Source organism: Garra rufa, chromosome 2, assembly GCF_049309525.1.
Source record: "Garra rufa chromosome 2, GarRuf1.0, whole genome shotgun sequence".
Classification (NCBI taxonomy): Eukaryota; Metazoa; Chordata; class Actinopteri; order Cypriniformes; family Cyprinidae; genus Garra; species Garra rufa.
Window position 1 is genome coordinate 31,899,184 of NC_133362.1, and position 144,179 is coordinate 32,043,362.

The 144,179-nt window shown below is 37.1% G+C and overlaps 2 protein-coding genes across 4 annotated transcripts in view; one reads left to right on the forward strand and one right to left on the reverse strand.

The window, feature by feature from the left end:
* Positions 1 to 29,892, forward strand: part of letm1 (leucine zipper-EF-hand containing transmembrane protein 1) — a 97,074-nt gene extending 67,182 nt beyond the window's left edge. Inside the window, exon 7 of the mRNA XM_073834643.1 lies at positions 29,818 to 29,892. Coding sequence (XP_073690744.1) covers positions 29,818 to 29,892 — 75 coding nt within the window. The remainder of the gene's footprint in view (positions 1 to 29,817) is intronic.
* Positions 29,893 to 46,277: 16,385 nt separating this feature from the next.
* On the reverse strand, positions 46,278 to 98,413 carry fgfr3 (fibroblast growth factor receptor 3). Of its 3 annotated transcripts, none has more exons than XM_073834121.1 (18): positions 97,858 to 98,413; positions 92,533 to 92,763; positions 81,281 to 81,547; positions 79,085 to 79,138; positions 75,441 to 75,610; positions 67,195 to 67,318; positions 66,917 to 67,107; positions 63,185 to 63,329; positions 60,820 to 60,995; positions 59,681 to 59,829; positions 59,461 to 59,582; positions 58,254 to 58,364; positions 57,979 to 58,169; positions 57,666 to 57,788; positions 55,931 to 56,001; positions 53,333 to 53,470; positions 50,214 to 50,319; positions 46,278 to 50,126 (listed from the first exon to the last, which is right to left on the reverse strand). In XM_073834121.1, exons 2-18 carry the CDS (start codon positions 92,675 to 92,677, stop codon positions 49,959 to 49,961), a joined length of 2,451 nt encoding a protein of 816 aa, XP_073690222.1. In that variant the 5' UTR covers positions 92,678 to 92,763; positions 97,858 to 98,413; the 3' UTR covers positions 46,278 to 49,958. The 3 variants fall into 3 exon arrangements, with proteins under 3 accessions (XP_073690222.1, XP_073690221.1, XP_073690220.1); XM_073834120.1 differs by having other exon boundaries at positions 59,681 to 59,826; positions 79,073 to 79,138; XM_073834119.1 differs by having other exon boundaries at positions 79,073 to 79,138.
* Between the last annotated feature and the right edge of the window lie 45,766 nt (positions 98,414 to 144,179).

Sequence of the window (144,179 nt, forward strand, 5' to 3'; positions counted from 1 at the left end):
TTTGCATGTCTCCACTGGTATTTTTGCCCATTCATCTTTAGCGATGAGCTCCAACTCTTTCAGGTTGGAGGGTCTCCTTGCCATCACCCTGATCTTTAGCTCCCTCCACAGATTCTCAATTGGATTTAAGTCAGGACTCTGGCTGGGCCACTGCAAAACGTTAATTTCTCTGCAGACTGCCTGATGTTGTTGTTGAGAATATTGATGTATTGCTCCTTTTTCATGGCGCCGTTTACTGTGATTAGGTTCCCTGGTCCACCGGCTGAAAAATACCCCCAAAACATTAGGTTCTCACAACCATGTTTGATAGTGGGGATGGTGTTCTTAGGGTGGAAGGCCTCCTTTTTTACGCCAAATAAAGGCTACATTATTGTGCAATTAAGCACACTTTTTTTGGGGGGAGCTTTTGTCTTTAACAAAGACAAAATACAACAAATCTCTTAAATAACTCTTGAAATATTGTAAAAAATGTAATTGTTATAGATTTAGCTTTAGAAATGTTTAATAAAATAGAAGAAATATATATTTACAATGCAGATGCAAGCAAAATCTTAATAGGTCAATATAACCCTTCTAATTAAATGATATATTACTGTTTTTCGGTAGTGACAAATTTGGCGAGAGGACAAATATTACAAAACTTTCTGAAAATTCAATATGAGAATTAGCTGCACAATTACTAGAAATGTGTACCTTGGATATTATACAATTTGCATACATACAATTTTTTTGTGGAAAAAGACCAATTCTGTTGAATGGCCCATTTTCATATATCTTACCATTTGTGTTTTGTTTACTATATAACAATACAAATAAGATTGCAGTATTCTATTTTTGGACTGATTGTACTATACAAGGGCAAATATTAGCATAAAACATGAATAAAAGGTTAACTGTAGGCTTTTAGTTCAGTCCCACAAACATCCATCCAAGCACCTGCCAAGCAAGTCTGGTTGCCTGGCAACAGCTCTCTTTCTCTCCCTCTTATTATCCCTCTGATGATGCTCTACGCACTTTCCACTGCAAACCTGGTGATAATGCTCAGTGCAGGCTTTTAGCTTCCAAGTGTGTGTTTGTGTAACGTATGTGTGGCGCACCACTGGTGTGTTTGTGTTGTTCAGACCTGATGGGGTGGATGAGCTAACGTAGACATGCTGTGTTAGCAGGGTGGTTGTGGTCCAGATTCAGTCAGTGTGGCAAAAACTAACAGCCATCGCAGATCAGGCCTGAAATTATTCAAAGGTAATTTCAGAGCCGGTGCAGTGGAGGATGAGTTACGCCGGTTTATATAAAACACAGTTGCTCTGCTTTATTGTAGCAAACCAGAGTACTAGAACTGGGACACACTGCCAATGTATCTTGGCATTTTAGTTTTAGTTTTTTTTTTTTTTTTTTTTTTTTTTTTTTTTTTTTAGCATTCTAATGTTATTCGATATAGGTTATATCTCAAAATTATGAGTGTGCGAAATGATGTAAAATGATTTGACTGATATAATAGGATTTTGTCTTTAATGATAACTTGCTGAGTGTGCTGGTACCTAAATGTATGTCTTTTACATTCTACATCCTTTTTTTTACATCTAAACAATTCATTAAATTAGAAGAATAAGACACTATAAGGCTATTAACAATCAAATGAAACTGTATATTTATTTGGGGTGGCATGAATGCATTTACTCTGCAGTTACATTTGCATAAGTGTTGCTATGAGATTGTTTAGAGAAAATTACATTTTGAATATTAAAATATTACAAATATTTTTATAGTTTAAATAAGAAACTAAAACCATCAGTAGGTGGCGGCAAGTCAGTAATAATGGTGAGTTAGTGAATCGTTCATTCAGTACAGCTAATTCATTCAGGAAATTAATAAAAACTGAGAAGTATTCAACTTTTTTTTTTACTTCTAGAGAAACATTTTAACAATCACATTAGTAGACTAAAAAGACAAAGTTAAAAATACACAGTTACAAAGAATAAAAGCATGTTGTTCAAGTTGTTTTTCAATAATGTAACAATAACTTTATTAATTTATTAAGAACTAATATAATAAAACAAAAATACACTGCTCTTCAAAAGTTTGGGATCAGTAAGTTTTTTTTCTTTTTTTTAATTTTCTCACGCTTATCAAGGATACATTTATTTGATCAAAAATACAGAAAAAACAGTATTATTGCAAAATATTATTGCAATTTAAAATAACAGTTTTCTATTTTAATATACTTTAAAATAGAATTTATTCATCAGCTATTACTCCAGTCTTCAGTGTCACATGATCTTTCAGAAATCATACTAATATGCAGATTTATTTTTAATGTTTGAAATAGTGCAACATAATATTTTTTTGGAACCTGTGATACTATTTCTTTTTTAATTATTTGATGAATAGAAAGTTCAGAAGAAATCTTTAAATAAAAATCTTTTGTAAAAACATAGAATAGTGTAATTAAAAGGTAAGGGTCAGTAATTTTGTTTAATTTCTTTTTCTGAAAGAAATTAATACTTTTTATTTAAACTGACCGAAATTGATTGTAAAGAATTTGTTATTGTTGTTATATTTTTATTTAGCATAAATGCTGTTCTTTTTAACTTTTTATTCATCAAAGAATCCTGAAAAAAGTATCACAGGTTCCAAAAAAATATTAAGCCCAAAGTTTCCAACATTGAAAACAAATCAGTGTATCAGAAATTTTTGTAACGACTGAAAATCCAGCTTTGCATCACAGAAATAAATTCTATTTTGAAGTATATTAAAATAGAAAACAATTATTTTAAATTGTAGTAATATTTTACACTATTAATGTTTCTATATTTTTAATCAAATAAATGCAGCCATGGTGAGCATAAGAGACTTCTTTACTGTTTACTCTTACTGATCCCAAATTTTTGAACAGCAGTTTATATTTAGTGTGTTTGTAAAATTTAACAATTCAACAAACAGCAACATTAATTTCTACTAAAACATTACAAAACACAAAACTGTATTTTGAATGCTTGATTTTAATGATTTGTTTTTTTGTAAAATAAAAATCATCAGGAAAATCAATGCAAATATATTCAGTATCATCTAATCCATACACATTCTCTTGTATTCATCTTCAAATGAGTTTTAAGTAGATATTGTCCTTAGAGGGTACCTCGGAGAACTGTGTTGAAAACATCTTGAAATGAGATTTCATATGAGATAGATTAGTTCTGATATTGTAAATCTTTCTCATATTCTCTTCATTATTACCTCCTCAGTGAGTGTGGGATGCACGTAAGGTATTTAAAACTGTGAGAAAGTGGTTTTGAAGCCGTGGAGAACAGATCTCGCCAGCATTGTGTGATATTGGCCGTTCTGCGGCCTTAGACGCGTACACACGCTCACACACACCTGCTTGGATCTAATTTGATAGTTTGGAGCTTATACAATAGGACATGGTTTTTTCTGCATCCTTTTTGCTGTATCCTGCCCTTGTCTTCTTGGTTGGGTATGAACACTTGGCTTGAGCTGCAGAAACAGACAGGAAGGCTCAGTAGTGCAAATTACATGCATTCACAATGAGCATGTTGGGTGTCCAGATTTCTTTGTCTGCAGGTGGTGTGTGTGTTCCAGATGTGCCGATTGATCACGGTTGGACCCGCTTGGCAGAAGGGAAATGGGTAAAGAGAGAAAGAGAGAGAGAGAGAGGCCAGTGCCTTGTGTGGTGCGGTGGATTTTTAAGGACAGCTGGCAACGACAGTGCAGGAAGAAGATGCCAGCGCAAAACTTTACTGTTTCCTCTCTCTCTCATTCACTCTTTTCCTTCTCATCTCTCCCTCCCTCGTTCTGTTGTTCAGGAAGTACGGACTGAATGAAATCCATTGACTGGCACTGGTCTGGTCTTCACTGCCTCGGCAACAGTTGTCAGGGTGAGGGGCCCTAGGACACCCCCGCTGAGAACCAAAGTGTATTAAACACAATCCAGAACAAATCATGTGTAAACGGAAAACGACTCCAAAATAAACCCAGACCAGAGCTGTGTGTTGTGGACCGATGGGTGTGCATTCAAAAGGGCCTGGCCAGCTGAACAAGTTTATTTGCTCTTGTGTTTGTTTATGAAGCTAAAAATGAGGAGCATCAAGGAAATGCCTAATCACACTACAGGAAGTGCTTAAGAATTCATGCAATCATAAGAATGCAGTGACAGTTGGGGAATTGTGTAATGGATGCTTTTTTAAAAAAAATCGGGTTGGAGTTTAATTTGTAACATATCAAGCAAAATTTGAAAAACAATTATTGTCAAATCCAAAACGGATGACTGTTTTTGCCTTGCTTTTCTTGGATTTTTTTAAAATCTGATTTTTATGGAAGCCCGTTTCCGCCACTGAATTAAAAAAAAAAGGTAATTGTGACTTTTTGTCTGACAGTTCTGACTTTTTTCCCCTTAGACTTGCGAGTTTATATCTTACAATTCTGCCTTTTTTCTCAGAATTGCGTGATAGAAAGTTTGATGTATGGTTTGTTAGGATAGGACAATATTTGGTCGAGATACATCTATTTGAAAATCTGAAATCTAAGGGTGCAAAAAATCAAAATACTGAGAAAATCACCTTTAAAGTTGTCCAAATTAAGTTCTTAGCCATGCATATTACTAATCAAAAATTACATTTTGATAGGTTTACAGTAGGAATTTTACAAAAAATCTTCATGGAACATGATCTTTACTTAATTTCCTAATGATTTTTGACATAAAAGAAAAATCAAAAGACTTGATACAAACTCAAAAACTTTGAGAAAAAAAGTTTATATTACGCAATTTCTCTGAATTGCATAATATAAACGCAAGTTTATATCACGCAATTCTAAGAAAAAAAGTCAGAACGGCAAGTCGTAAACTCGCAATTTTGTGTTATAAAGTCAGAATTTAACACAAAATTTTCTGACTTTATAACAAAGTTGTGATTTATTAAATCAGAATTATGAGATCATGGCCCGGTTTCACAGACAGTTCAATTAGGACAATTAAGTAATTTTTATAAACATGCTTACAAAAAAACATTACTGGTGTGCATCTTAAGTAAGGGATAATGTACAGGCATTCGCGTCGGGTCCTGATCACACTGTCGGGGCTTATTTCTGCGATAACTACCGGCTGCCTGTACATTATCCCGCTTATTACACGGCTACTTGCCACATAAGGAAAAAAAACTGGACATGAATATGAATTTGAAACCTTTTATTGACATATTTGTTTTAAATTAACATTTTTATCCTTCCGCGAAACGATATAGTACCACGTGACTAACATTCAAACTATGTACGTTAGTAAGACAATTTAAATAGATAAATGTCGAAATTTTCCATTGCTAATTGTGGTTGTCCAGTGTTTGTCACAAGATGGCGCCGAACGGTAATCTTTGTTGGCACGGAGGGATTTTAAACATACAAGTAGTACCGGCTATGCGTTATTACTTTGGAGCGGTGATTATTTGAAAAGAACGAACCTGCAAATGTCTCAACTGACCAATCAGAATCAAGCATTCCAAAGAGCCGTGTAATAAGAAAAAACAATTCTGCAGAATAGCAGAATAGCGAGTTTAAATCTTATATCTTTTTTTTGTGAGATAAAAATTCGCAATACCTTTTTAAAAAATTTTATTCAGTGGCATAAACGGGCTTCCATAGATTTTAGACAAATTTTTACATGTTCCAAGTGGTTTATGCCTTTCAAAACTCAACGGCATGATGCAAGGATGTTGACTGGTCGTTTTTAAGTAATTGCTACGCAGATGGATACTTGCCTGTCTCTGTAACTGTATTTTTTTTTAACTTTTTGGTTGCCGGATTCCTTTATGAGGGATGCACTTACTAAACTAAAATATAAAAGCAGCTACATATATGAGTAATGTGAAAATGTAATAAAATGTTTATTTTTGCAAAATTAAATAATTTACTTTTGTACAGTTGCAGAACTGAAGCGATTTTTTTGTCCTCTTTTAGTGACTTATAAACTAAAATGTTTTCATTCAAAATTTATTTTTACAGCTCTTTTCACAATAAATCTTGTTCCAGAGTAAATTTGCAGTTAACTTTGGCATCTCTAAAAATACAAAAGGAAAAATCTTAATTATTTGAAATAAGTAGGATTTTTTGCTAACACTTTACAATAAGGTTCATTAGTTAACATTAGTTAACTACATTAGTTAGCATTAACTAAGAATGAACAATACTCCTACAACATTTATTAATCTTAGTTAATGTTAGTTTCAGCATTTACTAATGCATTATTAAAATCACAAGTTGTGTTTGTTAACATTAGTTAATGCACTGTGAACCAACATGAAAAAAACAAACAACTGTATTTTTATTAAAGGGATAGTTCACCCAAAAATGAAAATTTGATGTTTATCTGCTTACATCCAAGATGTAGGTGACTTTGTTTCTTCAGTAGAACACAAACAAAGATTTTTAACTCAAACCGTTCCGGTCTGTTAGTCATATGATGGCAGTGAATGGGCACCAAACCTTTAAAAGTAAAAAAAAGAACATGCACAGACAAATCCAAATTTAACTCTGCGGCTCGTGATGATGCATTGATGTCCTAATACACGTAACGATCGCATTAGGAAGGAGCATTAAGCATTTCAGAAAAAATCTCAGTTTTTCCAAACCTTTGACTGTTAGTGTACATTTTGTCTTTCAGTTTTCCATGGACACCCTTAACCCATTTTTCATCCCCCTATGGTTTGAAAACTACTCTATGATATTAATGATGATTGTATTGTCCACCAGGATGATGATAGCCTAATAGTCAGCCTAACAACATCACTAATACTATATGTCCTCTGTGGGCTTCTTCGTGTGTGAAAGCAGTCAAGTATCAATATTCATGTATTCATATGTGTGTGTGTGTGTGTGTGTGTGTGTGTGTGCGTGTGTGTAAGTTAACAGCACAGTGCTATTTTCTCTTATATCTGATGAATTCCATCTTCATCCTGTTTGCACATCAGCATGTTTTCCTCTGATGCATGAGTGTGCTTAAAAAGTTACTCATGTTTGTTTTTCTATCGTGGTGGGGACTTTCCATTTGACTTGTATTGTTTTTATACTGAGCTAATGATATTTTCTATCCCGTAACCCCAAACTAACCCTCACACAATTTGTTTTGCACTTTTAGATTTTCAAAAAATGTTTGTTTAATTTGTTTATTAAGCCGTTAGTCAGGTTTACTATCCTTCACTATCCGCACACACATCTACATAGACATCTTTTCTCATAGAAACTCGTCTCTTCTTTGGGAGTGTTTACTTCCACAGGATGGAGAGGCAGGTTTAGCATGTGGAAGCGTTCTGCTCAGCTTAATGACTGCTAATTTCACAGCAAATAAGTCAACAGAGATTCCTTTGAATCACACACCATTTACGAGCGGCAGCATTCCTCTGACTGCAGCTAAAGCTGGAACTGTCTTCTTATCTATTGAACTGCCACTGAACTGTAGAGTCAAAGACTTTACCTCTAAACTGAACAGTGTGTTTCTGTATCTCACACACATGTAACACTGCCTTACTTTCTTCTCAGCTAATGAGACTTACCGGCCGGCTCTGCGTGCACACAAACAGTCCACCACACAGAATAACAGTAGATCTGTGTGTGGTAAACTTTATTCGACCTTTAGCGCTTTCTCAGTTATGAAATGAACATTGCAGTACTCACATCTGTTGTCGTAATTTCACTGAAAATTTTAAATGACAACATACAAATGTTAAACTATTGAAGCGATGGTAAATTTGTGATTGCCAGAAAGATATCTCAAATCTCTTTGCATTAGACATTAAATAGCATTAAAATGATAAAGAAATGTGACTTCAGTGTCCTGTTAAATGTATAAGTGATATTGAGGCCACAATTGAGAAAAAAATGGCACCGTCTTCTTAGAATGAGCTTGATGCGATTCAAATTCCAGATATAAATAATAAATCTGGGGTCGTGGAGATCTCTTCTCACCTATCACACTCATAAGTCTGTGTCTTTCATCTCTGAGCTCTGTAAGGGGTTCTGCAGCTCTGTGGATGTGATAGAGTTTATCACTTGCTCTCGTCTGGAAGTGAAATGGATCGCAGGCACACTGCTGCACACATTCCCCATTAGATAGTTGCAGGCCTAAACAGATAGATCATTCCTTTATGCTCGCATGTGTTTGGCCGCTGAATAAACAACGCGATCTCTATATCGGCGTGATCTTGGAGCGTGTGTTAAATGTCAGTTTGGAATATAGTGGTAAATTTTAGAAGCAGTGATGAAACACTTGAAATGACTAATTGGGACCCCCAGCGTTTATCCAGCAATCCTTGTGCTTGAGTTATGGATATGTCCAAACTGTGGGGACATCTGGATTAAGCTTTTCACCGATCAACTCGAGAGATAGCAAATGGTGAAGCTCTTTAATTTCTCTCTCACTCTGTCTTTCTCCCTATCAGACATTGCAGTGGAATTGCACTCAGCTGGGACAAAAATGGTATTGCAGTTCATTCCTCTGTTTATAACTGTTTTCTAACATTTAATATATTAACTAATGTTCTATTCAAAGTGTTTCTAAAAGGTTGAGTGGCTATTCAAATACTGCAGTGACCCGTTGTAGAAAAAAGGTACAAAACTAAGAACTGATATGTACCATTTAGGGTTAAAGGGGACATTGGATGCCCATTTTCCACAAGTTGGTATGATTATTTAGGGTCTTCATGAAATGTCTGCAACATACTTTGGTTAAAATACTTTGGTCGTTTAAAACAACACTCTCAGCTTTGTTCACATCTGCCCGTTTTAGTGCATATCTCTTTAAATGCTAATGAGCTCATTGAGTTTTAACTTTTTAGCGAAACCTGCCTTGAATTGTTCCTTGTTCAGAAAGCAGTCTGGAGTAAAATAATTTGCGCAGACATAAATGAATTTAGGTGTATTCGGTGGCCCATTACCATCTAAAACAAAACTAATCAAATATGTCCTCAAAAAATGAAAGGCACAAGTTTGTCCTATTACTTCAGTTTTGCTTTGCATATAATTTCCTTTAATGATTATTTGACATTTTATGACGATTTTATGTCAAATGCAGAGAAAAAGCCTAAACATTTACACTTTTTTTCTTGCATTTTATAGTATCAATATGAAGAAGATTACGAAGTGGTATCCAATTTAAAGTTATAAAAACATGTATAACATCTCCTAAACTGCAAAATCTGTTGTCTCATCTATTGGAATTCTTGACATTCCTGACAACCTCCGAAAACCTACCTATACATACAATTTACTGCAATTCTCAGCCAAAATGAACCCTACTGGCTTTTCCACACCAGTGTTAATTCTGCTGACAAATAATTTTCATTATAATTTTTGTCAAAAACATTTTTTCACAGACGATAATGAAACAAAAACTTATAAATGACAGAAACTATAAGGAAATAAATTGACATTTTTATTAACTATTAAAAATGAGATGGGAATGTTATTGGGAGGGTTGATTTGGGAAGAGATTCATTCAGAACGAATCTGCTGCGTTGTTAGGATTTTAGATGCATACATTTGAACTGTATCATAGTCTATTGATCTATCCGGTGGTACATAAGCTAGCATACATTTGCTGCACATCTCATAAAATGTTAAAAAATGTCAATATGATGTCTGGGAGTAAGAGAAGAGCAGACATATGGATAAATTTGACAATGCAAAAGACAACTCAATTTGGTCCAGTTTTCTGAGCACAGACAACAAATCAGTGCCTCTCACACAACACACATGTACTCTTTTGCGTCTAATAAAATAAAAATAGTTAATAAAAACAAAACTATATTATGATGTCAGACATTGTCTACCATAGTGACTTGTAAACTAATAAAAATTTTAAAAACAAATAAATCAACTAATACATTTGTAAACATGATTTGTAATCTAGTACTGTACATTTTGGTGTTTGCATCACATAACCAACTCCATATGTACAGCTTTTCTAACATAGTAAACTTGCTCAGTAGCTCACCTGGTACAGCAATAAAGTATGGTATGCTCAGGTATGAGTCAAACTAAAATGGCATGGCTGTTTCAGCAAATGTGTTTCTATTTCACATCTGCTTTTGTTACCACTACCACTTTTGTTACGTTTAGGGTTGAGTGTAGGTAGTATGTTTTATTCAAATGCAATCAAGCATAGTTCAATAGTTCGATAGTTCACCCAAAAATGAAAATTAGCCCATTATTTACTCACCCTGCAGGCATCCTAGGTGTACATGACTTCCTCCTTTCAGACGAATGCAATCAGAGTTATATTAAAAATTATCCTGGCACTTCCAAGCTGTAGAATGGCAGTAGGCTGGTGTTTCTCTTCATCAGTCCAAAACAAGTCCAATAAAGTGCATCCATCCATAATAAAAAGTGCTTCACATGGCTCCAGAGGGTGAATAAAGGCCTCCTGTAATATATCAATGCGTATTTGTAAGAAAAATATCCGTATTTAAAACATAATAATCACTTTAATCTAGTTTGCGCCAACTGGTTGTACACGGAAGAAGCTCTGGGTGGATGACATATAATGTCGGCATAGCGCATGCGCCTGTGAGTCTCGCACAAACCAACGTTTGTTTACAGGAGCAAAGGAAGCAACGTTTCCTTACTAGCAAAAGAAAAAGAAAGTCTCCTCTTGGTTTATATCGAAATCCTCTGACATTTTTTTTTTTTTACAAATCCTTGTTTTGAACTTCTAATCCGCGATCGTTGTTTTGTTCGTCTGTCACTTCTGAATGCGCAATACCGACGTCATACGTCATCCGCCCGGAGCTGCTTCCTTGTATGACCAGTTGGCGCAAGCTAGATTAAAGTAATAATTACATTTTAGATATGGATATTTTTCTTAAGCATAAATTTGATTTACACAATATGTCTACATAATATTCACATATGCTGTTCATAGGGGACGTATTGTATTAGCCCTACAGTTACAGCATGAAATATTATTTTAACCTATTAATATTAACATTTTTACATAACATTTATACGGTGCCCGCCAGGGGACACCTTCGGTTCACTTATGTTTGTCGTGGCCACGACATAATATCACGTTCCCACGAGTTAATATGACGTTCCCACGAATTAATATCTCGTGGCCACAACATAATATCATGTTCCCACGAGTTTATATGTCGTGGCCACGACAAACATAAGTGAACCGAAGGTGTCCCCTGGCGGGCACCGTACATTTATCTCACAATTCGTACTTTTTTTTTCTCACAAATGCAAGTTTATATCTCCTAATTCGGACTTTATAACTCGATTTAACTCAAAAAAATGTGTTTTCTGCTTCGCCCATAAAAAACGTCATCCCTGTTCCGGATGCCACTATCCCACTATCAAACGTCAATTTTGTTGAATAACAGTGCTTATCACCGGGTGGCAAGCTCTTGTTATAAACAGAGAACATTTTGAAAATGACATCTAATCAATATAATCTACTATCTTTTTTAAATCGAACTATTTTGTACCGTATCCGTGTAATGCTTTAGCCGTAAGGCTATCTCTCCAACTATGATGCACGCACATCCCGAATGTTTACAAACTATAATTATAAATAAGTAAGTAAATAAGTTGTTTTTACTCAGAGCATCAAGTTGAAACAAATTACCATTAGTTTAATAAATTGTAAAACGTAACTTCTTGAGTTAAAACAAAGAGTATCTTTAAGTTGAGATAACGCACATTCTAAAGGCAGCAGGTGAACTTTTCTAAGTTTAACCAACTTGAAATGTTTTACAGTGTAGGATGTCTGGAGGGTGAGTAAATAATGGGTTAATTTTCACTTTTGGGTGGACTATCCCTTTAACCTTTCAGCACTACTAACCAGTCATTTTCTTTCCTATACTGCTGCTATACGTACAACAACCAACATAATTAAACATCGCCAGATTCACATTGATTAGATTGATTTCAGATAAAACAGCATGTGCCACTCAATGGACATTTAAAATTTTGACATTTGAAATTAAAAAAGTAACGGAATATCATTTTTCAGAAAAGTCATCACAGGCATGTTTTTCCAGTGAGTCTGGGTCTGTGCAATGAATCTAACCTATTATTCTGCCTATTATTGAATCTATTAAATAATTAAATTCAAATGTGTTTGATAGACGATAGTTTTAATGTAATTAGAAACAAATATGCCCAAATAATGGTTAAAAAAACACCTGAAAATCTGTTACAGGGGGCAGATATTTCCCCTTAATGAAAAAGTTAATTTCTGACACTGTTGGAGACTGACATTAAAATCATGGTGAAATAATAGCCTGAGTGTGTTATTAGACCAGCGTGTGACAGGACTCTCTGCTACCGCACATAGTTGAAATACCCACCAAAAAGCAAAGCGCACTGTCCCACAATACGCAACAGATGAAGAGCCAGAGATGTGTGTGTGTTTGAGGACACCTGTCCCCAAAGCTCACTCCTCTCTACGGCTGTCTCTCACACATCCTCACTAATCGCTGATTTGGCAGCGTTACTCTGACAACATTCCAAGGTCCAGTTTCAGGAGAAGAGCTCTCACACACAAGCTTACACAATTACACACGGACGTACACTCACACGTCAAACACGGCCATTCTGGGGGCTTTATGTCCCTTTTTCTTAACATGGTCTCCGTTTTGAACTTTTATCGCAGTGTTACAGCTGTGAACTCACTTGCGAAATGATGTTTATACGTAATACTTGTAAAAAACAGTGCTAATATATTAAGAAAAGCTCTCATATCTTACAAGGGGATCTGACGAATGAAAGCCAAGATACTGATAATGCAATAGTCCATAAATGATTTCTTGGACTCAAGCAACTGATTTCATTTAATATCATGTTTCACAATATGGGAATATTGTAATGCACTTTATTTGTAGAGACCTCAAAGTTCAAAGTGTTTCCAAGTGCACAAGAAACAAATATTAACCCTAAAAAGAGCATTTTGATATAAGCAATTCATTTCGACTCATCCCTCAGTTTTTAAAATCAAAGCATGTGTGTTCTTATTAAATTTACAGTAAAAATTTGCAACTGTTACAATGTACTGAAACTTTTAAACATTATGTTAGTATGAGAAGTTATAATCCAGTCTTTCAACATTGAATAAATGTAGTAAATTTTGCATGCGAAGATACCAGGATGTGATGTACTATCCATAAACCATTTTTAAAGGAGCCAAATTCCACTCATTGAACTTTTGTTCTGAATAGCTTTTAGTTCATTCACCTTAAAAAGTAACCCTACCTTCAAATGATAATCTAAATAAAATAAAGTTTTTGTTTTACTAAATCATTTGTGTAAGTGATTTAAGAAAATACAAGCTTTCACGTTTATGCTTTGAAACCCTTGGATGTCTATTGTAAGTGGATTACTGTACATGGGTTTTTAAAGGCTGAGGGACAAGTCAGAATAATTTTCTGGAGTAATCAGCAGCATGCCACAGATGCTGGCGTTACAGCTTGAGCTGTATTTAAGCCAGAACATTCTTCTGGCGACAAGCATGAAAAGGTACATTTGAGCAGCTCTTTGAGTGTGTCCGCAGTGCCTGCTTTCCTGAAGCATTCTGGCGTTGTGTTGCAGAGCCAAAAGCTTTCACACAGAATGCGTCTCTCTGTGGAAACATCTGGAATTTGAAGGAATTTAGGATGCCAAATATGCTGCCACAAAACCTCCATAGCCAGTGGGCAGAAATAAGAATTATAATTATGAATCTGACTTTTTCGAACTCTTTTCCTCCTGTATTTACAACCTCATATCATCTATCAGAAACAACATCCAACTGTTAATTTCAGGGGCCACTAATGGCAGCCCAGGCTCACTTGGTGCCCTGGAGGAGATACAATTTTTGTAACTACTATTTTAGTTATGAAAGCCTGTTTCCGCCGCTGAATTAAAAAAAAAAGGTAATTGTGACTTTTTATCCCACAATTCTGACTTTTTTCTTAAAATTGTGAGTTAATGTCTTGCAATTCTGACTTTTTTTTCCCAAATATGCGTGATACAAATATACAATTCCGACTTTTTTTCAAAATTGTGAGATATAAATTGAAAGTAAGCAATTACCCGTAATAAAGTCAGAATTGCGAGACAGGTAATTCTGACTTTTTTTCTCCTTACAATGGTGAGATATAAACTCACAATTCTGACTTTTTCCTTCTTACAATTTCATAATATAAATTAGAGTTATAAAGTCAGACTTGCAAAAATTTTACTTTTTTTTGCATTTGCAGGTTTATATCCTGCAATTTTGACTTTATATCTTGACAATTCTGACAATTCAGACTTTTTGTATCCTTACAATTGCATGATATAAACTTGAGTTATAATGTCAGAATTGCAAGAAAAAAGTCAGAATTGTGAGTTTATATCTCGTAATTCTGACTTTATAACTTGCAATTTTGACTTTTTTCTCCTTACAATTGCGTAAAATAAACTTGTGAGTTATAAAGTCAGAATTGCAAGGAAAAAAGTTAGAATTGTGAGTTTATATCTCACAATTCTGACTTGATTTTTTTTGCATTTGCGGGATTATATCCTGCAATTCTGACTTTATAACTTGCAATTCTGCTTTTTTTTCTCCTTACAATTGCATAATATAAACTTGTAGGTTATAAAGTCAGAATTGCAAGAAAAAAAGTCAGAATTGTGACTTTATATCTCGCAATTCTGAGTTTGTATCTTTCAGTTGTGAGAAAAAAAAGTCAGAATTGCGAGATACAAACACGCAGTTCTGAGGAAAAAAAATCTTTTATATCAATTCTGACTTATTTTTTGCAACTGCAAGTTTATATCCTGCAATTCTGACTATATATCTCGCAATTCTGACTTTATAACTCTCAATTATGAGTTTGTATCATGCAACTGTGAGAGAATTGCAAGATACAAACAAACAATGCTGACTTTATTTCTCGCATTTGCAAGTTCATATCCTGCAATTTTGACTTTATGTCCTGCAATTCTAACTTTATTTCTGGCAATTCTGACTTTATAACTCACAATTGCAAGTTTTTATCAAGCAATTGTAAGAAAAAATTAAAGCTGCGAGCAGCGATGAACGGGCCCTCGCACCCGGGCTCACCGCCGACCGGTGGCTTCAGGAAAACAGCAATCGGTGGGCAGTATGCTTTTAATACAGTAAATATAGAAAAAATATGTCATAAGTCATTTAAATGTGCCAAAATTGCTGCTGCCAGCTGGTGGCGCTATGCCTATAACTGATTATTGGCATGTAGATGTGTTCAGGCCAGCACTATTATCAAACATATGAAGTTTGGTGCAGATTGACCTTGGTGTGTTTGAGTTAGTGAAATATATGAGATATCCTGCTGCCAACAGGTGGCGCTATGATAATATCTGAATATTGGTCTTTAGGTGTCTTCAGGCCAGGACTCTTACCAAACCTGTGAATTTTGTGGCAGATCAGACATTTTCAGGCTAAGTTATAACCACTTCTATGTCTATGCAGAAACATCAAACTTTGTCAGGCCACCACGGACATGCCCTTTAATGAAAACTCAAGATCTTCACAATTTAACATCTCTAAGGCCTCAAGATCAGACTGACCAAATATAATGTTGATTTAATTAAATGCAATCAATGCAAGGACTTCAGATAGATGCCAACTGTGAACCAGTATGCTACAAATAAGAACATGTAATTCATGATGATAGCAAAATGTTATTATTGCTTCCTTTATATCCACCACTTCTGCTTAAATGTCATTGTTACCTATCTGTACAATTTTTGTATAATATATTTTTGTATAAAATCAATTGTTGTCATAACTAAGAATCAATAAGGAAGACGGTGCCCAGTTGGCACATGCATTCACAGTAACCATCTGCTAGTTTGGATTTTAAGTTTACAGAATTGAAAGGGTTACACTTTAAAATCAACACACAGACACATACACACAAAATATAAAATGTTGCCATCCAGTTTCATTTGTTAAAATTAACTATATCAGTTAACATGACCAATAAATAAATAGCATTTATTAATGTTAATTAATATTAAGCTAAAAAAAGTATTCATATAAAGTTTATGTACTGTGAATTAACATGAACATGAACACAGTTCATGTGGGTGTACAGCAATACACAATAAAGTGCTCTATAAACGCTTTCTTTCAAAATATCTTTAAAAATCAAGTTGAGTATTTTAACGGGGTGATACATATATATAACTGATCTTAAAATTATGGTTTTCAGATGTTTTGAAGAGATAACAGTAACGTTTGTTTTGTTGTCAAAGTTTGTCTTAATTTTTTATTATTATGATTTTATATTCAATAAATAACACTATGTAAATATTGTCTATCAATGAAGATAAATTGATCATGCTAAAAAGTTGTATTTTTTTAAGTCTTTTGCTATGTGACTGAATAGGACAAGTTCATGGTACAGTTAAGTAAAAAATAAATAAAAAACAACAACTGCAAAAAATGAACAATGAAAGACTTAGTGACCCTTTATATTTTCTCAAAATATCAGACTCTCAAAGATCAGACATATTTATGTAATTACACTACATACAGTATGTGCATTTTGTTCAAAGATGGTCTGTAGGATGGCTCTCTACTCTGTCACCCTCTCTGCCTCTCACCCCTCCCCCCTGCAAAAATGAGCTTCTCTGTGCCTGACTGAACGCACACACATACTGTAGAGACATTCACCAGAGTGACAGCAGGTTTCTGAGTTCTTTTTTAAATTTTCTTTAATTCATAGAAGCTTGTATACATTTTTTATTTCCAGCACTTGCTCAGAATGATTAGATCTCTGTGTGAAAAAAGTTTTAAAGAGTTTGGATGCTGCACTTTAAAGATATAAAAATATTTTTTACTATATCTTTAAAAAATCACCACGTCCACACCGTTCAAGATATCCAAAATCCGCTCGCAATTTAACATCTTCAGAATATTCTCTTCATGTTAAAAAAGTTTGGTGTGAACAGCTGGTTGTTCTTAGAAGTAGTGTGCATTTGTTTACAGCCTGATTTTTCCAAAAATCCACATTCAAATCAAAATAGCCGGCTTCCTGTTGGTCTTAGCTAATGAGTTTAATTTAGAAAGTTGTCCAAATTGATGAGATTAATATATGTACAGAGTTTGGTGACTGTAGGAAAAACTAACCCCCCAACTTTTGTCAAAAGATGGCGCTATAGAGTGCCTGCTCCACGCCCATTTATGACCTTTTGCCAGTGTCTAACTATCATTAATATTGATGTGTGTGTTGAGTTTCATGAAATTCTAAGCATGTTAACTGCCTCGAAAAGACAGGAATCTAATTTTAAAGTTTGACATGTTGCCATGGCAACAGCATTCGATTTATCATCGACCCCTTTACATATTCTCATCGGCCGTGTTTTGACATGATTTTGATGAAGTTTAAAGAAAATCGAGTAAAATTAAGAGGCTGATTTCAAAGCATTTTGAAAATGACACACTTCCTGCTGCCAGTTGGTGGCGCTATAACTTTGACTCATAATAGTCACATTTATGGAATCGGCATCATACAACGAACAAACTGGTGAAGTTTCATCAGAATCAGGCAATGTGGTCAACAGTTATTAGACACTTCCTGTTTCTCATTTCTCGCCATAACTTTGTCGCCTTGCCACGGCCAAACCGTTCGAGATATCAAAAATCTCCTCGCAATTTAGCGTCCCCAATGTCTTGAGATCATGCTGACCGAGTTTGGTGACAATCCTATAGAAATCCTGGGAGGAGTACGTTAAATTCCAGAGCATGCGCTTTTTAAACAGCCCTAAATATCTCACTTCCTGTCAGGTGGAGCCTATGACATAGAGTACAAAAGTTGTTTGGCTCAGTGAGATCTATATGTGTACCGAGTTTCATATCAATACATGCAAGTATGTGTGCGCAGTACATCAAGTTTTCAAACTGTGTTCCAGGGGGCGCTGTAGAGGCCCTGAACCACGCCCGGGTCCCAGCCTCTTTGGCGTCCTGATGGCCGCAGATTCCGACGTGTGTGCAAATTTTCAAGAGTTTTTGAGTATGTTAAGGCCCCCAAAAGTGCCCGGAAGGTTGAAAAAAAGAAAAAAAAAAAAAAAAAAAAAAAAAAAAAAATAATTAAAGCTGCAAGCAGCGTTGACCGGGCCCTCGCCGTCTGGCAGTCGCCATCCCGATAGCATCAGGAAAACGGTACCCAGTTGGCACATGCATTCACAGTAACCCTTTGGACTAACACTAACTGTCTCCCCTCCTGTCTGACTCTTTCTCTTGCCACCCATCCCCCCTCCTTACACTCAGCCACTTACCACACAAACACACACATAGAGTGCAGAGCAGAGTGAGATCAGATATGTTTTTTAATTTTCTTTCATTCGTGGAGTTTTGTATAATTATGAAATGAACTGTGTTTAATCAGAATGAATAGTTATTTGTATGAAAAAAGTTTCAAAGAGTTAGGATGCTGCACTTTAAATATATAATAAATCATTAAAAATTGAAAATGGAAAATGAAATTCTAGGCACGATATCTGCCTCACAAACACAGGAAACAAATATTTGAATGTATTTTGTATTTTTATTTATTTGCCATGGCAGCAGCATTTGATGCATCAGGGACGCCTTTACAGACTCTCATCGGCCGTGTTTTTACATCATTCTGATGAAGTTTGAAGAAAATCGAATACAAATATATTGTTCGTTGTTCGTTCGTGTGTTAGTTCATTAACCATTGTTAACAAAAGAGACCCTATTTTAAATAGTTACCATGTTTTATGATCTACAACCATTTTTAAATATTATTTTAATGATCTATAATCTGTGAAATAATTATAAACAAATTTATTAAAAATAAATACATATTAACTTAGTTGATGTATTTGTTTCTCATTCTAATTAAGTGAACTGAGCAGTATAGTGTCATACTTATAAGATTTTTTATTCTATCAGTGAGATTGTATATATGTATATAAATCATATAAGTTTTCCTTAAAAGATTAATAAAAGATTTTAATGCTCTTTAAGCACCTATACAAAATAATTATGTAAAAGTACACTGACAGTACAGTATATATAAACTGATTCTATGGATTATTTTCATTCTTATACACTGAGAATGAGCTAAATAGCATTATTGTTCAAACGATTCCTTATCTTATGAGGACCTCTAGTGTTCATCCCTGGTACTAGAGCTTTAATCTGACAAATTTATATGACACTTTTAATGTTTTTGGGGCCTCTGAGCATGATAACCTTTTGAAACTACACGTATTTCCTAAGAATTTCTTGTTCTTTATATGTAAAAAGTTTTGATGAGTTAGAATAATGCAATTTAAAGATATATGGAAATAACTCTTCATCTTTTTTACTGTTACTTTCATAAATCACCACATCAACACCGTTCAAGATATCCCAAAGCCGTTCACATTTTAACATCTTCAGTATCTTGGCATCATGTTGACAAAGTTTGGTGTGAACTGTCTGATTCTGCTATGAGTGATATGAATTTATTCACAGCTATATTTTTCCAAAAATCCACATTCAAATCAAAATAGCTGACTTCCTGTTGGTCGTAGCTAATGGGTATAAATTTTTTGCAAAAAAAATCTGGTGATCAAAAATGATTAGGCTGTAGTTAAGAACTGTTAGTTTTATGGACAGTTAGAATGTTTTGTATATGCAGACAAGGGCTTTATGATGGGCCTGATTTGAATTTAGAAAAATGTTTTATTTCTTAAACATGTTTGAAGTTCTTAATAGATTTCACTGTTGCACATTTAGTCTTTTTATTTTTTTACAGTAATGTACATTTTGCAGTTTGTTTACATGGTGTACATTGGATGCACATATTTATGACTTCTTGTTACAGTATTCATTTAAAATAAAAGTTGTTTAAAATAAACAACTGTGTGCACCCTATTATTAATGTAGATGTGTATTTCAGTAATACACTTAAGTAGGGGAGTTTTAAGTTACCAGCATTTATATCAAAATATGGATCCCATGTCTGCAAAACTAACATTTTAAATGAAATATTGATAGCTAATCGATATCGAATCGAATTGAATCGAAACCATAAAAATAAGAATCGAATCGAATTGCTAAATTGGTCACAATACCCAGCCCTAATTCACATCCTATCTCATTCCCTTCTATCTCCTCCTCTCTGACTCTCTCTTTCCACCCATCCCCCCTCCCCACTCTCACCCTAACACTCAACAAACACACACCCACTTACCACGCACACACATAAGTGCAGAGCAGAGAGGGATCAGATTTGTTTTTTAATTTTCATTAATTCATAGATCTTTGTATAATTATGAAATGAACGGTGTCTGATCAGAATGACTAGTAGTCTGTATGAAAAAAGTTTCAAAGACTTTGGATGCTGCACTTTAAAGATATAATAAAATTACGGCTATCTTTTTTTACTCCGATTTCAATCAATCACCACATCAACACCGTTCAAGATATCCTAAATCTGCTCGCAATTTAGCATCTTCAGAATGTTGGCATCATGTCAAAAAAGTTTGGTGTGAATTGGTTGGTTTTCCCGAGAGAAGTATATAAAATTCCACAGCCTGATTTTTCCAAATATCCACATTCAAATCAAAATAGCTGACTTCCTGTCGATCGTAGCTAATGGGTGTAAATTGGAAATGTTTCTGGCTTGATGAGATCAATATATGTACCGAGTTTGGTGACTGTAGGACAAACTAAACCCCCAACTTTTGTCAAAAGGTGGCGCTATGGAGCGCCTGCTCCACACCCATTTATGGGCTTTTATCAGTGTCTAAATATCATTAATACAGATGTGTGTGTGAAGTTTCATGAAATTCTGAGTATTTTAAGTGGCTCCAAAACACAAAAAGCTAAAGTTAAAGTTTGATACGTTGCCATGGCAACATGATAAAAGTTATCGATAATGCAATTCACAGATTCTCATTGGCCATGTTTCAACATTATTGAGATGAAGTTTGAAGCAAATTGAGTAAAATTAAGAGGTTGATTTAAAAGCATTTAGAAAATGTTGCGCTTTGTGCTGCCAGTTGGTGGCGCTATAACTTTGACTCCTAATAGTCACATCTCTGTGATCGGCATCATAAGATGAACAAACTGCTGAAGTTTGGTCAAAATCAGACAAAGTGTGTTAAAGTTATTAGACACTTCCTGTTTCTCATTTCTCGCCATAACTTTGTCGCCCCGCCACGGCCAAACCGTTCGAGATATCAAAAATCCCCTGGCAATTTTGCGTCCCCAATGTCTTGAGATCATGCTGACCGAGTTTGGTGGCCATCGGTGGAAAGGTCTAGGAGGAGTATTTCAAATTCCATTGCATGCGCTTTTTAGACATCCCTGAATAGCTGACTTCCTGTAGGGTGAAGCACTGACTTTGAGCATGAAAGTTTTTCAGCCCGATGAGGTCTATATGTGTATGAATTTTGATAACTGTAGGTCAACCGGTGTGCGCTCCAGAGTCCCTCAAATGTATTTTTTTTTCATGCTGTGCCACGCCCCCCCCAGGTGACCCCCCCCATGTCAAAGTTGGTCCGGCCCTGATGGCCGCAGGTTCCAATGTGTGTGCAAAGTTTCAAGAGTTTTCGTGTATGTTAAGGGCCCCGAAATTACCCAAAACATTGATGAAATAATAATAATAATTAAAGCTGCAAGCAGCGTTGACCGGGCCCTCGCCGCCTGGCAGTCGCCATCCCGATAGCATCAGGAAAACGGTGCCCAGTTGGCACATGCATTCACAGTAACCCTTTGGACTAACCCTAACTGTCTCTCCTCCTGTCTGACTCTTTCTCTTGCCACCCATCCCCCCTCCTTACACTCAGCCACTTACCACACAAACACACACATAGAGTGCAGAGCAGAGTGAGATCAGATATGTTTTTTAATTTTCTTTCATTCGTGGAGTTTTGTATAATTATGAAATGAACTGTGTTTAATCAGAATGAATAGTTATTTGTATGAAAAAAGTTTCAAAGAGTTAGGATGCTGCACTTTAAATATATAATAAATTATTGAAAATTGAAAATGGAAAATGAAATTCTAGGCACGCTATCTGCCTCAAAAACCCAGGAAATAAATATTTGAATGTATTTTGTATTTTTATTTATTTGCCATGGCAACAGCATTTGATGCATCAGAGACGCCTTTACAGACTCTCATCGGCCGTGTTTTTACATCATTCTGATGAAGTTTGAAGAAAATCGAGTACAAATATATTGTTCGTTGTTCGTTCGTGTGTTAGTTCATTAACCATTGTTAACAAAAGAGACCCTATTTTAAATAGTTACCATGTTTTATGATCTACAACCATTTTTAAATATTATTTTAATGATCCATAAGCATCTGTGAAATAATTATAAACAAATATATTAAAAATAAATACATATTAACTTAGTTGATGTATTTGTTTCTCATTCTAATTAAGTGAACTGAGCAGTATAGTGTCATACTTATAAGATTTTTTGTTCTATCAGTGAGAGTCTATATATGTATATAAATCATATAATTTTTCCTTAAAAGATTAAAAAAAGATTTTAATGCTCTTTAAGCACCTATACAAAATAATTATGTAAAAGTACACTGACAGAACAGTATATATCAACTGATTCTATGGATTATTTTCATTCTTATACACTGAGAATGAGCTAAATAGCATTATTGTTCAAACGATTCCTTATTTTATGAGGACCTCTAGTGTTCATCCCTGGTACTAGAGCTTTAATCTGACAATTTATATGACACTTTTAATGTTTTTGGGGCCTCTGAGCATGATAACATTTTGAAACTATACGTATTTCCTAAGAATTTCTTGTTCTTTATATGTAAAAAGTTTTGATGAGTTAGAATAATGCAATTTAAAGATATATGGAAATAACTCTCCATCTTTTTTACTGTTACTTTCATAAATCACCACATCAACACCGTTCAAGATATCACAAAGCCGTTCACATTTTAACATCTTCAGTATCTTGGCACCATGTTGACAAAGTTTGGTGTCTGATTCTGCTATGAGTGATATGAATTTATTCAGCTATATTTTTCCAAAAATCCACATTCAAATCAAAATAGCTGACTTCCTGTTGGTCGTAGCTAATGGGTGTAATTTTTTTACAAAAAAAATCTGGTGACCAAAAATTATTAGGCTGTAGTTGAGAACTGTTAGTTTTATGGACAGTTAGAATGTTTTGTATATGCAGACAAGGGCTTTATGATGGGCCTGATTTGAATTTAGAAAAAAAAAAAAATTCTTAAACATGTTTGAAGTTCTTAATAGATTTCACTGTTGCACATTTAGTCTTTTTATTTTTTTACAGTAATGTGCATTTTGCAGTTTGTTTACATGGTGTACATTGGATGCACATATTTATGACTTCTTGTTACAGTATTTATTTAAAATAAAAGTTTTTTAAAATAAACAACTGTGTGCACCCTATTATTAATGTAGATGTGTATTTCAGTAATAAACTTAAGTAGGGGAGTTTTAAGTTACCAGCATTTATATCAAAATAGTGATCCCATGTCTGCAAAACTAACATTTTAAATGAAATATTGATAGCTAATCGATATCGAATCGAATTGAATCGAATCGAAACCATAAAAATAACAATTGAATCGAATTGCCAAATTGGTCACAATACCCAGCCCTAATTCACATCCTAATGAATAAACAACCAAGAGTTTAAATATTCCCTTCTATCTCCTCCTCTCTGACTCTCTCTTTCCACCCATCCCCCCTCCCCACTGTCACCCTAACACTCAAAAAACACACACCCACTTACCACGCACACACATAAGTGCAGAGCAGAGAGGGATCAGATTTGTTTTTTAATTTTCATTAATTCATAGATCTTTGTATAATTATGAAATGAACGTTGTCTGATCAGAATGACTAGTAGTCTGTATGAAAAAAGTTTCAAAGACTTTGGATGCTGCACTTTAAAGATATAATAAAATTACGGCTATCTTTTTTTACTCCGATTTCAATCAATCACCACATCAACACCGTTCAAGATATCCTAAATCTGCTCGCAATTTAGAATCTTCAGAATGTTGGCATCATGTCAAAAAAGTTTGGTGTGAATTGGTTGGTTTTCCCGAGAGAAGTATATAAAATTCCACAGCCTGATTTTTCCAAATATCCACATTCAAATCAAAATAGCCGACTTCCTGTCGATCGTAGCTAATGGGTGTAAATTAGAAATGTTTCTGGCTTGATGAGATCAATATATGTACCGAGTTTGGTGACTGTAGGACAAACTAAATCCCCAACTTTTGTCAAAAGGTGGCGCTATGGAGCGCCTGCTCCACGCCCATTTATGGGCTTTTATCAGTGTCTAAAAATCATTAATACAGATGTGTGTGTGAAGTTTCATGAAATTCTGATTATTTTAAGTGGCTCCAAAACACAAAAAGCTAAAGTTAAAGTTTGACACGTTGCCATGGCAACATGATAAAAGTTATCGATAATGCAATTCACAGATTCTCATTGGCCGTGTTTCAACATTATTGAGAAGAAGTTTGAAGCAAATTGAGTAAAATTAAGAGGTTGATTTAAAAGCATTTAGAAAACGTTGCGCTTTGTGCTGCCAGTTGGTGGCGCTATAACTTTGACTCCTAATAGTCACATCTCTGTGATCGGCATCATAAGATGAACAAACTGCTGAAGTTTGGTCAAAATCAGACAAAGTGTGTTAAAGTTATTAGACACTTCCTGTTTCTCATTTCTCGCCATAACTTTGTCGCCCCGCCACGGCCAAACCGTTCGAGATATCAAAAATCCCCTGGCAATTTTGCGTCCCCAATGTCTTGAGATCATGCTGACCGAGCTTGGTGGCCATCGGTGGAAAGGTCTAGGAGGAGTATTTCAAATTCCATTGCATGCGCTTTTTAGACATCCCTGAATAGCTGACTTCCTGTTTGGTGAAGCACGGACTGTGAGCACGGAAGTTGTTCGGCCCGATGAGGTCTATATGTGTATGAATTTTGGTGACTGTAGATCAATTGGTGTGCGCTCCAGAGTCCCTCAAAAGTCGCAATTTTTAACGCTGTGCCACGCCCCCCCCCAGGTGACCCCCCCATGTCAAAGTCTGTCCAGCCCTGATGGCCGCAGGTTCCAATGTGTGTGCAAATTTTCAAGAGTTTTCGTGTATGTTAAGGGCCCCAAAATCCCCCAAAACATTGAAAAAAAAATAATAATTAAAGCTGCAAGCAGCGTTGACCGGGCCCTCGCCGTCTGGCAGTCGCCATCCCGATAGCATCAGGAAAACGGTGCCCAGTTGGCACATGCATTCACAATAACCCTTTGGACTAACACTAACTGTCTCTCCTCCTGTCTGACTCTTTCTCCTACCACCCATCCCACCTCCTTACACTCAGCCACTTACCACACAAACACACACATAGAGTGCAGAGCAGAGTGAGATCAGATTTGTTTTTTAATTTTCTTTCATTCGTGGAGTTTTGTATAATTATGAAATGAACTGTGTTTAATCAGAATGAATAGTTATTTGTATGAAAAAAGTTTCACAGAGTTAGGATGCTGCACTTTAAATATATAATAAATCATTGAAAATTGAAAATGGAAAATAAAATTCTAGGCACGCTATCTGCCTCAAAAACACAGGAAACAAATATTTGAATGTATTTTGTATTTTTATTTATTTGCCATGGCAACAGCATTTGATGCATCAGGGACGCCTTTACAGACTCTCATCGGCCGTGTTTTTACATCATTCTGATGAAGTTTGAAGAAAATCTAGTACAAATATATTGTTCGTTGTTCGTTCGTGTGTTAGTTCATTAACCAATGTTAACAAAAGAGACCCTATTTTAAATAGTTACCATGTTTTATGATCTACATCCATTTTTAAATATTATTTTAATGATCTATAAGCATCTGTGAAATAATTATAAACAAATATATTAAAAATAAATACATATTAACTTAGTTGATGTATTTGTTTCTCATTCTAATTAAGTGAACTGAGCAGTATAGTGTCATACTTATAAGATTTTTATTCTATCAGTGAGATTGTATATATGTATATAAATCATATAATTTTTCCTTAAAAGATTAAAAAAAGATTTTAATGCTCTTTAAGCACCTATACAAAATAATTATGTAAAAGTACACTGACAGTACAGTCTATATCAACTGATTCTATGGATTATTTTCATTCTTATACACTGAGAATGAGCTAAATAGCATTAGAGGTCAAACGATTCCTTATCTTATGAGGACCTCTAGTGTTCATCCCTGGTATTAGAGCTTTAATCTGACAAATTTATGTGACACTTTTAATGTTTTTGGGGCCTCTGAGCATGATAACATTTTGAAACTACACGTATTTCCTAAGAATTTCTTGTTCTTTATATGTAAAAAGTTTTGATGAGTTAGAATAATGCAATTTAAAGATATATGAAAATAACTCTTCATCTTTTTTATTGTTACTTTCATAAATCACCACATCAACACCGTTCAAGATGTCCCAAAGCCGTTCACAATTTAACATCTTCAGTATCTTGGCATCATGTTGACAAAGTTTGGTGTGAACTGTCTGATTCTGCTATGAGTGATATGAATTTATTCACAGCTATATTTAAAAACACAGGAAACAAATGTTAAAGTTTGACATGTTGCCATGGCAACAGTATTTGATGTATCAAGGACCCCTTCACAGATTCTCATCGGCCGTGTTTTGATATTATTCTGATGGAGTTTGAAGCAAATTGAGTAAAATTAAGAGGTTGATTTAAAAGTGTTTTGCAAGCAACACACTTCCTGCTGCCAGTTGGTGGCGCTATAACTTTGACTCATAATAGTCACATCTCTGTGATCGGTATCATACGACGAACAAACTGCTTAAGTTTGGTCAAAATCAGATAAAGTGTGTCAAAATTATTAGACATTTCCTGTTTCTCATTTCTCGCCATAATTTGTCGCCCTGCCACGGCCAAACCGTTCGAGATACCAAAAATCCCCTGGCAATTTTGCATTCCCAATATCTTGAGATCATGCTGACCGAGTTTGGTGGCCATCGGTGGAAAGGTCTAGGAGGAGTATTTCAAATTCCACAGCTTGATTTTTCCAAAAATCCATATTTAAATAAAAATAGCTGACTTCCTGTTGGTCGTAGCTAATGGGTGTAAATTAGAAAGTTGTCCGGCTTGATGAGTCCAATATATGTACCGAGTTTGGTGACTGTAGGACAAAGTAACCCCCCAACTTTTGTCAAAAGGTGGCGCTATGGAGCGCCTGCTCCACGCCCATTTATGGGCTTTTATCAGTGTTTAACTGTCATTAATACAGATGTGTGTATTGAGTTTCATGAAATTCTAAGCATTTTAAGTGGCTCAAAAACACAAAAAACTAAAGTTAAAGTTTGACACGTTGCCATGGCAACATGATAAAAGTTATGGATAACGCCCTTCACAGATTCTTATCGGTCGTGTTTTGACATTATTGTGATGAAGTTTGAAGCAAATTGAGTGAAATTAAGAGGCTGAGTTTAAAGCGTTTCAAAAACGTCACGCTTTCTGCTGCCAGTTGGTGGCGCTATAACTTTGACTCATAATAGTCACATCTCTGTGATCGGCATCAGACGATGAACAAACTGCTGAAGTTTGGTCAAAATCAGACAAAGTATGTCAAAGTTATTAGGCACTTCCTGTTTCTCATTTCTCGCCATAAATTTGTCGCCCCGTCACGGTCAAACCGTTCGAGATATCAAAAATCCCCTGGCAATTTTGCGTCCCCAATGTCTTGAGATCATGCTGACCGAGTTTGGTGGCCATCGGTGGAAAGGCCTAGTAGGAGTATTTCAAATTCCATTGCATGCACTTTTTAGACATCCCTGAATAGCCGACTTCCTGTTTGGCGAAGCACGGACTATGAGTGTGAAATTTGTTCGGCCCGATGAGGTCTATATGTGTATGAATTTTGGTGACTGTAGGTCAACCGTTGTGCGTTCCAGAGCCCTTCAAAAGTCGCAATTTTTAACGCTGTGCCATGCCCCCCCCAGGTGACCCCCCCATGTCAAAGTCTGTCCGGCCCTGATGGCCGCAGGTTCCAATGTGTGTGCAAAGTTTCAAGAGTTTTCGTGTATGTTAAGGCCCCCGAAATCCCCCAAAACATTGAAAAAATAATAATAATAATAATAATAATCCTTAGAAAAACAATAGGGCCTTCGCCCTTTTGGGCTCGGGCCCTAATAATCCTTAGAAAAACAATAGGGCCTTCGCCCATTCTGGGCTCGGGCCCTAATAACCCTTAGAAGAACAATAGGGCCTTCGCCCTTTTGGGCTCGGGCCCTAAAAAGTCAAAATTGAGAGTTACAAGCACACAGTTCTGAGACAAAAAGTCAGAACTGTGAGTTTATATAAATTATAACTATATTTTTTGCAATTGCAAGTTTATATCCTGCAATTCTGACTTTATATCTTGCAGTTCTGACTTTTTAACTTTCAATTACGAGTTTGTATCACCCAAATCTGAGAAAAAAAAAAGTCAGAATTACGAGATACAAACATGCAGTTCTGAGAAAAAAATTCTAAATTGTGAGTTTATATCTCGCAATTCTGATTTTTTTTTTTTTTTTTTTTTTGCATTTGCGGGTTTATATCCTGCAATTTTGACTTTATATCTTGCAATTCTGACTTTATAACTTGCAATTCTGACTTTTTTTCTCTTTACAATTGCGTGATATAAACTTGAGTTATAAAGTCCAAATTGCAAAAAAAAGTCAGAATTGTGAGTTTATATCCCGCAATTCTGACATTATATCTCACAATTCTGACTTTATAACATGCAATTTTGAAACTCGCATTTGAGAGTTATAAAGTCAGAACTGCAAGATATAAAGTCAGAATTGCAGGATATAAACTCACAATTCTAACTTTTTTTCTCTTTACAATTGCGAGTCAGAAAAGTCAGAATTGTGAGTTTATATCCTGCAATTCTGACTTTATATCTCGCAGTTCTGACTTTATAACTCTCAAATGCGAGTTTGTATCACCCAAATCTGAGAAAAAAAAGTCAGAATTACGAGACACAAACATGCAGTTCTGAGAAAAACATTGTAAATTGTGAGTTTATATCACAATTTTGACTTTATTTCTCACAATTGCAAGTTTATATCCTGCAGTTCTGACTTTATATCTCAATTTTGACTTTATAACTCGTGATTTTATATCACACAATTCTGCAATCACCTTTTTCATTCAGTTGCGGAAACGGGCTTCCACACCTAATTGAAAGTTCACCCAAAAAAAAAAATAATAATTTTGTCATATTTACTCACTCTCATGTCACTCTGTGAAACACAAAAAAAGACATTTTGAGAAATGTATGTATTTTGACTGTTTTTTGGTCCATACAATGTCTTCAGTGTTGTTTCGTTCCCACTGTTCATCATTGGTTTTACTATTTCTTTAATTTAAGACTAAGTAGTCTAGTCAGTGTGTTTGTTTAGTCAGACTGTCAGACTGTTTGATTAGTTAAAATCCTGAGCAAACATGCTGTTTTCAATTTAAAAAACCAAGCACATTTGCAGCTGATCATCACAGCCAGTGATCATACATTTGCATTGTAAAGAAAAGAGCAGTTTTGACTATCTTGCTAATTAAATTTATTTGAATATAAATCTGATGTGAATAAGCGTGATGCTTCTTCCATCATTGTCGTCATCAAAAGGTAATGAGAGTGTGGAACGGTTCTCTTGAGTGCCTTACTCATCTTTTACCGTTCAGAACTCAGAGTTCACATTCTGCTGCTGGCATTCAGACTCAATTCAAATTTCCTTAAGCTTTCTGTAAACCTCTGTCAGTATGGCGGGGAGTCCCTCACCCCAGCCAGCTTCAGTCTGGACTTCAGCCACTTGTCAGAGGAGTCTACGTGCTGACGCTACGTTTGACACATCTCTCCTCTCTCAACCTCTCACTTTCTTGTCATTTTTCCCTTCCGCCTTGCCCCTCTCCCCCTTCTCCCTTTCGCTTCGTGCGTCATAAGCGTTGGTGTCTGCAGTGGCTTTTTAATAGGGGCTGAAAAATGTCGCCGCTTCGCCCGTCCAACGCCACAGACTAACGGTAAACATCTTGTCTGGTCAGAGCACGGTGCCAGCCGGGCACACACATGCACATGAAAACATGTTTTTACTTTATTAAATTTAGCAAAAAATAGTCTGTGACTCTGCCTTTTCTGTAACCACATCGAAGGTATTAATTATGCTTAGGCCTCCCAAACCCTGCCTCTTATTGCATACCTCAGACCACCGATGAATGTGTGTGTGTGTGTGTGGGTGTGTGTGTGCTTTAGTGTGCACTACACACACTCAACCAGCAACAATTACAGAAGGGTCTGGCACAACATAAGTCCTGCAAACACACTTATACACAAATCAAATGAATTAAGTGCAGTCGGGAGGAGATTTCCTGCACCCTCTGTTTTTAGGTCTGTTTATGCACTGGGGCCATTTTGGAGTCTTTCTTTTTGGTCAAAGAAGTATTCAGTGTGTTGACTAAGGATACAGACCAGCTTTGGGTACAGAGAGCCATAATCATCCTTACACAACTCACAAGTCATAGTTAAAGAGACGTTATGGTTTTTAAGACCGTTTTTATTTTTAAAACTTAATAGGGGCATTATTTGAAGTTATATAATTTGATATTTTGTTATCATTTTAAGAATTCTCTGTGGTTAATTTATAAATTTAGCTTAGTTCATAGCCATTTCCCGCTCTCTCTCCAACCCTTTAATTAAATGCGCCATTTGTTACTTATAGACTCCCTCTTTGCATGTAAAAAATAATAAAAGCATTTCATACCACGTTGCTTTTGAGTCCAATATATTCTACAGTTGAGGTCAAAAGTTTACATCCCCCTTTCAGAATATGCAAGATGTTAATCATTTTACCAAAATACAAGGGATCATACAAAATGCATGTTATTGATTATTTAGTACTGACCTGAATAAGATGTTTCACATAAAAGATGTTTACATATAGTCCAAAAGAGAAAATAATAGATACATTTATAAAAATTACCCCGTTCAAAAGTTTACGTCACCTTGATTTTTAATATTGTGTTGTTACCTGAATGATCTACAGCTGTTTTTGTTTTTGTTTTTTTTGCTTAGTGAAAGTTGTTCACGAGTCCCTTGCTTTTCCTGAAAAGTTAAACTGCTTGCTGTTCTTCAGAAATCCTTCAGGTCCCACAAATTCTTTTGTTTTCCAGCATTTTTGTGTATTTGAACCCTTTCCAGCAATGACTGTATGATTTTGAGATCCGTCTTTTCACACTGAGAAAAAAACCATGCATTAAGAGCCAGGGGAGGAAAACTTTTTTGAATTTGAAGATTAGGGTAAATTTAACTTATTTTGTCTGGTGAACATGTAAGTATCTTCTGTAGCCTCTGAAGGGCAGTACTAAATGTTGGAAAGGGTTCAAATACACAAAATTGCTGGAAAACTGACAAATTTGTGGGACCTAAAGGATTTTTCTGAATAACAGCAGGCAGTTTAGGACAAACAAGTGACTCATGAACAACTATCACTAAACAAAAAAAAAACAGTGGGTCATTCAGGTAACAACACAGTATTAAGAATCAAGGAATTAAGAACCAATCATTTTTATAAATTCAACTATTTTCTATTATGTTCTCTTGTCTCTCTTTTACTATATGTAAACATCTTTTATGTAAAATACCTTATTCAGGTCAGTACTAAATAAACAATAACATGCATTTTGTATGATCCCTCTTATTTTGGTAAAATAAATAATATCTTGTAGATTCTGAAAGGGGTATGTAAACATTTCACCCTAACTGTACATCTATCCATACTTCATTGTCTTTGCAAAGCCTTTGTGATGCCAGAAACCCAACAAGCAGCAAAAGAGGGTCTCTTGAAAGTTCTGAGCTCTCAGAGTTAGTGTTCTCTCATGATATGACCCCTTTAATTCTGAAAACTACATATAGTATGGTGCGCTGATTACAAGGACCCTGCAAAGTACTTGTATACCCTGAAACGCTTGTGAGTCATCAGGTAGTTTTTTTGTGTGTTTACTCTGTGTACCACATATAAAACAGTGAAGGATAGAGTCACAGTGAAAGCTGCATTGTGGAGTACCAGGTGCCCACAGTTATCTTGTGGCCTATCATCAGCTCAAACAAACACATAGCTTTTGCATTAGTAATATTCTGAAGCCTCTGAGGCGTCCACCATTTTGGGTTTTGAACATCATTGTTGTGAAATGGAGTCATTCTAGAGATTTTTTTCCAAATCAGATGCTCATAACACTCTGATCTACAATATGCAAACACCCATCTTCATCTGATGCACTTCAGTTTGGCTTTATGTGTAACAGCTTTTTAGGAGCACTTAGAATTAGAAGTACAGTCCAAACTAGTCCATTTTTAGGGACTTTTTAGGCATGAGAGTATGGTTGAGCTTAAAAAATATGGGCAAACATGGTGAATCATGGCAAAGTTCATCTCATCTTGTCAGCATTAATATACAAAAAACACAGTTAGTTGTTAGTTGGCTAAAAACATGAAAATTGTCTAAATTCAGTGCAAAACAGCTGTTGTGCATTGAAAATGCATTTTAGGAGTTTCCCCGGTTATGAAACTATTACTTATTGCTGCACGAATTGTGGAAGCAAACATAGATTGCACTGTAGAGTCCTATAGAAGAAGATGGGGAAGATGCCCTTCTTAACAACAATGTCCATTTGTATTTAAAATGTAACATATAAGTTTAGCATGTATAGGATAATTCTACATCAGCCAATGTGTTAAAGGGTTAGTTTAGCCAAAGATGAAAATTCTATCATTAATTGCTCACCTTAATGTCGTTCCAAAATCTGTAAGACCTCCATTCATCTTGGGAACACAAATTAAGATATTTTTGATGAAATCTGAGAGTTTTCCCTGCAAATACCACGTTGCCCAGAAAGGTAGTAAGGACATTGATAAAATAGTCCATGTGACGTCAGTGGTTAAATGGTTAATTTTATGAAGCTACGAGATTACTTTATGTGCACAAAGAAAGAAAAAAAACGACTTTATTCAACAGTTTCTGTCAGTCTCCGACTTGCATTCATAATATGAGACATTGAAGAGAAGAAAGTGTTGAATAAAGTGGGTATTTTTTTCTGTTTTCTTTGCTCACAAAATTACTTAAACGTGGTAGTTGCGTGGCTGTCTATGCAGGGTCAGAAAACTCAGATTTCATAAAAAATATCTTAATTTGTGTTCCAAAGATGAACGAAGGTCTTACGGGTTTGGAACGACATGAGGATGAGTAATTCATGACAAAATGTTAATTTTTGTGTGAACTATCCCTTTAATATAAGAAATAGAAAATTTAACAGTTTAGTTGTTAATTTAGACCCTCTTTTATTCAATACTTTTTTGCAACCTCCATTATCCCAAGAAGATAAGAAGTCTCAATGCCTGATGAGGTAGGAGAACTCCTGATCAGAGACTATTGTAGCATAAAGGATCTCTTCAGATGCTTCAAATGCCAAAGTCCGTACACTGTAAACCCCGATAAGTTAAAATAACTCAAAAGTTTTGAGGTAATAAGTTTCCTCAAATTTTTTAAGTTGATAAAATTAATTGTTTTAAGTCAGTTACACTTAAATTCATAGAACAGATTAACTCAATTATTTATTTGAATACACTTTTTGTATGTATTTTATAACTCAAAACTTTTAAGTTGATAAAATGTATTGTTTTAAGTCAGTTACACTTAAATCCACAAAACAGATTAACTCAATTATTGATTTGAATAAACTTTTCTTCTATGTATTTTATAACTCAATTTTTATTGATCACAAATTAAAAATACAAAATTTTTGTTATACATTTACATACAATACATTATACAATTATACAATACATTTGTGTTCTGTGTTGGTTATGCATTGTGTTCGTTATACAATACATTTGTGTTCTGGAAAATATCTAAATTTGAGATAAGTATAACAACAGACTGTAACAATATTAGTCACAACAAGTGAAATAAAAGACAATAAACAGTCTCTTGTGCATCCAGAAAATTTAGACAGCAATCTGGGTGCTAGTGGCTTTCAGTAACGCAATCCCAGTAAATACTTCAATGAAAATGCAATTCTCCACTTCACTGGGAAATTTAAAATCTTAAGCTCAGTGTTTAATAGGGCAAATACTGTAGTCACAACAACTGAAAAGAACAGAAAATAAATTGTATCGCGCTCGTACATCCATTGCTCTTACTCCTTAATCAGTAGCTCATTTTTTAGACTCAGCAATCTGGGCGTTACTGGCTTTGAGTCATCCAAACCCAGTAAGACTTTTTGGATGAAGTTAAAGGTGTGGGTCAGCTCTTTGGGGTAGTTGAGATGTAATGCATATATCAAACCAAAAATCAAAAGAAAAGCATCAGCCAACCTGGAAATGTCCCTTAGAACAATGTCACCTTCCAGCACAATAGCAATCCCAGCTGGGTCAAACTGAACATTGGAACTCGAGTCTCCATTCACCATGCTGACAAGAGCTACAGCTGAATCTGCAATGTCTGGCTCATCCACCTCTTCAGTCTGAAAAGCGTTAGAGAACTTCATAAGCATAATCAGATAAATAACATTAAAATTCAAATGAGATGTATAAAAAACCTACATTCCATATCTTGAAAAACACAGAGTCATCTTCGCGCAAGTAGACAGGGAGGGCTCGAAGTGCAGCTGTACGTCTGTTGTTAATATCGCAGTGATCCTGAAAAAAAAAACAGAACTGTCTTAGTGATGCAAGAGAAAAGAATAAAATAGAGATAAAAGTACATATGAAAGGAGGGAAGAAATTTAAAGCAAAAAAAGTTCAAAGCCAGGTTTAAACAATTACCAGATAGCAGTAAAATACTTGTGCACATTAACCAATTAACTTGTACTATAAATGTAATTAACAAAATTCACCGTAAGATCATAGGCACTACAGATGCTTCTCAGTGCTTCTGCTGCCTTGCCTGTACGGCAGCAATCAGTCGAGGAGTATGGTTGTCCAGCTCTGCATAGAACTTGTTTTTCAAGCTGATATTAGTAATTCTGTGGAATTCTGCAGCAATCTGAAAGCAAGCATTCAAACAAACAAATAACATAAAAGTTAAATAAGAAAACAAAAGTAACAGACACATTTGTGGTATACCTACAGTTTTTATATGGACATGTTACCATTTCATGACTTCTCAAATGCCCTCTTAAATGACCAAAAATATTTTTTTTTCTGAAAAAGGTTGCTTGAACCCACATAAAGGACATGTGTACACCACCTGGATTTCTTGAAATGCATGCCTCTTATCCTTCTCATTGTGAAATCCTGATACATTAACTTTTAGTGCATTGAATGAAACAAATGTGCAAATGCACGAGTCATAGAGACACAGTAAATGGCTAACCTTTGAAAAATGGCTATGTTGCAAACCATAATGCCCAAGTAACTGTGCTCGGGTAAGTGAGGAGGAATCACATAACCTGCATTTCCAATCCATCATGAAAAATCATGACAAGACATGAGCCAACCCTGAGCTATGCCAACCTCTAAAATCAGTTGTTATCAGTTTTAAAATGCTGCATACTTTTAGTCTTTACATATGTATTTTCACCCCCAAATTCCAAATTGTAATTTTACTCACATATGCTCTGGTCTCACAAGTTTTAACCTGTAGAGAAAATAAAAACACAAATTAATAGTGAGGCAGAGACATATCAAAGTCAAAGTCAACAATTTCAGAATTTAGAACATTCGGCTTCCATTGCAGCTAATTTACTTTTAAGCATTGGATAAAAAACAAGTAAGATTGAATGAAAGTGGTTTTAATCTTTTTTTTTTTTTTTTTTTCTGTTTCAATTGTGCAACCGAAAAGCTTCAATACAAGCAACTGCGATAACCAGCAGTAGGCCTACCACAAATTAATAACCGTGCAATGCGATTGCGAGCATACATCAACTATGTCCCTAAATGGTTAAAATTTAGATCAATCACTCCACAAATAACATCAGGCCTAAAGTGTGCCTGATCATTTTAGGTCGTCTATCAGCTAAACGCAACAATAGTTTCAGTTTGATGACTATATTGTCACATTCTGATGCAGATTACTAGAATAACTTTTTAAAAAGTTTTAAGAAGTACTTACCAGATTATAGCCGCTAAACAAACTGCAGCAAACACAGAAACGATGACGATGATGAACGATATTTCTACAGAACCACGTTGAGGCAACGACTCCTGCATGACATGGCGGGCTTCCAAGTTCAAATCCGGGCGCTCAATTTCAAATGGGAATTATTTTACTCCGATGTTATTTTTTACAGTCATTTGAGTAAAACATGAAATAAACGGACATGGAATGATATGTTGACTCTTTGTTGCGTTTTGTATAGTTTTACCTGGTATGTTATGTTTTTAAAAACATGCAAATAAAGTGCACCGAGTAGACTCTTCTTTTTCGTTGGCAGATTGGAACGCGATAAAGCTCATTACTGCCACCAAGAGGCAAAAATGAGGCTTTGGTAATTCGTTTTACTTCGTTGTTATTTTTACAGTCATGAAATACATGATATGTCCGTGTGTAAACATGAAATAAACGGACATATCATGATGGTCATGTTGACTAGTCTGTTTTGGAGAGTTTTACCTACTATGTTTTAATAGCAAATAAAGTGCACTGAGTACACTACAATTTAGATTTATGCATTTCAATTAATAGTAAAATTCCATCAAATTGAATTAAATAACCCATATTTTAATTGAATAACTAAACAATCCCTAATCAATTATTCAATTAAAATATGTAAAGGATCATTAAATTCAATTTGATAGAATTTTACTACTGAAATTTGTATATCTATTAAAAAGGCTTTAAAATGTTTTTGAGTGTAGAGACTTTTCTTTGTTGAATTGGCAGTTTGGACCGCAATAAAGCTTATTACCGCCACCAAGAGGCAAAAATAAGGCTATGGTAATAAGATGACGTCATGTTTTACTTATTTTATTTAAGTTCCTGGAAGTTAAAACGCCCAAATCGTTGAACAAACTTAAAAGTTTTAAGTTGAATGAACTGTTTCACAGTTTTAAGTACAGTTCACTTATTTTTTATAAGTAGGTTATACTGTTCGGGAATACAGTGCATGTTGGTGTCTCAACACATAAATTTACCCCACTTATTTTCAATATGGTTCAGGTCATGGGATTGGAAGGCAGAATCCATTTCTGTGGTAATTTAATGTTTGTTTTGGATCATTGTCCTGATGGAAGATCCAACAATGGTCCATTATAAGATTTCTAGCAGAGGCAGTCAGTTGGTTATTTGGCAGTCTGTTGGTATTTGATAGAATCCATGATGCCATGTGTCCAGAAACTCTGGTAGAAAAATAGGCCCAGATCATTAAAGATCCAGCGGTATATTTAACTGTGGTCATGGGGTACTATTTTATCCCTGTGTATCCTTTCTCTTGTGTGCCAAAAAGCTCTTTTTTAGTTTCATCTGACCATAGAACCTGGTCCCGTTTGAAGTTCCAGTCGTGTCTGGCAGCTAAATAGGCTGGATTTGGTTTTTGGATGAGAGCAGAGGATTTTTTCTTAAAACCCTCCCAAACAACTTGTGGTGATGTAGGTGCTGTTTAATATTTTTTTAGGCTTTCTGACCCTAAGACTCAACTAATTTTTGAGATTTTCCAGCTATGTTCCTTGCAGAGTCTGGGACTGTCCTCCTTACCATGCACTAAAACGATGCAGACACAAGTCCCCTCTAGTTGACTGGAACATCTTAATTATTGCCCTGATGGTTGAAATAAGAATTCTCAATGCTCTATCTATTTTCGTACAGGCTATTTTATAAAGCGTAAAGGGTTAGTTGTCCCAAAAATGAAAATTCTGTCATTAATTACTGACCTTCATGTTGTTCCAAACCCGTAAGACCTTGGTTCCTATTCAGAACACAAATTAAGATATTTTTGATGAAATCCAAAAGGTCTTAGACCCCCCCATAGGCAGCAAGGGTACTACCACGTTCAAGGCCCAGAATAGTAACGCAGTAGACACGAAACTGTGAAATAAAGTTGTTGTTTTTGTTTTCTTTGCGGAAAAAAATAATTCTCGTATCTTTGTAAAATTACAGTTGAACCACTAATGTCACGTGGATTACTTTGTCGATCATCTTGGTACTTTTCTGGGCCTTGAATGTAGTAGTACCCTTGCTGTCTATTGGAGGGTCAGAGACCTCGGATTTCATTAAAAATATCTTAAATTGTGTTCCAAAGATGAAGGTCTTACAGGTTTAAAAGAACATGAGGGTGAGTAATTAATGACAGAATTTCAATTCTTTGGGTGAACTAACCCTTTAACAATCTTGTGCTGCATATCAGAACTATATTCTTTGTTTTTTAGAGGAATTTGGCCTTTGTGTTAACTCTAAACTCTAAGGTCCGGTTTCACAGACAAGGCTTAAGCCTAGTCCTAGACTAAAATGTAAGTCTGAGCTGTTTGAACTGAAAGAAACTTGCACTGACTGATCTTAAAATATATCGTTGTCTTTGTTTTGTCTCAAGATGCACACCAGTAATGTTTTTTTCTAAGCATGTTTATAAACATTACTTAAATATCCTAATTGAACTATCTGCTAATCCTGGCTTAGTCTAAGCCCTGTCTGTGAAACCGGGCCTATAACTCTAAAAAAGAATTGTTAGGGGTGCTAATAATTGTGGCCAACGTGTATTAAAGAAAAAAGTTATTTCACAATGTGATTTGCACACCACTTTCAATTGTTTTACTTCAATGTAGGGTTACATTTTTGTGAATATTTTGAACGAATGCACAAAAGATAAAACAATGCAGATTTACAGTAAAGATCAAAATTAGAGAATAAACTGCAACTTCCAAAATGTCAAGGTCACTGCTTAGTCCTATTTGTATTTATCTTAACAGGAGTAGAAGGGCAGTTTTAGCATATTTCATAAATTAATTGTACTCTTAAGCACGGTATAAAAAACCTAATTGAGATATTTAAAAAAGAACTCTTATCAAAATTAGAGAACACTTACAGATACCTCCAAGTTATTGGTGTTAATCTGCCACCTTGTGCTAATTTCCTTAATTATATGACAAACCCTATTCAACTTGCAGCATTCCCACAATTTTCACTTAGATTGCAAAATGGCGGGCTGCACTAGGTGACAGAAACCCTGCGACAGGAGGTTGTCCACATGAAGGCCAAAGGGATGACCCTTTCAGCCATTGCAAGAGAGATTGGTCATTCCAAATCTGTGATTTCACAATAATTGCAGGTTTACAATGACACTAATTCATTCAAGTCCCCCAAAAAGGCTGGTCGTGCATGTAGGACAAATGAATGAGAAGACAGCTCAATGCAGAGACTCTCAGTGGGGAATGGGTTCAACACTGCAGCTGGAATTGCTTGCTAGTTGAGCGCTGAACAGGGTAAGGATCTTTCTCAGCATGTTTAAGAAAAGTCAGAATGAAAGTGCACTTTGAGATGACCAAACCTCTTATCAGAATAAAGAATCAAAAGGCTAAGAGCACCTTTGCTGAGGAGCATGTTGTCTGGAGAGAGAAAAAAAACTGGTCCAAAGTTTACTTTAGTGATGAGGGCAAGTTTAATTCATTTGGGTCTAACGGGAAGCAGTTTGCTGTCAAACTAAGGAAAGACTGAGCCAGATTCCTGATCTAAACCGAATTAAAAATCTCTGGAAAATTGTTGACGACGAAGCTATGGCTAAGAAGCCCACTACAGTTACCAAACTATGGAGAAAGTGGAAGAAGGGTGCACCAAGATCAGACCCGAACAGTCTGAGAATCTATTGATGTCCTGGGGCCGCAGCTATGCTGAATTCATTCAAAGCAAGGGCCTCTACACTTCCTACTCATTTCTGACAACTGTAACCCTCCAAAATTTTAGTTGTGATCTTCTGTCGTGCTACAGTGGTTACTGTTCTCTAACTTTGATGTTTTTTTTTTGTTTTTTTTTGTTGAAATGTGGATATTTTATGAAAAATGTTTGTAGAACAGTGGTATATCTACTGCTAATATTCCTTCAAATTATGAGTTCATATTTACTAAGGGGGCTAATAATTCTGACTTCAACTTTTTCAGTCTCAAAATAAGCTTTATGCTTTAGTATTTATTGTTCAATTGCTTGTGCATTACTGTGTCTGTATTTTCTGATTTTGCTGGTGCATAGCTCATTCCTTCAGGGCTCTTTAGGATGACTTCAGCATCACTCGTGCCACTGCATGACCAAACACATTACGCATCTGTACATAAACACATGTCCTCATTGAAGTTGCCTTCAGCAAATCTAATTATGCAGAAATATAACCAAAAGTTTGTAAAGCGCTTTGTGATGTACAGATGGCTATGGCCAGATTACAGATCTGACAAATCCCATGGAGCGTCTGATTTTAAAGAGTCTGACTGTGAGGTGACTGATTTCCAGTGAACCCTGATCAATTATATCCAAGCTACTGTACAATGAGACAACCTGGTAATAGGGTGACAGCGGTCAAAGATGACATGTAGGGAGGAAAAACGAGAGAAATCGAGGCTTGTTGGAGTCAGAGAGCCCTGCAAGAATGAAAAAAAAGAGGTGTAAAGGAATGAGGGATGCAAAGCCTCCCCCTGAGCAAACACAGCTCTGAATCAGACACACCAATTTAGACCTGGCTCTCTCAAACACATTTGTGAAAGGAGCTCTTGAGCTGCAGAGTAAAGTCCACGCACGCGAGCACACACGCACGCACGCACGCACGCACGCACACACACACACACACACCTAAAGGCACTGAATGAGTCTCTTTAGAGCTCTGGGGAAGCAGGATGTTCCCCTTCAGGACATATTTGAGTCTTTCAGCTCTGGAGAGCTTGCAGGACTCCAGCAAACAAACACTCACAGTCACAAGTGCAATTTGTGTGACAGTTTGTCTTAGTCCAAAACATATGAAAAGTTTTTTTTTTGTGTTATTTAGAATTCAGTGGCACAACATTATTCATAATTATTCTATTACATTATTGAATTAAATTATAGACACAGACACACATTATATTAAAGAATATTTAAGCAATGAGGTACGAGAGGTGTGCTGAACTTTAAATAAATTAGGACTAAAGCCTTCTACACACTGCACGATTTCAGCAATCCTATAAAATCATTGCAAATCACACTGTGTGACATGGATCTAGCACACTGTGCGATGACCAGGCTGAATTTTTGACACTGTCAAAAATTATCGTAGGTAATTATCTTTGGTCACAAGACCATGACAATGGCTGTCTTTGAACCTCTCTCGTCAGCTGTGTCCAAATTCAGGGTCTACATCCTTCGGAGGACTCATTTGAAGGATGTTACGTCACAGCGCCGCGACGAAGGCTGTCCAAATTCATAGGATCCTTCAAATGCGGCCCACAAATACGTCCTCCTTTTCCCCGAATTTGAAGGATGGGTCTGGTGGATCCTTTCCCGTCCTACCTATCCCACAATTCCTTTCGGCAGAGCGCTTCCAGAATTTTCAAATAATGGCGGACGAAGCAAGCGGTAGTAATGATGGAAGTTTTAAAAAAAACTGGCGTTTCAAAAAATATTTTTTTTACAGCGGTTGTCTAGTTAGGCCTTTGGTTTTAGCGTTAAGCTTATTTTTTTTTACATTTGTATGTATATCTGTTAAAAAACATCACTTTCGTAAACTAGCTTCTTTCTTACTGCCTGTGTGAATATCCCCTTACACACAGCTAATTTCTTGTTAGTGATTGAAGATGTTTTTAACGCTTTTAGGGATGAAAGAGTAGTTATTATGTTTTGTGCAGTACAGATAACCTTACTTCTAGTTAGCGCTGTCACGGTTGCTAGGCGACACGATATGAACAACGGGGAAGGGAGGGAACTGAAAGAAGTGTAGGCTGTCCAAATTCACTGACACCTACTTCCAGGTTTTGCGGTCTTTGGAGGACCCCTCCTCCTTCAACCTGGTAGGAAGGATCCTAAGGAGGATGCAGACCCTGAATTTGGACACAGCCACTGTATGACATAGGTAGTGGTGAGCGGGTCACAACCTAACGCAGGGTTAATTGTAACACACGTGGTTCAACTATTTCCACACACGCTAGCATAACCAAATTTACGGTATTTACTAGTTGCCATAGCAACACTATGCAGAGAAAAAAGATCACCAAAATTCAAAAGCATTTTGAAGATATCGCTGAATATTTATTTTACCATAGTAAAAGTACATTTCTGGCTGAAGTAAACGTTTCATTTCTGTTTTTAGTATTCATTTAAATTTAGACAAAACTGCTATTATTTTAATCTCCAATTTGTTATTTATCAGTTAAGATAGTTTATTAATGCTTATTACATGGCTCTTTGGAATGCTTGATTCTGATTGGTCAGTTGAGACATTTGCAGGTTGATCGTTCTTTTCAAATAACGCATAGCCGGTACTACTTGTATGTTTAAAATCCCTCCGTGCCAACAAAGATTACCGTTTGGCGCCATCTTGTGACAAACACTGGACAACCACAATTAACAATGGAAAATTTCGACATTAATCTATTTAAATTGTCTTACTAACGTACATAGTTTGAATGTTAGTCACGTGGTACTATATCGTTTCGCGGAAGGATAAAAATGTTAATTTAAAACAAATATGCCAATAAAAGGTTTCAAATTCATATTCATGTCCAGTTTTTTTTCCTTATGTGGCAAGTAGCCGTGTAATAAGCGGGATAATGTACAGGCAGCCGGTAGTTATCGCATTCACTGTAATTGTTTTACGTAACATCTTACGTTATTTTTCATTTCCGAAAAAGGTATACTACCGTAAAATGACAAGCCAATTTTTAACGTAATTTTTATAGTATTTTACCATTAAATTAGCGGTAATTTTTCGATTAGGAGGCACAATCACAGAAATCACCAGGATTGTTTCACAATGCCAATCTTTTGTCTAGGACAGCCATAAATTGCACATTTTCCGGCCTAAAGGGCATTGTTTGGCAAAATGCTGTTACCACACAATAAAAAAATATATATTACCAAAAATGTAATGATGTTGTCCTTCCGCTAAAAATAGTTCCTAACAGCTAGAGTTTTTTTTAGCAGTGATGAAAAAATTAGAACTTTTGACAGATTACATTGAGGACGATTTATTGTAACTTGTAACTGTAATCCCCACCCCTGTCCAGTTGGTGGCAAATGCGCATAAGTGTGGCAGCAGAGCATGGGATCGTCTCCAGAACAAATATAAAATTGTCAGGAGTCTTTTGCTATGTGCAGTGTTGCCAAGTCTGCAGTTTTCCTGTGGAATTGGGATACTTTAACACTGTTTCTGTGGGTTTTTTCATGTACACGGGTTGAAGCGACACCAATAACGTGACATTTAGCCCCTGGAACACAAATTTTACCAGGGGAACCTTGCCAAAAAAACTTATTTTGTTGTGAAAACCTGGCAACCCTGGCTGAGCGTTTGATTACACACAGGCGAGTACCCTGTTTAAAGGGGCCATATGAAAGAACATTATTGGTGAAATGCAATGTGTTTACGTGGCTTGAGGTTAAAAAAACACATTATTTTCCACATACAGCACAGTGTGCTCTGATTAGCCAGCTAACCAGTGTGTTCTGATTGGCCAATTACCTCAAGCATGTGACGGAAATGTAACACCCCTTACCATGTTGTGATGCTGTGTACTGGCGCGACGAGACAAAAAATATAAAAACCCATTATAAATGAAGCATTTGTTGCATACAGTGAGGACATAATTATTCATTATAATTAATCATACTCTTTTTACACATTGCGTCACGTCATGTCACTTCGCAATAAACATAACACCATGTCTGCATTTGTGATGGTAGAAACGACAAACAACAAGCACTACTCTACAGTGCTCAAAATTTGTGTTTAAATAGTCAGTAGCAAATTCTTTAAATATGAAAATGTACTTACAGGCTGCGAGTCAGAAGCATCAGACTTTGCAAAGTTGGAATTGCCCCACTTTGTGGCAAATCTTCCCACACAGTGATTTGTAGGGGCAGGTTTGAATGAGCCGTATTAGAAGGCATGGCTAAGTCTTAACTTTTATAAAGAATATCTCTTTGGGTTTGGGTTTCGGTCTTTGTAACTTTATAGATCTCATATATGCAGGAACAGCAAAGAAAAAGGAAAACATGAAATTGCATCATATGACCCTTTTAAGCTACAGCAATCTATCACACTACATTTAAGAGTACCAAAACAGTATTTATTGCTTGAATTTCCTAATCAAATCAACAGAATTTGAAATCTTGTGTGAAAAGATGGTTTACAAATCATTGTTCAGATCCGAACTTCAGAGCGGGTTCGCAAATCTTTTTCTTTAGATCTGAACTTCAGAGCGGGCTCTTGAATCTTTCCGCGAATTAAAGGATTCGAGATCAGTCCAGAACAGAAATGATGGTTCTTGATTATTCAGTTCAGGACTTGGGAGCGTGTATTGCAAATCATTTGTTTCAAATCTTTTTTTCAGTTTTTTTTTTTTTCTTTTTTCTTAAACAGTGGAAAACATCAAGCCATAAGTGAGATCTCTGGTTGAGGTCCTTGAAAAAAAAAAAAAATATTGCTTGAAAAGTCCTTGAAAGTCATGGAATTTCATTTTACAGTATCTGTATAAACCCTGAGTTTGTAACTTTTGCCGCTCTAGTCGTTAATAAACAGAGCTGCGTGCGTCTTGTAGAACAACATTGTAGCTGGAGCTACTTCTCTCTGTTGATGAGTCAAGAAGGTACTGCCGCAGCGGTTCTTACCAAAACCAGTCTAAAATAGCCTAAATAAGTCTTTTTACATGACGTTTCATGATTTACAATGAAAATATAAAATAAAAATATATATTTTAATATAAAATAAATATATATTTTTGGTAACACTTTAGAATAGGTAACACCTATTAACTATTAACTACGACTTTTCCCTCAATAAATTCCTAATCTGCTGCTTATTAATAGTTAGTAAGCTAGTTGTTAGGTTTAGGTATTGGGTAGGATTAGGGATGTAGAATTGAGGCATTAATATGTGCTTAATTACTGCTAATAAATGGCCAATATTCTAGTAACATGCATGCTAATAAGTCGTAGTTAATAGTGAATAAGTGTTTCCTATTCTAAAGTGTTACCATATTTTTTTATATAAAATAAATATATATTTTTAACTTCTAACTTAAAAAAAAATCTGTAAAATGCAAAAAATATTTCAATATCATTTTCATAAGTTGAAATTTAGGGGTTAGAGTTTGGGACAGCCACCTCCCAATTAAAAGTACCCAATAAATGATGATTGTATATATATATATTAAGCTTACTGAAATTTTAAATATTATTGTGGGTTTCAACAGATAATAGAAGAATCTTAGTAAACGTAATATTTGAATACTTATAAATACACTTTTTAAATGTGTTTTATGGTTGTGGGACAGCAGTTTGCACCAATTCTGTAAAATGGCCCTTTTATAATAATAAAATGTGACCCTGGACCACAAAACCTTATCTTAAGTAGCACAGATATATTTGTAGCAATAGCCAAAAATACATTGTATGGGCCAAAATTATCGTTTAAATTATCGTTAAAAATTATCATTCTTTTATGCCAAAAATCATTAGGATATTAATTAAAGATCATGTTCCATGAAGATATTTAGTAAATTTCCTTAACTTAACTTAAATTTCCAATACCTAATATTTGTTTAGTAATATGCATTTATAAGAACTTCATTTGGACAACTGTAAAGGCGATTTTCTCAAATTTTAGATTTTTTTGCACCAATAGATTCCAGATTTTCAAATAGTTGTATCTCGGCCAAATATCGTCCTATCCTAACAAATGCACATCAATGAAAAGCTTTTAAAAATGAACAATTATTTAAAAAAAATAACACTTATTTTTTGGTCCAGGGTCACAAATTGTCGCTATTAGTATGACATAAACTTAATTTTATGAAGTAAGTTTGTTTGATCATTTTCTGTTATTTTCGTACTAAACTAATTTTCCTTAAAGTTTATTGAACAGACCGATTTATTGATTGATTGTTTTGCGTGAAGGGTGCATCTCTCCCTTGGTTATGACTGGGGATTTTGAAGTTTCAAAACTTACTTTATATCTTTGCATTTCAAAGCAAAATATCATCGAATTCCTCTCTTGATAATTACTGGTAAAATAACAGTAAAATCCCGAGTGTGGCCAGTATTGATTAAAAAAGAATGTGACAAGCGAGCACTGGTTTTGTTGTGTTTATTGAAAAGGTTTTGATTGACAGCATAATTCCGTCAGGCACAGACTGATAGAGTGTAAAGAGGTTCAAACAGCTCGGAAGGGGCACAACTGAAACAGAACGGAATGTTCCACAGATACAGAGATATGGAAAAATAACACAAAACACTGTTAGTCAACTATTCCATTCTTTTGTTAAACAGAGAGGGGATGCAGATGCCGAACGACTTGAATTCTGCAAACGTGTTACCTCGCCGCGTAAAGAAAGAAATCTACCTGGAATGCACCGTAAAGAAGAAAATACTGTAAAGAAGCTTTCATCCCTAGTCAAACAAAACAAAACAGAAACACACCTATATAAAATCTACTCGACATATAACAATCATTTGCAAATTTAAATCTATAACTTAATTTAATATCTTAATTCTAATAAGAGCTGAATGGCACTATCAAATAGAGCTTAAGAGGAAAAGAACGAACGCGTGTCGACACCAGACCAGTATTGCTCAGCATCCAGCCGCTTTAAAAGTGCTGGGTCCTTTGAAACTGCTCATTGTAAACATTTAAGAAAATTTTCTCCAACCACTAAACGCATCTCGGCTCGACCTCCATCCCAAAAACGCACGAGCATAAAGGAATGCTGTCCTTTTGAACGAGAGAAGAAACGGATAAAGAAAAACAAAACATAAATACGAGGAAATAAATAATGTGGATTTGTGACAAGGAGGGAAAAGGACCAGCAACATTGTTTGATATGTTTGAAACAATGCAAATAGGCTGTCAGTAGTAGAGCGGAGGATGCGGAGGTGAGCCAGAGGTTACAGGTTGTACAAAAACAAACTGCTGAGAGCGATCGCTTGCCCTGCCATCCCACACCAAACAGTAAACGAATAACCGGACAAACACTCAAAACACGGTATCCAACAGAACATGATGTCCCACAGCCGGAAGAAGAAGTTACAGAACGACGCCAATCTGAGAATTAAGGTAACGAAGTGCCCAACACATCATATTTACGTTCTCATTCGAAGAAACACCCTGCTTATCGACGTGGCCGTACATTCAAACCGCACGCCACTCAACTCCCTCCCAGGCACTTGACAAGTACAAAAATTCAATGGTTTGCAGGAGGAGGGAGCGACTGCTTCGCTCGGCACCTGTACAGTCACCTCCTATCAAATCTACAGTTTTCGTAGTTTAGCAGCAAGCGAATCATCCTCTTTCTTTGCCCCCCATTATATATTATTGCCAGCTTTCCGCTTGAATGCAATTGTCTGAGGACACCCTGAGACACGACCAAGCTATCCCACAATGCTTCGCTTAGATTCGCAGGGCCAGAGACACTCATCTGACAACCATGCACGCTAGAGTTGAATAGCAATAACGCTTCTGCATTCATTAACATAAAACTCGGAGCAGAGAGAAAGATTTTGGCACTTCGCAAACATACCGACCCGGAGGATTACCTCAAAATGTTATTATACATATTCATTAGCAAAAGAGCAAATAAGAGCGACAAACTCATAACATGGTTTCACCATAGATGTATATGCCACGCTGGGTTTCACCCACATAGCACTTCCTTCATATCATAGAGCTGGATGTAAAGACCACAGCGCTCATAATCAGAGAAAACCAACACAGTTTTTTTTTTTTTTTTTTGTGAAATACTGTACTGCTTATGGAAGCCCAAATATGGAGTTTTTTTAAATATACAAAAATGATGAAAAGTGCTTAAAGTGTGAGTCCGGTGCAGTTTCCTCGTGAAGATCAGAAGCACTTGTGGTCCTTTTATCATTGAGTTCAATACTGAGATTCGGGCTAAGCAACTTGTGTTTAGAATTCATCATTTTTGAACTGTACCTAATTCGTTCCTCATACATTCTTGTCACTGTAAACGAAGAAATGGAAGAAAACAAGCAAAAAAATAAAATACAACCCAGCGGTTGAAATCTTGCACTTCTGTGGTAAATAACTTACAAAATTGAAAAGAAAACCCTTTGTTTACAGTACCAAAACCCGACTATAATTTTAGACCCCATTTAAAAACCTTACGTCTATAAATAGCTTTACAAATATACATGTTAATTCAAATAAAACTTTAGTTTCGCTTTTTTAGATTAAATGTTTACATGATCTCGACAGTGTATGCTCACTTGTTCTTAAAATGTCATTCTTTTTTTCTTTTTGATTTTAAAGAAGTTCACTTCCAGAACAAAAACGTACAGATGATTTACTCACTCCCTTGTCATCTAAGATGTTCATGTCTTACTATCTTCAGCTGTAAAGAAATTGTTTTTTGAAGTAAATATTTTAGGACTTCTTTATTGTACCTCAGAGTTTGAATTTCCAAAATGCAGTTTAAATGCAGCTTGAAAGGGCTCTAAACAATCCCAGCCAAGGAAGAAGGGTCTTATCTAGCGAAGCGATTGGTTATTTTCTAAAAAAAATATGACAATTTATATGCTTTTTAACCTTAAAATGCTTGTCGGCTTCAACTCCGTGTATTCCAGTTCATGACGGTTAGGGTATGTCAAAAAACTCCCTAATTTTCTTCTCTAACTTCAAAATCGCCCTACATTGCTGTTTTACCTTTTTTGTTGGAAAAGGGCATTTGATCTTGTTTGTGCGTTAACTTTGGTCGGTATTTCTGCAGCGATGTAGGACGATTTTGAAGTTGGAGGAGAAAATGAGCTGGGAGTTTTTTGACATACCCTAACTGTCTTGAACTGGAAAACACAGAGCTGACGCGGAGCTAAACAAGACGAGCATTTAAGGTTAAAAAGTACATTAATCGTCATTTTTATTTTAGGAAATAACCGATTGTTTCACTAGATAAGACCCTTCTTTGGCTTGGATCATTTAGAGGCTTTTGAACATTTTGGAAGTTCAAACTCAGGGGTGCCATAGAAGTCCACTATATAGAGAGAAATCCTGAAATGTTTTTTTCAAAAAACAGTCAAGAAGAAAGAAAGACATGAACATTCTGGATGACAAGGGGGTGAGTAAATTATCTGGAAATTTTTGCTCTGGAAGTCAACTTCTCCTTTAAGTACACTGCTACCGACTGCAATATGATACATATTTATATCTATATATTTACAATAAAAACTTTAAGATACATACAAAGCACACAGTTATATATCTTCTAATTAAATCTCACATCTAGGAGACCTTTCTCTCTTTCTTTCGTATTAAAAAAGGATGAAAAATGTTCTTTGTGAGGAGTGGAGAAGAGAGACTGGCCATGGGTTTGATTCTCACTCCAGTCAGATATTGCTGTAAAAACACTTCCTGCCTGTGACAGGACGACTCTGTCTGTCGCTTCAGAACTGTGCTGTTACACAGTGTCGTTCCGCTTTTGTTTCTGTCCAGCAATTTGTCCGTTTTTTTGGTAGGCACGGAATGGTTTGACCCCGCGAAGGAAAAACGAAACTGGCCGAATACAAAAATAGGAATTCTCTTTTCAAAGACAAAAAGCTGAATAATGATTTGGAAGAAAAGGAGCTGAAAGAAGTAATCCGTCCTTCAGACCTGTGAACAGCTGGAAGTCTGAAGCTTCTCGTTGAGCGTTTCATGAGATCCACACTGAACCAGGAAAGCCTCGTCTGCACTGCCGCCACGTGCTGGTCCAGTGCAGCGAACCTGGAAGGTCCCCACAAACCACCGTTTCTGCCCTGGGTCCTTATGTTCGTATGACTCCATTGCTGTGGAGGTGATGTTTAGGGAGGCAGGGCTCGTCGGGTAAAGGGTCGTGGGCGAACACAGAGTCGTCACCGGAGGAACAGGTGCTGTTGGAGTCTGGACAGGTAGGGGAGTACTGCTCGAATGGCACTGACAGGTCCAGATACTCCTGTTGCACACAAACACATGCGTTAGAATTGCAGAGTTCAAGGGAAAAAAGGTTTAGGTGTTTGGTTTGATGCACAAGAGCTCTTACGTCAGTGGAGGTCATGGAAAGAACCCTGTCGTGATCCTCCACCAGCTGTCTGAACGTGGGTCTTTGTGAAGGAACAGCATGCCAGCACTCCCGCATAATCATGTACCTGCACAAATCACAACACCAAAACAATACATGCATTTAATACGTGCCAGAAATACAATTTTTATTTTGATGGGCAATAGATGCAACTACGTCAATGTCGGAATTACTGTAATTATGAGATTCCAATTTGTAAAAAGCTCTTGTGTTTACTTTTAATACCTTGTAAACAGACTTTTCCAAGAGCTCTACAGCTCTTCAGCAGTAAATGTAGCTAATGTTTTATCTTGTTATTTTTTGTTATATTCCTATGGTTGACTATTGTTAATATCTTAATAATCGAAAAATAATCTGCAAGTAAACGATAAACAATACAGTAGAATAACTATCTAAAGTTCTGCTGAATAAACTAGTTCAGTTTTTAGTTCAGTAAACTACTTTTTTTTAGTCCAGGTTTGCTTTGTTTGTAGAGCTCCACAGTTTGCACTTTTTGTTTTATTATATTCTAAATGATAAAAAAACAAAAAATAATTTTACTACTGTAATAATACTATTTCACTGTAAAATATAGTATTAAAAAAAAAAAAAAAAAAAAAAAAAAATATATATATATATATATATATTGTTTTGTTTTATTTTATTATTATTATTATTATTATTATTATTAATAAATAAACAAAAAAAGCATTTTACTATTTTCATTATTATAAATTCTAAATGAACTATAAATTAAAATATAAATTATAAAAAAGAAGTTTACTATTGTAATAATACTATTTCACTGTAAAATAGATTAAAAAATATATATATTTATAAATACACAAAAAACATTTCACTATTGTAATACTATTTCACATTAAATAAGAGTATTTAAGAAAAAAACTAAATATGTATATTTTTTATTGTTAATAAATAAAGCATTTTAGTATTATAATAATACTAATTAACTGTAAACTAAAGTAAAATGTAAGAAAAAAATGTTTTGTTATTATTATTAATAAAAGACAAAAAAAGCATTTTATTGTTGTAATATTCACTATAAAATAAGAGTATTTAAGAAAACAAAATATATATTTGTTTTATTTTATTATTATTAATAATAAATAAAAAATAAAGCATTTTACTATTGTAATAACAGTAATTAATAAAAAAATTATTATTAAACCAAAAAGCACTTTACTATTGTAATAATATTATTTCACTGTAAAATAAGAGTATTTAAGAAAAAAATAATAAATCAACAAAAAGTTATTCTTATCAATCATTCTATATACATAACAACATATAACATTATAAATGAATGCGTTTTACTACCGAAGCTGCTAACTTACAAATTTCAAGATATGCGAGCAAAAATGCTCCTGCAGTTCAGCAATATGACACGAAAAAGATGTTTTAGTTTCGTTTCTGTGTTCGAATCCGAATCCGCGTTGGTTTGGGCGAATCACTGATTCACTAAGCCATTCATAAAAACAGTCATTTGATTCGCCCCTGAATGATTCAGCTGTTTTGAAAGAATCGTTTGAATGACTCAGTGATTCAATCATGAACACTGCTGCCACCTGCTGGATGTTTTAAGTTATTTTCAAACATATTTCTATATTCAGAGTTTTGTATTTAAAACATTAATCTTATAACATTACTTATGCAATTATAAGTACAGTGTACATGTATAGACACCACATCTAAATGTCACTCCATGCAGCTTCTGTGCGGTGCTACGATGAGTATCATTTACATGATTTCATGGATAGCCAGTCATTCATTTACATTAATGAAGTATTCAGAGAAAAATCTTGTCTGTTTTCATTGACATTTTTATTTTATTTATGAAATTTAGATTAATTTTGTAGAATTGAATTTTAAACGAACAGAATACTGCATGGTATCGTGATACTACTTGGTATCGTGATACTTCAGCTGGTATAGTATCGTAAGCATGGGCGTCGGAACCATTGTACGTGGGTGGGACAGGACCCACCCACTTTTGAAGACCAATGATATTGGACCCACCCACTTTTACCATCTCTAATTCAGCCAGTATATCTTTGCACTTTTCAGAGCGCCGTCAGACTCAGTCAAATCCATTGTATGAGGTATGCCTTAATAAATTAAACTCCATTTAGCTACAGCCTTAAATTACATGCTGTGGTTTCCTCAAATTCATTCCAATTGGCTCATTCAGAGTCCGTATCAATTAAACTCATAACGGGTTTTCACCAGACGGTCGTGCCTGCAGCACTCCCGAGACACAGCAAAGTAAAGCAGCTAACTTCTGCTCAGATACACCTAACCCTAGCTGATACTTTATTTCTTTTTTTAAACTTTTCGATTATTTCATAAATTTTTATTGAAAACAAATTCCCTTCCGATGTGATATAAGTGAAAAGGAGACGATTTCGAAAATGATTTCACCAAAAGGCGGACGCGAACTCGGGTCTCCCGCGTCAAAAACGATTTGTTACTCGTATTATCACTTACGCCACTGAAAATGTTCTTTAAAAGCCGTCTTTTGTAATATTTGTAAATATGGCCTATGTGCATTGTGTAAAAACACATTAAATAAAAGGCACCAGACTACAGAAAATGGCATATACTAAAGTAATTTTTTTTCTGGGGGAGGACCCACCCACATTTATTTTGCTTCCGACGCCCATGATCGTAAGTCATTTTTATGGTATCGTGACAACCCTAATATATATATATATATACGATTATTAATAAATAATTAAAAATTAATTTTGCTGTTGTAATAATACTATTTCACTGTAAAATAAAAGAGTATTTAAGGAGATATATATATATATATATATATATATATATATATATATATATATATAACTGTAAATTTACAATGCAACATATTTTTGCCTACCGTAATTTCTTAATTTTCCTCTACATTTAAGCTTTTGTTCTTTTTTATATTTAATTAAATAGTAGCCTTTGTGATTTAATAATTGCACTATTCCTTTTTGTTGTTTCTAATTGTTCAGACCTACTCTACATCATTTATTTATTTATAAATATAAGGTTTTAAGAGTTTTCCAAATGAAAAGCAAAGAAAATCATATTCGTACAGTTCATGAGTGCAGTTGGCAGGTTTGTCCATCCGATGACCCTCCTTCAGCAGTTTAAAGAGCTCCTCCACTGGGATACCTGGGTACGGTGAGCCGCCCAGTGTGAAAATCTCCCACAACAACACCCCGTAAGACCACCTGAGATACAAGAGAGGTCACAGTTCAGAACAACTAAGAGACAACAATCACACATTTACAGTACAGTACAAAATATAAATCCAATACAATGACAAATACAAAGCTAAACACTTGTTAGACCACTATATATGCTGGTTGTGCTTGAAATAGAGTAACAATACTCTCACTATCTGTCTGTCTGCCGGTCTCTCTCGGGGGTGTAGATACTTGGCAGATGTGAGAGAGGAGTTTTGTTAGTTCTCACTAGGCTTATAATGCATGTTGGTGATATGAGACGTGAGTCTATTAAACTAGAGTGAGTATGTGTGCTCACATATGTGTATGTGGGTGAGTGTTATCACAAGCTGCTCTGTTAACTCAGGGCTCTTTTGTTTTGGCCCCATTCCTCCCACGCCACCACTGAGCAGTGCTAATCAAATTAGCCACGCTAAGAGACAACAGGAGCTATGAGCCAGCTAATGCTACCCAGCCAAACACACACACAGTCAGTTAGAAGCCTTATGGGAGCCGCATAATTGGCTCGTCATTATATCACTATCCGTTCATTAGCTTTATGTTGGAGTCAAATCTCATTTACGCCCATCAGTGTGGTGCTCACACAAACTCACACACATACAGAGCAGATTGAGCGAATGAAGGGCTCACTGCTCATATATCATAGCATAAGTAGAGCCTATAGGCAGAGGCAGAGGCAGATGATATTATTCTATTACTGCTGTCTCAGGCCAGTTGTGATTAAAGAGTATTTAGACATATTGGAAAGTGCAGCTCCGGGTAGCAGTCTGAGTGTGATGAATGGGTGTTCGGTCTGCTGAGAGACAGTGTGCAGTATACTAACATACTAATCAAAACCTGATGTGCAAACACAGACACACACAGACACACACACTACCATTCAAAAGTTTGGGGTAAGTAAGATTTTTTTAAATTAATACATTATTAATTTATTAAGGATGCCTTCAATTGATCAAGTGACAGCAAAGACATTTATAATTTTACAAAAGATTGCTATATTAAATAAATGCAGTTTTTAAAAAAACGTTCTATTCATCAAGGAATCCTAAACAAAGTACTGGTGTTATGGTTATATTATGTAGTATTGGCGTTGTTTTATTTTTGTACTACAATTTTTTTTTCTTATCCAATATTTTGAGTAGACACTGCCTCCCTTGCCTCCTCAGAAGAAACACACCTGACATACAGTTGATGTCAAAAGTTTACATCCCCCTTTCAGAATTTGCAAAATGTTATTTTGCCAAAATAAAAGGGATCATAAAAGATGTTTACATAATAATAGTTGAATTTATAAAAATGACCCGGTTCAAAAGTTTACATCTCCTTAATTCTTAATACTTTGTTGTTACCTGAATGATCCACAGCTGTGTTTTTTTGTTTAGTGATAGTTGTTCATGAGTCCCGTGTTTGTCCTGAACAGTTAAACTGCCTGCTGTTCTTCAGAAAAATCCTTTAGGTCCCACAAATTCTTTGGTTTTCCAAAATTATTGTGTATTTGAACTTTTTCCAACATTGACTGTATGATTTTGAGATCCAACTTCTCACACCGAGGACAACCGAGGGACTCATATGCAACTATTACAGAAGGTTCTAACACTCACTGATGCTCCAGAAGGAAAAAATATGCATTAAGAGCCGGGGGTGAAAACTTTTGAACAGAATAAAGATGTGTACATTTTTGTTATTTTGCCTAAGTATCATATTTTTTTATTTAGTACTGCCCTTCAGAAGCTACAGAAGATAGTTACTTGTTTCCCAGAAGACAAAATAAGTTAAATTTACCCTGATCTTCAAATTACAAAAGTTTTTACCCTCCGACTCTTAATGCATGGTTTTTCCTTCTGGAGCATCAGAAGGAAAAACACAGCTGTGGATCATTCAGGTAAGAATGCAGTATTAAGAATCAAAGGGATGCAAACTTTTGAACCAGGTTTATAAATTCAACTAATATGTAAACATATTTTATGTGAAATATATTATATTCAGGTTAGTACTAACTAAACAATAACATGCACTTTGTATGATCCCTCTTATTTTGGTAAAATAATTACCATTTTGCAGATTCTGAAAGGGGGATGTAAACTTTTGACCTCAACTGTATATTTATATATCAATTAACTGTAACTGCTCTGATGAATGAAGTCTGAATTAGACTACACTAGTCATGCTGTATGTTTATTGTTGACTACAGTGAGCAAAAGAACCGAAAGATGTATTGTCTTTGTTTTATTTAACAATTCTCAGCCCTTTCAACTTTAGTCAAATGTTTTTTCCATGTCTCTGAGCATCGCCGGTAAATTCCAGTGCAAGAAACACTGTCATGGCTTTTGATGCAGGGTTATAGTGTTCACTTGCATTCCTTTACCGCTTGATGAACTTTATGAACAGATGGCATGAAGAGATGGGGGGAAAAATGAAGAGGTATGCATGGCAATGTAAACTCACACATCGCTCTGGTGCGTGTAGACGCGGTCGAACAGTGCTTCTGGTGCCATCCATTTGACGGGCAGACGACCCTGAAAGGACACAGATCAGTCAGAACAACAGCGGTGCTGACCCAGCAAAACATATAGACGCCCAATGAACATCAACAGGCCTGCAGCTTAATCTCCTACTGTCCCGTCTAATACAAATACACTTCAGCAGTCCGCGTCAACATCGTTCCGCTCCCCAATGTCCTCTAATCTCCAACTGTCCCATCCAATATCCAAATACTTCACCAACCACACCCCACATCTAAAACCCGCCGAAACAACACCTAACTGTTCCATTCAACACATTCCATCTATTGTACCAGTGTTAGGGAAGCTAAATTGAGCTTAGTACAAGCTACTGTAAGCATATTTAAGGTAGTTAAACAACAGTAAAGCCAACCGTTTGAAAAGTAGGTATATAAGCAATATCATTTCAATTATAGCTTATTATCAGTGCTGAGTAGGTACTTGATTACATGTATTCTGGATTACGTAATCAGATTTCAAAAACTAAGTACTTGTAATTAGATTATATTACATTTTAAAATGCTCAAAATGAGATTACAGTTACTTTTTTATGGATTACATGATTACATATTCACACAAAGGTAGCAAAATATTCATATTTTATTAATTCTATTATTCTTTTTTGTTTTTCTTTTGAAATTTATTTTCTAGAAAATCATACTGTCTTCATCATATCCAATTTCTTTTACTAATTACTGTTTTGGATAAACATCTGGACAATAATATAAAAATAAATAATATGAAAAAATACACTATTTTTAATCCCACTTTTATACTTTTCTACAAAAAAAGCCAAGAATGAGTTCAGAATAGTACTAGCTACACAAAAAGAATCTGTGAATCATCTGTGACAGTGGGCCACAAAACCAGTCTTAAGTAACACAGGTATATTTGTAGCAATAGCCAAAAATACACCTAATGGGTAAAAATGATCGATTTTTCTTTTATGCCAAAAATCATTCGGATATTTTATATTTTATAATTTTTGGTTAGTAAGATGCATTACTAAGGACTTTATTTGGACAACTTTAAAGGCGATTTTCTCAATATTTTGATTTTTTTGCACCCTCAAGATTCCTGGTTTTTAAATATTTGTATCTTGGCCTAATATTGTCCTATCCTAACAAACCATGCATCAATGGAAAGCTTATTTATCAGCTTTCAGATGATGTATAAATCTCAATTTCAAGAAATTGGCCCTTATGACTGGTTTTGTGGTCGAGGGTCACATTTTTTAACCAATTCATCACAATGAATGAACTTGTTAAAATGGTACAGTGCCACGTGGTGGAAAACAAGTTTTTTTTTTCCACAGCTAAGCTAATGTCATGTAACTAAAAATGTAGTGAAGTTAGCAGCAACCTTGTTTTTAGCTAGTTTCTCCCAATACTGTATTAGTGGGCCAGGAAAACAGTGATGTGTTCAATACTGCCCAGTCTTCGCCAATACCCACACATTCTTATTACCAACTCCAGACCTCAATCAACAGTTAATTCATTTATGACAAGCAGCTCATAAACACACCTTCAAAAGTTCCTAAACTAGGCACACAAAAAATTTAACACCTGGAGGCTTGACATTTGAAATCCAGCGCGTAACCACATCCGCTGTGTTACAATCCAATGCCACCCAAGCGCTAACCTTCAAGCATTCTGAGATTGATAATAGTGCCGACTTACGTTGGTGGTCTTCTTGTAGTAGTCAATGTTGTGCACATCTCTAGCCAGGCCGAAGTCTGCAATCTTCATCACGTTGTCCTCGGTTACCAGAACATTCCGGGCCGCAAGATCCCTATGGATACACTGGCAACACAAACAGAAAGAGGGCCATCTTTTATGCTCACGTCTGATAAATACACACTACGACATACACATTCGGAAAAATAATAACTGGCATCCGCGGACAGCATTTATAAATGTTATAAACATTACAAGCATCTTAAATTACTTCTATTTTTAAAAGTTTACAAACTGAGATAAGTAGATGTGTTACCTTCTTCGAGGCCAGGTACTCCATACCCCTGGCGACCTGATAGGCGCAGGACACCAGATCTTTAAATGTCAGAGTTTCATTTGGGATTTTACAAGTGTCAAATGAGTAGTCCATCCCAGGAGGCCTTCTTGCCCGCAAGTATTCCCTAAGATTCCCTTTAGAGGCATATTCCACCAGCACATACAGAGGACCTGCGTGAACACAGTCAGAAACAATTCTCAAAAGCTCAAAACATTAAAGCCGGGATATTCTCTTGTGTCTTTGTGCATACTGACCATCTTGTGTGCACGCTCCCAACAAGTTGATGATGTTTTTGTGTTTTCCAATCATCTTCATCATCTCCATTTCAGACACAAGGTCCGACAGGTCCTTATCTGTGCCGTCATCTAAGAAAACAGTAATATTATTACACTTTAAAATAACTGTTGCAATGTTTTAAATATATTTCAAATGTAATTTAATCTTGTGATGCAAAGCTGAATTTTCAGCATTATTTCAGTCTTTACTGTCACATGATCCTTCAGAAATCATTCTAATATGCTGATTTGCTGCTCAAGAAACATTTATTATTATTATCAATGTTGAAACCAGTGGTGCTGGTTAATATTTTTTTTTTATTATTATTTCAGAGTATTTAATGAATAACATTTATCTGAGATCAGAAAGTCCAAAAGAATTTAAGGTTTTTGAGGGAAACATTCCAGGATTTTTCTCCATATAGCAGACTTCAATGGGGATCAGTGGGTTGAAGGTCCAAACTGCAGTTTCAATGCAGCTTCAAAGGGCTCTACATGATTCCAGTCGAGGAATAAGGGTCTTATGTAGTGAAACGATCGGTCATTTTCTAAAATAAATTTAAATGTATATACTTTTTAACCACAAATGCTCATATTGGACTAGTCACGTTGGAAAGGTCATGTGTGACATAGGCAGAAGTTCCAACCCAGTGTTTACAAAGCGAATGTGCAAAGAAAGTCAAATGCCCTTTACAAAAAAGGGTAAAACAACGATGTTGGATGATTTTAAAGATGAGAAAATGAGATGGAGTTTTTCACCCCACCCTACCTTTTTGAACCTTAGTACACAGACAAAAAACTAACCGTGCATGATGTTTCCAACACGATTGCGTAATGTGCAAAGTCATGAGTGCGTATCGCAGAGCAAAGATGAGCATTTGTGGTTAAAAAGTAATAAAAAGACTATTTTTTGTTTTACTAGACAAGATTCTTATTCCTTGACTGGGAGTCATTTGAGGCTGCATTGAAACTGCAATTTGGACCTTCAACCTGTTGATTCACAATGAAGTCCACTATATGGAGAAAAATCCTGGAATGTTTTCCTTTAAAATCATTTTTTTCGACTGAAGAAAGAAAGACATGAACATCTTTGATAACATGGCTGTGAGTAAATGACCATGAGATTTTTATTTTTTGAAGTGAACTAATCTTTCAAATATAACTTCTAACATTTGGACACACTCACCTTTGAGCATCTTTACAGCTACAGTAAGAGGTTTGTTGGGTTTCTCTTTGTCAATCCCAATGGCTTCAGCCATCACTACCTGCCCAAAGCAACCCTCTCCCAATGGTTTTCCCAGCGTTAGTCTGCAACAGAATCATCAGTCAGCAAAGAACAAAACTCACAGAACTCAGTTTACTAAAACTAATTATTAAAGTCATTTGATGTTCAGTTTGTAACTCACTTTGTACGTGGAAACTCCCACTTGGGGTCAGAGGGCAGTTCAAGCTCTGAAACGTTGGGCAGCATGGGCCCATCGCTGGATGACAGGCGGGCGATCCGGACCAACGGGGTGTTTGAATTCATGGAAGAGTTAGATTCCAAGGACACCTGCTTGGGTAAAGAATAAAGACAGCATGTTATTGTCCCTGCAAGAGAATAAGACGGCGAGTGTAAGCGCGAGACAGAGAGAGTGGAAGGATCAAGATGTCTATTTTAAGAAGAAGGTCTACTCTGAAGTGTTGTGTTCCAGACAGAAACATGGTGTCTGTTCCTCAGAGGAGTGCTTCTGAGGGAGCGAGGTTTGTAGCTGTCAGATCTCCACATAATGGACCACAGAATCTCACTGCTGCTGCGCACACACAGCTATGCTCTGGAGTTTTCGCTGTTGTCTTGCTCAGCTCAACTGGCAACTTTGCATTCGATGCACATATAAAGTTAAGCATTCACAATCCAACTAACAGCAATGGCAATGACCTGTTTGCCTATATTTTGAGCACTATTCTTTTAGTTCCACTGCTATTTCCTTTAGGAAATGCAAATTTGTGTAGACTTGAGACACTGAGAAAGTATGTCAGCAGCAGAAAGATCAAACCGCCGACAATGATGTCTCAATATTTTCTAAATTCAGAACTAGCTCAAAATACACACCTACACACATACACTATTTGAAAAAAAAGGGGAGAAAAAAAACACTGCAACATGATTATGTAGCTTGCGTTGATTCCAGCGTGACATTGTCAGACTTTGATTGCTGGAAATAACTTGAGGGAAAAAGAAGAAGAGATTGAGGGAGCGACAGAGATTAGAAAGACAGTGTGTGTGTCAGCTGCAGCTGCTGCGATTTAAAATGTTTAAAACAACTGAGAGAGAGCGAGTTTCACCAGGAGAGAAACATGATATAAACACTGGCAGTCTCCAGGAGAGCATGAATATCCCTCTGCCACATCACATCCATGACATCCACACTGTACGTCTTCATAGACACGAATAGCCTGAAGATATACTACAACAGCTTTAAGTTAAGTGTGCAAAAGAGGAGATGCAGAGAGGGAAAGAGAATAGGAAATAGGCTGATCAAATCTTGTATCTACTTTCTGTTACCTGTCTCTTGAGGGGGAATTTGGACAGTTTTTGAACGGGCGGTGTTGGGAGGGTCTTCTGAGTGTTCATCCGCATTCGGCAGAGGATAATGATGACCATGGTGAGGATGAAGAGCACGCAGCCTGTCACGTAGATGAGGATGTCTGCATAGTCATCCTCTCTCTCCATCTCAACCGCTGACAGAGAGCACAAGAGCACAGATTAGACATGAGGTGATGATATTATGAGACAAATTAATTGTCTGAATTACATTTATACAACACACCTTCATACTAGAACATAATTTCGAAATGGCTGCGAAATAAGTACTTATTCAAAAGAAGCATCTACTTTGAGAGTATGTGAATTTTGGATGTAACAACCGATTAAAATGTTTAGGAAAATTGTCAGGGTCCGAACGCTTAAAAGGATAGTTCACCCAAAAATGAAAATTCTGTCATTAATTACTCATCCTTGTCTTGTTCCAAACCTGTAAGACCTTCGTTCATCTTCAGAACATAAATTAAGATATTTTTTATTAAATCTGAGAGCTTTCTATGGAAGCCCATTTCCGCCACTGAAAATAAAAAAGGTAATTGCGACTTTTTATCTCACAATTTTGGCTTTTTTTCTCTCAATTTCGAGTTTACATCTTGCAATTCTGACTTTTTTCTCAGAACTGTGAGATATAAACTCACAATTGCGAGAAATAAAGTTAGAAGTGCAAGATATAAACTCGCAATTCTGACTTTTTTTCTCGCAATTACGACTTCTCAGAATAGTGAGATATAAAATTGCAATTGTGAGTTAAAAAGTCCAGTTCTGAGATGAAAAAAAGACTGATCGTTCACAGAATTGTGAGTTTATATCTCACAATTCTGACTTAATAACTCGCAATTATGAATTTATATCTCACAATTCTGAGAAAAAAGTCAGAATTGCAAATTTGTTTCACCCAATGCTGAGAAAAAAAGTCAGAATGAGTTGCAATGACCCTTTTTTATTTTTTTGTTTTTTCTCTTCCATGTCAGTCTTCGACACACGTTCATGGCAATGCAATGACAGAAGAGAAGAAATTGTTGAATAAAGTCATTATTTTAGTTTTATTTGCACACATGTAGCTTCATTAATTACAGCTGAACCACTGATGCCACATGAACTATTTTAATGTTGTCCTTACAATCTTTCTGGGCTTTGAATGTGGTACTGTAGTTGCGTTGATGTCTATGCAGGGTCAGAAAGCTTTGGTATTTCAATAAAAATATCTTAATTTGTGCTCTGAAAATGAATGAAGTTTATACAGGTTTCAAAAGGCATGGGTAAATAATGACAAAATTGTAATTTTTGGGTGAACTATCCCTTTAACAAGTGCCAAAAGTAAAATTTGCAAAGCTTTGCTTTGATGAGAAAATAATTACATTTTCCCCAGTGCAAAATTTGCCTGAAGGATTTTCTCCAGAACTAAATGTTGCAACACAAACAGGAACAAAATCTGCTGAGGGGCAATTAGAAATATTTGTGGCCAGTAAATTTTCTAAATTCATCCACCTATGTGGCAAAAGGTTCATTTTGGATCCTGTTTCTTTTGAATACACCTAACCACAAAATTCAGTTATCAACTTGAATAAACGTGAAACCCAACATAAATTGGCTCCTAACTACAGCCTTGAGACTTACCACTGTAACTTTAGAAACAAGCCCCACTAATGGTCAGATTAGAGATCATGTAAAGTCAATCATTAGTTATTGTTTTGTTCGAAATTATAAAGCAGAAAGCCTGAAGTTAATTTACAGCCACCTTACAAACTAATTAACATGCTATCGCGCCCCCGTGCAGGTACAAACATCCCATAATGCCCCTCTCTCCGGGAGGCTTATTTGGCACTTGTGTGATGAGCCCCACAGATAGAGTTCAGTGGCTCTACACGAGACGAGCGATTTTAATTACAGCAGCAGAACGGAGAGCAGGATAACAGGATGAGCGCAGAGGATGTAAGAATTAATGAATCGGGCCTTCCAGATACTGCGACTGTGCGCCATCAGTAAATACTCCAGTAAACACGACAAGCACTTCCATCACGAGTGTGTGTGTTATCGAGTGGAAACAGTCTATGAGAAAAACCTATCATTTTTGCATATGTCATGTTTAAATCTGAAAACAATTACAAACTACCGGGTTGTTTTTCAGAGGACTTTAGTCAGGATGGAATATTCAAATTGACGTGAATAAAAACGAGGCTTTCGTCTATCCTGGTCCATAGAGAAAACATTTCAAAAGCATTCTGCAAAACTATGAACATTCAATGACAATAGAGAAAATAGGAAGTGTGGAAACATGGGAAGAAAAGAAGTGAAAAGAAGACCCCAGAGAGTGAGACTAGTGTACCTGGTAACACTGTAAGCCAGGCAGAGTGATGGTTATAGCCAATCGAGTTCCCTGCCAGACAAGTGTATTGCCCCGCATCCTCAAAAGACACATTGGTCAGGTAGAGAATCTCCAGCTCTTTATCCGTAGTATTTATTCCCGCAGTCTGGAAAAGCAAGAAGAGACGGAGAGAGAAAGACAGATGCGTAAACCACAACCCTTGAAAAAGAAACAGCGCCCAACACCGGGAGGAAGGTCTGAACGAGTGAAGATGAGTTAACCCATCACCAGTAACCCAGAAATCCCACAATCCTGCGTATGAAGAGATGACCTAGAAGCAAAGTAAAACCCCAAACCCTGATGGAAAATTTAACGCGCCATCTGCAACAGCAGGTCACATTATTTTTCATCCAGATCTGTTTGAGGTGCAAAGAAAACAAAAAAGAGCAGAGAAGAATATTACCAGCTTTAAGCCTAATTTAACCTCTCACTAGATAAAACTGACATAAAACTATTTATGTAGAAGTGTGAGTCCCGGCACCCAAGAGCTGTGTGTAGTGTATAAGAAAATCAATAAGAATGTGCGTGTGGCACAGTCCCGGCTCTTATTAAACTGCCCTTGTTGCATTGATTGGGGAAGAAGAAGAAGCGGACGTTTAATTGAAGCAGACACACACTCGCCTTACATAACAAGTCCTTGAATCAGGTCACCTTATTTAACGTGTGAAAAAGGGACGAGAGGAGCAGGGAGAAACAAAGAGAGTTTAGGGGAGTTTGACTCTACGCCACCAAAGTCTTGATTGACATCAGCTGTTTGGAGAAAGATTTTTACCTGGCTGGGACACCATGAGCCAGAATGTATTCTCTGACATGCCTACAAAGTTGTGGGCTCTGCAGCAGTACTGGCCTGCATCTTTTTCTGACACATTATACAGAGTCAGCGTATCGTGGGCCTCTTTTACCTTACTGACAAAACTCTGCAGAGACACACACACACACACTTAGTCAAGAGGCGAACACGTTCACACACGAACAAAAACTTAATGATTTAAAGTGCTCCCGCAGCTTGTTCTACCACTTTTTTTTAAGATGCTGATACACTTAGGGGCAAATTCACAAAACAGTTGCGACACACTGGTATGTGAGTGCAAAAACCTAATAACCTCCCAAAATCCCAACCTAATCTTGTGACGAAAGTGTATCTGTGGGAATTTTTTTGCAAGACGTGAAATACATACCACCATGTACGTTTCATGACATATTCAATGTAAAATGTCCACTGAGTGTTGCTTTTTCCCCCCGGAACAGATGAACATACATATGGTTTTATGTGACGTTGGTTTTGTGTGTGTCACCACAGTTCTGACTTTAAATGTCTGTTGAATGGCTCTATAAGTAATGCTCTGTGATGTTTTAAAATAACATACCATCTACACCTAAACCTACCCGATAGTATGAACAAATGCGAATGTGACGTAAGAACACAATCACAAGCGTGCCGTTTTAGCTTGTTTTTCAATCTCTCATTTTTCAGCTCTTTCATCATGTTTTTCATGGGATTCGTACCCAAAGATTTAAACATCCTAAGTCCAATTCTGTGCCGACTGAGCTACCGAGAAAGCTTGTTACGCCCGGAAAGCAAAACATATGGAGCTGTAATCATAACTGTGTATGAAAACAATTACAAGTGCTTGCTGTTTTACCGCCTCTAGCGGTCATTTCTGTTGGGAACTGCAGTGATATGTACTTATTGGAACTATTTCGCGTCTTGTGAAAATGTTCCGTCAGGTACGTTTTCGTCATGAGATCAGGTAGCAAAATCTAGTTTAACCAAGCAGTATCTACACTGGTATAGGAAGCTGAACTGTACTTGAACAGTTGAGAAAATTTACTGAATACAATTATTTTAAAACACATGCAAAGTGATTTATTAATGGGTGAGGAAGGGGCAGTAGTTATATAAATTTCTTTGATCTTTTAATATACTTTGTTATCTCAATTCAAATGCAAGAACTGAATCAAAATTTCTCAAGAATTCCTTTCTGAATAGCACTTATCACTGTGCATCATGAGTATTTAAATGAACCCAATGTCATTCTATAGGCTCATTGGAAATACGTGCTTCTGTATAAATTCTGCAAAACTGAAAAAACATAACTATATGTAACTATATGCAGTTTCTAGTTGAAATTAACACTAGAGGCAGTAAAACTCTACAGAGATTTCAAAACAATTTTAACATCCTGTGCGATTTGAAAAATGATACTTTTGAATGTTGTCCTCACATATACAGCTTCATATGTATGCGTTTTCTAATTTAGTAAGTTTGCTCGATAGCTCACCCGATATGGCAACAAAACAATCCACATAAGGAAGTTAAAATAACACAGCTGCCTCAACAAATGCATTTTTATATCACTTTTGTGGATAGGTTTAGGGTTCGTTTAGGGGATATTTCCAACATGATAGTGCATTAACCTTTAGCGGATATTTGAATTCTGAACAGCTGCAATACGTACCTCAAGCATCGTAATAAAAACGCAGCAATACGTGCCTGTACCAACGTGATATAAACGTGCCACGGTCAGGTATTGAATGTGTGTTTTATTGCCACTCTCTAGAAATTTCACTTCGAAACAGCCACGAAACGTGCAGTAAGGTACGTAATTACGGTGTTGCAGAAATTTATATAAAAGCACGTTGTATTTTCATGAGTGTTGAGAAACAGACAGCGCATGCAATTTGAATTTTTATTTCGGGATAAGAACAGGAACAAGCTTGGGAAATGTAGCGAGTTTGGATTCTACCTGCATTGGCGCCACAACTCAACAGGCTAACTGCTAGGCCATCGCTCTGATGTCACTATATGTTATAATTAAATGCTCAAATATCATCTTTCACCCCTTCATCCACACATATCTGTTTCTGTGTTTCTTTCAGCCGCTTCATTTGCTTTATTCTCAGTTTCCGTTCTTTCCCTTGATCGCAGGCGTTGCGCCACACATGATCTGTCGCTCAGCACTCTCGGTCTGGGAGGGCTGGGGAAGGCTTTAGAGGGTGCGCAGATGAGACTGCGGGGAAGGGAAAAGCCGGCGCGCGGCTCCCAGTAAAATACTGTTTCAATTATGTGGGAGTCTAAAATAGCGTGGCGGTCTGGCCAGCCGACGCACTCCCCTCCTCTGCCTGCTGACTCGGCCCTTCCCTCGCTTCCCGCACTCATTTTTTCCATGGCTTTTTCGGGAGCCTCTTCCCTTGTTCCCTCCCTCTTTCTCCTCTGAAGAGTGAGTGGGGCAGCACAGCTAATGGCTGTCTCCCTGCGCGACGCCACCGCGGCGGTTAGCTTAGCCCAAAACAGATGTCTGCCTCCTCTCTCACTCCTCTCAGAGGAAAAAGAGAGCGAGAGACCCCTAATTCTCCAGTTGCAGAGTCTATAGTGAGATGCTAACATGGGTGGGATTAGGAGTTGAGGGAGGTGCTCTCTAAGAGTCACTCAAAGCTCACATGTGGCTTAATATGTGGTTTAATTTAAGCTGCACTTGGACACATTTCAACAAATACCTTCAACATCTATGAAAGAGCATTCTAACAAGCAAAATCTAAAATGTATTCATATTGGAAGTTTCAATAAAAAAAAATGTAATCTTTGTATTTGCTGAAAAAAAGTAAACTATAATACAAACATTTAAAACTCTGACATCATAACATCAGGTGTTCATAAAAGTATTTGATGTATTTGACTATAGATGACTGTACCTTAAGGATGTTGACATAGGGGGCGCCATTGGGCCCATATTGGCTTCCATTCACCTCGATGTGTTTCAGCCACTGGATGTGTGGCTGAGCATCACTGTACACCTTACAGTGGAACTCAACGTCACTGCCCACCACCACCGTCTGATTGGCCGGGAGCCCCGCCTGTAGGATGGGCCGATGAGGAGAGCGCTCTGATTGGACGAGAGATGTAGGGCAGTTAGCAATGAATGCAAGTTTAAGTTAAAGGTCAAATATGTGTGTGTGTAGTGCATTCATACCCAGGACGTCGAGTTGGTAAGTGTGTCTGATTGTCCCGTATTTGTTTTGCACCACACATGTGTAGTTTCCCCGGTCGGATGGAACGGCACTCTCCATGACCAAACTCCACTGCTGATGCCTCAACTAGAGAGAGAGGATGATAGAGACAGACACAGAGTTTTATTCATACGGTGGGACATTACATAAGACGTCCACTTGAATCCTCAGGTTTTTCTGTTAGCTGAAGAAAAGCAGGTGCTAAATTCTGTGTCTGTGTAATGTTCCACTGAGCTGATAAATCTGAATTGAATTTGAATTAAGGTTCCAAACAGAACGCAGAAGTGCAATTTGAATGTAAAGATATATAGATAGATAGATAGATAGATAGATAGATAGATAGATAGATAGATAGATAGATAGATAGATAGATAGATAGATAGATAGATAGATAGATAGATAGATAGATAGATAGATAGATAGATAGACAGATATGTTTACATTTATGTTTCACAGGAAGAAGCATGCAGAGTAAGAACAACACAAAGATGTGTAAATAATCACACACTTATTTAATTATTTTTGGGTTTTTTATTTTGGAATACCTTTCACATCTCCAGACATGGAAAGTATGCCGATTGGTCAGAAAGTCTCCTTTTGTTTACACAAACCCTTCACCTCATTCACACTTACACACATGCATATATATGCATATACACACACGCATGCACACACACAGAACTATTCATTCATTCATAGAGCACACTCTAATTGCATATATGTCTCTCTCTCTCTGCTTCTTTCTGTTTCTCTTGTGCTTTGTCTCTCTCTCATTCCTCCTCTACGCACTTCGAAGGTCTGAGTGGAAAAAAATGTAACTGTGTAAATATTATGGGCTATGTTTTTGCACAGTTGCATGGTAACACTGCCTGAGCGGGCAACACGCACATAGACAAACACACATGCCTAAGAAAGTTGGCAAGGGCGCCCGTGCCCCCTGCACTCCTCCTCCCCTTCGTCTTCTAGATCCTCACCTTCTCTCAGGCCGCTCTCGCTGGCTCGCTCTCAGTCAGTGAGGCTTCGGTGTTTGCTGATTGACACGGTGCATGGAAATGTGTGTGAGTGGATGTTTGCATGAGAGTAGCTCATATATAATGTGTCCATTGACTTTTTTAAATTAGGACTTTAAATCAATATAAATGTATATGGGAAATTGTATTGTATTGTATTGTCCTGTAACAAGTGATCATTTCTTTTGATTTTAAGTAGTTCATTTTAAATGATCCAGCATGGAGACTTATTATTTTTTTAAAAATCAAATATTTAATGTAGTCGCTCAAGCAATAAGACGTCATAAAGACTGCATGATAATAAATAATAAATAAAGAAGTAACGACCAAATTTGTTGCTATTTTAAAGGCTTTAATATATTATATTACAGTTGGAGTCAAAAGTTTACATACACCTTGCAGAATATGCAAAATGTTCATTATTTTACCAAAATAAGAGGGATCATACTGATGCTTCAGAAAAAAAATATGCATTCAAAGCCAGGGGGTGAAAACTTTTGGAATGTGGGTAAATCAGGGTAAATGTAACTTATTTTTTCTTCTGGGAAACATGTAAGTATCTTCTGAAGGGCAGTACTAAATGAAAAAAATATGCTATTTAGGCAAAATAAGACAAATGTACACATTCTGTTCAAAAGTTTACACCCCTGGCTCTTAATGCATTGCTTTTACTTCTGGAGCTTCAGTGAGTGTTTGAACCTTTTGTAATAGTTGCATATGAGTCTCTCAGTTGTCCTCAGTGTGAAAAGATGGATCTCTAAATCACACAGTCATTGTTGGAAAGGGTTCAAATATACAAAAATGCTGAAAAACCAAAGACTTTGTAGGACATGAAGGACTTTTCCAAAGACTGTTTAACTGTTTAGAAAAAACAAGGGACTTATGAACAACTATCAGGATGTAAACCTTCATGATTACTATGTAAACTTTTGAACGGGGTAATTTTTATAAATTCAACTATCATTTTCTTTTGTGGACTGTATGTAAATGTCTTTTATTTGAGATATCTTATTCAGATCAGTACTAAATAAAAAACAACAACATGCATTTTGTATAATCCCTCTTACTTTGGTAAAATAATTAACATTTAGCAGATTCTGCAAAGTGTATGTAAACTTTTGACCTCAACTGTATATTACACTGTATATTATATATTATATTATATATATATATATATATATATATATATATATATATATATATATATATATATATTTTAAATAGTTATTTAAGCAGCTTTAGACTAAAGAAAATAAATATTCCTCTAAGCTACATCAACTCATGTTCAGCTCCCCTTTCAGTGAAATCCTAGATTCGCCTTGTTAACTTCCCAAAAGTATTTAATGTCAACTACCCATGTGCAGTGAGAGTATGAGAGAGCGAGAGTTAATTTAGGACCCTATCTTACTTGACTCTGACATTGTGTGTGTGTGTGTGTGTGTGTGTGTGTGTGTGTGTGTGTGTGTGTGTGTGTGTGTGTGTGTGTGTGTGTGTGTGTGTGTGTGTGTGTGTGTGTAAGACATTTATCTCAATGTGTCTGCAGAAAAAAAAATGCTGTGAAGAATTCTCAGCTGTTCCTCAATCTACCCCGAGCACTTTATCCAGAGGGAATGGGAGGAGAGAGTTAGTACGTTTATCCCATCTTTCATCAAAAGATAAGAGCTGAAAAGTGTTGCCATGTCGTGCTGGACCCCACTGATTCAGATAGAGAAAAAAACAGCACCAGAAAGACCCAAGCAGAGGTCTGATAATCAGTCGAAAAGCGCTGCTCAAATTCCTCCTGGCATTACGCTGTTAACATATTAAGCCTCTTTAACTCTGATGTCAGACCGGGGTTAGGAGTTAAGACCAGTGCGGTGGATATTCAACTGATTTGTCGCAGAACTGCAAAGAATATTGGGAGTTTAGGGACTCGGGAAGTGCCAAGAAGCTCAGGTCTCTCTTGAGTATGTGTGTGTTTGTACGTGTACGTCCAGGATTTATGGTTGTGTCAAAACGGTGCGAGCTTGTTCCGATAGTGCTGCTGTTTAATTTGACCCCCAGAGACAGGAAGCAAAAACAACTGACCCCAGGGCGAGTCATTAAAACGACAAAACTGTTTCTTTTTCTCTTTCTCAATGGAAAGTAGTACAGTAGTTTCACTGGAAACACCCTGTTTCACCATTAAAAGAAGCCATCAATATTGTAGAGATGGTCCATAATCATACACACCCTAATATGAAAGTCTGCTCTAAAGAATGAACTACATGGCTATATCAGTCAGTTCATACTAATAAAGAGACGTGGTCACTAGTTATCAACATCAGACTAAACAAGTGAATAGTGAACATTAAACACTAGGGATGTAAGAATATCACAATCTCACGATATGACAATATCTCGATATGAAGTCCACGATACAATATTTATTATGATATTTTAAAAAAAAGTACATTTTAAAGTTAAATTCTTCTATCTAATGCACTTCGAGAGTTCAAAATTATGAGCTTCAACCCATGTTCTTAACTAAGAAAACTTTGGTCAGAAAAAAGTCAGTGAATTGACTTGTAACTGAACTTTAAAAGGGACTCGACCCTCCTTTCATTTGTGGTATACTGTCTCAGTCTAAATGACATTCACACTGGTGTTTTAGGAATTTTATATTATTGTTATTCCTATGACAATATATTGTAAAAAAATTGCACTGTAAAATAAATGAAAATGAATGTTTCATAGTTATATTATTTTTGCTTTACACTACAGTAGGGAAGTTACAATACTTCTTTCCTAATTTTCACACTTGAAAGAGATATTTAGAATTTGGACTGCAGTAACGTTACCTGTTTAAACTGCTGTCAGCAATTCATACTGCAATTTTAAGATTTAATTTTGAAGGAAACAGCAGTACACTCTTAAAAATAAAGGTGCTTTGAAAGGTTCTTCACAGCGATGCCATAGAAGAACCATTTTTTGGATCCACAAAGAACCATTCAGTCAAAGGCTCTTTAAAGAACCATCTCTTTTCGCCACAAAGAACCTTTTGTAAAACAGAAAGGTTCTTTAGATGTTAAAGGTTCTTTATGGAACCATTTAGACAAAAAAAGGTTCTTCTATGGCATTGTGAAGCTTCTTTATTTTTAAGAGTGCAGAACTATTATTTTGATGGAAAAACATCTTACTACAAATCTAGTGAAATGCTGTAATCATCATAAAGCATAACTGTTGGCCATTGTGTTCCTAAACGTTTGCTAAAATCTCAGCACATGCAATAAAAGAGTTCACTGCATTTACTGTGAACTGAGCCGTCCTGAGGTGCGGAAAACACCGAATCACGAGCTCATCGCCTCTATATTGTGTTTTTGGTTTTGGTTCGTTTGACAGCTACTGTGCTAAAGTATAATGGCCCAAAACACAACTTTAAAGACCTTAGAATAAGAATTTTTAATATATTTTAAAAACTACAGTTTTTGCCCAGAAGATCTATCGTTTCATATCGTCATGTGACCACAATGATATCGCGATACCACGATATTGATAATAACGTTATCCCATCCCTATTAAACACTTGACCTTTCACCATATTTTTACACATAAATGAATAACAAATTGCACCTAAGCAGTTAATAAAGACATACACCGCTGTGGACCACAGACAAAAGGCACATTTATCGGTAGATTAGAGATTCACTGATGCTCCAAGCATGTAGAATTTAGCGCTGGTGGTCCCACAGAGCACTGCGACTGAAATTGAGTCATCTCAGAGAACGTAACAGTCTTTCTTCAGCTTGCTCGTCAATTGAGCTGTTGAATATGTTGCGATCCGCTCGCATACACATACTCTAACGTAGCGTTTTCACAAAACATCAGTGTGTCTATGTGTGCGTGAGGTGTGACTAACCCACAGTGCCACAGATTAGCATTCTAACAATGCGACTTCGGCTGCCATATGTGAGCATGACAAAAGCCACGCCTCCCCCTGCCAATCAAGGTCTCTAAATCGCCACGACAACACCCTCTTGGATCCTCCCCCTTCTGATGACTCAATAGAGGGCTGACCTTTGACCTTAGAACCCTGCCAGTCAGGCACAGAAAGTGTCTGAGGTGTGTGTGTGTGTGTGTGTGTGTGTGTGTGTGTGTGTGTGTCTGTTTGTATGTGTGTGTGGCCGTTTGAAGGGAAAGCTGTGGGAAAGTCAACTGTCTAAACAAAGCCACGGATCGTTTCAAACAATGAGAGTACAGCATGTGACTCATTTTCTTCCATTTAAAACTCACTTTGCAGTCGTGCCGCATTAAGTCAGCAATTAACGCGCCCTGACCGACGGCCAGAGAGTTAGTCGAACCTACAACCGACCGGTGCCAACTTACAACATTATTGTTCTCTTTGCAATGCAAAAAAGAGATGTAAAATGCTCTCTCGAGGAACTCCTCATGTTTAATTTTGCATGAAGCTATGCGTTTTAACTCATCGTTGAGTGTGTTATCAAGCCATCAGGCCTGTCATATCCACACGCACAAGGGGGTCATGCATCCTTACGCATAAATATAAGAGCCGTGACTTTTAGCCTTAGTCTTAATAGAGACAGAAGACATTCGGGGTGAGCTGTCAAGCTCCTGTGTGTGTGTGTGTTAAATAAAGCTATTATGATGCTGTCAGACATCTCTATGCCAACAGTGGCTGTGCTGATGCTGAGGGCAGGTCTGGTATAAAGGATGACCCTGGGTCAGTGCGGACCCCTGGTGTGTGTATACGTGTGTGTGTTTGTAAGGGCGGGCCGGTCACACTATGGCCATGGAGAGGTGGAGAGGTCATTGTTTTGTTTCTAAATGTCTCTCTTAGGGGACACTGGTTATATTCTATGCATATAGGTCAACGCAATGCAACGCTGTGTTAAAGAATCTAAATGCACGATTGTGTTTGTGCAAAAAGAAGTCACTCAGAAGATACCGAGCTGACTCGGTTTCAGGTGTTTCTCTTAAAATTCTGTTTTATCCCACCTAAAAATGAAAATTCTGGCAATAATTACTTAACCTTAATGTTGTTGCAAACTTGTAAGACCTTTGTTCATCTTCGGAACACAGATTAAGATATAAGTCTGTAATTTTATGAAGCTACAAGAATATTTTTTGTGTAAAGAGTCTTTGACGTGAAGAAATTGTTGAATAAAGTCATTACTTTTTTTACATTACTTGTGACTATTTTAATGATGTTCTTACTACCTTTCTGGGCTTTGAATGTGTCAGCTGCGTTGCTGTCTATGCAGGGTCAGAAAGCTTGCTGATTTCATCAAAAATATCTTAATTAGTGTTCTGAAGATGAACAAATGTCTTACGAGTTTGGAACAACGTGAAGGTAATTAATGACAGAATTTTCATTTTTGAATAAACTATCCCTTTAATTTAGAAACAAATTGTTAACATAACAATATGCTCAATACAGTGGGGAGTATAGAGCTATAAAATGAAAAACTGATGAGTAATATAAATATTGAGATCTTTTGATTTCAGACTTTTATATCTTTGCAAATCTGACCACAGTTTGAGATCTTATCTAAAGAGGGGGTGTCTAAAATCACTAGTGTCTTTTTCTCAGGAGAAAATTCTGTAAAAGTCTTTAGTGAAAGTCTGGATTTGTTTGAATTTCATCTCAAGGCTATCTAGAAGAAACAACTGAGATACTAAAGAGAAGCTGTAATTCATGACTTTTCCTTTCCAATGGGGAAAATGTGTGCCTCTTCAGGAAAATTGTGTTTAATAATGCTGTAGTATTTAAAGGGGTAATTTACTGAAAATGTCATGAACTCACTCTCATGTAGCTCTAAACCTGTATGACTTACTTTCTTTTGTGAAACACAAAAGAACCAAAAAGCTTTGGTGACCATTGGCATTTCTTAAAATATCTTCTTTTTTCCTCCTCCTCAGAAAAAAGTTCTACAGGTTTGGAAGGATAGTAAATGATGACAAATGTTGTTTTTGGGTGAACTGTTATTAACAATTGAACTTCCACCCCCATTTTTGAACACAGACTTGAAAGTGCACTCTCTAAACTTAAATTGTTATAATTCATGAACGGATACATATTTGTAATATGATTTTGAAGTACCATTTCCATGGTAATGCAATGTCCGATTTTAAAGTGGCTTTCACTGGATGAATTTTGAGGTTTTAAGTTTTCAATTGATATATAATTTAGGATGACTTCTAAAACGTGATAGGAAAAAAGGCAACGAAAAAATACTTGTTGTGACAAGAGTCAGAACTCCTGTTAAGATGTTTTTGAGGTCCACTCTTGTCATAAATTAATCTATTACTGTTCCTACATAATTTGTAAAAGTACAGTGATTAAATATCAATTTAGGAGTCGTAGATCTTTCCAACGAAATATAGTTAGTCATGATTAGATTAGGATTTAATTGTAATATGTGAACCTTGACCACAAAAGCAGTCTTAAGTAGCACGGGTACATTTGTAGCAATACCAAAAACACATTGCATGGGTCAAATTATAATTTTTTCTTTTATGCCAAAAATCATTAGGATATTAACTAAAGATCATGTTCTATGAAGATATTTTGTAAGCGTCGTACCATAAATATATCAAAACGTCATTTTTGTTTAGTATTATGCATGGCTAAGAACTTCATTTGGACAACTTTAAAGGCGATTTTCTCAATATTTCGATTTTTTTGCACCCTCAGATTTCAGATTTTCAAATAGTTGTGTCCTATCCTAACATCCCTGGCAAGCTTTTGAAAGCAATTTCAAAGAAAAAGACCCTTATGACTGGTTTTGTGATCTAGGTCACATATAGTAAAGTAAACTTACAGTTTAGAGGTTAAATTGTGGGGGTTAAATCATTGAGTATTAAGGAGCAACAGCCCTTAGAGATTAAAATGGTAATAATAAATAAAAATAATCTACAGAATCAGTGGACGGCCTCCAAAACACGTCACCCGCACACATACGCATCAACACATAAATAACCAGACCACACAGAACTTTGTGTTCCTCTGTTCTTTCAGAAGAACAGCAACAGGTGGACGTATCCTCCAGAGACGACAAGCAAATAAAATCCAGAGCGAGCGAGAGAGCTCTTGAAGGAGCAGATGTTGGGGATCTGTGTAAATTATTACTAATTGCAGACTCGTATTATCTGTAATCCTTAACACACAATCACATGTTTGCACACGCACGTGTTCTTAATCGATATTCATATTGTCTTACTTTAATCCCGCCCATTCTCTGCTCTCCCTTGAATTCCTTCCCATTTTTCAGCCAGTGGATAGTGGGAGTGGGGTTGCCGGCAGCAGGACAGCGGAACTTCACTGTATTTGCGGCCGGAACGGCCAATAGCTTCTTCTCCATCCGGTCAGAACGGGTCCAGTATGGAGCTTCTGTTTGGAAAATACGAATAAAATCAGATGCTACTGAAAATATCAACTAAACATTGACATTTTGAAAGTTTACAAAAACAGGTCAGGGTATAGGCCTAATACATGATTCCATAGGCGCAAATGTAAGGGTATGTTGACATGCAACACACTATTTTTCGGGGGGTAGGGTGTTCCCTCTCCGGGAGTCTTCGTGTGGGTGAATGTTTATGGAAAGATTTTTCTTGCTCGCTCTGTGGCAGCGTCAGACTGGCTGCCTAATTCCCAGACTGAATTAAAATTTGTTTGGAAAAGCAAACACGCTTACATACTCTCTTACGCGAGTGTGAGGCGCGTTTATGCTCTCTTAGACAGAACTCAGTGTTAAATCCTCCACAGAGTCATTACAAAATGCAGATTGCTAATAATAACCTATTATAATAACACAGCAATTTTCCTTCATTTAATCTTCCTACAAATTCAGTTTATAATGTTGACTGTCATGCGGTCAGGTCTGTGTTTACGCTTCCTAGTAACTAATGCCAAATATCAGAGCGTAAATACTTACAGTTACATCCTTTAGCTCAAATAATAGTCATTATTTTTATTTGCAGACGGGGCTTGCACTTTGTGTGCGTGTATGTGTCTTTAAGAGACTGAGTAAACATACTTTCATCCCTGCTCAAACAATTAACTCCAGATCAGATCAACCCGCGAACTTGGCGATTAAACCCACAGACGCCACATTTCGCTCCAGACGTACATGCGAGTTCACAAGCACACATCTGTGAACGCGCGCACACACAATAAACCCATTAACTAGACTGAATATAATTCTCTTTCACGTTACTCGCTCATGCTATCAGATTGTGAATGTAAAGGGTGATTGGCAGGCTGGCATTTCCTTTGGCATAACTGACACACTAAGGCCTGTACATACACCCACACACACTTTTCAGGTTTTCACATGGTCAGTGATCCATCAGGAATACAACAAGGGTTTGTACTCAACAGTGGCCATATGTGCGTTTGCGAGTGTGTGTGTATGTGGTTTGCTATTTTATAGAGTTCAATACAGACAATTTGAGCTTTGAAGTGGGAACTGCAAATCTACAGTGACCCAACTTTTTTTTTCCGTTTACTTTTATTCTACAGCCAAAAAAAAGCCATCAAAGCACAGCGCAACTCTACACAGCTGATATTACGCACAGCTTGCTTCAGTCAGCCAAACTGAGAGCAGTAACTAGCACTGCATCATTAAGATATTACAGAATGATGTCATCAGATGTCACACGACCTCAGCTCTTCTCAAATGTTCCAGAGAACCCAGACCTCACAGCTCTCAGCTCCAGTGTGCTGATCTCTCTCTCTCTTTCTTAATTAGAGCTGGATTACTGGTCATTAAACTCTAAAGGGGTTTTGGTTTTTGCCTAATCCCTCGTTTCATGCCCTCCCATCAACCCTGGGACCCTCCCCCAACCCCGATCCCACCACGGCAGACAGATGCATTAGCTTTCCCTTCTCTTCCCTCTCTCTTTCTTTCTTTGTGCAAAAATCACAAACAAGATCTCTTCCAATTCTCAGTTGTTTCTCCTACAAAGCAATGAGATTAAATAAAGATAAAGTGGGAAAAAGTCTCCTGAAAAGTCTCAGATTGCTCTCCCTCAGAATAAGACGCCACTAATCCTTTCATGTAGAGTTTCGAGAGAGATTCAGTATTATTTATGTGCTATAATAGTATTTTTACTTATAAACCATTTTAATTTAAGATTTAGTCAGTTTCATTGTTATTTTTTAAACTTCAGTTTTAGTTTTCATATTGAAGGCAAATGTTCTCATTTTTGTTTTAATTTTTCAATGTTAAGTTCTTCATCTAAAATTAATAATTCATTTGAGCTTGATTTTAGTTACCAAAAATTATTTTTAATAGTTTTAGTTAACAATAACATGACTGAAGAGATCTTAATGTTTCAAACTGCTCTCAGTTTTAGTTTCATTATTATTTCCTTAATTATTATTATTAGTAGTAGTAGTACTTCAAAATGTAAAAATTTTTGTTCGTTTTTCAATGTTAAGTTTTTCATCTAATATTTATAATGAATTTGAGCTTGATTTTAGTTACAAAAATTATTTTAATAGTTTTAGTTAACAATAACATGACTGAAAATATCTTAAGGCTTTAAACTGTTCTCAATTTTCTGATATTAATTATTATTTCCTTTATTTTTATTATTATTATTATTATTAGTAGTAGTAGTAGTAGTATTTCATTATTTAACTATTTTTGTTTTAGTTTTTAAGTTAAAGTTTTTCATCTAATATTTATAATTAATATATGCTTGATTTTAGTTATCAATATTTTATCAATAAATATTTTTTAATAGTTTTAGTTAATAACATGACTGTTTGTTATTTTTTCTGGTTTTCATTATTATTTCCTTTATTATTATTATTATTAGTAGTAGTAGTAGTATTTCATTATTTAACCATTTTTGTTTTAGTTTTTCATCTAATATTTATTCTTTTGAGCTTGATTTTAGTTATTAAAAATATTTTTAATAGTTTTAGTTAACAATAACATGACTGAAAAGATCTTCATGTTTTAAACTGTTCTCACTTTTTCTGATTTTAATTATTATTTCCTTTATTATTATAATAATTATTATTATTATTAGTAGTAGTAGTACTAGTAGTAGTAGTATTTCATTATTTAACAATCTGTGTTTTAGTTTTTCAAGTTTAAATTTTTCATCTAATATTTATAATTCATTTGAGCTTGATTTTAAGTAAAACATATTTTAATAGTTTTAGTTAACAATAACATGACTGAAGAGATCCACATTTTTTCAAACTGTTCTCACTTTTTCTGATTTTCATTACTATAAAATTCATTATATTACATTACATTTCTGTAAATACATATTACATTTCAGATCTTTCTTTTACTCTATTCGCAAACTGTATATAAATGTTTACATTTATCTAAATTGTATTTAATAGTTTTTTAAAATATAGACAGATCATGTGATTTTTATTCTCTTGCTATATTGACAAATATTTGCCTGCACAGACATTTATCAAAATGTGTTTAAAATATAGTTTTAAAAAAATCAATCGGGTTACTGAAATGAGAGCTTACCAGCACTAAAACATATAGAAATAAAATCTTCCTCTGGTTTCTGTTTTTTACTTGTTATACACATAGTCGAAGATACTGTGGCATTTTCTCAGATTTTTAGTCAGATTTCAGTTGACACCATTAGACTTTAAACTATATCTTATCTTTTCCTTTCCTCCCTCTCGAAGTCTCCTGAGAATTTGCGCTTTAGCATCAAGTGGGGGAAAAAGCAGCTGATGAAATGAGATGCAACCTAACCCCAGCTAAAAAAGACAGCAATCTCATGCATTTATTACACAACAGAGAGACCTCATAAAATCTCAATCAAAAAAGCAAAGTGAAATGAGAAATAAGAGGGTGAAACACACCATTTCCATTACCTGCATCGTCCTCATCTTCATCATAGTCCTCATCATCACCAGAGGACAGCGAATCTAAGAGAGACAGAGTGACAGAGAGAGAGAAACGATCTTATTACTACACAGCACAGTGGCCTTTTTTGTATGAACAATGAACCTATTCATATGATCTGCAGAATGAGGAAAATAAACTGATAACAAATCAAAACCAATTACTGCACATACACACCCCTTCAAACACTGACACACACAGCGCTTAATGGATGGCAGATGTTAGCAGAGATTCAGTGAGTAAAACGTCTCAGAGATTTCTGACAACAGCTGTATTTTTACACACATGCCCTGAAACACACATACACAAACACACACTCTCGTATCCTGCTTCTAAATGAACTCATTCAGAGGGGGGAAAAAACCCGCTATGACCCTGAAAAGGAGATTATTCTGTCTTCAGCTCCTCCTCTGTGAACATTTACACAGGTAAAACTGTACAGCACACACTCCTAAAATACCAGCGGAGCATGAAATCCAACACTAGGCCTATTTAGTGCTAAAGATATGCTGTTACTTGGACACTGAAGCTTTCTGTGTGTGGCTACTTCAGATTTACACTATATTTTCATGTTTTGTGGCTTAACAGTCTTCATCGGCCACTGGAGGTTGGTCTTATAAAATGTTTTGAGTTCTAAAAAGTGGTTGTTGTTCTGTGGTGTTACATGTTTTTTAAAGGATTAGCACATCCAAAAGTTAAAAATTGTCAAGACCATGAAAAACATTTGAATTTTTTGTATGGTCCTTACACAAAGCTTTAGAAGACTGGGAATACAGCACACAAGTTAGTCCTTATTCACTTTCATTATGGAAAACAGCAGTTTGAACATTCTATAAAACATCTACTTTTATGTTCCACAGACAAAAGAAACTCAAACAGGTTTGGAATGAAATCTATAATGATTTTGGCTTTTGTATGAATTCTCCTTGTAAAGCTGTGTTGCTGTCTGTCAGTGTGTCTGGTAGCTGTGTTTTTGTCTTGAAGTGTGCAGAACAGGATATTGCTGTCTTGTGGACTCTTTATCGGCATGCGATAATTGGTGCAGGTTGTGTGCCCGTTTCACGTTTTTTCTGTTTTTCTCCAGACGCTGGCGAGAGCCGATTTGCCCTGGCCTAACGCCAAACACATGTCGGTGAAAAAAAAACTCTCCCCACACTCTTACTTTTTCCATCTGCTTTAAATGATGAGGTGATTCCAGATAATTACATTCTAATTAGTTGTCAATGAGCAGCTCAGCTTGTGTCCACTGAGTTTACAGAACCAACGATCACTCTTCACTACCGTTTAAACACACCCAACAAAAACAAATCTCTGCATTGCATCATGAAATGTCTGTTTTTTTAATAGTGTTTAATATATATACTGTGCACATCAGGCAAAGTTCAGTGTGCATAGACATTACATGAGCAAAATGAACTAGAAGTAATATGAAAAGCAGTTTTAAATGTTTTCCCTGACTCATTATTGATTGGTTTTAACAAACATTAAAACTTTTTAAATCATATACTAACTTTTTATTTTTAAAACTGTTTTAATTTAATTTTAATACACAAATTACATTAATATTAGGCCTATAAGTAAACGTCATTCGCTGAGTTCAGATAGTTCAGAAAATGTGTAGCATTGTATAATATATACTGTATTACTATTTTTAAATGATAATAATATACATTATAGAGTGTACTACATAGTAAGCAGTGTTCAGATTTGATTCTAAACATAGTCAGTGAGACTTTAAAGGTTTGTATAGAAAAATATAACAATACCTGACAGGCCGACTCCATGAGCCATATGTGACACACACACAAACAACTCTAGAGTCTATTTGAAAATATTTCACACTGATTTAAATCTATAGGGACCGAAATATTCCATACTTTATTTTTGTAATTCCCTCATTTTTATTCGGATACAGCCCTTGTCACAGTCTAACAATCCTGTTCAGTCCAATAAATATTAAACAACTTGTAGACTATTTAACATTCTGCCTTCGAGTTGTGCTTGTATGATACACGTCAAGTCAGCCTGTAGGTGTGTGCTGGGAGTATGTCTCAAGACCTGTTTACCTGTTGGGAATGAGTCTGACTGGCGAGTTTCCAATTAATGCTTTGCATGCCTGAGCTTGCGCGCCACAGTCTACTTAAATGTTATTTGGAGGGACTGACCGGTGACTCTGACGGTGTAGTTGCTTAGCAGTGTGCTGCTGTGGGCGTGTCTGCAGGAATACACCCCCGAGTCTTCATAGGAGACGTTGATGATACGGAGCACTTTTTGCCCCACCCGCGTACGGTTGCTTGGAGACACGGCGCCGCCGTCTTTCTGCCACACGATGGGAACCAGGAAGTCCCGCGGTGCGCAGGACAGATCCACGGTGTCCCCAACTCCTGCCACGTAGTCCTCCAGAAACACTTCCACCTCGCTCGACACCCAATCTAACAGAGAGAAAACAGAGACAAACGTATTAATGGAATAAATTCAGTCTGCTGTGAATGAAAGTATTGAAAATGAAAGTAGATTTATGCAGATACTTTATCTGAACTGACTTGAAGGTATGTATTGAGCTATATAGTAAGGCTATGTAAACTGTGTTGTCACTGCATTTCAAAATGTGTCCGAGCGCACTTCAGACTGCACGATTTCAACAGTATGCAATCTTGCTTAGCAAGTTGACATAAAAAAAAGGGGGGGGGGAATTAAAAATTAAACATACTGTATGCATGGATGAATTGTTCACAATAAAATAAAAAATGTTGGTGAATATCCATTTTATGCCAACTTAATAGTGCTGTCAAATCGATTAATCACGATGTTTACATTGTTTATGTGTGTGTGTATTTATATATATATATACATATAAATATATACAGTCACACACATATACTACGTAAACATAAACTTTAATTTGGATGCGATTAATCACGATTAATCGATTTGACTGCACTATAAAGTCGGCATGAAATTAAAATTCACCCACATTTTTGATGTTATTGAATATGTGTGTGCATTTATACAAATATACACAGTACACAATTAATTACGATTAATCGATTTGGCAGCACTATAAAGTTGGCAAGAAATGTAAATTCACCCACATTTTTTATTTTATTGTATATGTTTGTGTATTTATATATACATATAAATACTACGTTAACACAAACCTTTATTATGGATGTGATTAATTGTGATTAATCAATTTGACAGCACTAAAAAGGTGGCAATAAAATGGATATTCGACCACATTTTTAATTGTATTGTATATGTGTGTGTATTTTTTTATACACATATACATATACCCAGTACACACACATATACTATGTAAACACAAACTTTTATTTAGGATGTGATTAATCGCAATTAATCGATTTGAGAGCACTATAAAGTTGGCATGAAATCGAAATTCACACATTTTTTATTTTATTGTATATATGTGTGTGTATTTATATATACATATAAATATACCCAGTACATACACATATACTGTGTAAACACAAACTTTTATTTTGGATGTGATTAATCGATTTGACAGCACCATAAAGTTGGCATGAAATGGAAATTCACCCACATTTTTTATTTTATTGTATATGTGTATGTATATGCATACTTATATATACACAGTACACACACATATACTTTGTAAACACAAACTTTTATTTTGGATGTGATTAATCGCGATTAATCAATTTGACACTACCATTCAAAGTATGTTCAACAGTGGTAACACTTTACATTAGGAAACACTATTCACTATTAACTAGTTGCTTATTAGCATGCATATTACTACCATATTGTCTGTTAATAAGTACTTATAAAGCACATTTCACAAGTTCGCTGTCCTCAATCGAGGACCCCCCCCCTCCCCCAATTGTGGTAATAACAGAAATAAAGGAAGATATGGGGAGGTGGAGGGATGCCAGGAGAATTGACACTGGGACAGTGCAATGAGTGCCTTATATAGGCCATAATGATGTCTGACAGGACTGAAAAAAACCTACATTTGGAACTTCATATTATTGCCTTATTCTGCATAACTATATTCTAGATTGCTTAACCCTACCTAATACCTAAACATATCTAGTATAACAACTATGTACCATCAATATGCATGAAATAGTTCTCCAACCTAAAATGCTACTGTATTTGTCAAGCATTTGCATCTGTATTTGGGTAACTGCACAAAAAGTATGTTTCTATACATTCCCAAGGCCTTGACATTGCTAGAATCCTTAATTAACATAGCTACTGTTGTCATTTGCATATAGTAGAGATGACAAACAGATCTACAGTACTAATAATAATAATAAAAAAATCACTACATTCACGATCAGAAACGGATCTAGAAATCACAGAAATGCACACCAGGAAAAATAAACAAATATGTTTATTAACCACCCCGGCGAATGGCATGGAGACCCCGCTGAGATGCAGAAATGCAACATGCTGGAATAAATATTCCACCTGACAGAGTTTTCTTCATTTTCCCTATGTTTTTTCCATCACCTTCAATAAACCTGGTTTTCTTTCTGTAGCATCTCTATCACTCTTTCATTCTCTCGTTTCAAAGTGACATTCATCTCCGGGAAGCGTGGTGACAGACTTACAAAGGATTGATATATTTGATAGATGTTGCGTTTGTGTGTGTGTGTGCGTGTATGTGTGTATGAGGTCAGGAGTGTGCTGGCAGACGGCTTGCAGACAAGACTAAGCTCGAGTGGAATACAGAATTGGCTGTATGAATTATAGATCGCCCGCTACATGTGAACGCATACACACACGCTGTTAAGTGCAAAGTCCAAAAACACCACTCCATCTGAGGTTTTCTGAAGGCCACATGAAGTGTTAATATCTCTTTGATCACTTCCCATATCACTTCTTGTGTGTTTCACTCCTGACGCCGTCACATCTGCCTCTCCGTCCCCCTTCTCTACCTTTCATCTTGTCTTTCACTCATTTCTGTACCTCTTTTCCCCCGCTCTATACCACTCAAATCCAGAGGCACCACAGCGCTGACATCAGACGGCGGCTCCTTCAGTGAATGAACGCCGCTGTGTGTGCGTGTCTATTCTATATCCTCTGAAAGAGAGCGAGTGTGTGAGATGTGTATGTGGGTTTGTCTAACATATGCTGGGTCCAGTGAAAGACACTAATGTGTGTGGGGGAAGGGGTTATAAATAAATATCATAAATGGCTACTGTGTGTTCCCATATTTCCCAGGAGGTGTGTGGAGAATAGAGCCAGTGTGAGCGCTGAGGTTTTACAGGGCTGATATAGAAACCTCTTGAGGACCACAGATCAGGTGAGACTTTTATGAAGACTCACAAACCCCACAGTATGCTCTGAAATTCATAATGCAGAGTATGTATCTGCTGTCTGCTATGCATTTCCATTTATTTCAAAGGCAGTTGCCTGGCTGAAGTATGTGACGTTAAATATAATGTGACATAACCACAGGATATGACATCATGACAGCACTGATTGGCTAAAGGCAAACGGCAAAACTAGATTACTAGATTTCAGCAGTGATCAACCATCCCGGATGTTAACCTCTGGCAACGTCTTGACCTTTGTGACCACACCGCTACCGTCCTCCAAAGCCTGTAATCATACTTTCACTCTATAATCAGCTTCATGTATTTTCATAATCACTGTAGAGTCAAGCCCTGTTTTATATTCAGCACACACACACACACTTGCATGTATTGAGGACAGTTTTCCTTTGATCATGCGGAAAAGATGAAAGGTTTTTTTGTGTTTTGCCAGAGTTGTGCAGGGTAATATGTGAGATGTGATTTCAAACCTGCTGCCATGGGCAACACAGCGGTTGCTGGAATATATTTGACTGCTTTTATGAAAGAAACGCACAGGTCAACACTGTGTGTGTGTTTGTGTTAGAAGGGCATTTTTAACAGTAATCAGAAAAAAGCAGTCTAATTTAAAAGTACCGTATGTTTAATATAAAGCGTGTGTGTTTAGTTGACTAATTAAGGATATATGTGTCCCTCGACCTTAGGTAGCACGGGTATATTTGTATCCATAGCCAAAAATACATTGTATGGGCCAAAAAGAATTAGGATATTAAATAAAGATCATGTTCCATGAAGATATTTTGTAAATTTTCTACCATAAATATATCAAAACTTAATTTGTGATTAGTAATAGGCATTGCTAAGAACTTAATTTGGACAACTTTAAAAGCGATTTTCTCAATATTTCGATTTTTTTCACCCTCAGATTCCAGATTTCCTCTCGAATCTCGGCCAAATGTTGTCCTATCCTAACAAACATACATCAATGGAAAGCTTATTTATTCAGCTTAAGATTATATTAATGTTTTAATGCCTTATGCTCACTAAGGATGCCTTTATTTGATCAAAAATAGCAAAAACAGTAATATTATGAAATATTATTGCATATTTTAATACATTGTAAAATATAATTCATATCTGGGATGCAAAGCTGAATTTTTACCGTCATTACTCAGTTTTCAGTGTCAAATAATCCTTCAGAAATCATTGTAATATGCTGCTTAAGAAACATTTCTTATTATTATCAATGTTGAAAACAGTTGTGCTGCTTAATATTCTTGTAGAATCCGTGGACAGAAAGTTCAAAAGAACAGCATTTATTTAAAACAGAAATCTTTTGTAAAAGTATAATTGACTTTTGATCAGTTTAATGTGTCTTTGCTAAATCGCCGCTAAATTTTTGCTAGATCTGAGTTGAGCAAAATTTAATTATTCACATATGCGTATTCTGTGACTTACATTATGTAATGTTTCTTTTGTAAGAAGTTTCTCTCTACAGAAGTCTATGGAACGCAAATGTTTTGAAGCTCAATATCTCAAAAGTGCTCAGAATGCAGATAGAACCTTATAATTCCAATGCAGCGAAATAAAGGTATTCATTTCTTTCAAACTTTTTTAACAGTACTGTATATGTAAGCGTTTTGCATTTTTAAAAACGCACACACACAAACGTGAGTGTTGGGTGGAGGTTAATGTGGCCTCTTGATTTATTTGCTTGTTTTTAGGGACGTGCATTGAGTCGCTATGCTGTTAGTTCCAACATTTACTCACACACACACACACACACACACACACACACACACACACACACATACAACTGACAGCATGTGATAAATGTGTGTACGACTAACAGTCTCTGGTTCCACTTGTTTTGAGTGTTGCAACAAAACGACAGGTTAAAACAAGAGAATGAGGGGGGTGGATAGAGAGTCTGCACATACACACATACACACACAGTCATGGCTGAAAGCACAGGTACGTGATCTATTGTGACACAGTGTAATCAATACACGTAGCTGATTTATAGTAGGTAATTAGTCTGCACCTTTATCTACTCACACACACACACACACACACACACACTCTCACACCAACCTGAGCTGTGGCAGTCTGCTCTTTTGCCGTTTCCCGCTGCTTTCAGCCGTTTGGCGTGATACACTCAGTCAACATCCCCTACTGTCGTCTGACCTTCAGACTGAACACAACACACATTCATGCACACAGTCTCACGCACACTTCTCGCATGCGATCTGCTTTCCGCTCTCTCAGTCTCAACATTTTCCAATCTTGTTGCGTTAAATAAGTAACTAAAGCTCTGAAGCTGAAGACAGTGTCCACTATATGCATGAACCGCAGATGCTGGATGCAAAATCCTCACGTTTCTGAGCCGGATCCTCGTCTGAATGAAACTGGCGGGAGAGAAAGAGAGAAGGACGCGATCGGCGATTAGGATTACGACAGAAAGAGAGGTGGGCGGAGAAGAGTTTGCAGCTTGTTACCTCTTTTATTCTGTCCTGGTGAGGCGTGTGTGTGTGTGTGTGACGGCGTGCCCCTGAGGAAAGTTTAAGAAAGCTGCTGCATCCAAAAAGCCTTGTCTACACACACACACACACACACACACACACACACACACACACACACAAACCCACCCGCATCAGTGCGCTAATTAGTAACGGAAGCTGGATGCACTGAACATCCAGAGCCTGAGCCAAACTCTTCAAGCATACACACATCTACAGATATATATATATATATGTATATAAATATACACATACATTGTTTTTATTCCTTGTCCTAAAACATTCCTTTAACAGTTTTCCAACACATTCACATGTCTACACACTCAGTAAGCCACACAAACACTGAAACACACAGGTTGTAATCAGGGACCGGACCATCTTAATTGTCATTCCATAGACGAACTGGCCTAGTTTCAAACCCTACACACTGTACAGAACACACACTCAAAACACACTGCAGCAGCTTGTAAAATGAACAAACACATGCTCTTGATCTAAAGTAACGTCAGCACTTCTTTGGATATTTCACAAATGTCTTTATCCAGATCCAATTTCTTCTCCTAAGCAATTTTCTCAGCATTTGGGTTAACAAAAACGTTGAACAAAAATTTTGAACATAAGAAAGTGTTTCATTTGTAGTGGAATCCAAGGCTTGTTATTAAATAAACATTTAATTTATTAGGACACATCCCAAAATTCACATCTTTTGAATTTAAAGGGACAGTTCTCAAAAAATGAAAGTTCTGCCATTAATTTCTCACCCTCATATCGTTCCAAACCCGTAAGACCTTTGTCCGTCTTCACAAATTAAGATATTTCTTAAGATATTAAGAGCTTTCTGACCCTGCATAGACAGCAATGCAACTGACATGTTCAAGGCCCAGAAAGGTAGTAAGGACACTGATAAAATAGTCCATTTGACATCAGTGGTTCAGCCTTAATGTTGTGAAGCTATGAGAGCTTTTTGTGCGAAAGGAAACAAAAATATCAACTTTTTTCAACAATTTCTTTTCTTCCCTGTCAGTCTTTGAAGCGCATTTATGACAGTAACATGCCATGCATTGTGTTATTTTTTTAAATGCACAGCAGAGACAGGAAAGAGAAGAAATGGTTAAATAAAGTCATTATTTTTGTTTCTTCGTGCACAAAAAGTATTCTTGTAGCTTCATAACATTAAGGTTGAACCACTGATGTCACATGGACTATTTTAGCGATGTCCTTACTTACCTTTCTGGGCCTTGAATGTGGTAGTCTGTCTATGCAGGGTTAGAAAGCTCTCAGATTTCTTCAAAAATATCTTCATTTGTGTTCTGAAGATGAAAGAAGATCTTACAGGTTTGGAGCGACAACAATGACAGAATTTTCATTTTTAGGTGAACTAACCCTTTAATATTTGATAACACAAACTATAAGCAACTTACCCTAATCCTAATGCTAAAGTAACTACATTTTGTCAATTAATATTACTCAGTACTTAATTGTATAATTACACTGTAACAAAGACACCTTAAACAAAGTTTAATCTCAAAATAGCCAAACATTGCCTAATTCTTCATTTTGGCCAACATAAATGGGTCTATTACTATTCTAAATTGTTGTACGTCAAATGTAAATGTGTTCTGTAAAGCCAAGTGAGTTGTCTTGTGAACAAAGAATAAGAAATGAGCTGAGTGAGATGTTACTCTTTCAACTCCGTGACCTCAAATTGCCCTCAAAGAAACACAAGCGATCAAGCAAATACACACACAAACACGTCACCTCTCTGTGGCCCCTGCCCTGCCCCCTTTACCCACTCCGTCTTATAGTCTGAATAGAAACATAGCATTTTCAGATAGAGAGAGAGAAAGATGGGGTATTACTGGGCAGGAAAAGTACTAATCCTCTGCCTTGCTTCCTTCCAGCCAATGATACCCAGAAGCAACTGGCAACAGCTGCTCAGAAATATCCCAAATCACACACACACACAGTCTGAGTGTATTAACATGAATATGCAAACCCATTTATAACTCAAATTTTTAAACAAAAACAGATTCCCCTAAACATGTGACACACTGTTTAGTCTATCACACAGTATAAACGGCTAATAACTGAACCCAAAAATTTCATAAGGCCTGCTGTCCTCGTGTAACACTATAACAGTGCTAAACAAAGCTGAGCATTTGATCACTTTCAGTTACAAACCGATCTGTGTGCGGTGTAAGCTTTGTTACACTGTTATTAATGCATTATTAATGCTTTATAAACTATTCATAAGCATCCCAGGAGAGAAAGCAGCCGTCAGAGAGGACTCTGTGTTCCTGAGGAGCCTAATATATAAGATGCAAAGCCAAAGCTTAAATGTAACCAAAATCCAGAGGAGATTGATGGATGGACTTCTGTTTGTGCGACACATCAAGCGCCGGTTTGTTGTGGATGTGTGTGTGGGATGGTATGTGTTGGACCAGGAATATTGCCAAGGCAGAGGTTCATTCCATGGGTGGTAAAGGAGAAGTGTACATGTCTCTGTGTGTGTGTTTGTTGGACTTCTTACAGCACATAACTTCTGCCATCTGTTCATGACTGCCAGAAGTGGTATAGGGGAGCTGAGGGAAATCAGCAACACACACACTCAAGCACACGTTGACTTGGCTAACTAAGCACCTACCATAGACTTCAATTGTTTTCATATGAAGCTAATTATAATTACTAGAGACTTTTAGAACACCCCAAAGTTTGGGAATTATTTTATGCTCATATGCTCTGTATATTAGACATGAACGTCTAGGAAAAACAGTTCAGTACAAACCTGTGAAGTCTGTCAGAAATCCTGCTAGACTCTGACGCGCACACGCACGCACACTGAGCCGTTTGTTTAACCACTTATGACTTTATGTAAGTATCTAAGTAATGTCCTTCAGGGGAACTGATAATTACATTGAAGGCACCCATCCTACAAGTTGACAGGCCAGCAAGTGTGTACGTGCTTCACACGCCTCTGCCTCTGTCTGTGTGTACGGGTGTGTGCTTTACCGCGCAGGTATCTGGTATAAGGAAGTCTCTCTGTGTGTGTGAACAGGTGGTTACAGACGCCATTCGGAGAATGTGTTTCTTTTCTCATTAATAACTCATCTGCTGACCTGCAGTGAGTTTCAAAGAGCATTAATGAGTGAAACAACCCCAACTAATAACATCAGAACAGAAGAAAAACACTCACACGAATGTGCATTTCTATTTAAAACATAATGGCACTTTAGAGTGTATTGCACATCAAGGACTTGAGGGATAGTTTACCAAAAAAAAAGAAAGATTCTGTCATTAATTACTCACTTTCATGTTGTTTCAAACCTGTAAGATCTTGGTTCATCTTCAGAACACAAATTAAGATATTTTTGATGAAACACTAGTGCTTTCTGACCCTGCATAGACAGCAATGCAACTGAGACGTGAAAGTGAGTAATTATTTTTTTGGGTGAACCATCCCTTCAAGACTACGGAATTAAGACTTGATATTCTGCCTTTTCAACTTTTGATTATCAATTCCAATTGGATGAGCCATTTTGTGCAACTTTACTTCACATACAGCTTCACGCTGTGCTTAAGAACACATCTAACTCACGTTAACTTCACTGTAATGTGCGGCCCCTTGTGGCTTATTGCTTTAATCTGTCTGTCTGAAATGATCACTTTAAACTTACTGTCAGTGAATACACAGACCTGAAAAGATGAATAGAGGAATAAAAAGAAAGAGAGAGAAAAACAGGGGATTTGGTGGTTGGGATTAGAAGTGAAAAGGAGCTGGGTGGTGAAGTGTTTGCAGGTTCTTGTCTCATAACAATCCCTCTTTGTTTATGCTGTGGTTTCTGCATTCTCTCCTTTGGACCATGTGTGAACATTAACTGTAATTCTCTCGCCGTCTCCTAATATTTACCTGCTATCAGTATGAGAAATCAGATCCAGCAGCAATCAGACGATCTCTCCCAACACACACTCAGGGAGCGGAGAAATGGGCCAAGAAACATCAGGCTCCTTTCTATTTTCTAAGTGACTGTAACATGTTTAGTAGAGCCATCTACAATCCAAACCCAACAGAGACTCAGGTGAACTCAGCCAAGAAACCTGTCTTTAACAAACAAATGATAATGATCAACACCTCTCTCAACACCATGGACTCTCATACCTGCCCACATGTGCAGAAAAATCAGACACTATCTGCCTGGAGTGATAAGCTATTATCCAGTCCACACACACACATACACATACACAGACACAGACACAGACACACACACACACACACACACACACACACACACACACTCTTAGCTGTCATGTAATCCGCTCTGCAGGGACTCATCCGTCAACTGCAGCATAATAAATCAATGGCAAGGACAAAGTGTGTTTACATAATATCAGCTACACAAGTGCTCATTGCAACAATACCCACTTTGTGCCACTGTACAAACTCAAATCGAAGAGGCTGTAACTCGACCTCCTTAAAAACACAGAATCACTGACAACTTCATTTTCAGCATGTGATAAATAATAAGAAACAATCCTGTTTTTTTAAAAGTGTCCAAAACCATTTTTGCAGAAAAGGCATGCATCACACAGGTCAGTGAACTTAAAGTGAGCCCAAATCATTTTAGAACTTTAAGTATTTGATGAACGTTTACAGATTTCAAAAACAGGAGGTGCCAAGATTCAGATGAACTCGACCTCGATTCATTCAACCTGTGAGCTCTATACAAGACCTACTGTAAATTTAGGCAACAAAATATTTCAGAGAAATGTAAAATGTAAAAATGTATACTCCCTATAGAAATGTCCTTGACCTTTCCAGTCTTTTCTGATGCCATTATAAGTGTTTTTAAAATGATTCTGATTCACACTGATTTACTAATGAATCATTCAGATTAATTTGTGAGTTTTACAGTTACATTGAACACAATCTCTTTAAAAAAAACAACTTATTCAAAAGCAATTCATATTATAGCAATCTAAACAAAATATTTCAAAGCAAAACACTATTGTTTACAAAATTGGGGTCAGTATGATTAAAAAAAGAAATTGAAACTTTAAATCTGAAATGATGCATTCAATTGATCAAAGGTGACAGTAAATGCATTTGTAATGTTACAAAATATTTTTGTTTTAAATAAATGCTGTTCTTTTTGAACATTCTATTCATCAAAGAAACATGAAAAAATTGTAACATAAATGTTTTCAACATTTATAAGGAATGTTTCTTAAGCAGCAAACCAGCATATTGGAATGATTTACAAAGATTACGTGAAATTGAAGACTGGAGTAATGGCTGCTGAAAATTCAGCTTTGCAAACACAGGAATAAATTAAATTTTAAAACATATCAATATAGAAAAAGCTATTTGAAATTACAATAATATTTTACAATATTATAGTATTTTTTATCATATAAATGCAGCCTTGTTGAGCATAAAACTTTCGAAAACATTATAAAAAGTACTGACCCCAAACCTTTGAATGGTTTATACACGAAATGTATATTCAAAGTTTCCACGCGTGAAAAACACAATGTAAAAACTCTCTGAGATACAGGTTTTCACGAGTGTGAGACAGAAGGTGAGGTGTAATGTCTGACCTGTGGGCTCTGGGGACAGCAGGTGGGCGCTGTACACCGGAGGGAAGATGAGGGCCGCGAGGTACAGAAGGAGACAGAGCGGGACCATCCCGGGCCGAGTGACGCGGGGACGAGTGTCCTCACCACGAAGACCAAACTCAGACATCCTCCACCGTTCCACACATGCTGTCAATGTAGCGCTGCCACACACACACAGACACACTCCTGTCTGAAACGCTGCCTGTCCCCCACCTGAAACACAAAACCAGATTCAACAATCATAAGAAGCCTCATAGAACAGGACACTTCATATAACAGGACAAAAAGTAAAAATGCTCACAGATATTAAATACAAATCAGGCCTGTTCCTTGTTACTCTGACATGGGACTAATTTTTCAAAACACTCTCTTGAAATGCTGTGCTGACGTGCCAATGTCTGCAGCAGTCTCTTTGCGTATACTGTAAATTGAAAAATAAAGTGCGACGACCACACACAACTGCCACAAGTGAATGAAATGGAGTGATTTCGTATTATATGTCCCGCGCTAGTTTAGACGAGACTGGGATTTGTTGTAAACTCTCTTTTGCCTTCTAACTCTCCCTTTTTTTTCTCCTTCTCTCTGGTCGGTCTACTCTGAAACACATCTTTCACTAAGCTAACACAAACACACTTATCTCTCTAAAGAAAACATATGCTCCCCTCACACTCCGTGACTTGTGTGTGTGTGTGTATGTGTGTGTGTCTGCGTCTTGCCACATACAGAGTTTACATTAGTCACAATAAAAGGAACGTAAAGAGCTTTAAATACACACACACACATACTTTAGGCTGTAAGGTTTGATTCCCCACTGAGAGATTTTTGCTCAAAGACGCTGAGAATTTGAGAGGACTCTTTGTTGCTTTAAACTTGAACTCCTGTTATTTCAGAACAGCCTTGGTTTAGACACACAAAATGTTTGCGTTAACTTTAAACGGTGGCATTCTTCTCGAAGGGACGCACACACTCTCCTGAGGCTAGTGTGGCGCTGTTTTTCTTTCCCTTGATGAGCAGACGCTCGAATCTTGGTCAGCACATACTAAAGAGAGAGAGAGAGAGAAAGAGAGAAGCCGGGCTGGTGTGTTGAGTAACTTAGTGTTTTCTCTGGCCGGTGGAGCCGGAGTGTGCACTGCACTGTGGGCTGATAGTGTATCAGCGCTGGCTGTTGTAGGAGAGAAGGGTATATTTGTGGAGCGTATTTCTGGAGTAGGTATCGTAGGTGTGTTTTTTGAGTATGTTTCTGGAGCCATACTATCTCACAGTAACAAAGCTTAAAAGTAGGGGAGAGGCCTAAAGCAGAAACAAACTCTGATATATTCTTGGAAAAGGCCTTATCTTGTATTATTATGCATCGTACTTAGTACTTCACAGCATTCTGTGGTCTAACAGCACTAAATTGTATAACTGACCCAGGCAATCTTTTTTTAAGTTCTGTTAGACTAACTACACAATATATTTCTTCTGCATAATGTTATCATTTCAATTTAAATCACAATTCAATATCTATTTATTTATTTATTTGGGGATAAGCAGTGCAGTGAATGGGATAATATGCAGTATGAGAGTCATTATCGCAAAAATAAACTTTTTTGTGGTGATACAAGACTATCCTGATCACCCTGTCATGGTTTATTTTATGATAATGACTGGGTAACTGTACAATATCTGTTACTTAAAACAAAATAGTGTAGTTTGAATCCTTAACTGTGCCTGCTTTTATCTTAGCTATGCATTTTTACACATATCCTTTAAAAGTTTAGGTGAAAAGTTTTTTTAAATGTTTTTAAAATGTCTCTTAGGCTCATCCAGGCTGCATTTAGTTGATCAAAAATATAATAAAACAGTAATATTTTTTACCATTTCAGCATCTTCATCTTCACATGATCCTTCAGAAATCATTCTAATATGCAGATTTGCTGCTCATAAACATTTCTTGTAATTATGAATGGTGAAAATAGTTGTTCTGCTGAATAGGTGCTTTCAGGATGATTGAATAGAAGGTTCAAAAGAATATACTTTGTTTAAAAACAGGATGTTTTTGTGAACATTCATCTTAGGTAAAAGTAATCTTTTTTGACCTCAAACTTCTTTGCAAATGAAACTTTAGGGTATAAGCAGCTGGGTTTGTGTGACATGACTGATGTGTTGGCATGTGGTGTATAAAACTCCAACTCTCTCAGAAGAGTCAGTGTTTATCTAGGGGATTACAGAAGAATTTGATTTGGACTCTATTGAAATATTATGATTATCAGTCTAGCCAATAATTCAACATTAGCTACTATGTTTTTACTGTCGGTATCTCCCTTTGTGCCTCTTACTTTTAGACCCCTCAGTCAACTCTGATATATTAAAGTATAATAAATATAATGCACTTTTAATGCAAGCAAACAACTAGACCCGAACAAGGCCGTGCAAGAACATTCTGTCAAATCCTGGGCGTTTATACATGTAACGTCTAATAGTTTTGGGTGAATGAGGGTTTTAATAGAATCCTATCACACGCTAGTCACACCTTGCAACAAATCTGGCACTCAAAAACGTCAGTAATCTCCAGTAATTGTGCAGCCATGTCAACGGCCAGCCCAGCCTAAAATCTGCCAATGAAAATAGGGATTAAGAGAGCGATAAAGAAAGCGAGAGAGAGACAGCAGATGAAAAGCTGAAGTCTGAGGTGTCTCTATTAGAGTTTGGCTGTAATCCTCTTCCGAGGACTTCACTCGCCCTCCTGCGGCTCTCTGAGAGCTCTGTCAGCGCGCGTGTGGGAGTGTGTGCGGCTACGGGTTTGTGCATCGCTGCAGTGTAGACAACTGAATAAAGGTGAGAATTAAACTCCCTAACCCACCCTTTAAAACCTCCCCATGAAGAAACACATCAAACGCACACAAAATCAAAGAGGAGCAATTTACAAACCGCATTTACAGATGTTTGTCACTGTGCAATTATGGGTTTCTTCAAACTTCTCAGTCAGTGATTTTTTTGTGCTTTCTAGCATTAAACCCATCATCTCATATGCTTACATAAAGCATCTGGCATGACACTATCCACAAAAACATTCATAGAAAAAGAAAAACATAAGGGTAATTAAAAACAGAAGGATGAAAGAGCGAGAGAGCGCAGCAACATTGTGCATTGTTTATTGTATGCCTCGTTTTCATTCATGCTGTTTTTAGCCCTTGGACAGCATTGTGCATTGTGTGTAAAATGATCCTGTGCACATTTTTGGTTGAGCTTTTTAATATATATATTTATATATGTGACTCTGGACCACAAAACCAGTCATAAGTTGCACAGTTATATTTGTTGCAATAGCCAACGATACATTGTATGGGTCAAAATGATTTATACCAAAAACCATTAGGAAATTAAGTAAAGATCATGTTCCGTTAGGATATTTTGTACATTTCCTACTGTAAATATATCAAACCAAAAAAGTAATATGCATTGCTATAAACTTCATTTGGACAACTTTAAAGGCGATTTCCCAATATAAGATTTTTTGCACCCTCAGATTCCAGATTTTTTTCCTCAATCTCAATCAAACCGACCCTTATGGCTGATTTTGTGGTCCAGGATCATTTGTAGTAGGATTATAAATCTACTACCAGTAGCTAATATGATCTAAAGAAAGCATAATGAACTTCAGAGAACAAGAGAGAGAGTTTGATGACTTACATTCAAGACTTTCAACTCTCAAACTTTCGACAGTCCACAGAGCGGCGTATTGATTTTGAGCCGGCACCAGTCCGCTAAGGGTCACAATTAGTCAAGGTTTCAATTGAAAAGAGCCTCTTTTTTTCCCTGATGACACGACCTCTCACATTTGAGTTGTGTGAATGTCTTGGAGAGACCTTTACTAGTTCCACAAGGACTGGTTTGAAAAGTGCAGGGGACAGCACCGTTTCATTTGGTGCTTGAGTTCAGCAACCAAATTTCAGGATACCTGACAAGCTGAAACTTCTTGCTGTCAGCCATTTAAAGCCTAAAGAAACCTATATAAGCAATAGATCTTCTTAAAATGATGATAGGTGAAAACCTAACAGTTTACAATCAAGTTCACTTCTCACTGTGGACTCCAGTCGGGTTTGAATGACTCTAGTACATGAGGTGGCTAATTGCCCCCAGTAGCCCGCGTTAACACCTCCAGAGACTCTAATTCACTCCGATAGCTACAATTGGTTTCAGATGGCCCGTGGGTAGGACTGAGGAAAAACTGGTGAGGTTCCCTTCAGTGTGAGCTAAAAACAACACAAATGAAGCCCTGCTGAGGTGGCCGCGAAGAAATGGATGCAATTTTGGTTTTAAAATGCGTCATACGTCAAGCTGTAAAGCGCTTAGTCTCTCATCAGAAAGACGCGCCAAGTGAGTGACCGTTAACGACTTATTGCGTTTACAACAGGTAAAAACATAAATAGCTCTATATACGGGGTCTAAAGGGAATAGCTATAAACAGTTGTGTGTCAAACTCATGCAGCACGAAAAGCGCTCCGGTTGATATAAGCGCCCTTGACTGTTTCGAGTCACCTCACATCCCACAGTGGGTTTCGGCAGCGTTAAAACACCTACACCTATGACAAAGACCAGCTGCTGGCGAATTAAAGGCGCGTTTCAGAAAACAAGATCTCAAATCGCCTGTACAAACAACAGGCTAAATTATACACCGCAAACATTTTTAATTGAGCCATATTGTGAATTATTTCAGCACAGGTGCGGCTTCTCCTCACGACTGGTAGAGCAGCTTTCAAACACGCGGTACTCATACTCACACACACACAAACACACACCGCGCAACACCTGTCCGACTGTAAGCGATACGGGCACACACCACATGTCACCGCAGCTCACTTCTACACTAAAACTTTGTTTCCATTCCGACGGCTTTGATTGAATCAATAGCCCAATTGAAAAACACGCTTTGGAACTGGAACAAGGAAACAACTAGAAATTTGAGGAATAAGACTATTTCCAACCGCTCAAAGGCGCCTTTACACAGCAGCTCTGTCTGCTCTAAAGTCTGTCAAAACGCAATGCTACATACAACTGGAAAAGTGTGCAATTTCGAACCACTTCAGCTTTTTTAGCGTATATTAAAGACGGCTCTGATGCTGCTTTGCGTCAATGTAGCTAAATGATGCAGCATGAGTGCAGCCTTAAACTTTATTATTCTCATGATGGAGTGTGTTATTTTAAAACTTTATCTATATTTAATTGTGTTTTCATTTTAATATAATTTTAAATTCATGGTTCTGTATTCATAACAAATTCATTTAGTCTATGTAATAAGAAGAATTATAATTACAAACTCCTCACCAAATTCCTTCTTGACAGTAATCCTTTTCGAGATGCAAATAAAATACGTTTATCAGCTTTCTGAGAAAGCTTGGTCTGCGGGGTTTCCAGATGTTTCGTCAATCACATTCAGGGGACAAATCATCCAAATGCACAGAAGTTTCCAAATCCAGGCGTGAAGGAAATCTTAAGTCAATGGAGTGTTTGAGAAGAAGCCGTATTCACCACACAGCCTTGAGCTGTCCGACTCTGTCCAGTCCTTAAAACGCTGAAAAGTGTATCAAAACCACACTAGAGTGTGTCTAAAGAATCTAAAGAAGCACCAGTGTAGTTTTGGCTCGTAAGAGTGTATCGGGGTCCTACGGAAGAAGCTGCGCTCTTCTCCGCTGCGCTGTCCGGACACAACTGCTCCGCTGCGCCGCTGGGTCTGTTGTGAAGTGCGGGGCGTTTGGTGCTGTGTGAAAGCTTGGCTCACAGACTCCCACTAACAGTTTGAGCACCGGGCTCTGGAGAGAGGGAAAAAAATTAACTAGGATCGGATTTCAAACCGCGTCCCTGCTGCGAGTGCAGTGCTCGCCGCCTGCCGCCCCCCTCGCGAGTTCAGGGCAGAGAGAGAGAGAGAGAGAGCGAGAGAGAGAGAGAGCCGCAGGCGCCTCCCACACCAAACCCGAATATTCAATCAACTTACTCACTGTCAAATTAGCTGCGCTCAGCGAACCCAAACCGCGCTACGGACCATGGAGAGAGTCAGCAGAAAAACAATTAAAAATAGCAAAGATTTTGCTGTTCATACTCTTTTCAAGGTGCGAGTTATAGCAGTGTTTTGGGGGTATGACAAGGTTCGAGTAAGAATAAAACTTAGTTTAAAGTCAGTGAGGGCTAATGTAGAGCTCATGAAGATGCCACCATTGTTTGTTAGAGGAGGTATCCATAGCAACAGCTGTTCAAACGCCATGCTTACGACAAAAGTAGAGCTAAAAGTATCATTTAAATTTTTTTTTCGTGAGAGTGGGCGTGGCCATTTTTAAATTATGTGTCAGGCTTCCAGTCTCAAGCATTCAGCAAATGTTTTTTTATTTTTTGCTTGATATTGCAAATTGGTGTGTCTTACCTTATTATTTTAATGTATTATCTTAATTATAAACACAGTGGTTTGTAGCGCAAACAGTTTTATCGTTTACTGCATGTTATTCTTCGAGTTATTTCCCAATAGTAAATAATGCAGTGGAAATCCCATAGGCTTACTTCCGCGTTGAAGAAAAAGGTGGATATCAAAAAGTTTTGGTTAAAGAGCAGGTCATATAGGTTTTCGAAAAATATATATTTTTTGCAGTTTGTAATGTAGCTATCCTGCCATGTAAACAGTCTGCAAAGTTGTTAAAGGGTTAGTTCCTATATATATATATATATACGTAGATACCCCATTGGACCACTCCAATCACGTAGATGTCTCCACCATATTGGAACGTCCACTTGACGTCATTCACCATACTGTAGGTTTGCAGACCAACGGCTGTGCAGGACTGTGGCATTTCGAATATTCAGTGATTACTATGGTGATTTACATAGATCTACGGGTGAATGATGTCAAGTGGACCGCTGCAAAATGGCGGACGGCTTACGTATAGAGGCCCATAGAAACAGTCGCTAATGAGGCATCTACGTATATATACCTATGGTTAGTTCACCCAAAAATGAAAATTAGCAGATTATTTACTCACCCCCAAGGCATCCTAGGTGTATATAACTTCCTTCTTTTAGTTGAATCCAATCGGAGTTAGGGATGCACCGATCCGGATCGGCCGATCCGCTTGTGCGTTTTGTCAATAAAGCCGGTTCTGTAATCAGCGGTAAATGCCGTCAGGTGCGTGATTTCACGTTGTGCCATAGCCTATATACTACACACAGCCGTTGTTCACAGACAAGATGCGCAAATCCATGTTCATTATCAGTGTGAATGTGCGCAGCTCGTCGGTAAACAACGGCTGTGTGTAGTATATATGGCTCAACGTGAAATCACGCACCTGATGGCATTTACCGCTGATTACAGAACCGGCTTTACTGACAAAACGCGCAAGCAAGATCGGCCGATCCGGATCGGTGCATCCCTAATCGGAGTTATATTAAAAATTGTTCTGGCTCCTCCAAACTTTATAATGGCCGATGTTTCTCTTCAGCAGTCCAAAACAAGTCCAATAAAGTGCATCCATTCATAATAAATAATAAAGGCCCCCTGTAGCGAATCGATGCGTTTTTGTAAGAAAAATATCCATATTTAAAAATGTAACAATCACTTTTCTCTAGCTTGCGCTAACAAGTTAGTAGTTAGTTAGTACACGTAAGCCACTCTGGGCGGATGACGTAGGACGTACGCATTGCGCACGCGCCTGTGACTCTCGAAAATCAATGTTTGTTTACAGAAGCAAAGGAAGCAAAATTTCCTTACTTCAGCACTTCCTGGCTTATATCAAAATCCTCTGACATTTTTCTTTACAAATACTCATTTTGAACTTCTAATTCGTGACCGTTGTTTTGTTTTGCTTTCTCCACTACATGTCCGCGTTCAACACTTCTGAGCGGCGCATCCTACGTCATCTGCCCGGAGAGGTTGTCCTTTGCTTAAGTAAGAAAACTTTGCTTCCTTTGCTCCTGTAAACAAACGTTAATTTTTGAGACTCACGGGCGCATGCGCAACGCATACGTCTTACGTCATCCGCCCAGAGTGGCTTCTGTGTACAACTTGTTAGTGCAAGCTAGAGAAAAGTGATTGTTACATTTTTAAATATGGATATTTGTGTTACAAAAAAAAATACATTGATTCACTACAGAAGGCCTTTATTATTTATTATGAATGGATGCACGTTATTGGACTTGTTTTGGACTGTTGAAAAGAAACACCTGCCATTATAAAGCTTGGAGGAGCCAGAATTTTTTTTTTATTAATATAACTCTGATTGCATTCATCTGAAAGAAGAAAGCCATATACACCTAGGATGCCTTGAGGGTGAGTAAATAATGGGCTAATTTTTATTTTTGGGTGAACTAACCCTTTAATCAAAAAAAGTGCATGATTAATAAAGATATTGTCTCTCAAAAGAAAGAGTTGACTGTGAACCACCTTAACGAATCTTTTGTTGTGTGATCGTTATTTTACTGAGGACTGCTTCTCTAATTTTTTAATGCAGATTCGCTAAATACTTTATGAAAGATTGAAAGATAAGACCGTACCTTCTTTGTTTGAACCAAGCATCTCCAAACCACAACCTGTAAGTATGATTAATACATTATGTGTACATTTTTAATTTTGTACTAATATGTGATTTCCAGGTAAATCACGATATTACTGTCCTACTGAAATATTTCTGATAATAAGTTCGGACCCACTATTTCCTAAGAATGTGTCGATTAATGTAGAATGTTGTTGTTCTAATTACTTTGTTTAATAATAAACAATGTAGACATATTTTGGCTTACAAACTGTATGGTTTGATCAGTTAGTCATGTTAGCACTCGGCTAACCTATCCACCATTATTGTTTTGTGAATAGTTTTGTTTCTGACACGCATTGTATACGGAAAGACCAATCAAAACAGACTTGGCCAGCTGACCAATCAGAGCAGAGTAGGCTTATGGAAGGGAGGGATTTACAGAACTTAAGCTCCGAACAGCTTTTCGAAATCATTGCAAAATTATTCTAATATTAAATGTGTTTTCTGACCTTAGATGCTTTGAAACCTGTTGTAGGGGACTTTAGGACACTTTAAAATACTATATGACCTGCTCTTTAAGACTATTTCTGATTACACTCCTAAAAATAAAGGCTCCAAAGGGGTGTTTTTGCAGTGATGCCATAGAAGAACCATTTTTGGTTCCCCAAAGAACCTTTCAGTGAACAGTTCTTAAAAGAACCATTTTGGGGTTTTTTTCTTTAGATTTTAAAAATCTAAAGAACCTTTTCCACTATAAAGAACCTTTTCTGCATTTGAAAGGTTCCATGGATGGAACCATTGATGCCAATAAAGAACCTTTATTTTTAAGACTGTATTTTAAGAGCGCCAAAAGACTATTCATCTTAGGTGAGACTATTGCACCCTAAAAATTACTGACAGAAATCCTTTAAAATCCCACTGACAGCCATTAAATAATTTGCACACCGATTATGTTTTAAAATATAACATATCCTGTCATTGAACAGCGTTTATCAATGTCAACACAGATCATTACTTTAATGTCCCTCAGCTAATACTGTGCTTTAAAGAAAGCAAATCAGCATTTAAGGTGGGTAACCAAAATAAACTTGATGTTTCTGGCTGGCTGTCATTTTATGTCACTGACTAATTCACTGACAAATCACATGCTGCTGGGAATAAAAGCACAATGCGGAACATAAAAGCATGATAATCTGTTTTACAATTGTTTAGTTTTAGCTGTAATCTTATACCCCAAACTGAGGCCTTCTCTTGTATGCTTTGATTCTTTCACCTGCAGACGTCTCAAGCTGCTGTCATTTCTCCAACAGAAACCAGAAATGCAAGTGTGTGTGTAATTACAGGCTGTCTGATCAGGTATTTCTGCTTATGTATCTCTACAGGTGTGTGTGTTTCTGTCATTGTGCGTGTTGATTTTTCATGTCATAAAGCTGTCATGTGTCTCCTGCAGGCTGATTAGCCAAGCGCCAAGTGTCATTGAGAGTCGTAATTCTGTAGAATAAGCACCAAAACAAAGTCTCAATTACTTTTAAAGCTACAAGCATGTTTGCAGAGAGAACTTTATGAGACCATAAAGAGACGAAACGTCTTCTTAATTACCAGAGGAGTGTGTGTTCGTGTGAGGAAAGCAGAGACAGAGAGTTCTTAGTAGTTGTCCATCTGTGTTTGCTTTAAGAGGAGGGCTGTTAGCCTGAGAGTGGTAAAATCAGCATGCAAACATGAGGATCCCCAGTCACATCAACACTGTTCACTGACACCCGGGTTAAAGACATTCAGTAAAAAGACACATAAACATCACCCGTTCAATAATAACCCCTGTTAGCCTATTTCAAAATGCTATTCTCTGGGAATACTAATGCAGTGTCACTATCATTATATCTATTAGAGCTTTGAGAAAGAAGATTGATTTTATTGATTGACAAGTTGGATGCAGCGCAGTAAGTGTTGACATCTGACCCCTGCAAGGGTGTTTATGGGAATTTTAGTGGCTTGTTGGCAGCATGTGGTAAAAATGACGGCTACAACTGTAAAGGCTGAAAGAGGGAGAAGATATGTGATCAGTGACTAAAATGTATTTATAACGTCTTACAGATATGGTTTCAGTGATCAGATCCAAAAAAAAGAGGAGAATTTTTTTTGCCCTGTAATTGTAATAATGTTTAATTGACTATGATCCCACTTTCAAATGATTCTTTTAGAAATAATTTATTATATAAAGTTCAAAAGAACAGCATTTATGTATGACGGATAGATATATAGATATAATTTTCTACTTTGAATAAATCCTAAAAAAAAACTTTTTTTCAACTATAATAAAAATGTATTAAGCACCAAATTACTGTACAGAATATTCACACAGTTATTTTGAAAAAAAAAAATTGTAATAAAAAAATTATAAAATAGAAATGAATATATATAATAAATGAAATATAATAATTAATAATAATAATAATAATAATAATAATAATATTAATTAATTTGAAATTAGGTGGTATAGTCAGGCAGTAATTATATAATTATTTTTATTATTATATGTATTTATCTGGTAGTCAGGCAGTTATTATTATAAAAAATATAATTATATATAATATGTGTAAGTTATAATAATAATATAAATAATTGTGTAATTTAATATAATACAATTTAATAATTATTATTATATAAATTATTATAGTAATAATAATAATTATAATAATTATTATACATTTTTTATTTGGTGGTATAGTCAGGCAGCTTTTATTATTACAAAAATTATAATATATAATAAATAAAATATAAATGTGTGATTTATATTATTAATTGCATAATTTAATATAATAATAATAATAATAATAAAAATTTATTATTTATTTATTTTCTTCTTATTTTTATTATTAATATTATTATATGAATTTATTTGGAACTTAGGTGGTATATTTAAGCAGTTATTATTATTATTATTATTACTATTATTACATATTTATTTGGTGGCATAGTCAGGCAGTTACTATTATTAAAAATAAAATTAAATACAAATAATATATACTAAATAAAATATAATATGTGTAAGTTATAATAATAATAATAATAATAATAATAATAATAAATTTGGAATTTAGGTGGTACAGTCAGGCAGTAATTATATTATTATTATTATTATTATTATTATTATTATTATTTTTTGCATTTATTTGGTGGTATAGTCAGGCAGTTATTATTATTAAAAAATGTAAATATATAATAATAATTGTATAATTTAATATAATAATGTAAGTGTAATAATAGTATAATGTAATAAATTAATAGCATAAATTAATATAACAATAATAATAATAATAATAAATTTATTATATATTTATTCTTTTTTCTTCTTGTCTTATTATATCAATTTATTTGGAAGGTGGTATAATCAAGCAGTTATTATTAGTATTATTATTATTATTATTATTATTATATATTTGGTGGCACAGTCAGGCAGTTACTATTATTGAAAATAAAATTAATAATAATAATAATAAAAATAGTAATTAATTTGGAATTTAGGTGGTATAGTCAGGCAGTAATTATATTATTATTATTATTATTATTATTATTATTATTATTATATGCATTTATTTGAAATTTAGGTAATATAATCCAGCAATAATAATTATTATTATTAATAATAATATTGTATTTATTTATTTGGCAGTATCGTCAGACCACTGTCAATTTTTTTTTTCTTTTTTTTGTAAAATATACTTTATGATTTACATAAATGATCTGGTTAAAAAGAGAATGATGCTTAAGTAAAATGAGCATGCATGTAGTATAGGAAAAAAATACAGCTCAAGTCTGTACAGAATGCAGTGTCAGACATTCTGAGACCCGAAGAACTGAGCGAATGTGTGACCTCCACCCCAAGAGCCCAGTGAACCCCTGAACTCTCTCCCCAGATTCTCCCCTCAGTCTAACCCCAGCCTCTGGCTACAACACACAAAGGAGCGGAGGTGAAGACGAGGGCCTCCCTTCACAAGAGGTTGAATATTAAACTGGCCTGCAATTATCCCTGAAAAACACTTTTCATGGATGCTTCTAATCCATAAGGTCCTTTGTGAGCACGTACTGGCCATGTTTCACAACATCAGAGAGTTGAGATTTTTTAAGCAGCAGGAGATAATCACAAATCAATAACTGCCTCATTGATTACAGATGTGACTAAATCCCCGAAAACAACCCAGGATGAGCATAGGATTTAAAGCATCGGTACACCACATGGGCTTTTAAAGTGTGTGAAACATGAAAAGAGGAGAGACAAGAACGTCTGTAGAGCACAGAGATCTTTTTGCTAGTTCAGCTCTTATCAGTGTGCATACTTTTACTGATAACCTAAAGAGCTGATAACATTGTGTTTGTTTTCTTTTGTTTCTTTGCATATTGACTGTAAGTACTTGAATCAGTGTGTGTGTGTGTGTGTGTGTGTGTGTGTGTGTGTGTGTGTGTGTGTGTGTGTGTTTTACTGGTTATAAGGTAATTTAAGAGGAAAATCTTTAATATACTGTAAAATGAGCATGACAGCAGAAGTGAAGGTGATTATTTTCTATTTCCTATCCCAATCCTAATTGTTAACTCCATACCCGTTCTGTTGAATATAATAAGGAACACTATGCCAACTTTCTCAATGTACATTCAGTTGCTGTTCGCAAGGTGTGTCCCTCTGCAAGGTATACAGAGTCCTCTCTAGACCATGAACTGTACACACACACACACACACACACACACACACACACACACACACACACACACACACACACACACACACACACACACACACACACACACACACATACACAAAATCAAACACACACATACACATATACACACCCGGATCCATGTGTAATGCTCTCACAAAAAATGTGCCTGAGTAAAGGTATTGTCTTTGGACTCCAGAGTTTATGCATTTCTGTCCGACACAGAGAGGAAACTGGCATATCTGTGTCACTAGTTCTATTTCTGTATACAGTAGCTGTACGCGGTTATCTGCTGGTACTGTAATGAATAATCAATTAGATGCTGCATCAATGAGATGTGAAAAGTGTGTGAGCATAAAGGACATGAATTGAAATGAGTTTCTGGCAGGAGCATTTTCACTCGAGGACACGAGAGAGTATGAACAGTATGAACATAAATAAAACAAATCATACAAAAAAACATCAGCTAAACAACAGTTAGTAGAAATGAATAAAATATAATATATAATAGAATAAAATAAAATATTAAATAAATGACTACTATTGCAGTTATTAAAAAAAAGTATAAAATGTAAAAAAAAAAAATGTTTGGGGTTGGTAAGATTTTTTGGTAACACTTAGGTAACACAATAAGGTTTATTAGTTAACTACTAACATACTGTAAACAACGAAATAATAATACTTCTACAGTGTTTATTAATCTTAGTTAATGCATTATTAAAATCACAAGTTGTGTTTGCTAGCATTAGTTAATGCACTGTGAACTAACATGAACAAACAATGAATAACTGTATTTGTATTGACTAACATTAACAAAGATGAATAAATAGTGTAATAAATGTATTGTTCATTCATGTTAATTAATATACTACCAGTCAAAAGTTTTAAGATTTTTTAAGTCTGCATTTATTTGATCCAAAGTACAGCAAAAACAGTAACATTTTAAATAGTTTATAGTATATTTTAAAATGTAATTTATTGCTGTGATTTCAAAGCTGATTTTTTCGGCATCATTACTCCAGTCACATGATCCTTCAGAAATCCATCTAATATTCTGATTTGCTGCTCAAAATAATTTATCATTATTATTATTAAGTTAAAAAACAGCTGAGTAGAATTTTTCAGGTTTCTTTGATGAAAAGAAAGTTCAGACGAACAGCATTTATCTGAAATAGAACACATTATAACATTGTAACATTATAAATGTCTTTATCATAACTTTTGATCAATTTAAAGAATTCATGCTAAATAAAAGTATTAAGTTCTATAATTTCTCTGTAATTTCTGATTTCTGAAGGATCATGTAACACTGAACACTAGAGTAATGATGCTAAAAATTCAGCTTTGAAATAACAGGAATAAATTACATTTTAAAATATACTGACCCTTATCAGAACTAAATAATATTAGTAAAGACAACAACTAGGGGTGGGCCGTTATCGGCGTTAACGTGCTGCGTTAACGTGAGACTCTTATCGGGCGATAAAAAAAATATCGCTGTTAATCTATTCTCAAAGTTGGGTTGGGAGCTGGGTCTAAACTACGTGAGCTATGATGACTTTCACCTTGATATTTTAGCACGGATGACGTATACCTAGTCGAATGCACTGTAGGGGGTGAGAACGAGTCTCCAACTTCTGTGAAATTACCACATCAAATGAGACGTGCAAACATGGATGCAGTTATGAAGCCGCTTCAGGGCAGGTGCGTGCATTGCTAGACCCTTTTTACTGGGGCATGTGCCCCAGTGAAAATCTGCTGTGCCCCAGTAAAATCTCAAGTTGAGTTATAATTTACTTTGATAATCCCGAAATAAAGACATTAAACTATATGCAATAACTGAATTGATGCTTCTAAAAGCAAAGCAGTTTAATCGAAGACTATGCACGAAGATAGGCTATCCTTTCCCGTGCGCGTCTGTGTATTTAACGGCAACGCGCACATCGTGCAGCGTTTTGCGCAGAAGTACTTGGTTACACAAGTTTGTATAGGTAATTATGTTGTAAATGTAATTGTCAAGCAGTTTGTGATGCATTTTGGAAACAGGAGATGAGCGCCTGATCTAATGCGCCACCTGGCCCGTTCTCGAAGACTTACTTTTAGTCATTATTTGGGAAGCACACATATTCTGAAAATGCCTTCAGCAGAATTCAAATTAGCCATTTTAATCTAGATTAATCTAGATTAATTCCAAAATTTAATCTAGATTAATCTAGATTAAAAAAATGAATCTATGCCTACCCCTAACAACAACCTTATTGTAATTGGGACAATTACATTGCTAATTGTTGGGAAAACATAAAAATCTGAATGCAATGTGTTGCCTTGAATTTTTCAATATTAGCAATGATTTTTTTTTTTTACAGTGTATATTTTAAATAGTAAAAATCTGATTTTTACTGATTTTGCTGTCAATGCAGGCTTCTTTAAAAAAACAATAAAATCTTACTGTCCAAAAACTTTTGACTGATAGTGTACATTAACTAATGTTAACAAATGAAACCTTATTGTAAAGTGTTACTAATTTTTTTTAAATGTTTTTGAAATGTGTTTTATGCTCACCAAAGCTGCATTTATATGATCAAAAATACAGTAAAACTAGGAATATTGTGAAAGTTGGCTACAATTTAATACAACTGTTTTCTATTTTAATGTATTCTAAGATGTAATTTCTTCCTGTGATGTCAAAGCTGAATTTTCAGCATCATTACTCCAGCCTTCAGTGGCACATGATCCTTCAGAAATCATTCTAATATGCAGATTGATGCTCAAGACAATAGTATTATTAACATCAATTTTGAAAACAGTTTTGCTGCTTAATATTTTTGTGATATATTTTCTTCAGGAATCTTTGATGAAAAGAGAGTTCAAAAGGAAAACATCTATAACTGTCACTTTTCATCAATTTAAATGCATCCTTGCTTAATAAAAAAATATGTTTTAAGCACCAAACTTTTTCAGATGTAGTTTAAAATTGACTTTGAAAGGGTTGAAAATAAATAATATGTTACCACAAACATACAAAAATATTCTAGCATTGGTGGTTTGTTTACAGTGCAAGGTAAATATTGTGCTACAATCCTTTCAAAACAGAAACCATGTAAACATCAAAGAGAATATGAATTTACATTGGACTAAAGAAACCAAAGGCAAACAGGGGACTTTGCCTTCTCATTTCAGAAGTCGCCGAAGTGCGACTGCTTTTTGCCATCTACCTGAGAGCCCCTGTTTATCCTGCACACATCATCTCTCCCATCAGCATCTTTTTCCCCCCATCTCCCTGTCTGTTTCCCATTATCCTTCTGAAAGACAGTGACCACTCTCATCTCACCCTCAATTTGTATGTATGTATTCAAAGGTCTTTCTAAGGATGCATATTTGTGCAAGGATGTCCTATAAATCTTTCAGCAAGTCTGCACAATGCAGGGAGGAGATCACTATGATGTCACTTTCACATGCACCGAAATCCAGCCCGTCAACACGACTTAGAAGAGTCATATTACAAATGATTTAATGATATTGCGTTTCCACGGGATTCATAAGACGTGCGTTATCATGCCCGATGATGCAGTGTTATTAAAGGCTGTAGCTGGATTTGTTCATCTGAAGCAGAGCAGATGGACGCTGGTCCCAGGCCTGTGCAACTGCTGCTGATCCATATCCAAACACAGCAGCCCTCATCTCTGATCCAGTAGGCATCCCTGGAATTTTGGCCCTCTGTACCCCTCCCGTCCTCCCGCTCGCCCTAAAGCCCCGCTCCATCTCCTCCTAATCTCCCGCTCAGACACCCTGAATTAACACCGCATTCTCCGCTGATAAGAGTTTAATGCATTCTCTGAAGCATCGGACGTCCACCACGCTGATGGGGAACAGACATGTTATATGTTGCATCTGTGGTCATTGTAGCTCATCTGAGATGCCATTAGTGCCCATTTATCAGCTTGACTGCTGCTTTGACACTCAAACGGCACAACGGTTTCAATGTATGATGCAATGTCAAGCCGTTTATTGATTTGACCTGCCCTTGATACATTAAAGGATTAGTTTAGTAAATTTACTCACCCCTATGTCATCCAAGATGTTCATGTCTTTCCTCAGTTGAAAAGAAATGAAGGTTTTTGAGGAAAACATTCCAGGATTTTTCTCCATATAGTGGACTTCAATGGGAACCAATAGGTTGAAGGTCCAAATTGCAGTTTCAATGCAGCTTCAAAGGGCTCTACATGATCCCACACTGTAAAAAGTTCTCACCAGTTCAAACCAAAAAAACTAAAGTTTAAAATTAAGTCATTTCAACTCACAAGTAAAATTAACTCATTTTATTGTAATGAGTTAAAATGATTTGTAGTTTTAAGTTGATTTAACTTAAAATTTTAAGGCAGCTGCTAAACTTAAGTTTTTAAGTTGGATCTGGTGAAAACGTTTTACAGTGCAGTTGAGGAATAAGGGTCTTATCTAGCAAAACGATTGGTCATTTTCTAAAAAAAATAAATAAATTTATATATTTCTCAACCAGATTGTTTTGCTAGATAAGACCTTTATTCCTCAGCTGGGATCATGTAGAGCCCTTTAAAGCTACATTGAAACTGCAATTTGGACCTTTAACCTGCTGATCCCCACTGAATTCCACTAAATGGAGAAAAATCCTGGATTCTTTTCCTCAAAAAAAAAAAACAACTTAATTTAACTTGGGTATTTAGAACAGTGTGTCATGTAAGCGAAACTGAAAAATATATGAGTCGCAAGCGCAACAGTCAAACACGTTTGTCTAGTGTGTGTTTACATAGAAAAACAATGGAAAAGTAGCATGTTCTGTGTGAACAGCCCTTAAGGGTACAGGTCTACCAGTAAGCAATCAATCAGCTGTCTTGCTAGCTTAGCATTCGCTAACTAAAAAAGTACTATGGTATTACCATGGTTTTTTGGACATGCAGCATGTCAACTCTGTCATTTTACTATGCTTCTGCCGCAGAACTTTGTTGTAAGAGTCACGTAATTCCACTACAACAGTAATATAAAAAAGTAGAACAAATTATTTTCTCCATGTGCTCGTTTTTCCTTTGCAGAGATTAGCTTAGCCTAGCATCTAACTCAATAAGCGAGCGGGCCAAGAACTGTGAGTCACCAAAACAAACAAAGAAACACCCTCCGCTGTATACACACACACACACGCAGACACACACATACACACAGAGAACAATTATAGGAGACCTGTTGGTACTCTGAGAGCAGCGTCGGTGCGATGTTTACCAACGGATTTAGGAGTAAATCTGCCCCCTACATTCCTATTGAGATTCAGACTGAGCCTTAAGAGATTACTGGCCAGTCTCTATAGACCCCACTGTACACACAGTGCTCAGTCTTAAAAGAGCCTGACCAAAACCTGCCACAATAGACAGACAGAGATAAAGAGATTAAAAGCATTAAAAGTTGAATTTGCTGCTCTAAATTTCTGAGAAAGACATGCTTTTCAAACTTGTTATTGAATAACTTGGTGCAAATTAATTAATGTGGCAAATTATTACTGGTTCTTGCCATGCTTCGGCAGTTCAGGGCTATCAAGCTCCAAAAGAGACAGAACAGCATCATAAAAGCACCATAAAAGTAATTCATATGACTTGTGTGCTGTATATTATGTTTTATGAAGCCATGCGTGGCTCTGTATGAGGAACTGACTGAACCCTTGTGAAAAAGATGTGTGCTTCATTTTATCTAATGTGCACAGTGCACTTATAGTGTACTTCAACTCTTAAAAGTACATTAAAAAAACTGTATTACTTTAAAAAGTGCACTTCAATGAATATGATTCTTAACACACTTCTAAAAAATTGCACTTTGTAATTAAGTCAAATTAAGTGTATAATCAATATTTTTAAACGTAGCTGCTGGCAATGATTATTGGAGTTCAAGTGCTTTAAGGCATTTAAGTACATATGAAACAAGACTTATCAAGCCTCTAAAGACCTAAAAAAGCATTTTTTTTTTTTGCAAATCCAGTTCAGTTACCATAGAAATACAATTTTTTTTTAAACGTTTATGACTGTTATAGCGAAGCTGTGGTCGAATCTCCCTAAAACTTTGCATGCTTGTTTAGAATCACCCGTCGCATGTACTCACCAGGTTTTGTGAAGTTTTGATTTTTTGTTAGGCTTTATAGGCTTTTGGGTATATTTGGACAGGCCCCTTTTCTAAACAACCACATTATAGCTTTCAAAAGGATACATTTCAACATTGTTGATAATTATTGTCCTAGAGAGTCCAGAGAATTGCATTGCAGGGTTTTTTTTCCAGATTAGTTCGCAAAAGTATTTATTTTTTTTTTTTTACATTTTCTCAATCATTTAACAAACGGTTTGATTGACAGCAGTGGTTCTAAAGGCAAAGTTGTTCAGAATGAGGAAGTCTATCACATGGTCTGTGATACAAATATTATGTGTATGTGTGAAAAAACGCACAATATACAATCGTTTAAGCCCTAGAAAAATGCGATATCACCATGATTTCTTCTAAATTTCTCACAGACCTTTAAGGCCGTGAGTCAAACAGGCCTAGTTTTGTTCCTATCGACCTCCGTTAACCTGGTCTAATATGTGCTCAAAGTTCATTGGCCTTTGATGGCAAAGTTTTTTTTTTTAGATTCGCAAATGTCCTTATAGCCACTTGCGGCACTTTGGACCATGCGTACAATAATGGCCGTTATGGCTGTTATAGTCATTTTTAAGTTTTTTCCCTCTTATAGCACCATCAGGTGGCTAAGTTCCACAACTTTTTTCATGTGACCTCAGATTCAGCTCTTACAAACGTGTTGTGAGTTTGGTGAAGATTTCTCATTCCTTTCAAAAATTTATCGCCATTTTGGTAAAGGCAGCCCTGCCCTGTTCAAACATTTGGCGTCCTTTTGTGACGGAAAGTCGAAAGTTCTTATCAAAAAACCTTTTTGATAACTATTGATATTCACTCTCCGGAGAATCTTCCTGCACTGGTTTGGTTCCGATTGGGCAAAAAAACTAGGACTAGTTCACAAAAGTATACTGCCCTCCAACGGCAAAGCACAGTAACTACACATTTGGTCAAAATTGAGTTAATGCTTAAAATGGGCTTTGTGACAACCGTTTTGTCTTGTGGCAAAGTCTCCTGGTTCAATTTTGTCCCGTTTCAGAGAAACGAGAGTGTCAAAATTGCAGTAACTACAAAATCCAAACTAAGACCATATATGGTTTAAAAACTTTAAAGGCATTTTTCTCAGTTTCAGTGTTGTCGTTTGTCAGTTACTGCACTTTGCCTTTGTAGGGCAGTATAGGTCTTTCAAAATATCCAAAATACCTGAAAATTTCGTAGGGTGACGAACAAATTTGAGGCATGACGTTCTAGACGGTGTGCATACTACCATCCCTCCAAGTTTCAAGCCTCTACAACTTATGGTTTTATCTGCACGATCAGTTTTATGTGGAGATTGCTGATCCTTGGCCGCTCTAATCATTTGACGTGCTTTAAAGAAGTACACTTTGAAGTGTTGACTAACATAGTAAAGCACATGTAAAAATGTTTAGACTGTAGTGTGTTATTCAACAATACATTTAAAAATAATATAGTTTAAATGTACTTTTTCAACTTTATTATTACAAATGTGTAATTAAAAATAATGTTAAATACATGACATATAAGTTTTAAAAGAAATGAAACAATCTTAGTTTACCAAAAATCGTGTCAGTTCTTTTGGCAGCACACTTTAACCATTATTCAAAGGTAATTTAAGTAATTATGAAATTACATATAAAGATGTAATTAAGCCCTAATTAATTAGGTCAAAAAAGCACAAGATTTACTGCATTTTATATAAATTTATACTATCATGCATTTTCATTTAATTGCAGATAATGTGCAATTAAGTGTTCAAAACATTACATTCAGTTCGCACTTGAAAATTACTAAGTGTACTTTTCCCCCCCAATAGTTCACTCAAACATTACAACATCATTTACTCACCCTCATGTTATTCCAACACCTGTATGACTTTTTACTACAAAAGAATATATAAAGCCAGTGGATTCCAATGTTTTTTTTACCCCAATATTAGTCATACAGGTTTGTAATAGCTTTAGGGTGAGTAAATGAAGAGAGAATTTTCATTTTTGTATGATTTATCGCTTTAAGTTGGTGTTTAGTGCTCAGTACAGTCACAGGTAAGTCTCTAGTATGATCTCCAGTAATACTAAAATGAATGGCCATCATGCTAGCAGTGAATTATGAGGCAAAATACAAATACAGCGCTAATCTCAAACTGTTGCACAGACAAGTATTCTGTTTTTAACCATGTATTGAATCACTGGGTGGGAGAGTTACAGTATGTCCTTGTGTATGCGTGTTTGTCTTTGAAGAAGCGCCAACCATGTCACAGTTAACAACCAATCCAATAAGCCGGTGACATCACCCTTTTAAATATTTCACAGCTCTCTAAAGTTATTTCAGTTCTATCTGATCTTTTATGAAAAAAGTTTTTCCTTCAAGCTTCTCAAAATTTGGTTTTCACATCACGAGTCCAAAACTAGAACAAAGCTTCTGAACAGTCAAACTTTATATTTGTATATGCAGAAGCAAATATTCAGAATATCAACATGACTGTTAACATTGAGTTTGTCAAAAGCACATCTATTTGCATGTATCATTAGATGTGTGCTTGATTGAGGGTCTCCGATGTGTTAAAAATGCCTGAAGGTGAATGTCATCTACTACAGTTTGATTTAATTTATGCATTGCTAAGAACTTAATTTGGACAACTTTAAAGGCGATTTTCTCAATATTTCGATTTTTTTTGCAACCTCAGATTCTAGATTTTCAAATAGCTGTATCTCAAACAAATATTGTCCTGACAACCCATACATCAATGGAAAGCTTATTAATTCAGACCAATATACATTTCAATTTAAAAAAATGTACCCTTATGACTGGTTTTGTGGTCCAGGATTACATATTATTTACACAATAGCAATAAATTATTACAAATTTATTGATTCTCCCCAATTCCTCTTTTTATCTTTTAAATGTTCATTTCTAAAATAGACTACTGCTTATGACTTATGACTGCTTATGACAAAAAAGTAACCAAAACAGAACAAATAACATTTTTCCCTCATATTTCACTCTAAACAGTTCGTGGTGGGTCTTGAGATTGATTTTGCCTCTCTAGTGGTTTACACCACTCTTTTCTCTAAGCACGAGAAAATATAGCTATGTATTTGAAATGTATATTTATATACTGTATGCACATGTATGTATTAAATGTATGCATAACACACAGTTTAGCCTCCTTGTATTTTTGGTACAATGTAGTGCAGTACAGTGTACAATGACTATATTCTCATACTAACACGAGAATATACCTTTACTTTTGATGCTTCCTGTACCATAAATCCAGCCTTTACTTGCTACCACATATCCCACACGAATGCTGAATGATTCATGTTCATTGTTATGAAAGAGACAAGACACATAAGAATTATTATTGAGGTTTATGTAAACTCATAACCTTGCTCTCGGTCAGAATTAATCTATGATTATTATGCATGTTTACACACTAGGATTCTAAACGTATCCTAACACACACACATAGACGTGTGCGCACACACACATCCTTTATGAAACGCAAGCAGATTAAAGGCAATTTTCAGCTTGTTCAAGCTCTATTTTTAGCTGTTGGATTTTTCAGTTCAAACCTCACTGATCAGGCCAACATCAAAAAGAAATAGTGATAGAGGAGGGAGCGAGGGCAAAAGAGTGAGAGAGACAGAGAGAGAGCAGAAGTTTGAAAGTGACATGCAATCTGCCGCATTCGAGAGAGAGGGAGACAGAGAGAGAGAGAGAGAGAGAGAGAGGGAGTTAGATGAAACAGACTGAAAGAGGCTGAGAGAGGACTCTTCTCTTACTACTAATGACTGAGGGGGTGGACAAAGAGCCGCATCTCTTCCCCCGTCCTCTGCTTCTCACAAAGTTGCAATCACTCCATTCTCTACCCCTTTTACTCACTTCTTTGTGAAGATGTAATAAAGAGCTGATGGTTTGTTTAATCTTATTGGTTGAGAAACCTGGTTTAGATGATGCAGTTTGTCCCAACGGGCCCTCATTCAATTTTGGCCTGTTTTGGAAACAATATCACATGTTTATCACCTATAGGCTATGCTCACACAGTCAGTGTTTGGGATTGACATCTGTAAACATTCCTGTATCAGCGTCCAGCTTACAGGTGTCACAGAAGGAGCCTGATCTGATTCTTAAAAAATAACTTTTGTTGGTTTTACCTAATGTAGTCAGGCTGAATGACTGATTTTAAATCAAATTTTGGACTTACACCTTATACAGTGGTGGCCAAGATTATTAGAACACTAGTATTTTCACCAGCTAAAAATGGTTTTAAATCAGGTATTTCTGTCTTTTGCTGTAGTGTGTCAGTAGGAAATATCAGTTTACATTTCCATACATTTATTTGGCCATTAATTGTAATGATCTAGTGATTTTTGTTTGCACAAGGAGTCTGACAACAGCCAGTGCTCCACAGAGATCTGATGTAATCATCATCCAGTCTGTCTGGAATGACATGAAGAAACAGAACAAACTGAGACAGACTAAATCCAAAAGAAGTGTGCCAACATCTCCAAGATGTTTCAAGAAACCTAACTGCAAAGCTACAGTACTGTTAAAAGTTTTAGGCATTTGTGCAAAAATGCTGTAAAATTAGGATGCGGTCAAAAATAATGTCATAAATAGATTTTCTTTATCAATTAACTAAATTAAATCATTTGGTGTGACCATTCTTTACATTTAAAGCAGCTTTTGCCCTAGGTGCACTTGCGCATAGTTTTCTCTTGAAGCATCTTGGAGACGTTGCCACAGTTCTTCTGGACTCCTTGTGCAAACAAAAATCTCCCTGGATTATTACAATTAATTGGCAAAATGATGTTTGGAAATGTAAACTGATATTTCCTACTGACACACTACAGCTAAGATAGAAATACTGACTTAAAACCATTTTTAGCTGGTGAAAATACTAGTGTTTTAATAATTTTGGCCACCACTGTACATGCATTTGTTTAGGTTACCTGAAAATGCATTTTTATGGTCATAAACTGAAATATTCCCCTCTACTGCCAACATTTGTATGAAATCTCATTTCCATCATCTAAGAAAAAATAATGCTCTGGTTTATCATAATTACGACATAAAAAGTCTTCTTTTTAGATACAAAGTCATAATTATCAGATTAAAAAAATCTAGCATAAAAAGTCAAAAATTACAACATAATAGGTCATAATTATGACATAAAATGTCAAAATTACTTAGAAAAAAGTACAAAACTGTCTCTGGGGTTGTACCCTTTTAAAGGGAACTTATATGTACATTTTAGGTACTAACATGCATTTATAAAGTACTAATATGTAATATTATACCATTTAGGAGTAAATATAGTAAAAATATAAACCTTTTAGATTTTGTACCTTAGTGACAGCTTTGAACCTTTTTTACCTTTAGCTTTGAGAGTGTATGATGTAAAAGTCATAATTATGGCATAAACAAGTCAAAATTATGAGATAAGTAATAATTATCGAAGCTCATTTTTGCTTGTTATTTCCTCACCTTAGAATTATAGGTTCTATCTGCATTCTGAGCACTTTCAAGATATTGAGCTTCAAAGTTTTCGCATTCCATATCGCATATTGCATTTTGACTTCTGTAGATAGAACCATTTTTGTTTTCTAAAAATGGCCCAAAATGTACACAGCTTACAAAAGAAACATCAAATAATGTAAATAAGTTGTCACAGAATAAGAATATGTAAATAACTCAATTTTGACAAAAATGTCAAATAGAACCTTATAATTCTAAGGTGACGATTTAGCTCATCATTGCTTTAAAAAAACATGTTTTGAAAAGTAATAATTATGACATAAAAATACAAAATTAAAAAATTATGACACACTAAGTCAAAATTATGAGATAAAAAGGCAATAGTTATGAAAATATAACAAAAATTAGACTTTTTATTTGTACTTTGTCATCATGACTGAATACGCATTGACTTTTTGACCTCTTATGTCATAATTATGCTTTTTATGCCAATTTCAATGACTTCCTATCCTCGTATGTTATCATTATGAATTATATGATTTAACAAAGCATGATTTTTTTTTCTTGTGTGTCAGAAATTGGCTTTAATATATGTGACCCTGGACCACAAAACCAGCCTTAAGTAGCAGAGGTATATTTGTATGGGTCAAAATTATAGATTTTTTTTTAATGCCAAAAATCATAAGGATATTAAATAACGATCATGTTCCATGAAGATATTTTGTAAATTTCCTACCATAAATATATCAAATCTTAATTTCTGATTAGTGATATGCATCGCTAAGAACTTCATCTGGACAACTTTAAAGGTACTTTTCTCAGTATTATCTCAAAGATTGCCCTATCTCTATCCATACATCAATGGAAAGCTTATTTATTCAGCTTTCAGTTGAAGTATAAATCTCAATTTCCAAAAATGGACTCTTATGACTGGTTTTGTGGTCCAGGGTCACATATCTGCTTTAATTCCAATATGCACCACACACACAAAAAATAATTAATAAATCAAATAAAATGTAAAATAATCATAATGGGCATGTCCAGTGTGTTTCCCTGGCCTGTGACCATACAGTGGACAAGTGGTTTGGAGAACGAATGGATGAATAAATGCTTGCAAAGCAACATTACATAAGATATTAAGACTTGTTTCCAGAGAATAATTTTTTATGCAAGTGTATTTTGTCCTACTGTGCTGGCAGATGTTTTTTTCACTAGTTTAAGCTAAAAACAAGTGAAAAAAATCTGCCAGTGCAAAAAGACATAAAACACTTACATTCAAGCCATAACAACCGTATTCTGAGAGAATGTATTCAAAGCAGTCATAAGTGCAAAACACTCTCTCTCTCAATTTAAGACCTGTTTGAACCTATTTGTTTGGTGCACATGTTTGTGTCACAGTTTGGCAACTTTATTTTGACCGCCTCCTGTCACAAAACTAATCGGCAGCTCGTGTTAAATATGTCCAACAACCGTTACGACCCTCCCGACGACCTCTAACCCCACACCACCGAAGAAACAGCAAGCCGAAGAGTGTGTGAGAAACCGTGTGCGAGGGAAAAAGAAAGATAGTCCAGAGGGGATGAAAGAGCAGAGATTAGCTCTAAATAAACTCTGTCAGGCAGAAAACGGTAGGAGGCTGACAACGAAGTAACCTCAGTCCCAAATCTCTCTTTCTGTTTAATACCATCTCTCTCCCTCCCTCACTCTGTCTTTTACTTTCTGGCCAACAATAGTAGGAGGTGCAAACTGCAGGCCTCATGAAGGTGGACTGTATAGGGATTAAAGCTTTTGTTGGCAAAATACAAATTACACATCTCCCAGTACTCTCCCGCTCTCTTTCACTCACTTCTTTTGTCTGTCTTTCTCTTCCTCCAGAGCTTCTCCCAGTGGTCTGCATCAAAACTTGCCTCTCACTCCTCATCCATCTCGACTCCCTAAAAAAAGGGAGGGAGAACGATAGAATGAGCCACAGAAAAAGAGGTTGAGAATGACAGCTTCAGATGAATTGAATATAATTATGACATTTCTGGGCATAATCTTCTCTTATCCTTTAAGATTTTAATTGCTTCAGTACACATGGTAATTATCCCACAAATAAGTGCATGTTGAAATTACAGTATATTGCGCACATGCGGTCACACAGACACGGGATATGCAGGACATGAGATTTGAAATCACATCCACTGCAGAGATGTGGGAAGCTGACTTTTTTCCTCACCTGGAAAACAAAACAAAACAGTAGATCATAAGCAGGGGTAAACATTTAGTAGTTACCCCACTACTCAGTCAGGCTGTGTAGGGGAAAAGTTTTCATTTGCTTTGTTAAAACTATAAAAACAAGAATAGCAATTGTAGGGCTGCCAAAGAGTTAAAATAAGTGTCTTGATCATTAACCGTCCGCAATCCAGTTTAGTCTGCGCAAAATGTGCTGAAATAGCGCTCCAACGTGAGTATGTAAATAAAGTCATTAAATGAAGCACAAACACACTCCTTTCTATGTAAATTGGGCTCATTATGAATCCTACCTTATTCAGAAAATTCAGCACTATTTTCTTGGTGCAATTAACATTGTGGTATTTCTTGCCACAGAAAGCATGTGGTAAACAAATTCCACAAAAGAGTCTTTCCAGTGCATTTTCTATTGATCATGGCAGCAATAATTCATTAAATAAAGCACCCTTCGAGAGAATCAGTAACCGCTCACTCGGTTTATTCAGTGAAGGATGAGTCAAACCAGACCACATGAGTCTTTTCAATCGATTTGCACGATTTGTTTTTGGCTCATAAAAGAAACCTGCATGTGAATCGGACTGCGCTGACCCTGTGTGTGTTTTTATTCACTAAAAAGACCTGGTTCAAAAGAGTCATTTGTTAGTGATTTGGACATAACTAACTGCGCTGTTTTTGTTTGCATTTGTTTCTCTTACACCATGGAAGAATAGCTCAGTAGAAATATGTGTTTTCTTACTATTGTTGCACAACATTTTTCATCCCATCACACTAAAGCTCACAACTAAATTGTGTCCATGGCACTGTAGATTTAAGTTAATAGTTAATAATATTAAGCATGCACAGGAGCTGAAGATGTATACAGTCAACATTTTGTTCAGAAAAACAGTAGTTCCGGTGTTACTTGAATATTTTCATTCACATCGGTCACAATACAAAATAAGTATTTACAACAGTGTTTTATTCCACATAAAAAAAAAAACATAAAACAAAACTAAAATTATGAGATTGAAGCCATAATATTTTGAGAATAAAGTCAAAATTATGAGAATAAAGTCGAAATATTATAAGAATAAATTCTAAAAATGTTGAGAATAAAGCAGAAATGATCAGAATAAAGTCGAAATGTTTCGAGAATTAAGTCAAAAAGTTTCGAGAATTAAGTCAAAATTCAGAGAATAAAGTTGACGTGTTTCGAGAATAAAGTCGAAATGTTTCGAAAATAAAGAGAATGAAGTCAAAATTACGAGCATTAATTCACAATTATGAGATTAAAGTTCTAATTTTCATTCACATCAGTCACCAATACAAAATAAGTATTTACGACGGCGTTTTAGTGACACTTAAAAAAAAAAATACGATTACGAGATTAAATAATATTTTGAGAATAAAGACCAATTTACAAGATTAAAGTTGAAATATTTTAAGAATGAAGTAGAAATATTTTGACAATAAAGTCAAAATTATGAGAATAAAGTCGGAATGTTTTGAGAATAAAGTCAAAATTACGAGAATTAATTTGTAGCAATTATGACATTACGACAAGTTCTCATTTTCATTCACATCGGTCGCCAATACAAAATAAATATTTACAACAGCATTTTAGTGCCACGTTAAATATTTTTAAAAATGTAGAATTTCAAGATTGAAATATTTTGATAATAAAGTCAAAAATACGAGAATAAAGTCTAAATATTTTGAGAATAAAGACGAAATTTTGAATAGAATTTTAAAGACAAATTTTTTTTTATTACTTTTAATGTTCCTTCATGTTTATATTGTGCTACAAACTTTAAATAAAAAGGAAAAAAGCACATTTATAATTTGTATTTCTTGATAAAACTGACAGAATTTAAAAGCTGAGCTGTGTTATATTAAAAGCAACAAAACACAAAATTATTGCGATTACTGGTGGCTGACGTGCTACAAATAATTAATAGAAGTTAAATATTTCCAAGAGCATGAAAAAAAACACATTATTGGAAGACACATTGTTTGTATTTCACTATAAAACTGACAGATTTTGAAAGCTGAGACTTTGTTTTATATTAAAAGTATCAAAAGCACAAAGCTTATTGCTATTTTGGGTGACTGGCACACTACAAATAGGCCTAATGAATACAATCGAAGACGTGAAATATTATTTCCAAGCACACTGTCTCTGCGAGTATAACACATGGTATGATTTCTGATAATAATCCCACATATATTCAAATAAATTCCGGTGACCTGGCAACTTCTCCCAGTGCTCCTAATCCTGGCCATTTGCATGCGCAGGCTATACTCTACTCTCAAAATAAAATAACTTTAATTGCTACGATTTAATTCTCTAAACATTTAGACTTTATTCTCAAAATATTTTGAATTTATTTTCAAAATATTATGACTTCAATTTCGTAATTTTAGTTTTAACATGGCACTAAAACGTTGTCAGAAGTATTGAACAAGTTTCATAACAAAATTGTATAAAATAAAGTAAAAGTACTAGTCTGAATATGGGTGCTTGAAACCAAAACGAGAGCTGAATACAGTTACTTCACTTTTGGATTCTGAACACATAACGTCATTAGGTGTTCCCAACGACGCAGACAGCATGAGCAAATAAATAGCACAGTCTTAGTCAATTTCCCTTAAGTCCTTTTTTGTGACAATAGATATAAAAAGAGTAAAAAACACATTTGTAGCCTGGTGTTGATGAAGGTGTCCTTGAGCCATACCAATGGGACTGTGGAAGTATATGAGGCAAGAGCTCCCATATCCTGCATATACTTATGAAATCAGGAACTTATGCAGACACTCACACAGACGGAGGTGCAGAGGGAAGAGCTGTCTGAGCCTCTGTAAACCTTTCACCTCTGTGCCAACCTGAGAGAAAGCTGTTGGATGCCAGATTGTCTAGGTCTGTGTTTTTTCTCTTAGTCTTGGGCATTAGCCGCTCTTTGAAGAGACCACTGACTGATGAAGACCAGGTGTGACTATGTGCTTGAGTATGCGTGTGTGTGTGTGACAGGGAGAGAAAAAGACAGACAGACAGATATACAGACAGACAAGGAGAAAGAGAGTGAGAGAATGAGAAAGGAAGGAGACAGAGAATAGTGAGTATACAGCCCACTGGAACTGTTGGTAGGAATGACTGTTATGTAAGTGTGTATTTATATTTGCCGTATCTTCCTGGAGTTCAGTGTGTGTGTGTGTGTGTGTGTGTGTGTGTGTGTGTGTGTACAGATTTGGCTATACAAATTTTACAAATGCCCTCCCTAATATAGTGAGAACAACTGAAGTGGTCCACACCGTCTAAATGGCATATAAATCAAAATCAGGTTTAGAGGCAGAAGTTTGAGACTGCATTAAAAATCTGGAAACTTTTAAAGTTTAAACCTGGAAAATAAAGTGAAAGTTTTAGGATCTTGAAGTCATGACTTTTTTCAGATGTTTAAGAAAAACTTTTCTATTTAAAATAAATGCTGTTCTTCTGAGCTTTCTATTTATCAGAGAATCCTTATTGAATGTGTCAAACATGTTCTTGACATTGACAATAATATGACTTTTTGAGCAGCAAATTAGCATATTAGAATGATTTCTGAAGGGTCGTGTGACACTGAAGACTCAAGTAACGATGCTAAAAAAATCAGCTTTGCCATCACAGGAATAAATGACATTTTAAAGTATGTTATAGAAAATTATTATTATTATACAGTATTACTGTTTTACTCTATATTTGATCAAATAAATGCAGCCTTTATGAGCATAAGAGACTTTCAAAAAACATTAAAATAGAAGCACTGTCATTAGTGGGACGCAAACATGGATGCACTCATTGATGGACACTTAAAATACAGACACACCTAAGACCAATCTTCCTGGTACACACAGTGTCTCGTATGACCACTTTGCTTGTCATATTTCTCAGCTGCAATGTCCTTGTCTAACTTAGAAGACTAATTTGAATAAAGTGATTCCTACAAAATGCTGAGGGCTTAAAAATAATATAAACCCATCACAGAACAGTTTATTGATCATACAGAGGTTACACATTCGCTGTGTGTCATGAGGGCCAAGGTTACAGTCAACAAATCTAGACAGACTCTTCAGCCTACGTTTGGATTTTCTTGTCTTATTTCTGAGGAAATTCTGCAAAATGGATTGAAACATGGCTTATTGTTAACTAAAAGCATGAGCATAAAATTATCCAAATGACCACTGTATTGTACCAAAAAAGTAACACTTAGTTATGTATTAACTAACATGAATGAACAATGAACATTACAATTATTACACTATTTATTAATCTTTGTTAATGTTATCTTGACAGGGCTTTCTTGTTTGTTTTTAATATAAAAAGTTCAATTTTTGGTAAACGTAAAAGCCCTTTCACACCAAAAGCTTCAGGCTGAAAGAAAAGTTAATTCATGTCTTTACAGTAGAACGCAGGAGAAAAAATTCAACACTCTTCAGCTATAAAAAAACAAGCAAACAAAAAAAAAGTTAGTTTATCTTCTAATTTTTGTGTTTTAATATGGTTGAATTATATCATCAAAGGTCAGCAGCAAAGACACTGGTTAATAAAATGGGATTAAATACATAAAGATATTTGTATTATTTAACAATTAAGTAATCCAGATTACATGTAATCAGTTATTTCTCATGTGCGTAATTTTTGCTTTTAAATATGGTTGAATTGAATCATCAAAGGTCAGCAGCAGCCACCCAAACAAAAAACCAACATGCAAAAAATTCTTTTTAGAGTTTTGAGTTTATCTAATGTCATCTAATGTGTACTGAGCAAAATCCTAAAGGGGTCCTATTATGCTCTTTCACAAAGTCTTCATTTTGTTTTGGGGGTGCACAAGAACATGCTCTCATGCTTGGTGGTTCAAAAACGCATTATTTTTCACATAATTTACATGATTACAATAGCTTTCTTCCCCGGCTGGCACAAATGGCTCAATTAGTTCTGGGTTTGATGAAGGTCCGCCTTCCGAAAAACCAAATGTGTTGTGATTGAATAGCAGTCCCACTGCGTTGCAATTGAGGAACAGTTTAGACGGCGTTTCAGTATTGCCAAGCCCTTTCCAAAGCAGCTAGTTCCGTGTACAACTGTGCAAACTAGATTAAAGTGATTCTAACGTTTTAAATATGGATATTTTTCTTACAAAAACACGTCAGATCGCTGAAGAAGGCTTTAACTGACCCCTCCGGAGCCATGTGATGCACTTTTTATTATGGATCGACTTGTTTTGGACTGATGGAGAGAAACACTAGTCTATGCCGTTCTAAAGCTTGGGAGTGCCAGGATTATTTTTAATATAACTCCGATTGCATTCGTCTGAAAGAACGAAAGTCATATACACCTAGGATGCATAGAGGGTGAGTAAATAACATGCTACAATAGTGTTGGTCCTATTGTCAGTCTGCGAGATCGCTGATACATGATATTATCATTATTGTGCTAATTTATTTAATTATTTACATGCCCGAAACCAGCTCCAGCATAAGGCTAGTGAAGCTATCTACACTGTATGATGAATAAATCTCTTACCACACACTGCACACATCTACGGCCTTTTTTTAAAAAGGAAAGCGCTGATCCAGATCTACATATGCGTCTAGTTTGTGCGAATCATTCCTGATGCAGCTTCGACCACAGCAGAAGTGAGTATAAGGGTTTTTTATGCATCTTTGCAAATGGCCTTTCTTAATAATGTGCTTGTTGGCAAGTTTCGCCACTAAAATCCCACATCAGAGAGGGGCGGGGCGAGCAGAGCTCATTTGCATTTAAAGGGACCATGCAATAAAATTAATTGATTTTGACAATGTAAAAGGGTGATTTATTACACGACTATTGAGAATTTTTAACCACAGTATATTATAGACTTTTCATTAAGACCCTAAAGAATTATATGAACTTGAATATGATATATATTAAAAAATGGGCATCCGATGACCCCTTTAAAAGGGGATTTTTTAAAAACGAATTATCTTCCTTTGGAGTGGACTAATGCCCAAACATACACATCACAGACTGGCTAAAATTCAAAACATGAAAAAGCCTAATAGCACCCCTTTAAATCACACTGAAGAGCCGCCGCTCGTTCCCAAGGCTCCCCTCGTCGTCCCGCGGCAAGTCGTTGAGCCGTCAATGCTTTTCGGCCGCCTTAGCGAGACACGAGGGGACTTACAAGTCACGGTGCAGGAACTCCGTGCTGCCACCGACTTCGCCCTCCGGGCGACGAAGGTCACGGCGCGGTCACTTGGTCATGTGATGTCCACGGTGTCACGTTTGAGGGTAAAGGTCTGGGTCCAGATGCAGGGAAAATAGTTTTAATTAAACAAAACACAAATAAACATTAACAAAAAGGCCAACACGGCAAACTAAACATAAACTGAAACATAAACTGAACAAAACATGAAACAAGATCTGAGGTCAAGGTCAGGAACACAAAAGTACATGCAAAGACAAAAGACAATGCAACCATGAAGCAGAAGTGAAAGGTGAGAGTTTTTAAAGACCAGATGATAGTGAACAGCTGTGAGTGAATCAGTGTTAATGACAAAGACAGGTGAATGCAATCAGAAGGTGCAGTGTGAACAGCGACCTCAGGAGGCTGAGGGGAGACCCACAGCCCCGATCATGACAGTACCCCCTCCCTACGGAACGGCTCCCAGACGTTCCCAAAGTCTGGAGGGAGGAGGCACGGAGGAAGGCAACTCAGGGGGAGGGATGGCGGGCCAGGCCCGTGCAGCGCAGTCGCCTCCGCGTCAGGCGTAGAGATATCGGTCATGGCCGCGTCCTGAACAGAGAGCGTGTTCAAAGCCGCGTCAGGCACAGAGTGAGCGGTCATCGCCGCATCAGGAACAGCGAGAGCGGTCACCACCGCATCAGGAACAGCGAGAGCGGTCACCACCGCATCAGGAACAGCGAGAGCGGTCACCGCAGCATCAGGCACAGAGTGAGCGGTCACCACCGCATCAGGAACAGAGTGAGCGGTCACCACCGCATCAGGAACAGCGAGAGCGGTCACCACCGCATCAGGAACAGCGAGAGCGGTCATCGCCGCATCAGGAACAGCGAGAGCGGTCACCACCGCATCAGGAACAGCGAGAGCGGTCATCGCCGCATCAGGAACAGCGAGAGCGGTCACCACCGCATCAGGAACAGCGAGAGCGGTCACCGCCGCATCAGGAACAGCGAGAGCGGTCACCGCCGCATCAGGCACAGAGTGAGCGGTCACCGCCGCATCAGGAACAGCGAGAGCGGTCACCGCCGCATCAGGCACAGAGTGAGCGGTCATCGCCGCATCAGGCACAGAGTGAGCGGTCACCGCCGCATCAGGCACAGAGTGAGCGGTCATCGCCGCATCAGGAACAGCGAGAGCGGTCACCGCCGCATCAGGCACAGAGTGAGCGGTCACCACCGCATCAGGAACAGCGAGAGCGGTCACCGCCGCATCAGGCACAGAGTGAGCGGTCACCACCGCATCAGGAACAGCGAGAGCGGTCACCGCCGCATCAGGCACAGAGTGAGCGGTCACCACCGCATCAGGAACAGCGAGAGCGGTCACCGCCGCATCAGGCACAGAGTGAGCGGTCACCACCGCATCAGGAACAGCGAGAGCGGTCACCGCCGCATCAGGAACAGCGAGAGCGGTCACCGCCGCATCAGGCACAGAGTGAGCGGTCATCGCCGCATCAGGAACAGCGAGAGCGGTCACCGCCGCATCAGGCACAGAGTGAGCGGTCATTGCCGCATCAGGCACAGAGTGAGCGGTCACCACCGCATCAGGAACAGCGAGAGCGGTCACCGCCGCATCAGGCACAGAGTGAGCAGTCACCACCGCATCAGGAACAGCGAGAGCGGTCACCGCCGCATCAGGAACAGCGAGAGCGGTCACCGCCGCATCAGGCACAGAGTGAGCGGTCACCACCGCATCAGGAACAGCGAGAGCGGTCACCGCCGCATCAGGAAACGAGACAACGGACACTTCCGCCTTCCCACGGAAGAGCCACTCCGCCCCCACCGCAAAGCGGGAACGCCGTCGCGCCGTCTCGGCCCTACAGGCCTCCATCTCAGCCAGTTGGAGGTAGATCACCTCCTCGAACCGAGCGGCCGACGCCGCCTCAAAAGATGCCGCCTCCTCCGAAAGAAAAAAAAATTACTCCCCGCTGGACCCATCTGTGATGGTTGCATTCTGTCACGTTTGAGGGTAAAGGTCTGGGTCCAGATGCAGGGAAAATAGTTTTAATTAAACAAAACACAAATAAACATTAACAAAAATGCCAACACGGCAAACTAAACATAAACTGAAACATAAACTGAACAAAACATGAAACAAGATCTGAGGTCAAGGTCAGGAACACAAAAGTACATGCAAAGACAAAAGACAATGCAACCATGAAGCAGAAGTGAAAGGTGAGAGTTTTTAAAGACCAGATGATAGTGAACAGCTGTGAGTGAATCAGTGTTAATGACAAAGACAGGTGAATGCAATCAGAAGGTGCAGTGTGAACAGCGACCTCAGGAGGCTGAGGGGAGACCCACAGCCCCGATCATGACACACGGCTGTGGTCCAGGAGCGACACCTATGGCTGACTCTGGCTCAGATGGCAGACGTCGACAAAGCATGCTTTATGACGCTCCTATCTCCGAGAGCGGCCTATTCGGCGACACTGTCGAGGACTTTGCCCAGCAGTTCTCGACAGTCCAGAAGCAGACGGAGGCCATCAAACATATCCTGCCCCGCCGCGAAGCTACCATCCCGCCACCGGTGGCCCAGCCTCTGCCTGCTCGTTGCCGAGGGCGCCCCCCTGCGGCTGCTAAGAGAACAAAGCCTGCAGCTCCGTCCCCTTGCCGGTGGAGGGCCGGGAGCTACTGTGTACTCAAATACTGCCGTCAGCCCACAGGTCGGCGGTACCCACAACTTCACAGAAAGAGCTGGTTTCCTCACCTCTGGGGCCTCGGCCCCGAGTTCCCTTCTCGAGCAGCACTTCCACTCCTCAGAACTGGACTCGGAGCCTGATATCACCAGCGTGGGAACCAGGGAAGAAGGTAAGCACTGCTTATGGCAGTCAGACTTTTCTCCAGGACGTTCATCCTTCTGGGATCTGTCCCCTTCCCCTCCCCCCCAGGCTGCCCCACCGCTGTCATGTCGGTCAATGTTCCCTTGATACCCCTGGCGACTCGGCTGGGAGACTGGCTTCAGCTTCCCAGCCCCTCGTGGTGGTTGATACGGACGGTACGTCTCGGCTATGCGATTCAGTTTGCCAGGCGTCCGCCCAGGTACAGAGGCGTCCTGTCCACTACTGTCCATTCGGACACGCAGGAGGTTGCAGTCCTACTGGCGAAGGATGCAATCGAGCCTGTCCCTCCAGCCGAGATGAAGTCAGGGTTCTACTGTCCCTACTTCATCGTGCCCAAAAAAGAGCGGTGAGTTAAGACCCATCCTGGATCTCAGAGCCCTGAATCGGTCCCTTCTCAGGCTGCCATTCAATATGCTCACGACGAAGCGCATGTTAACATGCATTCGTCCCCAGGATTGGTTTGCAGCCATCGACCTGAAGGACGCGTACTTTCACGTCTCGATTCTTCCTCGACACAGACCCTTTCTCCGGTTTGCTTTTGAGGGTCGAGCGTATCAGTACAAAGTGCTTCCATTTGGCCTGTCCCTCTCTCCCCGCGTCTTCATGAAAGTCGCGGAAGCTGCCCTGTCCCCTCTTTGGCAGACAGGCATTCGCATTCTCAACTATCTCGACGACTGGCTTCTCATAGCTCACTCACGAGATCTGTTGTGCGAACAGAGGGACCTGGTGCTCCGGCACCTCAGCCATCTGGGCGTTCAGGTCAACCGAGAGAAGAGCAAACTCTCCCCAGTGCAGAGGATCTCTTTTCTCGGTGTGGAGCTGGACTCGGTCAATATGACAGCCCGCCTCACAAACGCGATCGCGCAGTCAGTGCTGAAGTGTCTGGAATTATTCAGACACAAGACAGCGGTTCCTCTCAAAACATTTCAGAGGCTCCTGGGGCATATGGCAGCTGCAGCCGCGGTCACGCCGCTGGGCTTGCTTCATATGAGACCACTTCAGCGCTGGTTACACGACTGAGTCCCGAGACGGGCATGGCACCGTGGCACACTCCGGATTGGCGTTTCCCCGCAGTGTCGCTGCCTATTCAGCCCGTGGTCAGACCCTGCCTTCCTACGGGCCGGAGTGCCCCTGGGACAGGTGTCCAGGCATGTCGTGGTTTACACGGATGCCTCCACCACGGGTTGGGGTGACGTGTGCAACGAGCAAGCAGCATCGGGCTCCTGGACAGGACCTCGACTGCAGTGGCATATCAATTGCCTCGAGTTGTTGGCTGTGCTTCTGGCCCTTCGCCGCTTCTGACCGATGTTGCGTCAGAAGCACATGCTTGTTCGTACCAACAGCACTGCGACCGAGGCCTACATCAATCACCAAGGCATTCTCCGCTCCCGTCGCATGTCACAACTCGCCCGCCGTCTGCTCCTTTGGAGTCAAACGTGGCTGAAATCGCTACGTGCCATTCACATACCAGGGGAACTCAACCGTGCAGCCGATCAGCTCTCACGGCAGTCCACCCACCCTGGAGAATGGCGACTCCACCCGAGACAGTCCAGCTGATTTGGAGCCATTTCGGCGAGGCCCAGATAGATCTGTTTGCCTCTCGTGAATCCTCCGCACTGGCACACAGCTGGCCTCTGGGGCCCAAGTACGCCTTTCCCCCAGTGAGCCTCCTTGCACAGACCCTGCGCAAGATCATGGAGGACGAGGAGCAAGTTCTGCTGGTTGCGCCGCACTGGCCCACCCGGACCTGGTTCCTGCAAGCTCTTAAAGACTTCAGGTGAGTGGGAGGACAGCTGGTGTCGGCTTGCTGCGCCATTCCCATGAGGATCCGTGCGCTATTCTCCCAGCATGTTCCCTCCGGCGAACCCTGGGTCCTCCATGCCCCGCAGTCAGGCCTAGATGCGGAGTAGCCCCTGACTGTGCTCCTGCCGGGTCTCCTTCGCCCCGCAGGTTGTGGCAATAGGTCTCAGTATCTTTCCAGCGGTCAGCCAGAAGGCCGCAGTTTCCCTCGTATATCCCTAATGTATTATGGATATATTGAATTTACTTTTATTTCCACATGTAAAGATTTCATGTGCTCCTCACCCCCAACCCATGCTTCAGTACAACTGGCATCCCTGTGGGGCCCCCTCTATCGGCCCTCAGGGCGTTGGGAAGGTTACGTTACAATATCCATCTGCTGGCACGTCCGCCTGTCGGCACGTGGGTTTGTGCGTAACGCAGCGTCACGGTCGTGGCCTGTTCCATAGGGTCTGTTTCCATATGTAACGTCGTAGTGAAACGACTGAAGGGGAACGTCTAGGTTACGTAGGCAACCCTCGTTCCCTGAAGGAGGGAACGGAGACGTTACATCCCCTGCCACGACCTTGGCGTAGCGCTGACGCCTGCTCGATCCGGCTCTTCAGCTAAAACCTGAATGAGTGGTTGCGTGCCGCCATCTTATATACCCGTATGTACGGGGGAGTGGCTTGGCATGCAAATACCACTCGCCAATGTTCATTGGCCTTTTGAATAAGGCTCAGAGATGATTGGTCTCTCAGGCGAGTTTCCATATGTAACGTCTCCGTTCCCTCCTTCAGGGAACGAGGGTTAAATACGTAACCTAGACGTTCTTTATCTCTCTCTCTCCTCTCGTTCCTTCACTCGCACCATCTCTCTGTGAGTGGATCTTGTTTGTATAAGGCATTTCTCTCTGTCAGCAGTGCTATGTTTAATCCTCACTCACCGAGAACCATGCCAACCCAAGCAAGAAGCCTACTACTGCTACTGTACTCGCTCACTCTCTCTCTCTCTCTCTCTCTCTTTTACACACACACACACACACACGCTCATTCCCTGCAGTAAAGTCACTGTTACCGTGTCTAAGTATGGTCAGAGGGATGGTCGTGTGGTCACTTTCTTCAAGTCTGTCTTCGTGCAGCTATATGAAGCCTGTATCCCACACTCTAACTATAATGTTCTGGGAGGGGCAGGGCAACGCTGTCAAAATGTTGTGTAAACAAAAGCATCTCTTTTAATAGAGCTACTCCCAAATTACACTAAACCAATAAGCCACAGAACAGAGTCTGATTGCAAAAACAAACATGCACACATACAGAGGCAGTGGCGAACGAACTTCTAAAGAAACGTTTTGCAAAGCGCCTGGGTTTATAGAGCGGCACAACAAGAGAAAAACACCAGCAGAGTAAATATGAAAGCCTTTAATTTTCGACTAATCTCTTTCATCCTTAGCCATCAAAAAAAACTTTAATTCAAGGATGTTCTGACCATCTCTGCGCTGCTAAACACCAAGAATACTTAAAAATAGCATTACAGTAAGCCAGTATGTAAGCACAGAGAGGGAAACATAATATTTAATAAAGACAGAAGTTTATATTTTTGTGCATGCTGCAATCTGCACATGTTTTGACAGGATGTTCACATTTCAAAAAATATGTCTGGAAGAAAGAATAACACATCTGTATGTGTACGTGTGTGTGAGTGAGTGTGTGTGTGTGTGCGTGTTCAGACAAAAGCTGTGTTCAGCAGCACCTAATCTTTATTGCATTACAATAGCAACCAGGTTTATACGCATATATAAACATGCACACAACTATAGAAATGTGTTGACTTAAACACTGATTAGTTTTAAAAAGATGGGATTTCGCCATGTCTGCTGTTCTTTTGCATATCCTCATGATGAGTCAAGGCCAAATAAGGATGTCTGAAATGATAGAAAGGAGAAATCATTTAAAAATGTAGTTTAAGTGCCAAGTTTTTAGAAATGTAGTCTTTGTTGGTTTTATACATTTTTAAGAATTTTAATAGCATTTTCTACAAAACGTTTGATTTCATGACTCTATAAATGTCAAGCCATGTAACCGTCAAGTACAAACTATTAAAATACTTTCCTTGCACCTTGACTGTTGATTATTTTTAAGGTGAAAAAAAAATACAAGTGGATTTGTCTTAAAGTTTTCTTCTGAAAACCTGTACAATATGCACCTTTTCATACATAATAATAATAATAATAATAATAATAAATGCAGTTTATATCAAAATTACTTGAATACACATTTTCTACGATGAGCATATTTAAATTTTTTGAATAAATTAATTTAGATTTTTTTTTCTAGATGGTACGACATTTTAGTGCCACGTTAAAATAAATAAATGAAACGATTATGAGATTAAAGTTGTAATATTTTGAGAATAAAGTCAAAATATTTTAAGAAAAAATGTCTAAATTATGAGAATAAAGTCAAAATATTTTGAGAATAAAGTCGAAATATTTTAAGAATAAAGTCAAAATTACAAGAATAAAGTCTAAATGTTTCGAGAATAAATTTGAAATGTTTCAAGAATAAAGTTGATATATTTTAAGAAAAAATGTCTAAATTATGAGAATAAAGTCAAAATATTTTGAGAATAAAGTCAAAATATTTTAAGAATAATGTCAAAATTACAAGAATGAAGTCTAAATGTTTCGAGAATAAAGTTGAAATGTTTCAAAAAAAAAGTTGATATATTTTAAGAAAAAATGTCTAAATTATGAGAATAAAGTCGACATATTTCAAGAATGAAGTCAAAATATTTCAAGAATAAAGTCAAAACATTTGTGACATTCGCGAACAAATTACTGACTTACTGCTTGTTCTCCCTCTTCTTATTTAACTTTCAATGCTGGTTATGTCAAGGACTGACTTGTTGCATGCCAGTCTGTTGTTGTGGGGGCATTTCCATGCACCGAAACGTGACGCTGAACGAAACAAACTGTGATTGGTTGTTTGACATGTCGGTCAAATGGCCTTATGGGCGGGCCTTGGCCAATGAAAGCTGCCATGAATTCCAGACCTTCAGCCATCAGTCTGAAGACTACCCAATAATAGCAATAAGCTTTGTGCTTTTGGTACTTTTAATATAAAACAAAGTCAGTTTTATAGTGAAATACAAACAATGTGTCTTGTAATAATGTGTTTTTCACACTTTAATATGGCGGGACAGATCGCTGTATTCATGTAAATGAATTTTGATTACAATGAGACATTTGTTTAGTTAAATTTTAATGTTTTCTTTGTGAAAATTCCACCTACTCTGCAAAAACGTCTGTGGCATCCAATCTTTCATTCCTTAAATGTATTTAATTAAAAACAACAATAAAATGTTCTAAAGGCTGAAGTGGACTCCAACTCGTTAACATAAGTTATATTGTCATGGTGTAATACACTAAATTAATGGAAATAATATTCAGCGTCATCCATTCATTATTTGTAGTGTACCAGCCACCCAGTAATCGCAATAATTTTGTGCTTTGTTGCTTTTAATATAACACAGCTTCAAATTCAGCTTTCAAATTCTGTCAGTTTTATCACGAAATACAAATTGTACAAAATACAAAAAATGTTTTTTTTCCCCTCTTTATTTAAAGTTTATAGGGCATTATAAATGTGACAGAACAATTAGAAGAAATGAAAAAAAAAAAACAGTATAGCCTAATTTAATGAAATGAATGTCTCACTGTTATCAGAAAGATGACTGATTCACATGCCACTTAAACTGAGGCGAAATCTGTCACGCCACATTAAAGAGCACATTATTATAATAGACATATTGTTTTGTATTTCGCTATAAAACGATATCCAAGATTTTAAAAAGCTGAGACTTTGGAATATCTCCCGGTGCTACCAGTCTGGGTCATTTGCATGTGCAATAGGCTAGAATATACTCTCAAAATATTATAATTTTAATCTCGTAGTTGCTACAAAGTAATTTTCTAATTTTGATTTTATTCTCAAAACATTTTGTCGTAAGATGGTAAGTGTCTAGAGATTGTAAAAAGGAAAAAAGTGATGTGAAAAGCTGAATTCTTTAAAGAAAAAGATGTTTGGCATAATCTTATTATGTCTTTTTAAAAAGCAGTGAACATCTAGATGGTAAGTGTCTGGAGATTGTAAAAAAAAGTGATATTGAAAAGCTGAATTAAAAAAGAGAGAGAGAGAGAGAGAGAGAGAGAGAGAGAGAGAGAGAGAGAGAGAGAGAGAGAGAGAGAGAGAGAGAGAGAGGGGGCTTGGCATAATATTCTATTATGTCCTGTGAAGCAATGAAGTCGTCGTGTTTTAAAATATTAAACATTTACAAAAAAAAAGCCAGACAGTATGGCATTTTCAAATCCTTTGACTGTATATCAAGGTCATTATTATTATTATAATTTAATAACTGAATGAGCATCTCATACACACATAACTTAATGGTAAAATACGATGAACCTTACAAAAGAACAGTATGAACTCATGGTCAAATGCGTAGGCTACTATATAAAAATGCAACTTAATGGTCAAACAAACATATTCTTAAAGCGACGTTTCAAAATAGTTGCAGCTGAAGAATCCCACGATAAAGTGTTTAAAATGTCATGTCAGCTACCCAACTACAGGTTTGTACCGCTATTTTATTTACAAAGAGTGCTGCCTCAGCCCTGCATGCAGAAATCTTATCCAAATTGTGGTTTTGAGAAATGCTGCCTTACACGTCTTTATGAGGCAAAAGTGTCATGTTGGCTGGGAATATCACATTCTCAGCAGGACCCGTCAGAGAACAATAGGTGTGATTGAACTGAACCGGTGGGATTTGTGAGGTGACACTATAAAATTGCAATAGCAGAGTGTAATAGTGATTTACAGTCCGGAAAGCAAATGTCGACGCAAACATGCATGTGCGTGAGGCCGTTCACACATACACACAGACACAGAGGCGGATTCTCTCACTTTTTCTCACAGATACTTACACACACTGTGAAGAAGTGTCTCATTGTTCTTTTCAGTGCCTGAGGGCAAAAGGTCGAGTGGAGTAAGTACAGTTATCAATCAATTCCCAAGCACTGAGACTCTCCCGCTCTATGCCGTTCTGTTCTGCTAGCTGCAGGGTTTTTACAGACGTTCCCTGGCAGGTGTCAAATACCAGCAGTGAGAAATAATTACTGTCCCGCTGAATTCAGCTCCACTTACTGGCTTTCCACACCTCCGTTACCCCCATCTTTCACTCCTCCACTCAAGCCCCCCGTCTGCCGTTGTGCCGCACTTAAACAACTCTTCTCCCAAGCACGCTGAAGTGGATGGTCTCTCAAGTAAAGAGCTTCTCTGTCAGTATCTGCATGCATGTGTGTGCGCGCATGTGTTCGCATGTTTCCGAAAAGTGTGTGTCTACCTGTGTGTGTTGAGTCTCTGAGGGAGTGTCTTATTACTAGAGCCGTTTTAGTGAAGCAGCGGTGTGTGTGTGTGCTTGTGGATTAATGTCACTTTGGGAGTATTGCATGTCCAAGGCCGTAACATACAGTAGCATTTGCGTCTGCCAGTTACTCCTGAAATACTGGGTCCCTACAGAGAACGTACTGTGTGTTTGGACACAGTTAGTAGGCCTTAGTGGGAGCTAAAGTCTCTGAATAATGTGAATGGGAAATCAATAAAACAGTTCTATTATACATGTCATGTTTTTATGTGTGTGTGTGTGTGTGTGTGTGTGTGTGTGTGTGTGTACCTGGTATTCATCACGTTGTGGGGACCAAATGTCCCCACAAGGATAGGAATACCAGTAGATTTTGACCTTGTGGGGACATTTCTCAGGTCCCCATGAGGAAACAGGCTTATAAATCATGCACAATGAGTTTTTTTGATGAAGTAAAAGTATGCACAATCTCCTGTGAGGGGTAGGTTTAGGTGTAGGGTAGGTGTAGGGCGATAGAAAGTACGGTTTGTACAGTATAAAAACCATTACGCCTATGGAATGTCCCCATAAAACATGTAAACCCAACATGTGTGTGTGTGTGTGTGTGTGTGTGTGTGTGTGTGTGTGTGTCTGTGGTTCTGTTCATTGTCAGTATTAGGGACTTTTTTAGTAGTGGATTCCTATGTATTCAAGTAACAATAAGAAATTAGATGGGATAAGAGGGCTTTGAGACATAAGGTGAACATTTTATTAAAGACATTTTTGTTTTAATTAGCATGCTGATTTATAAGCTCTATCAGCTGCATCTGTGGCATGCTGCTAATTACCACAGAAAATTAATATAACAAAGACTTTGGAAGTCTGTGGGGAGTCGCCCAACAGACTTCCAATGTAACAGCATTTTAATTTACCAATTTCCAAATTGGTGTATATTTTTAGGTGCTTGTAGCTTTATTTATTGTAAATATGCATGCAGAGTTGTTTTTATAAAAGTACAAATGTAGCTTCTCAATTCTAAAGACTATTTATGATCTTTTTTCTTTTTTTCTTTAATACAAGAAACAATTATATAAGAATTAGAAAAAATATAACTAAATCTAATTAGAGCACTTTCAAAAATTGCACATGCCCACAGGACTTGGGTAATTGTGGACCTGTTAGCTTTTACTGACAAATGAGTTGTCAGTGTGATTATTATAATAATATTGATAGAAAGCCTGACAGATCGCTAATTGCTAAAAGTGTTCACTATCAAACAAATCCAGACATGATTGATAAAACAGCATGTGACCTTCAGACAGCACAGATGGTAAATAAGTTCTTCTCAATCAGATGGACTGTTGTATTCCCCCACGCATTTAATATCGCCACACCCATCCAAATAAAAAATGGCCTATGGCAAAGCTTTAATGCAACTCTAAGTAACTTTTCCCTCAATGCTCCCTCTACAGGTTAGAAGCGGGATTGTCCATTACCGCTGTCGTAAATAATTTAGCCTACCGTTGTGTCACATGCACGTTATTTGTTTGAAAGGCTATCCAGGAACGGCTTTGGAAATAACGGTGTCCAGTGACAAGGTAGAGTATGTTGTATGACTTTATAAAAGTATGAAAACCTTTTGTGAAGCCTGCCCGTGAAGCAAGTAGCATTTGAAGTATCATTTGAACTACAAAACCGCGACCCGACGACCCAAACTTACATAGTGCTGTTATGGCTGATAGAGGGTCGCAAAGCGAATACATAAGTGCCGTTTCACCCTGTTATGAGTTGATGAACCACTGACATGAGTTCGGAAACATTATTTTAAGGTAAAAAAAAGTTACTTAGTGGGGCTTTAAAGAGCCATCAGCTTTAGTCTGAGACAAGCCGCAGGTAACTGAAACAGAGACATAGAAAGTTTCAAGTACTATAATATTAGTTATAATTACTCAAATTTTAGTCTTAAAGAAACGGCTTTAATGATTTATTACTGAATGCTGCACAGACTTCAGGTTTTCATTACCCTTCAAATTGCACAAATTAAAATTTGAATTGAATTGAATTGACAATACACTACCAGTCAAAAGTTTGGACACACTTCCCCATCAGAGAATGAGTTGTTTCTTGGAGGTTACATTAAAAATTGATCATGTGACTTTTACGTATGCCAAGTGAGCAATAAATGCAAAAAAAAAAAAAAAAAAAAAAACTGTTTCTACTGCAGTTTCTCGAAATATTCCTTTTCTGGATTACCTGAAAAACCATCTCATGCAAGCGTAAAAACCTTTTTGCAATACATGGGAGTTTTTGCAAAATTGACGTGTTTCCATTGGGTGTATTTTCAATTCGCTATTTCAATCAATTTGAAGGGTAATGGAAGCGCAGATAATTTAGTGTAAACTCCCATATATCACCAAAAACTTTCCACTGCAGTTTAGCGAATTTTTTCTTTTTTCTTTTTGGATTTACTGAAAAACCATCTCAAGCAAGTGTAAAAACTGTTTTACGAGATTGATGTGTTTCCACTGGGTGTATTTTCAATTCACAATTTTTTAAATTGCCTGAAAACCCACCTCATGTGAGCGTAAAAACTTTTTTGCAATATATTTCAATACGCAATTTCAATTTGAGCAGTTTGAACGGTAATGGAAAGGCAGCAAATTTCGCACAAACTCCCATACATCACAAAAAAATAAATAAATAAATAACTGCAATTTTTCCGCATTTACAGGTCACCTGGTATACATAATTGTACTATAACCTCCAAGAAACATCTAATACCTAAACACTCTCAATTATAAGAGGCTTTCCTTGCCATTAATACTTGGAAAACCCTTATTTTCACTGCATTACGGCTCCGACAAGGCCACTCTAGTCAATGCTTGTGTTTATACCAGCCGCGCCACGACACGTTTCAGAAGCGGCTCCCTGTGCTGCTTTGCAAAAAATACATGCCTATAGCTATGTTTCCATCACCCTGTTTTTATGGGTATTTTGAAATATCACATCAGAAACAAGTGATGGAAATGCCAAATTTCAAATAAAAATCCCTCACTTCTCAAATACGTTTTTACGCTTGCTTGTGGTGGTTTTTGACTTGTGCGAAAAACAGTTATTGCATATAATGGAAGATGGAAACGCATTTGCCAAACAAATTCCTCCATGCACATCAAAAAAGTCACACTTTCAGAATCAGAATCAGAATCAGAATCAGAATCAGAAAGAGCTTTATTGCCAAGTATGCTTGCGCATTCAAGGAATTTGTTTCAGTGTTATTAGCTTCCAGTACACAGAGACGCACAGACAATAAAAATAAGATAACCAGAAAAAATACACATATGTAAGCATAAATAGACCAAAAATAAAAATAGAAAATAATAATAATAATTTGTAAAAATTGACAATAAATATGTATGTACAGTTGTGCTATACTGTAGGTGATAGGATGGAATACAGGGATGTGTTAGGGTGGAGGTGGTAGCAGTAGATAAAGTCAGATTATTCCACACATTTTTGCACAATGGGAGGAACATTTTAACTGTTCATAAGGTGGATTGCCTGGGGGAAAAAACTGTTCACGCATCTGGTAGTCCTGATCTTTGGGGCTCTGTAGCGCCGGCCGGATGGTAAGAGTTCAAATAGGGGATGGCTTGGATGTGAGGGGTCCAAAGTGATTTTCTGAGCTCTTTTCCTCACTCTGGATGTGTACAGTTCTTGAAGGGTGGGCAGGGGAGCACCAATAATCCTCTCAGCAGACCGATCCATTCTCTGAAATCTTCTGATGTCTGATTTTGTAGCTGAGCCAAACCAGACAGTTATTGTTGTGCGCAAAACAGACTCGATGATGGCTGAGTAGAACTGTCTCAGCAACTCCTGTGGTAGGTTGAACTTCTTCAGCTGGCGAAGGAAGTACAACCTTTGTTGGGCCTTTTTTACAATGAGTCGATGTGAGTGTCCCACTTCAGGTCCTGGGACATGAAACATCCCAGGAACTTGAATGTCTCCACTGTAGCCACAGTGCTGTCCATGATGGTGAGTGAGGAAAGTGCAGGGGGGGTCCACTGAAGTCCACTATCATCTCTACAGTTTTGAGCTTGTTCAGCTCCAGGTTGTTGTGACTGCACCAGACAGCCAGCTCTTTTACCTCCTGTCTGTAGGCAGACTCGTCACCATCCTGAATGAGGCCGATAACCGTGGTGTCGTCTGCAAACTTCAGGAGCTTGACAGAGGGGTCTTTAGAGGTGCAGTCGTTGGTGTAGAGGGAGAAGAGCAGTGGGGAGAGAACACAACCTTGAGGGGCGCCGGTGTTGGTGGTGCGGCTGCTTGATGTGAATTTCCCCAGTCTCACCAGCTGTTGCCTATCTGTCAGAAACCTGGTGATCCATTGACAGATAGGGTTAGGAACAGAAAGTTGGTTTAGTTTGGTGTGGAGGAGTGGAGGAATGATGGTGTTGAAGGCCGAGCTGAAGTCCACAAACAGGATCCTCACATAAGTCCCTGGTCTGTCCAGATGCTGCAAGATGAAGTGCAAGCCAATGTTCACTGCATCATCCACTGACCTGTTTGCTCGGTAAGCAAACTACAGGGGGTCCAGTAAGGGTCCGGTGATGTCCTTCAGATAAGCCAGAACCAGTTTTTCAAACGACTTCATGACGACAGATGTTAGCGCCACAGGTCTGTAGTCGTTAAGTCCTGTTATCTTGGATTTCTTTGGGACAGGAATAATAGTTGAACGTTTTAGGCAGTGAGGGACTTCACACAGCTCCAGAGACCTGTTAAAGATCTGTGAAAAGATGGGGGCCAGCTCGTCAGCGCAGGTTTTCAGACAGGCTGGTGTCACACCGTCTCGTCCTGGTGCCTTTCTTCTTTTGTTCTTCCTGAAGACCTGGCACACCTCATTTTCGCTGATTAGAAGTGAAGGAGGGGGGGGAGGGGGGTTGTTGGAGGTGGTAATGGTTGTGTGAAGAGATCGTCAGAACAGGTTTGGGGGGTTTCAAATCTACAGTAAATCTAATTCAGGTCTTCAGCAAGTCGTTGAGTCGCCTCAGTGCACGGGGGTGGTGTCCTGTAGTTTGTGATTGTTTTCAGGCCTTTCCACACTGAACTTGGATCATTCGAAGTGAACTGATCTTCTAACCTTTTTGCATAGGTCTTTTTAGCCACTCTAATCTCTTTATTCAGTGTGTTCCTGGTCTGGTCGTACAAGACTCTATCCCCTTTTCTGTAGGCATCCTCTTTGGCCTGACGAAGATGTCTGAGTTTTTCTGTAAACCATGGTTTGTCATTGTTGTATGTTAAATAAGTTCTGGTAGGAATGCATAAATCCTCACAGAAACTGATATATGAAGTAACAGTCTCTGTGAGCTCGTCCAGATCGGTGGCAGCAGCTTCAAAAACACTCCAATCAGTCAAATAGAAACAGGATTGTAAGACCTGTTCTGTTTCGTTGGTCCATCTTTTTACAGTCTTAACTACAGGTTTAGCAGATTTAAGTTTTTGCCTGTAGGTTGGTATAAGATGAACCAGACAGTAATCAGATAGTCCCAAAGCTGCCCGTAATATGCTCCTTTAATTGTGGTGTAACAGTGGTCCAATATATTACTGTCTCTGGTCGGACATGTAACATGCTGTCTGTATTTTGGCAGTTCACGTGAGAGATTTGCTTTATATAATTCCCAAGAATGATTAAAACAGAGTCCGGGTGTTTTTGTTCTGTCTCTGTGATCTGATCAGCGAGTCTGATTCTGCAACGCCAGGTTTACGTGCGCTTGCGGTGGAATGTACACGCTCACGAGAATGAACGAGCAAAACTCTCGCGGCGTATAGAACGGCTTACAGTTAATGAAAAGTGCTTCTAGATCAGAACAGCACATCTTCTTTAACACTGTTACATCTGTACACCACCTCTCATTGATGTAAAAGCACGTCCCGCCGCCGCGCAATTTCCCCGTCGATTCTGAGTCGCGGTCTCCTCTGAACAGCTGATATCCCGGCAGATGAATCGCGCTGTCTGGTATAGCCGCGTTCAGCCAGGTTTCCGTGAAACACAGAGCAGCAGAATGTGAAAAATCCTTATTTGTCCGGGAGAGCAGAAGGAGTTTGTCCGTTTTGTTGGGTAGAGAGCGGAGATTCGCCAGATGTATGCCTGGCAGCGACAGCCTGAATCCACGCTGACGAAGCTTCACGAGCGTGCTTCCCCCGCTTGCGCGTCCTGCGCGTCTGAAAGCGTCTCAGCGCTGCTGCTCCACCAACTACTATGTTCAGCAAAACGTCCGAATAATCAAAAACCGGTAGGATATTATGTGGTGTGTTCTGCCGAATGTTCAGCAGTTCATCCCTGGTAAAACTGATCGTGTTTGCAAAACAAAAAACAGGAAAAACGAACAAAAACACTAAAACAACTGGAGAGCTAAGCACAGAGGCTGCCATCCGTGACGCCATCTTGCAAGATAAAGTGCTTTGTGCTATGGGATGGCATAACATGACTAACAAGCAGACTGATCTTGTTGCACAGCATTTTAAATGTTGTTATGGTCATTTTTAAATGCCAGAGTAAAGTCTGCATAAAAAGTCTGTATAATTGCCTCAAAGAGCTACAATTCCAAACAACAGGCATCCACTTCCAAAAGCTTCCAAAAACATTTATTGTGTTTCGCTGCACACTCTGATGCGCAAGTAATTTATTATATGAAGCTGATTATATTCAGTGGCTGCTACTTTCCAAAAGTAGATCTTTAGTGCCACTTTATCAGGAAGAAACGATTTAGTTCTCTTCGACTTGTTGGATGGAAATGGTGCTGATTTGAAAATGTTTTATGTGATATTCTAATTTTGCATTTTGCAATTCATAAGTTATATTCACAAATTTGGATGGAAATCTAGCCTGTGTCTCCTTTGACTAAAAATAAAGGCTAGTGTGGTGGCTGCAATATATGTAAACCTACCAACATCCGTCGGCATGACTTTATCACAAGAGGAAAAAATAATTACGTTTTAGTCGCATAACATCGGTTAATAGAAAAGCCGGCATTTTGCAGTAGTTTTTTAAATCAGCGTTTATAAAATATCACAAATGTTTTATGCAAATCTCTAATGGAAATGCAGCTACAGTGTCATTGGGAAAAAACAGCTCACACATTATACAAAACATCTCATTTTGTGTTCTACCACAACAAAGATCATTGGGCTTTGAAAGACATGAGGCTAAGTAAAAGACAGAATTTTTATTTCTAGATGGATTATCTTTTTGAGTCTGTTTCTGTAAATTCTGTAAGCTCAGAAACACAATCCCTGTGTTTAAATTTCACAAGATACAGTACACAAGCAAATTGTGCCCCAGAGAAATTAAAAGAGCATTTTCTATGTCTTTGTTCTTGATTCTCTTTGAGCTCAAACATAAAAAACCCTGTAAAAAACATTAAGCCTCAAGGTTTTTGCCTGCTGTTTGTTCGTGCTTGTTTATGCTTTGTTGTATCCTTCGTAACTCACATTGTAAGCAACATTAATCTGCACTTTCCACCTCTTTGTTAATTATAGTGTGAATGTTTCCCGTTTGCAGTATGGGTTGTGTGTTTTCTTCAGTGATTTCGCTGGTTCACAGAGGTGTCTGGGTGTGCTTCCTTGCACAACGGCTCATCTGCAATTGTAAGACCTTTTTGAAACATATCTCTGGGGAAATAATTGTGAAAAGTCAGAGGAGAGGAGTCAAGACATTTTCCTCATTCCTGAAATTCATACACCTTAAATTCAGAGCGCTGACATGACATGCAGCGAGATATGCCAGCTATTACCTGTCGTTTGACAAATTAAACACTTCAGTGGGTTTTAAATGGACGTGTTCTTCTCTGAAGATCTTATTAAACTTGCAATTTGTCTCAAAAAACAATAATTCTAACAGCTCTCGTTGGTAATTTGTAGCATATAAATTTGTTGCCTGGAGAGATTTTTATCTCAGATTTTCATTCATCATGAAATGGAAGAGAATGCATTTTTCAAAGAGAAAGCAGCTAAGTAGGACACAGAGAGGGTCGTACAACACATCATCCATTTAGGGTTGTTTTGCATATTATGTATGGTTTTATACATAAATGGAAAAGAAGCAAAACCAAATCTCGCCACAGGTTACTTCTAAGTGAATGTTGCAAGTTCTTTTGTTTCTCTTCATTCAGTATATTTATTCGTGCGTTTGTGTGTGTGTTTACACAGTGTGAGGCCCTGCAGTAAACACAGACCCTCAGGCTCTGCCGGCTAATAAACACCTTTCCCCAGAAGATAAACTTGCAGTGTATGGTACACCATGACTGTTATGCCTTCTGCACAG

What these genes read in the sequence shown, in the direction of transcription:
- fgfr3 (XM_073834119.1), bottom strand. Translation starts at nt 92,677, where the DNA reads ATGTCTGAGTTTGGTCTTCGTGGTGAGGACACTCGTCCCCGCGTCACT. An exon ending in CGATGCAGGTAATGGAAATG is followed by an intron (nt 75,611 to 79,072) that starts GTGTGTTTCACC and finishes TTTTCCAAACAG; the next exon opens with AAGCTCCATACTGGACCCGT. An exon ending in TACACGCACCAGAGCGATGT is followed by an intron (nt 53,471 to 55,930) that starts GTGAGTTTACAT and finishes CTTGTATCTCAG; the next exon opens with GTGGTCTTACGGGGTGTTGT.